The sequence below is a fragment of the Seriola dumerili genome, unplaced genomic scaffold (genome assembly GCF_002260705.1).
Source record: "Seriola dumerili isolate Sdu_G_001 unplaced genomic scaffold, Sdu_1.0 BDQW01000149.1, whole genome shotgun sequence".
NCBI lineage: Eukaryota > Metazoa > Chordata > Actinopteri > Carangiformes > Carangidae > Seriola > Seriola dumerili.
In genome coordinates, this window is record NW_019174404.1 from 13063253 (window position 1) to 13193502 (window position 130250).

The 130250-nt window shown below is 42.0% G+C and overlaps 2 protein-coding genes and 1 long non-coding RNA gene across 13 annotated transcripts; all 3 read left to right on the top strand.

Annotated features, from left to right (window-relative positions):
- The first annotated feature begins 5406 nt into the window (after positions 1-5406).
- LOC111226038 lies at positions 5407-19043 on the top strand. The gene is made up of 3 exons (XR_002665287.1): positions 5407-5483; positions 8008-8209; positions 17641-19043. It is a non-coding gene; the product is annotated as an uncharacterized LOC111226038 (long non-coding RNA).
- A 903-nt stretch (positions 19044-19946) lies between these two features.
- gpatch2l (G-patch domain containing 2 like) lies at positions 19947-41563 on the top strand. Of its 3 annotated transcripts, none has more exons than XM_022750705.1 (11): positions 19947-20018; positions 21119-21784; positions 27489-27550; positions 28250-28408; positions 28816-28895; positions 28999-29063; positions 29184-29223; positions 29335-29426; positions 33852-33934; positions 39358-39395; positions 39829-39914. In XM_022750705.1, exons 2-10 carry the CDS (start codon positions 21123-21125, stop codon positions 39375-39377), a joined length of 1263 nt encoding a protein of 420 aa, XP_022606426.1. In that variant the 5' UTR covers positions 19947-20018; positions 21119-21122; the 3' UTR covers positions 39378-39395; positions 39829-39914. The 3 variants fall into 3 exon arrangements, with proteins under 3 accessions (XP_022606426.1, XP_022606424.1, XP_022606425.1); XM_022750704.1 differs by lacking the exon at positions 39358-39395 and adding an exon at positions 20877-20939 and having other exon boundaries at positions 19996-20018; positions 39829-41563; XM_022750703.1 differs by lacking the exon at positions 39358-39395 and having other exon boundaries at positions 39829-41563.
- Positions 41564-76398: 34835 nt separating this feature from the next.
- LOC111225588 (steroid hormone receptor ERR2) lies at positions 76399-120946 on the top strand. 9 transcript variants are annotated; one of them, XM_022750561.1, is made up of 10 exons: positions 76461-76465; positions 79220-79247; positions 80407-80443; positions 84329-84397; positions 94393-94802; positions 100782-100907; positions 107108-107218; positions 107774-107935; positions 117030-117299; positions 120510-120946. In XM_022750561.1, the coding sequence occupies exons 5-10, from the start codon at positions 94406-94408 to the stop codon at positions 120752-120754; spliced, it is 1311 nt and encodes a 436-aa protein (XP_022606282.1). In that variant the 5' UTR covers positions 76461-76465; positions 79220-79247; positions 80407-80443; positions 84329-84397; positions 94393-94405; the 3' UTR covers positions 120755-120946. The 9 variants fall into 9 exon arrangements, with proteins under 9 accessions (XP_022606278.1, XP_022606279.1, XP_022606281.1 ...); XM_022750557.1 differs by lacking the exons at positions 79220-79247; positions 80407-80443 and having other exon boundaries at positions 76399-76465; XM_022750554.1 differs by lacking the exons at positions 76461-76465; positions 79220-79247; positions 80407-80443 and adding an exon at positions 78630-78697.
- The last annotated feature ends 9304 nt before the right edge of the window (positions 120947-130250 follow it).

The window sequence follows — 130250 nt, forward strand, 5'->3', positions numbered from 1 at the left end:
ATCTGGTCTCAATATCTGCCTTCCATATGGCCCAAAAGCAATATGCTGAGGTGTAATTAAAGAAAATGGGGAGATGTGGAGATAGCTGGGGCCCGACGTCAGGGCCCCTCAGACACAGAGTGAGGGGTGAGGACAGACATGCTAAAGCTCAAGGAATATTAGGACCAGTTCATTCCACCAGGGGCCGCGTGCCTGTCACAGGTTCCCTGTCGCTGACCTGACCAGCACTGCATCAGTCAGATGCCGTGAACCAGCCACAAGAGGATGATTATCAGTTTAAAAAGGCAAGAGCATAAAAACACTCAGCTTTTTATGCTAGGGCGAGATTATGTTTTACACATTAATTTGTAACATAAATATATGCAAGGTCAATTTGAATTCTGATGGTAGAAATAATAAATGCAAATGCAACCATATTCAAATGGATCTTGTGCCCTTTGAAACAAGCCTCAAAAAGCAGCCACAGTATTGATTTACCACAAAGACTTCATGATATTTCAAGTTTAAAGGAGAAATCCTCACCATACAACTAAGGCAGTCAGATCAATATCATTTTTTGATCAAAAGGGGATTTGCCTTTGAAATAGCTAGATTAAACAGATGTTTTATTTTTCATATACTGCACCTTTAAAAGCCCGCAGGGGATTGTGGGAGAGGAGGGGGAATTACTCCACAAAAGAGACAATGAAAGTGATATTTTTTAAGACCTAAAGTTTGACGGGTTGAAAAGTATTTTCAGTTTTGTCAGTGCTATTTTCCCCTCTCTTCTTTAGTTAATATTCTATCGCTCCAAGTCCTTTTTTGTTTACCCCAGGTGGGCTTGGACATGAAATGGCGGGGACGGTGGCAGCTTGGAATGCCCCTGGGCATCTTACGGCCGTCATGTTGTCAAAGGACCCGGGAGGGGGAGTGAGAGGGCTGGGATTGTTTTTTTCAAGTATAAACCATGAGACAGGGAAAAAAAAAAAGCTTCTGTTCTTTTGGTAACTGTGAGATTAACTGAATTCATTATTATTATTTCCCTCCTTTCCCCTCATATGTTTTTAGTGCGGCCGAGGGTTGGAAGGCGAGACGGGTTTGAACATGAAATACAGTCGGGCTCCACATTTGTCATGTATTTTATTATTTCCCTTCTTCACCTCTCAGTCCTGTACGCGAGGTCCTTCATTTTTCACATGACTGGTTTTCTTATCATTGTGAGCCCTCTCCGCTGGCCTATGAGTGACTTAAAGGCAATAAAACACAAAACATTCTGTAAAACACGGATGCCTCTCTAGTCATCGAGGCCCTGCAATGCCTCTCCGGGAAATTATGATAATAACTCAGTGGCGGTTGGAGTGTCCAGGTCGCTGTGGGGGACTGGGGGCAATGGGAAAAGGTTCACCAAGGTCCTCTGAGCAGGGACAGGTCAAGGTGGCCTGTTGGGCCTCACCACCCACCCCCTTCTGTCATAAACTCTTTCCATCATGCGGGATTCCGGCTGCAGCCAGGTATACAGCAGAACCTCTTTGTCTTGTAGCTGCTGGCGATAAAGCAAGGGCTGATGGGAGAGTGGTTGTGTTGGCCCTCTGGCAGTGGCGAGGTCAGCCGAGGAGCTTATCATGGCCAGCAGAGGAAAACGCCTGAGTCAACACAACTCCACGATTTGCCCTCTGAGGGTCACAAACACACTTCTGCTACTGTGCTTTGAACTTGGTACTTTTTAGTTTTGTTTCTTATGAAAGGAAGTCACAAGGCAGCAAGAGAACTGTGTCTGGTCATAGCTTTTGGTGCCTGGATTTGTTGCTTGGTGGAGGGAGGGGCTGGACGTAGCCCCACAACACCTCTCAAGTGTGTGAATGAGAAGGAGCGAGGACAGGAAGAGAGCACGGGCTCCACCACTGAGGTGCTGACAGAGGGGATCGAGGGGCTGAGATTGCACCTGTTCCGGCCCAGCACCCTCCCAGCAGGGCCTCGCCAGAGTCTCAGCCTTCTCCTGGCATCTGTGATGGGGGCCGGGGCCAGTCCCACCTCCAGCGCTCGCTCCACCTCTTCTTTCCTTGTGGAAGAGAAACGAGAAACGCTAGAGGCTCCATCTGCCGAGGGCTCGCCGCGGTCTCTGCGGCCCGCCTGGGGAAGGGGGTTGCTGGGCCTCCACGACTCTGCCACGGGGGTCTCACAGTGGTAGACCACAGCGAGGCACATCACACGTCACATGCCAGCTGGCCAGGCTCTCTGCACTGTAAACAGAGACTAATGACCACTCAACACACACACACACACACGCTCGCACACACACACACAGGCTTTGGTAGAATGGAGGAGGGGGAGACGTAGGTGAAAAAGCTTGGTTTGGTTTGGAGCAGCATCCTGGGGTTACTTCACAGGATCTGCTGCTGCAGGAGAAACAGTTTGAGCCTGGGGAGGGAGCTCACCGACACAGTGGGATGTTGCTAAAGCTGCTCTGTGGTACTGACTCCATCAGTCCACTACATCACAGTCCACTGGCTTCCTGCATGCGTGCAACATCACAGGCCTCCCAGTGCTCCGCAAGCCCCCGGGCTCAAGCTGGTCCACCCCGCTGAGTCTGTAAAGCTCTCGTGTTGGATCCCTGTCCTGAGGAAGTGCATGTTGTTAGGAATTCTGGGAAAGAATTCTGCACTGGGCTCTGGTTACTTTTTAATAAGTCTAATTCATTTTGGAAGGCTGTTTCTGCTTGTCAGAGCTTTTCACCTCATCAACAACAAATTTTTCCTTAAAATTCAAAATGCAACTTGATCTTCAACATCAGTTAGTCGGCCTTAACTTTACCTAAACTGATACATTTAGTGTGTGGCAGGCTGGCCTTGAGTTTTGTGTTTCCAGAGTGAAGGACATTTGTGTCTTCGTGTTTCTTGTCCTGTCTCATTCAGGATCTCCTTGTCTGTGTCTCCAAAGCTCAGTTTTCTCAAGAATTCCCCTCTTTCAATCAAATTACAATTATTTTTAGCATCCCCCAACCAGATAATATCATAAATGTCCTGCTATCTCATTTGCCCTAATGTCCCCAACACATGCATTTATAGATATAAATATATATAGGGATATAAATAAATATATCAAATACAGGATAGGAGTAAAGTGACATTGAGTGTTATTCCCCAGTTAGGCAAGGAGAGACAGGGAGGTCACTCGGCTACACTGAGCCACTGGCAGCCCGGGCCCCCCTGGTCCACTAGAGTGACTTGGCTTCATCTACAAACTCGCAATAAATATCTGGCCATCATTTATTTTAATTCACTCCTTTCTTGCTCAGATGGAATGGATTCTTAACCTTGTAGGACAAGGACACCCGCATGCTGCCTGCCTTGCCTTAGCTGCTAAATTATTCTTCATTCTTCAGGGGGAATAAAAAAAAAAAGGAGTCCAGCGTTGCTCAAACTGTCAGCTCCAATGAAAAGCACGCCTGAAAACGTTGTCACTGAACCCCTGGACAAGGAAAAGAAGGGGAGTGGGCAGTCAAAGACAGAGTGAGAGAAGTGGGGGAGAGAGAAAAGGGGGGAAGGGGGGAAGGAGGGGGAGTCAGCAGCCTCCAGAGTGATTTATTTGCCAAATCAGGACACAATGAGTCGATTATGAGTCCTCTAATAAGAGAGAGTGTTTGGGGACCCACTAATTGGGCATGATTGAGTTGCAGTCTGGGAGCTGGGCGAAAAGGGAACCTGGTCGGCGGCTGTCATGCAATCATCAGCTAATCAGAGCTTTGAAATTAAAACTGCGTGTTTAGAGTAGAGGACGGGATAATGGCAGGGACCTGCCTGGGCTCTGAGGCTGTCTGAGGAGGCTGTCACGGTGTGTGTGTCTGTGAGTGTGTGTGTGTGTATCCGTGCGTGTGTGTGTGTGCGTGTGTGTGTGTGCGTGTGTGTGTGTGTGTGTGTGTGTGTGTGTGCATGAGTGTTTGTTTGTGCATGTGTGTGTTTATAAGTACAGTATACATGTGTGTGCAGTGGATAGGACAGATTATTGTATGCACTGTGTGTGTTTGGGGCCTCTTGTCTCTGACTGTGGTCTGCGTTGGTCTTGATGAGGACAGTGAAGGAGCTGTAATCAGCCCAGCCCTTGCACCAATGTGTGTGTCCTCAGCTGTTTAGTCTGTCTCCAGGTTTATGACACAACCATATGTTATTTTATATGAACACAGAACCTGCATTTTGTAATTTTACAAAATTAAATCTTATCTAATGTAATACATTTTATTGTCAAGAATTCAAATTATATAAATTTCTAAGGATTTGTAGCAAAGCCTTGGAATAATATTGATTTTCAAATTTATAAACATTTACATAGCTATTTTAAATGTAAAATTGAACAAGAATATAATTACATGTGTAGACTTTTCATCTGTATAACATGGTGTGAGACAAAACTACAAGTTCTCATTTTAAGCTAAACAATCTGTTAAAAGGTAGTTATCTATTATGGCTCCATGCTACTGAAGTTACACAGCTCTGTAAGGCTTAAATAAATCAGGACTTTAAAAAAAAAAAAAAGTGTACAAGAGGCTTGTCGTTGTCGTGTCTGTTATATATTTCAGTTTGAACAGTTGTGTTCACGTGTCGTCACTAGGGGGCAGTGTTTATCTGCATTGCATCGCGAGAGTAAACAGACGGGGCTAATTGATGTCAGGTGCTTCCTCTGGTCGTGTGGTTGAAACAGAGTTGCAAAGCAGAATATTACAACAAGCATTCAATATAATTAGAGCAACCGTGTCAGAGGTAAGATGGAGACACTGCTTTTAAAGACAATAAGTGTTTTTTTTCTAACTTATTTAAGTGTATTTGGACAGGATGACCTGAGCTGTGCCGACTTCATGGACAATATTTAAAGACAGTTACTCCACGAGCTTGTAGACGGCCCCTGTTTTATGCTAAACTGTTAGAAATATTAGCATTAGCATTGTATTTATTTTTAATTTTTAATTGTTTTTTTTTCAAACGTTGGGTTTCATTTATTGGAAAGAATAAATGTGGTGACCTGTGAGATTGAAGAAAGTCAATGTCAGTCTTGTAAAACAAAACAAATCAAGCTTTTGGTCAACAGTTGATGGTGCAATTTTATTCTTTAATTTTCTACCCTAAACACTTCATCATTCTCATTCACTCTTAAGTAACATATTTGTTCTAAAATGTGGGCTCTCAACCAAAAATTGCTATAATATTCTTACATATTCCCCTTGATAAACTTATGGATAGTTATAGCCTCTGGTTCTCAGTAGTGAGTTTATACTGATGTTAATTTAGGTTTGCGTTGTAGTTTTAGATTTAGGATTTTTAGCCAGTAGCCTATTTGAAATAATTATAGTGATAACTGTACAATACCCTTCTAAAACATATTATAGTATTAATTTATAAAGTATGTGTAATCATTTTATGTTTTTCCCTCATTACAGAAAACATACTGCTAGACTGAATGTGCGCAGGGATCCTTGGGTCAATGCTGCGTGGGATTTGACTGCAGAGATTACTGTAAGTGTAATAATGCATTCTTTATCTTTTCAATGGTAATATAAAATATCCTCTGATTCTAGAAATATAATGATAATGATTTTTGAAAAAATCCCTGTATGTAAATTATGCCGCTGTAATCATTTATCATCATCAAATCATTATTTCAGATTATCAGTCGCAGTATAGAAGATATTTGCAGTTTTCATTTATCTCATAATTAATATATTTACATTTCTTCTTCTTGTTGTCTATGCTGTAATAATAAAACTAATGAAGCATTGAGATACTTAAGTCAAAGCACCCGGCATTTGGTGCAGAAATGTCTCAAAAACGAATAACTTTCAGTTTTTTAAGTGTCAGTATTTCAGTTTCCTGCCTGTGTTTACAAATTACCCACCAAACAAACCAACACTCACAGTATTTCTTTCAATCCTCCTAAGGCCTTGTCTAATTGTAAATGCGCCTTACATCTAAAGAGGGCCTCACTATAAAAATCTGAAGTGGGTTTAGGCACAAATGGGATTAATTCCCAAAGAATGTCCTTTGCTCTTCCTCCCATAATTTCATTTGCAGGGTCCACAGGATGAATAGCCAAGCAGGCAGTGATGTGGAACTGGAGGACAGGCCTTGCGGGGCCTGTGCTGCTACACCACAGCCTTCAGGTTATGTTACCTTGATAATGTCACAGCTGCAGGAACCACACCGCCCACCGTACAGGACACAGGAAATCCAATTATCCGCCTTCTAATGTGTGGGAATTTTACGCTCTCATTTCTTAGACTTTGGCTCCAGCTCTGCCCGAGGGCAAACCTACCTGAGAAAGATTCCTGGGATTGTTATTTATTTATTTACCAGGGAAAATGTCCACTGGCTTTTTGTCTGAAATCAATATTATGAGAAAGTTGTAGTGGAATCTGAAAGAAAATAGTTTTTCTCAACAAAACCAATTGCTTAAGATTTAAAAGATTTAAAGAAAAGATTTATTAAATCAGTTTAATTGACTTGACTTGTGCTGTTTCATAGATACAGTAACTTGGCTCCACATACAACACACAGTTACACACAGAAAGGAGAAGAGGAGCAACCCTGATTCGTCCTGGAGTCAGCCAGGTCTTTGTGACGGCTGTATATGGGAGCAGGTCCCCCACCTGCCTGGACCTCCGACTGTTTTTTGATTTAATTAAAAGGAAGAGGGTGCATCAATTTCAGCCGCGTGGCGGGGAGATGACAGTACACAAATTGAAAGTAAGCATCTCTGTGGAGCAGGGAGGGGGCCGGTCCATCATTAACATGGAAGACAATTCTGTGTGCAATGTAACCAGATTAGAAACATTATTATCATTCCACCGCTAGACATAAAGCCCTGCCACAGAAAGAAAAAAAAAATCTCATGAACGCTCTTTACTCAGGACACGGGTGAGACAGGTTTGAAAAAACAGAAACTGTAGCATGGTCGTCATGATATTGAGCTGAATCACATACCTGCATAAGAAAGTGTTTTTATACTGTCTCAGAAAATATGTAGTCCATCCCTAAGGGAGGTTTCATATTTTCCGATACTTTACCCCACACAGCAGTGATTATGTATCTCAGAAGTGATTATGTATCCACCCCCCCTTATCCCCTCTCTGCTGAATCTCCAGCACAGATCCAGTGTTTCGGCGATAGGGTTTACTTTCGGGCCGATCCAAAGGAATGTGAATGGGCTCTGAGCTGCAGGAGGAGCCCTATTAATGAACAGTAAAGACAGATGAGTCTCTCTCATGCCAAGCAGGTTGCCTCAATTGGATTAGTGAAGCTGAGATTGGGATGGATAGCTGTCTATGTGCCAAGTGGCCATTAGCTCGGCCAATATGCCAATATGACTGTACACAAAACAGGCTCAGGATTCCCCTCAGTGATCTCAACACTCAAAGTAGAGTCAGCGGCTGTGGATTTCTGAAGCATTAAAACCGTACGAACATATTAATGAGCAATAAACATCTATCAGCTGTGATAATACGAGGGTTAAACAGTTGATTTAATAGCTGACGTCACCTGAGCTAGTTTCCCGTATCGCCTTTATTCTTCAGGAAATACAAATATCAGTGTGTGGTACAAGTGATCTGTCAATGGCTGTCACGCTGTACTTTATGAATGGAAAGCTGCCCATTCCTGGCATGTATCTGTGTTTCCGAGGCTGATGTCATGTTCTCCGCAAGCCGATGACGGGCACTGTAGATGTCAGTGGACACCAGAGGCCCTTCTCCAACCAACTATACAAATGGGCATGAGTGTGAAGAGCTGGGGAAATGTTATCAATCACCCTGCGTCCCAGCGGAGGAGCTGCTGGCTTTTGTGTAGAGAGTCCCACTCATACTGATCCATATAAAAGGCTGTGTGATGTATTAGAGCAGATGAGCAGGGGCCGGCTCTGACACATGACTGACAGCTCATTTGACAGCCCCAGGAAAGTGTGCAGGGAAGTTTCAATCTAATCTAATGCTGCTGAAGGAATGAAATTGTGGTGTGAGATTATGTTTTCATGTTATATCCCCTCTAGGACAACACAGGCTGAATGGGATGAATATGATGTGGATGACCCCCCGGTCTAGAAGGTACGGGTGCCTATGGAGCCAGACGCCACAGTCGACTCTCAGTTCAGACCTCCTGACCCGTGACTCCCGCCTAAATCCACTTCTGTCCAGTGAATCAGATTTCTGAAGAAAAAACAAGAAACCGAAACCAGGCTCAAAGCTACATCTGTGAGTAAACAAAAACAATTTTGTGTCATGCATTATCAACCAGCTGTCTCGCGGGGCTTTCCATACAGGTAATCTCTGTCATTCAATCGCTCCACCGCAGGACCTGGGTCCTCCTGAAAGAGGATAGCACCAAAACAGACATTAATATTAAGTGCAAGGGAGATCATCTTCTCTTTGGGCTGCTCTCCCCTCCCCTTTTTTCATAAGAGCAGAATATTTGGGTAGGCCACCTGCATCTTGAAATCAATATTCCCAATCCTGCAGTATAGGTTTACACTGATATTATTGTAAGCATTATCATATAATAAATGTCATATTTATGGACATAAAAAGCTGACTTGTAAAAATATTTCCACATACCACACGCAGAGGTCACAAAGGTCATTGAATACTTCTTAATTACAGCAGAAATGTAAAATTATTTTACCAGAAAACTATTAAACGCCAGGAGACTCAAACCTCCCAATGCATGCCACCACTATGATTAATCATAGAGGGCTAATTAGCCATTTTACAGCTATTTAAAAAGACACTCAACCCTTTTCATTATGCCCCATCTATTTTCCCACCATTATGGCCTCTTCTCTTTTATTTTTCAACTTTTGAAAGTTATTAGAAACTTCTGCTGCACTGAGGAATAAAGCTTTCCATGTTCGTCACACCAGGCTTTCTTTTGCTCCGACCACGTTTTATTCGTAGAATGAGGTCAACAGTTGGCCCGCGAGCGTTGAGTGTCAGCTGCTGTTTTTCCATTGAAACAGACTATACTCGGGTGTTTAGCCCTCTGACAGGCCTGACGTTGGCCTCCCAGCAGCCCAGTGACCACAGAACCTGATCCCACACAATCAAGCAGCCGTGTGTGCCCAGTCTAAACTCACCTTTCCCAAATATGTCGCACATACGAACGCACGAACGCACACACACACACTCTGCTTTTCACACTTTAGCTTCTCCGTGCGATGGCGTCCATATTTCCCTGCTAATTCCACGGAAGCCCCGGGAATGTTCGTATTGTCTAAGTGATCATTAAAATTTATGGCAAGCTGACTTCATCCAGCTTGCTAGGCCACGCTGGCATAAGTCATAATTATGTGATGACACTGTAAGACAGTGCGTCCACGCTGTCCCTCTCGTCCGGGCCAGTTAAATGATATAATTAGCCCAGTAAGAGGTGAACGCTCCAGATTGGATAAGTTATTAAATGTTTGGATGAACCTGAGCTCCATTTCCCTAACTATCGCCATCTTCCCCCCTGCTCCTGCTCCCTCCCTCCTTCCTCCATTAGCCCATTAGCAGTTATGTGATACTATATGCTGATGGGGCAGTGGACAGAGAAAGTGCATAAATTAAGCCTGACCACTGGTTGTGTTATGGACTGCTCTTATAAGGTGCCGCTGAAGGACACTGCAAGACTCGAGAGAACGGCACCTCAGTGAGGGACATGTGATTACCACAGACCTGATGGTACAGTAATATGAGCTCAGCTGAGTTTGTAAACTTGAAAAATGTCACTCTGACCTTTGTTATCATCCGAGAGTTATGCTGATTACATTCATTGAGAACTCATATATGTACGGTAACTCACTCTTTTCACCACGTGAAACGATGGAGACTGTACTGTACGACAAACACAGGTCATACGGGCAAACATGTCAAATTTAACCCATCAGATTGCTCAATTTGTTCCCGGTTAAGCTGTAATGGAAGGCAGTGCACTGAGGTTGACAGCGCCCCTACCACTGGGCCCTTGAGCCTCAGTGTGTGCGTCCTTCTGTGCGAGTGTGTGTGCTGTGTGTGTGTGTGTATGTGTGTGTGTCGCGCTCCACCAGAGGGTCTCACCAAGCGTGACTGCGTGTTATTCACACTGACGAGTTCCACTGTTCACTGTCACCTCTCATTGCGAGGGGAAACAAGCCTGTGGAGAGAGCTGTGGCCGGGGGGGCGGGGGGGCGGAGGACAGAGGAGAGGCTGCGGGGAGCCCCCTTATAACCTCAGCCCAGGAACTAGTTTCTCTTCTTGGTTGTTGCTAAATATCAGTCCAGTCATGACCAAACATTTGGAGAGCAGGTAGAGTCGGATATTCAGATGCAGCATGCTGAAAAGTCTGGTTAGGTTTTCTGACACATTCTTCCAGACGTTAGAGGAGGCCTAGCTATGTGTGTGGCCATGTTTGGGGAGGGGTGGGTGTTATGGTGTTTGATTTGTTGTGAAGACTCGAGCAGCAGGACTCAGCAGAGTCCAGGTTGGCCCAGCAGGCCCGCCGAGAGTGACACTTCCTCTCTCTGTCTCATCCTGCAGCGAGCCTTGACAGCAGGGATCTGGTGCTGAGCCGCGTCCCCGTTCATCATCACCAGAACCAACCACCCACAGCGGGCAAGGAGGGGAGAGGGGGGCTCAGTTATGTGTGTGTGTGTGTGTGTGTGTGTGTGTGTGTCGCCCCCCCCCCCCCCCCTCCAGCTCTGTCTTTGGCCCTTCTCCAGAGAGACCAAAAAGCCAGGTCTCTCTTGGCTCCCTGATTGTTTTTGTTCCTGTGAGCAGACAAATAGAGTTTGGCCTCTTACAAAAGAAAATGCCGGAGCTCATCTGATCTTACTGCCCTAAGGAGTGGCCTGGCCTGAAGGGCTAGTGATTGGAAAATTACAGTGCTGCTCCAGCCATATTGTCAGGGAGTCTCGGCCAGACTCTTTTCTGTTTGTGTGAAAGGCCATCAGCTGAATGGCCAATCGTGCACTTTTAGAACGCATCCATCAATACTGTGGAGTGATTGGCTGTTGTCAGAGCTAGTTTAGATCTGGGTCATTTGTGAGGTAATCCTAATCTGGGTATCTTCTGTGCCTCTAATGGCAGTATGTGTGAATACAGAGCAAATGATGCTGCTAGATGACATGTTTGCGTTTAAATTTGAAATGATGCCAGTTACAACTCTGCGTTTTAAGTTTTGATTTAGAAAAAATCAAAACATACATTAGTCTAACACATGCTCACTGAGCTGGTCAACAGATTCAGTGCAGTTGCACAGAGATTTGGTCTTTGAGAGAAAATACCTGTTGCGGCTGCAGAGTGATGTTGAAGCCGCCCATCCCTGCCACACAAGTGGCTCTCTGATAAGTGATTACAACTAGGGGGGGAAAGGAGGAGTAAAACAAGGGCCTTGTCAGCACAGACCCTCCAGATTTGAGGTCAATTTCGCCCCCTGATTGCACGTATTTTTGTGTGTGTGTGTGTGTGACTGTGTGTGACTGTGTGTGACTGTGATCCCTCTGGAGACAGAGCGAGAGAGTTTACTGTTGCCTCATTGAAGCCATCATCATCACATAAGGAGCCGAGGCTGAAGCCTGAGCTGCCTCCCTGCCTGTCAGTTTCATCCTTTTGTTTTTACCTCCACCTCCCTTTTTTTATCCCTCTGTGCCCCCCTCCCCTCATCCCCTATCTCTGCGCCTCTTCCACTCCTTGGCCCTGGCCCTCTGCCTGCTCTTTCGCTCACCCCCCATGTTCGCAAATCACTTCTTCCCGTGTCAGCAGGTAAATTGTTTTGTCCTCCCATTCCCTGCTTTCATTACCTTGTGTAAATTAAGCGATATGTCGTCCACCGGTGCGCGCCAGAGCCCTCACCGCGCCAACGCCAAAATCATGAGATTTGGCATAATAAATGAAGACAAACTGGCAGTAGCAGTGCTCCTCTCCGCGCGGGCTCGCCTTCATTATTCGCTTAACTTGCCGGAGAAAATGACTTAACCCTGACCTGTGTATTACGTCCCATATTCACTCCAGATAAAAGCCTTTTTACAGCGCACAACAATTTATATTCCAGCAAAGAGGCTGCTTTTCTCTGTCAGTTTTCCAATCTCAGCTCCTGAACACACGTCATTAAACTTGTCTTGCCTTCCTGTATTTGTCCATCAGTCCTTCTTTTTACATAAAATCTGGCAGCATTATTCTGGGATTTGATGGCACCCACTCATTTTTTCCCCTTGGAATGTTTGATTGGAAGAAATATAGCCGGGCCGGGGCTATCTCCTCTCCTCTGTGGAATCATGCACTTGATGAAATAGTGTTCCCCCAGCAAGAATAATAAAAACAGACTTGTACATTACAGGGGGCTCTCAATCTGCCAGCTGGGCTGAGCTGAGCGAAAAAACCCACCCTGCCTCCTGACAGATTTTTATAGTTATCCCAGCAGACAAATGGAAACGGTGACCAGGCTGGGGAAGGCCACTCTGAGGCTGACAGTGGGCTGCAGGGCTGGACAATAGCACAAGGTGTGGTGTGAACATTAAAGAGCTGACCACCAGAGACGAGGACGGTGTGACCACCAGAGACGAGGACGGTGTAACCACCAGAGACGAGGACAGTGTGACCACCAGAGACTTCTTCACTTATTGTTCACAGGGAAACGTCTTAGAAATTGTTGCTCCTGGTAAAACACAGCATGCACATGGCTATGATCAAACAAAAACGTGTCATTCAGACACTCAATATATTTTGGTTTGTGTTAGTAAACCTTCTGAGTGTCGCTGTAGTGACAGAGTAGAAAGTTAAAGTCCTGTGTCAGACTGTGGTCTAGCTTCATTGAGAATGAACTGTAGAAGATGAAAAGGGTGATTGCAACTGTCCTCAGGGTGATAGGTGTTCACTTTCCAATTTGGAAGTGTCAGCATTACTATAATATCAAGCTCAGTTGAATGTAAAAGGTCACAGACACTTTGCATGAAGTCTTTCTTTCACTGTTACTGGAGCAGAGCCTCTAGTGAGTGAGTTAGTTTTGGTTCTTCAGTTTCTGCTGCAGCTCGAGATGGATGTTGTTCTTGCTCGAGGATGTACAGCGGAGAACCAGCTCTGCAATGTTTATTTATATGGTGCTAAGGGCTGCAACTAAAGATTGTTTTCATTGTCAATGAATCTGCTGTTTGTTTCCTTGATGAATCGCTTAGTTGTGTCACCTGCAAAACCTCAGAAAATAATGAAAAACACAATCACAATTTCTTAGAGTCCAAAAGGACGTCTTCAAAATCTTCATCTAACAGTTATATTAAAACAGAGAGAACCAGCAAATCATCACAGTTAAGAAGGGAACTTGTGAAATTTCTGGGAAAAAAATCTAAATAATTAGATGGATTTATTGTCAATTGTCATTTACCATAGTTCTTTACATACTTGAACTAAACACTGAACAAAAAATACAGAGAAAACATGAAAACACAACTAGTAAAAAAAAAAAAGTGTTATATTACAAGCTTTCTATATAATTAATTTCAAGTCACTTGATGACAAGTGTCCTCTTTAGCCTAAATCTTTGAATGAGGAAAATGTTCCTGCCTGAGGGTGTCAGGCTATAGAATGGTAATTTTAAAGTAATTTAGCCGTCATTATATGAATTTATTCATTTTGGTAGAATTAAATTTCAGACTGTCTTTAGCGCTGTTGGTCTGAAAGGGAGAATTGAAATAGAAAAACAAACTGGATGACTTCTCTTGTGTATCCTGTAGAGTTTAATTAAGTCTAATACTCATACACGAAATGTGAAACTTCATGAGACCATGCGTATGAGCAGCATTTTTATTAATGAAATAAAGAGATAGAAATCCTTAGGTCTAAATGGAAGTTGAAAAGTTCCACTGTGGATTGTTGCTTCAGATTTTGCCTTCTGGGAGGATAATCAGCCATAAATGATGCTTGTTTCCACCTAACAGGCCCTGATTAATCAGCCAAACTGAGCAGGCTAATCATACCTCTAGTGCTTTCCATGCAGGGCCTGGAGAGCTACGTGTAGTCTGCATCTTCCTCCTCCTCCTCCTCCTCCTCCTCTGTTCAGGAGTAGTGAAGAGCAATACCGTTCTGAGGGATGAATACAAAGTGCACTCTGTCGTGGTGGAGTTTAAGGATGCTGTCTGTACACCTTGAATACTGCTCATGTATCTTGGTTAAATTTTAAAATGTTCCTGCATCTCAGTGTCATTTAATTGGTCTTGTTCATATTTCATTAACATTAACAGACTTTGAAACAGAGAAGAAAATTACACAAAAGCGTTTATTTTCAACTGGTGATATATATGCAACCCATTTCTCCTGGTGTGTGCTTCTTTTTCCAAAAATGATTAACAGATAGATTTTTTGCAGTGTGAAATTTTGCTTTTATTTTGAAGTTTGACAGTAGAAACAGACCAAAAAAGTAAAGAGAACAAAAGATCAAACTGTGTTTGAACACCTGACATTGCGCTTACATGGTATTCATCACAGACCACTGGGCCACAGAAACACCCATAAAGGTTGTTTTTATTCAAATATAATTTTTAAACTCTTCTTAGTTATGGGAAGAATCAGATGAGTCATGACAGAATGTGGAGACATATGATGTGACTTAGTCCTCATCTTATCATGAGATCAATTTTGCGAATGTATGTGTGGGTCTTCCCTGATATGTACAATCTATCGTTTGGTCATAGGTTTATGTTAAGTTGTGTTTCACACTATTAACCAGTAAAGGTCCACAAAGAAAGTGTAGCAGCTTTTCCCTGTAACTCCTACATTTGTTAGTAACTCCATATATTACACTGCATGAGTTGGGAGGGAGGATAAAAACGACATGTTAGTTTTCTGTCTCTCGTTTTGTGTTGTTAAAATGGTTGTTGTGTAGTAGACTCTGCTGCTACTGCTCTTCCTGTTTCATCCACAAAAATGAGAATAAACACTGACCTGATTCATAATGCAGTAGGTCAGCAGACATTTTGATATGCCTTTAGGAAGGAATTATTTACACTAGGTTTATTTTATTTCAGAGAAACTGCACAACCTTTTCTAGTCAGAAAATCTAATGTAGCACACATCAAAGAGGAGATAAAGGATCATCCAACAGGCTCCGTGTCAACCCAGCACCTGCTAAATTGACACATCAAATGCACCTTGCAGATCAACATGGCTACCCATGACAGCGATGCATCTGAAACAATGTACAGGAGGGTCTCCACGTATGCAGAGCAGCAAACAAACCCCACTTACTCTTTGATTTGCTCAACAACAAAACAATGCTCCTGAGGTTTATTGGCCAGATAATTTTGTTAATGGCTTTTGCCACCTGGGGACAGAAAACTGGGGCATTTGAATCCTATGAGAGACCTCAGGGTCGGCTTTTTGACAGTCAGCAGGTATCGCTGTGGTTTTAATGGTTATGGTTAAACTGGGACACACTTGTATTAGTGAGTGATTGGCAAGTTTTCTAAAAAAAAAATTCAAACAAAACACATCATAATCCAAATATAAACCATCTTTCAAATGAGCATTTACTCGAGTTTTACTAGGTGCAACATTAAAAAGATTTAATAATAATTACAATAATAATTCAATAATATATAACATTTGACCTAGCTGGAATGGACTATTCTCCTGATTACATACTTGTACTTTTTTTTTTACTTTAATATATTTTGCTGCTTTCAAGTAAAATTTTGAAAAGAAAACTTTTTCTTGTGCTAGACTATGTTGAAATTGTGGCACTTTTATTTAAGTGAAAAAGTCTATGGTCATCTTCCATTGCTGTCAGTATTATTTGAAATGGGCTGTAATCACTGTAGTCAGTCGTCTTTACATAAGAAAGGTGTCATACATAAAAAAAAAGCAAAGTTTTCATTGAAAACACATTTAACAACATCATGTTGTGAATTTCTTCCACTAATACACTGATTTAAATATTGACTTTCACATATGTACCAGATGTGCTCACAAAAAACCAAAGTAATCAATTGAAATGCAAAGAGCCCCGGTGTACGGTTGTTTGAGATGGACAGGTTTGCTCAGTGCAGGGACTCCTCTGCTCTGAAAGGACGGGGGAAAAGAATGATACAAACAGAGAAAAAAAACTTGAGAATCCAACTCATTTTTTACTGTATGAAAGTTTCACAAGGTCGTTTGGAGAGTCATGTTAACACAATATGTGAATACAGATTTGTTTCCTTGTTCTACAAGTCACGGAGCACCGAGTCTTTAAGCGATCATTATTACCATACAAATAGACAGATCTATTTAACAACCCCCTTTTTATCGCATAACACTTATTCTTTAGTGTTGCTCCCTGAAAGGCACTGAAATGCGTCTCCCCCCTCATTTTTTTTTCTTTTTTTGCAGGGAAATCGTCTCAGGGTTGATAAAAGCTCAGAGCAATAGAAGAAGCAAGGCTGACATCTTCTTAAGAGATGATAGGAGAGCCAAATCAAATAGGATGGAGCAGTCACTCTTTTCACAGATAGGTAGCTCATTTCTTGTGGCTGAGAGTTTGCATCCCTAGTGGCGCTCTGCCTGGGAAAGATAGCTCACTTGGACTCCATTCATTATTTCATCCCCTGCCTCCTCTTTTCACATCTTAGCTACTTCTTTTTTTTTTTCTTTTTTTTCGCTTTAATGAGTTGCCTATTTTTCTCAAGTGTTGATGGGAATCTTGGAATTTAGATTTGGAGACAAAATGTTTAATCACAAGTGTTTTTCATTTGTGGAGAAGAGGCAAAAATCAATTATTTCTATTAGACAATGCTGATTGGAAATGAATGGAAGTGGTAGCATTTTGAAACAAAGGCTCCATGGAGGCAAAGATAAGTGTCAGTCTTTCCCCCTGAGGTATGATATGTGGTTCAGCTTAATAAGCAGTTTGCAAACATTTGCTGTTAAATCCATGCCAAGGGTTTACCATGCTGATAGAAAGACAAGCAAATAATTAATGATAACAGTACTCATATGTCAGTAATTGGAAAATAGAAGTAAATATTGTACCAGTTGCAGTTAAGCTGCAAATCTTGCAAACTCTGAAGATGTTTCTTTTTTCTTTTCTTTTTTTTTTTTGCATGATGCAGGTCTGTGCTGGTATATGGAGGTCACAGTAGTAAACATTATCATTCAAACTTGAACAACCCTTGCTTTTAGGTCTATATCATCAGATGTAGAGGGTTTTCTCTGCAATATAATTTCCTCTTAAGTTGCAGGAACTTTTCCCATACACTGTTTACTGCCAGACTTAATCAATCAAGCACAAGCTCCATACGTATTCAGCCTGGAACTTCCTGAAGAGCACTTTGCTATCATATCCCTCACATTCTTTGCAAATCCCTTAGAAAATTATTTATAAAAATTAACTTCTCTTGCAGAGGGCTCATTGAAAAGAAGAATTACATGAAAGATAAAACACTTTATCACCAGTGAAAGACTAGACAATGTACGTCGAGAAATTGGGAAGATGGCAGAAACAATGAATATTAAGTGCCTAAGAATCTAAAGCTGCTGACTAAATTGAAACTGTATATCCTGAGGGGGCAAGGTTTCCAAATTGCTAATTACTGCCTCTGAAAGGGGGCTGTTTCTGATATGTTTGCTTGTGAAAGGCTGCCACTTAATGAAGCAGTGGCTCAAGTTTTTTTTTTTTTTTTTTATTCCCACTCTCCGGCTTTCAGGGCTCTCTCCGGACTTCCCTCCCAGGCCAGAACAATGGCGGGCCCATGAGCCCAGCTTCCCCACAGGCCCCAGCGAGAGGAGGCCGGGGGCTGGGTACTGAGGGAGCCGCTCAGCATGCTGAAATATGGAGGCGACAGATAAGGTGGCAGCAGCACAGAGAGGCCCTCTCCCATGGGCCCAAGGGGAAATTTGCAGTTATTAAGAGGAAGATGAGAGAGATTAAATGGCTTTTGTACTCATTTTCACAGACTTTTCTTTTTTATTATTTGGGCTGCCTTCATCTGAGAGATGAAAGAAGTGGTAAATGACTTTTTTGCTTCATTCAGCAACACACTGGCTTTGAGAGACAATTCATTACTGAGAATTGTCACACATCATAAAACACTTATTAGTTCACCATTGTTTTAAAAGGTGTGGAAGTAATAGAATTACTGTAATCTTATCATCTACAACTACAGTAATTACAAACTTAACATGGTTTTGGATTTTGTTTGAAGAAATGAACAAAATGTTAACATATGTGTTGATTTAAAATAATGGCTTGAAGTCTTAAGCAAATATGTACAGACTTCTTGACACTCATTTATCTTCACATGCAATCTGATAAAGTGTAAAGCCTATTCTCTGAGTTTCACTGAAACTTGTAATGGAGAGTTTATTATTTTTTGTATTATTTGTATTTTGTATTAATATATTGCACTGCATTATTTTAGTAGATGTATTGTAAGTTGCTTAATATGACATTATAATGCAATTTGTTTTAAAGACTTATGTAGGTATGGTTGTGAGGTGGAGGTGGAGGGTACATTGATGCACTGGAGGCATGGTTCACTGGTGAGGATATTTTGGGCTGATGTATTTGAAAACCTCTACTGTGTTCTCAACATACTTATCAAACCATGTGCAATAGTTTGTTTACTTGGCTCATTTTAAAATGGTAGCCTGCACCTATTTATCAGTCTGGCTTCTCTATCAGCTAAGTGGATGCTAATGAACTGGAAACAAATTGTTTTAAAATTTAAAATTGGTTGAAGGACTTTTTGGATGTGACAGGTAAAAGGGCTTTATCATTCTTCCAAGACTGAGGACTAAGGACTTCATATGGTCTTACTTAGAAAATAGTAATATATTCTTCTGCCCCTTACTCCCCTTTGTTGGTGTGACTTCATGTTTGAAATGTAGGGCGATGCTATGACTCTTGTCTCCATTTTTGTTTTTATGGCTTCTTAAGCGATTAAAAACAACCATTAAGTTGACATAACACCTCTATAACACAAGCAAGCAAGGCTTTATTTATATAGCACTTTTCATTCCAGGTTGAAGCACAAAGTGTTTGCTACATGGAAGTTGCAACCACAAAAACTATGTAGATAGTGTACAGATAAAACATCAGACATAAATAAACGCAAATTAAAACAAACACATAAATGATGCATGTGAATTAAGAACCATTAATAAAATAAAATGATCAAGATCAGTTTTCAGTTTTTTTTTCTAAAAGACGATTTAGCATTAGAGCATTATAATTGTGTAGCATCCAGTGGCTTGGAGCACAAAAGCTAAAGGCAGTTTGATCAGTTTTGTGGAGACCTGGGGAAGAAACCTGCCCCAGTTGGCCCGAGGGGTCTAGCTGGTCCATAGTTCGCATTAAGCATGTCAGATAGATATTGAGGTGCCAGACTAGGTATGGCCTTAATAACAAGCATTAAAATTACAAAATCAATTCTAATATTTCCTGGAAATCAGTGTAACGACCTCAGAACAGGTGTTATATGGTCATATTTTCTGTGTCAGCTGCTTTTTTTCTTTTTTTTTTTTTTTTTTTTTTTTTTTACATGCATTTATTCTTCCTTTCCAAAACTTGGCACCTACATTACCCACAATGCAACCCAACTGCTAACAGTTCATTCAAGTGCCATCACTTGAGGAAATGTATCAGATTTCAGCGTTGTGTAAAATAAGTAAGCTAGAATTTCCCTTTAATATTAGACCAAACATCAGATTTAGAAATTTCCCCTAATAGCCCATCATAGAAAAAATAACAATAAAACAATAAAACGACAGGATCAGTATAATTCTACGGGGCACCATGAGTTCACACAGGAACATTACAGGAAAACTGCAGTAATAAGTTATAATACACTTATTAAGTGAATGTAATGGTAATCAGTGGTCAGTGGAAAAGTTGACTGTGTTATCTGCTGCATGGCAGGCTGAGTTTGGGTCCTTATCTGCGGTGAACATTGCGGTGCTGTGGCGGGCTGTTTTTGCCGAAGAGTCACAGCGAGGCGGAGTCACCTGATTGGCTGGACAGAAGGGCGGAAGTGCGTGTGGCGTCCCAGCTGTGCTGAAAACAAAACAAGACAAGCCGCGACTGGTGAGTGCACAAACACAGTGGATTATTGCCTCTTATTGTGTAGCATTATGGTAGCTGCTTTGTGTAGCGTGTATATGAGGCAGTGTTTAACGCTGTTCAACGTTGTGTGTCGCTGATAGTTAACACTGGAGAGATGTGTTGCTGTCCTTGTGCTGATCTCACGTGTGGGTTGTTATGTAACACACAGTCTGTACTGAGCAAGCAGACCGACCAGCCTGCTTCTGCTATTGTCCCCTTGCACTGTCGTTGTACAGATTCACAGTTGCTTTCTTAGCTACTGATGAAGATGCTGTGAGTGTTTTATAGCTGCTGACGGCGTGCAAACGCTCAGACAGTAAAATTTACACCGCTGTAATCACACAATCCACTATTTGATGCAGCTACTTAGAGGACAAATCAGCTTGCTATTATTTTATTGCTCAAAAGGAAAAACCTGGTGTACATTGCACTTTGGCATTTCCTCTTTCATTTAGAGGACTGGCCAAATATAACCAATGCTGCAGGATAACAGGAAATCCAACCTTAATCCTTAATACATCAGTAACAGATTTCCACTCTTTCTAGATACACCATTTTACCATTTTAGAGAGAAGTCCATTGTAGAAGAGGCAGAGATAACTTCCACAGACCCAAAGCAAAGTAGACGGGCATGCTTTAAGTAATGAGTATAGCAATATTTTTTCTGCTCTAGTGACGAGTGTTTATATTTACAGTTCAGCAGACCAAAAAAGACAAATTTGCTCAAGCCGCCTGATCCATCATGGCTGGGTACAATATCCTGAGACAATAGGACTGGCCAATATTGATAAAATGCTATTTCAAATAATGATATTGATATATATTATATGTATTTGATAGAATAACCACATGGGAATATCACCTTTTGGCTAATCCAGGAAATGAACAACCTGAAAGAACAAGGTGATTCATAGTCTCAGTGACAAAGTCCTGCTTTGCAACACTGTTTTATGTCATTCAGATCAGATGACTTATCTACCCTGCTTAAACCTATTGCAGGTTATTTTGATGTACCATCATTCATAGTGTTAACTGTTGGTCACCACACCACTAAAGTTTCCTCTGATGTGTCTTATGTTCAGCACCATGATGGATGAGCTGGTGCAGGACCTGGTGTCTGCACTGGAGCAGACCTCAGAGCAGAGCAAACTGGGGGAGCTGTGGGAGGAAATGGTCTTGAGTCCCCTGCAGCAGCGTCGGCAGATCCGCCGCCGCAGAGTGCGCAGGCGCTACCGCGAGTCCCCTCTGTATCTGACAGAGCACAGACGTTGCTGGATTGAGGCCTCTGAGTCCAGTTTGGACGAGGCTAAACACTACAGGGAGAACTCTTCCTCGACCATTGCTGCCTCTGTAGCCAACTGCAGTGACTCTGACGACTTGACTTCAACCAACCAGTGGCACTCCGTCATGAGGGGCCCGGCCAGGACGAGGCAGCCCTCCTGGCCAGAGTCTGACTCCTTCAGTGAGAATAATCCAGGACGGCCACTCAGGAGGCGAAGGAAGGTCAAACGTATGACCTCAGGCGTCACGGTCAGGCTAAAGCAGAAGTTAAATGTTTCGGGTGTGGATGGGAAACGGAGGTACAGGCCATCTAGGATGGAGCAACTGTCGGGATCGAAGAAGCGGTCAGGTGGTTGGATGGGAGCAGAAAGACAGACTGAAGGAGCCAGGCTGATGGGAAAGGAATGCTGGAAGAGGAAGATGGCCAAGGAGCACAGAGATGGTGCAGATGAAAACATGTCTGAAGGGTAATGTTGGATTCAAGGAAGGATATTTGCATTTTTTTTCTCCTAATTTGGTCTTTCCATTGGAGTTAAACCTAACCCTTTAATTCATTACAATGATGTTACACACTTAGGCCTCCATCTGGCATCCATTTAGGTGTATAGAAAGAAGTTTGAGGTCCATTATTTGTGAAAAATCAGCATTTCCAGCTTTCAGAACCTTTCATTTAATTTACAGTTTTGCAACAAGCCAAATGTTAACCCTGTCATTGTTTAAAGAGTCAAGATTAAAACCATACCGAAAAAGGAGCTCAAAACTCTAAAAGCCCTTTTTACCCTTTAAATGGAAAGTTACCAAGGCAGTTAAACCCATAACATAAAAGTCATGGGCATAACTACTATCAGACAGAAGCAATTAAAGAAGGCGACATTTAAGATGATCTATACTGCCTGTCTTCATCGAGCGAGTTGTCAATATTCAGCGTGTCCTCAACTAAACCAAAAAAATGTATCACAATCATGCCACTCCACTTTAAAGTATTGAGTTGACATTAAAAATGAATGATAGAGTCTCTTCATCCTCATCTCCTGTAGCTGAAATGATCACCAGGGAGGGATCTTTGATAGTTATGCCTCCGGGCATCTGCCAACTCATTATTTCCTTTCGAGAAATATTGTCACAAATAAATAAGTGACTTGGTGTGGTATTGATTTGTTTTGAAATGAATTCCTGTCTTGGGCTGGGTAATTAAAGCTGTGACTGTCCCAGTGTCCCAGAGTGCACCGTCTTGTGTGCATTTTATTTAGCAGAACTAAATGTTGCTGTAACTGGCAGCAGAGAGGAATTTATATTATTATAGTGAGGTAATTATTACAGTATAGTATGGAAAAAGAGAATAAATTGTGACAAAAGAATAATTCTGGCAGTGAACTACTGTCACCTTCGTGCCCTCGTTCACCCGCTCACTACTTCCTCTATAATAGACTCTCAGTAGTTTACTCTGTAGTGAGCAGAGATTTCAGGTACTTATGAAACCTCCTCATTTTGCACTGTCACTGACAATTTACAATTTTTTTATCTATAAATGTGACGCATTGCATTGTGGGACTGTTAGCAGAATATAGCAGTGGTGTAACCAAGTACATTTACTTGTGCTCAAGTACAATTTTGAGGTACTTGCACTTTCAGTCTGTTGTAGTTACTAGTTAGTTTGAAGATTAAGATAATACATACAGAATATGTGGCCAGCTAATAATAAATTCATCTCATTCTTATAAATTAAACTACCCTGCATTATATAAAGTTAAAATTGAATCCACTTCAACCAGATAAAACTTTAGAAGATCATTAAAATGCACCTTAATAATACAGTGATATAATACTTTAACACTATGACAGATTCTGTTGTGTAATGTCAGTTGGAGTACTTTTACTTTTGATACTTAAAGTACATTTTCCTGCAAATACCTCTAAGTAAAGTTATGAATGCAGGACTTGTAATGTAGTATTTCTGTTGTGATATTTATCTCTGTGCCTTGTCTTCACTGGAAGGCTGTGTACAGGCCACGGACGCTATTTGTTCTACTGTGGGAACTTTTGAGGGCACTGTTTTAGTGCATAAATTTTGCACTGAGAATTTTGACACAGATAAAATGGAGGATGGCAAATATTGTAAATAGGGACTTAGATCCTTGGTTTGGTCAAGGTAAAACTCACCAAAAACTAATTTGATTGGGTAAAGAAGGAATAAACATCAGGAGAAGAGGTTAGTTTATACCTTTTTGAGGAAGATCATCCTCATAACATTAATGAATAGCTGAGTAATTGTTTTTCACTATATAGAAATGGTTGTTTCTTGTATTAAATACCTCATATATTGAGTACAATGAGTTGATAAATAGACATATATGGTGTACAGTGCTGGTCAGTTGCACAGTCACACTGTATTTTCTGTTTAAGCATTGGCGCTCCTGTCCCTGAAGTCCTGTCATGCTCCTGCACAGTGTTATTTCCTTAGTGATCTTATTATCCGTTGATCATATAAAATATATGATAAGACGACATTTCAGGTAACCGGTAATGGGACAGACAGAAGGCTTTACATCTTCTGGTTTCATTTGTGCTGACCTCCCTAGCCCCTAAACGGTACTTGTTTTCTTACTTTATGGAAAAATCAATAGCCGTTCTGACAGAAAACGGCTCCGGAGAAGAAATAAATGGGAACACCATGGCACGCTGTCAATCATTTCTCACTTACACAACGCCAACGCTCTTGATTGCTGCTCAGTAGACTGCCACACCGTACTGAGGGCTCAACAATCTAATGGTTAGGCCCTGGTGGAGGCAAAGGATATGAACAAATGGCAGCAGTGATGAGGGACTGACAGTGGTACAACAGCAATATTTATACTCAGAGAGTGTACGGTTCGTTTGATGCCGGACACAGATGCCATTGTTGAAATGTCTTTTGAAGCACTCAGATTTCTTTGGTCTCCATTCATTCCATTAACCTTTTTCGTATGGAGTGTCTGGTCGTGCCTCTCCTCAAGGTCACTTCTCTTATGTGCATACTGAGCAGAGCTTTGCCTTCAGCCACCCAAGTGCAAGGGGAGCAGATGTTGGCAGCTCCAGTTGGGCTCCACATCCTTGATTAGACCTGGCCCAGCCTGCTGGCAGTGAGGCCACCTGGCACCCAGGCTGGCCCAGCAAGCAGGCCTCACCTGTGGGTAGACGCTGTCCCGGGCTTAGCCTCCGTCTCCAGCTGTGTGCCGCTACTGGTGATGTTGACTTCAACCCTTGCCACCAGGAAAAACAAAGCCGCTGTGTGAGCTTTTCTCACACTCAGCTTTATCATGCTGTAATTTATATTTTGAAAACTCTATGAGGAGTTTTTGGGGAAGCAGTGCAGCATTTGCTGAAGTTAATTTTCATAAATCTCTGAGACTAATCCAATTACTGCAGCTCAGGGAGGGTGGGATAACCTTATAATCAGACACCCATGGAAGAGAGCATGGATTTGGGTTGGGGCGGCTTGTTTGAAGAGCCCACAGATCCATTGTTATCAGCGCTTTGCCCCCCTTCGTCTCTGCCTCTTCTTTATTCCTCTGCAGAATGAGCCCAGGCTCAATAAATGGCGGCTAGCCTGTAATCTCTGTGCAAACTGGTCTGCCTCTCCCAGGAGCTGAGGATTATATCCTAATGATTAGTGCTCATCTGGATACTGTGTTTTGCTTCACCTCTTTGGCTTGTATAGAGACAATAGGGTCATGCGGGGAGTTAACTTCAGTCCTAAAACACTGGAATGCACTTTTTGTTTTTGCCCTTGCTTTTGTTTCACCATGGACGTGTGGCATATTATCTAATTAAGACTTATCTGTTTTTATGGCGCCTAATCCACAACAGAATATCTTACTTTTCTGGGGACTGGGGAAGTGTTACTTTGTGCTGACTGTATTTGGTGAGCTCTCATTAAACTCTGCAGTGATATGTTTTGACTTGTATCTGTGTGAGACGAAGACAAAGTTTTCCTAAAATGTTTTCCTGACAAAGGTCACTGCTGAAGAAAGAAGAGGTGTTTCTTTTTGGTCCCAAGAAAAATGGGGGTCTCAATTATTCATTGGCATTAATTAGGCAGTACTTAATGGAAACGGTCTCACATCGGCCCTGTGCTGCTCCAAGCGACATCACATTACACCGTTAATACAGATAAATACTTAATGGGTGTCTCTAATTAATTGTTTATACCTGTGATTCTTTTTCAAACTTTGCATAGTCTCTCCAATAAGAAGCAAACACATTTATGTCCTTAGAAAATGGCGGAAGATGCCATGCTGTTGGTAGTTAATCATCACTGGTTCCTAATTTCAAAGAAAGGTTGTGGAATGAAGCATAAAACCAAAAAGGTAGTTATTGCTTATTGTAGAGCTTTGGCTGTGTCCTCTACCGATGTAGGAGTGTTGTGTGCTCCAGATGCCAGCCGATGTGTCCAGAGGTGGGGTACAGCTGAGGAGAGGCCTGGGGAATCAGTCTGGAGAGAGGGCTGAGGGGGTTGGATGGGGGGTGGAGGGACAGTCTAGGATTTCTCGGCCCGGCCAGACATCTTCCAGATTCCCCGGAGAGGCCTGCTCCCTCTCACATCTGCTTCTCGTGGATGTGAGGGGAGATGATGCAGGACCATCTGGCCTGGAAGGCGTGCAGGCTGGGCGGACGTATTCCTGATCCTGTCGTCACTGGCAGGCCTGTGCAATATGGCAAAGCATCGTATCAGCGCATATCTGACCCTCCAGCTCTCTCCTGTAAGCAAGGTCAGCGATGTTAGACAGGAGGCAAAATGCAAGGCAGTAAGGAGCATTGAGCTCCGTCTCTTTCATGAAGTAGTTTGAATGGCAATTAGCTTTATTTGAAAATATCAGATAAAGACAAAAACCAATGATGTGTTAGTACATCTCTCAATACTTTGTGCCTTCTGGAACAACAGCTGGAATCAGCCACAAAACTAGTTCCTATACTGGAGAAAAATCGTAACAGTTCAGGTCACAAATATATAAATATATAAAAGGACTGTAGTTGAACATTAGCTGGCTAACACTAGCACATTTACAGAAATGTTGAAAAAATGAAAAAATGTGCATCTTGCTTAAATAAAGAAAATGGAATGAAATATAGCTGCTCCATAATTTCACAAAACAGCTGGGCATATTCCAACAGGAATAAATGGTGCTTTTGTTGGGGGACTATTTTCACACATTACATACACATTAGTGTTTTTGACTTGACTCAAAATGAACTAATGAAGGACCCATTTGATTGGACGTGACTTGTCCATTAAACTAACTGGCATTTAGAAAACTGCTTTAGGAAATAGATTAAAAAAAATGCATGTGCTTGTTGCGTTACTGTAAAGTAAGCAGTGACAGCAGTGTGACAAGTTGGTATACTTGCAGAAATAAATCCTTTTTTGTACCTCTATCTTCATCACCACCCCCTCCCTCCCTCCCTGTGACCTTGAAGTGTCTGGAGGTCCCAGTCCAAGGTGGCTGAGGTGTGAGAAAGGCAGAGAAACCCAGGGTGGTCTGGGTGAGCGGATGGGGCACAGAGGGTATGGAGGTTAGTGTAAGTGGGGTTGCCTGGGGGTGTGAAGAGGAGCGGCGATGGAACAGGCTAGGCAATAAGAGGTGGCAGCCCACACAGCAGATGTTGGCCAGTTGTTGTGTGGAAGCGGCACGTCTGTGGGTTGCTCTGTGTGTGGGGCACACCCAGAAGGAGGGGCGGGCAGGGGAATGTGTTTCGCTCTCCTGTCATCCTCCACAACGCAGGCCAGATTAGATTGGAGCTGACAGCGGAGGATATTCAATTAGATTGTGCATGTCACTCAGTGGCTTCGATCAGAGTCTCTCCTCATGCCTTTGTGTTTGCTATCGCAACAAGGGAAAACACAGCACGCTGTCTTTTTGTGTCATTTCCATTTATGTCGACCTCTAGCTCCGGACTTCTTCATTATTTTCTTTACTGAATGCTACATGTTAAATATTGACATTCAGGGGCATGTAAATTTTTTGATTTACATTGTTCACTTTTCAGATGCTATAACATGGTCTGACCTAAAGCACCCATCAGCTCTGAGATGACAAATCAAAACAGAGTTCTCCATTCTCAGATGTCATTGATATTAAAGAGCAGGTCAGCTGCAGTCATTCACATGTGATGTCTTTCCTTTTTTCTTTGCAGTGAAACCAGCAGCACATGCAGCAGTGACCCTGGTCTTTTCACCAACGATGAAGGAAGACAAGGTATTAAAAAACAAACACTGTCAACATTGCAACACTGCAGAAACTTTAGCAACTAGCAAGTAAACAGCTGATTGGATTTTGAGTATTTGGAGCTCACAGACAAAGCTTTTTTTTTAACATGTAAAGAAAGATGAGGAGTTGTCAGATTTGGACAACACCCTCCTCGACTCTCGGGGAATGCTGGGGCTGGAGAGGGAGATTTCGATACAATGGTCTGGTTGCTGGGCACCCAGGCGACTCTAATAAGACGTTGTCATGTCGTGTTAATGAGCGCTGAAGCCTTTGCTAATCTCATTAGCCATGGCGGGGCCAGGCGGCCTCTGATTTAACAGTTGTCACTACACCTTGACTGTGAGAGGCATGGTTCCTGTGTGCGCCTTGCTGACTGACAGGTCTGAGTAGAGCTGGCTGTCCTCAAACAGCGCTGTGGTTAAAAGTGTTTTACAGTGGTGGTGCTTTTTACTTCAGCATTTTAATGGAAGCTGCAATTGCACTACTAAGGTAAACTGGTGTGTGTGTGGTGGCACTGCAGATTTAAGTGGGGCTTAAAGTGGGTTAGGTATAGTACGACAGCACAATTTTAAATTTGGAAATTCTCATATTGGAAATTGTAGAAAAGTACTTTGGGTAAAAATATGATAGAAGCATGCAGCAGTGACGTGCCAGCCCATGCAACATCTTCCCTGTCCCTGTGTGCAGGCGATGACGAGCAGAGTGACTGGTTCTTCGAGGGGGACTGTGGAGCTGGGACAGGCATGGCAGGCTTGTTGCCCAACTGGGACTCAGACAACCAGCTTTCCCTTGAGGATAACCGCCCATCGCCCACCTTTCTGCAACCTGCACGGCCCTCTCAGAGAAGTAAAAGAGGATCATTCTGTCTTTTAGACACAAATTAACAACAGTCCTGGGAAGACTGTGCCTGCTTTTTTCTTCTGTAGAATAAGAGAGGAAACCACTTGTCCTTTAATCATCCTTGTTCTCTGCATTGGCTTCCAGTATGCTGAGGATTTGTTTGCTTGTTTATAAACCATTCAAATATACTGTATCTTAGACATTGCTTAAAGGCTATGAGCCACCCTGACCTGGTCAGGTTAAATGTCACTGGTCACTTTCTCCTCAGGGTCAAATAAAGCCAGATGGTTAGTTCGGTGTTAAGTTTGCCTTGTCTTGTCTATTTTCCTGACTCTTTTTTTAATATTAATGATCTTTTCTGATCGTTTTGCAACACAGAAAAATAAATTGTTTTTTTTTTTGTTCTGTTGCAGGGTATCATTCACGTCTTAAACAACTGCCTGGCTCTGCTGCCTGCTGCATCAGGAAGGATAGGAGGAGGATTCCCAGCAAGGTTAAAGCAAACTTGCATCATTCACATCAGTAGACTTGCAGCTACTGAAAAAGTTCTTTTTATGTTTGATTTTTACTCTGTGCGTTTGATTTATGCTGAACAGGGCAACAGCATGCCAGTGTTTGTAGAGAGACTGAGACATTTCTCCCAAGATCCTTACCAGAGAGAGTAAGATATACTGTTTCAAACTCTTAAAACAACATTATAAAGAGCTCTTCTGGTATTAAGTCCATCTGTTTCCATCATTGTTTTTTGTCCAATAATTATACTGTGAACATTTCCTTTTAGCTTTTGGCTGCCTTCTGTTGGAAAACGAGACCGAAGCCAGGTATGTTACAATACAAGTTTTTTCCAGGCCTTATTATCTTTTGACCCCAGTTTGTTCAGACTAATGGTAAAATTTCAACATCTAAATGTCATTGATACTTTCAATTTCCAGTTGAACCCTTTGTGCCCATTACCCGTGTGTCCTATTGACATGGTGTCAGAGAGCTCCCATCTCAGATCTTCCTCTTCAATCTGCAGAAACAGGTAGTTGATGCCATGTTAAATAAAGCAGCCTCTCAAGGGCCTATTGGAGACACCAGTCTTTTCAATCAAAGCTCAATATATTGATAGACAAGTCTGTGGCCAAGTCACTTAAATGAATCAGTTGCAGAGCAAAGGTCACTGTTAACAAAAGTAATCTATGTTAAAATAATGCCTCAGCGACTGTGTGTGGGCAGACACATTCGGTGGGTTGTGGGTGATGGCGCCAAATCTTCTTCTTCCCCCTTTAAGATTAGATCAGGCTGTAATGGAGGGGAACATATACTTGATGCATGTTCTTTGCAGTAGTGAATCATACACATAGATGCACACATATTGTAAATGACCACATTCATCTTAACCCAAAGGTTTTACTTCTTTTGTTTGGGGTCTCACAGAACCAAATGCTGTATGTGTAAATTTAATTATGCTAATATGTTTTCCACATATATATATGTATATCATTAAATCCCATTGTGTAGAAACGTGGTAACTTTTTGTTGATGAAGGCTACAAACAAATATTTAATTTTATTTTTATATATTATATGTGCTGTGCATGATATTACATACTGACGTTACTTATGTTTGGTGTCACTTAGACCCCAGAGAGGTCTAACTTTTAATTTTAATTGACTAATTTAGAAGTAATTTAGAGTTTGGCAGCAGTAGAGCCTATGAAAATCCATTGTATTGTACCATGTTTAACGGCGTACAGAAATAATGTATCTCTGTTTCAGACTTCATCAGTGCAGAGGCCGCTGGGTCTCCAGAACACCAGTGTTAGCGTTAGTGTTACTGGCAATCCTGCCCCCAAGTCTTAGCTGAGGTGACAACAGACTGCTACAGTTGGATGCAGTAACACTTCAAGTCAGTAGTTTTCAAGGTCACCGTTCACAAATAGAGAAATACTATGTGTTGACATAGTCGTAATGCAGTTTGAAATCCCTGTATTTCTGGCACTGCACAAAAACATAAAAAAAAAAAAAGGTTTATCCAAAAGATGTTTGTCAAAGCGTCACATCGCTCCCAGTCATCCCCGGAACTGTTGGATCTGCATGGGGGACTATTGAGGAGGCGAGCAGCCCCCTTGGCCTCGAGACTGTGGGACTCCTCGTTGTATTGTTTCCACTCTGCCTATTTATGGTGCATTCCTAATTTTGTTTCACACACACACACAGTTTTTCCTCCCTCTCTCTTGGGTTATTTCACAGAGCGCTCCAGCACTCCTTGATGAGGGGCAAAAACACGACTGCTATGAAAAGCCCCCGACTTCTTAGGGCTTTCTTTTCTAAACTGGCCCTTTCTTCTCCACCTGAAAGGTTCCTTCAGATTCCAGTTTGAGGCATTGTGAATACTAATTTCTCTCTATTAAAAAGCCCTCATATCCCTGCCATGCTCTCATTTGAATGGCGGACTCAGGGGAGACCTCTTAATTCCTTTATAGTGGGATTCAAGACCCTTCACTTCAAAAAGTATAAATCATACTCCCAAATGAATGAGGGAGAGAGGGGGGATTGACGAGAGGGGCTTCTGATGTGTCCCGTTGGACGGCACGAGCTGAATCTATCTCCCAAAGCTGCTCAAATCCACTCTCCAGTGAGATGTCTGCTCTGTCCTCATGACCCAGCTCTACACGCGGCACCCATTTACTTCCCTTAACTTCCTCCAAAACACACAACACCCGGCAGTTAGAAATTTTATTTTGCACAACAATTGGAAATGCTATAGTTGCTCGTGCCTGCTCTTAACAAACTTTTTAATATCCACTCTTGATTTCACTTCACTGCATTTTCATTTCTTTTGAACATCTCGCCCGCGTGATCGATTTTTCTAGCGCCGAGCTCACATACATCTGACTTTTCTTTGTTTCCAAACACCCTTGAGAGAAAAGTGTTTTCTCTGTGGGCAGAGTGTAAACATTAATCTTGTACTGCGGCCAGGTTGAAATGATACTGTATTAATAAAAGCTGTCATCTCCTGTTTGGCACGGGCTGACGGCGACAATCAGAGATTTGATGTTAAGTGATAAAGGCTGTATGAGGTTGCGTGCTGTTTATCCCGGCGTCGGCGCATGAATAGGCGCGATGCTTTGTGGGATTTGGCCGTAATGCTCGGGGACGGTGGCCACGTTAAAATGCATAACTGCCTCCCACCTGAGCCGGGCGGCAGCAGCTTTTATCTATTGACTTATTTATTTCTAAATGACACTTGTGCTGTGAGATAAATCATAGTCTTACGCCACTCCCTTCCCAGTTTTCATTTTAATTGTGAGATCTCGGTGTCAGCAGTTAGTATATTGGTGTGAGTGGCCTATTGATTATTGATTTGGAGCTATTGATTATGTTCCCTGGAGACCCTAATCCTTTCTGATTCATTTGAATACCTCTATTAATCTTGAGATCCTGCTCACACCTGAAGCACCATGTACCCTAATGAAAATAGATGGCCATTTTGTAACTGTGGCTCCTCACTCCTCTTTTGATTTATTATTTTTAATTGATATATTTGCTTTTGGATGTGGGCGCCAAAATTACAATTGACCCTGTGTCAGTGCTGTTTTACTTTGTACCCTAAGGGACGGCACTGCATTTAAAAGTGTCTCATATGACCTGAAAAATCTATCTTGGAGACTTTTGTCTCAGTGTCCTTGTGTCTTTGATAGAATTTAGTTGTTGTTACCCATCTTCATTACATATTACTTGTTTTTTCATTGCTCATTGCCTCCAAGTCAATCTTTGTTTTCTCGTCACAGTTTCTGTATATTTAGGGGCAAAACAACAGGCCGACATCTGTCAAGTTGTTAAAACTGATGAAGTAGCAGATGTTAAATAATAAAAACAGCGCTGTGCATTTTTTACCGCTTCTTTCAGTTTTACACTGAGCCATGTAACATGCTTATAAAAAGCCTTTGGGTTCTTCTCTGAGATGAATGGTGGTGTTTTGTCTTGGTTAATGAGCCAACTGATGGTATTCTTATGTTTGATTAGCATTGTGCTGAGTGTCTCAGTGAGCTCGTGGCGGCCCCCAGAGCTCTCAGCGGCAGGGGAGGGCCCTCGCCTCCCTCCAGGCTGCCGGGGGGCCCTGGAGTGCCTTGGCTTCGGTGTAATGAGGGAAGAGATGGAGGGATGGACCTCCACACATTAAGACCAAATGCATCAGGGTATTACTTTTAATACCGCAGGCGTGCCTCGTGAAATAATGCAACGTTTAAACGCGGATCGATTTTGGAATTAAAAAGTTAGTTTGCAAAGATTTACTGTGGGGAGTTCAATGCCTGAGCTCTTTATCAGGGGCGCAAATGGCTGGTTATGTGCTGTCCGACAGAGGTACGATTGAGGGATCGATAGGCGCGTGATTTACTAACTGGAGTACAGCTAATCAATAAGTATAAAAGTAAATGAAATATGCATTACTGGGATTTTATTAGAGAGGGGTAGCAGGGAGAGAATAACGGTCAGGCCATTTATTTTTATATCTATTGATTATACAACATAGAGACTTCGCTCAAAGTGTGCCCTGCACAGCTCTCGACACCCCATGCCTGCACACCCGTCATGTGATTTATGGGTGCTGAGGTCATGGAACATGCTGCCTGTTAAAAGGCTGCCCTGACAGGGCCTTATTGTAGCATGTGCCGTGTTAGGGTTGTGAGCTTTATGTAGCCTGCAGTCTGAGACGAGCCGTGCTGGTTAACAAGGAGCTTTCTTCTGTTTGATCCTCTGTTGTTTGGTAATCTGTCATGAATTTGTTTTTACAAGTTATGTTTATTAGCATTTTTAAACAGCATGCCATCTTGTTCTTTAAATCCTCTCTGAGATGCAGTGTAGTTGTTTAAAACAAACATAATGTGTAAGATTTTAACTTCAATCTTTTGGTCTGTCATTGTGTCTTATTGTAGCTCCCTCGCACACGACACTCTTTTCTCTTTTTCACTCCTCCCGTACACAAACATGCACACCGCACAGGATCACATCAGCTGGTTCTCTCTCCACCCCCCCACCCCCGATGGAACGGACCTTGACCTTAACTTTACATCTCCGAAGTCAGGGCTATTAAGCTGGTGGGGGGGCTTTTCCTATTTCAGGGCTCCTGACATATGACATAGGAGGCATAGAGCAGGTGTAATTTGTTTATGTGAACTCTGCAATGACTCAGCCACATGCATCCCAGCACCTCTCCTCATTAAATATTCTCTGTGTTGAAAACGTGGATTAATGAAGAAAAATTAAGATGTGGCAAAATAAACCACTGCACTGAGGCTAAATGTAAACTGAGGTGTTTGCAAATGTGCAGTGTTTGCATTTATTGACTTCTGTGAAATTATAAATTTTTACATGTATATTTGTGCATTGTGGGAGAGAGCTACTTTATCATATTTGCCTGACTGTAACGTTTGCTCGGCGTGTGTGTGTGTGTGTGTTCCCAGGAAGACTAACATCACCCCAGGGCTGTCATGCACAGGACACTTCAGGAGTAGGGAAACAGAAGCTGTGTCCATCACAACATCAGGTAACACCCTCTGCACATAGTGATGAAACCTGCAGATTTAAAATGTTACATATCTCAAAGAAAGAGATGCAGGTGTCATTTGCGAAAGTGTAAAAACTTGTGTTGCTTTGCATTTTTAGTCATGGTAGCAGAAATGCTCTGAGGATGTTGGGACTCTGGTCCAGAAAATATTATATATATTATGTTATATTTTTATATAGATGCTCGTTGTCCCCAGACTTTTCATCCATTACCTCAAAATTTCAAATTGTACAAAACTTCATAGTCTAAAACATTTTAGCATGCTAAAACACTAAACTTAGACGCTGAGCATAGTAAACATTATACCGGCATGTTAACATTGTTTTTGAGCGTTAGGGCTGTCACACTATCAGATTTTCACTACACAATTATCATGGCCAAAAGAAATCACTGTAAGAATATTATCGTGATATCTATAGAAACTTTGAGAAAAAAAAAAAGCTTTCACTCAAATTCATCTTTAGCTTTGGTTATTGTGTGTTTTGTCTTTTTTTTTGGCAAATGGTTGTAGAGAGGTGGAGAGAAAGTCTGTAACCATAACTGTACAAAACGCACAGTTACACTTAATGGATAATGAAAAGGAAACCAGGTGAACTGATAAACAAAAGATCCACAACATCAAACATGTTCATCACAATATTATCATACGTGTATCGTTTACATATCAGTATTTCATTTTTTAAATATCAAGGTAATCGTCAATACCAGTACATCGCAACATCCCTATTGAGCATGTTAGCGTGCTCTGCCTAAATACAGCCTCGCAGAGCCAAGCTAGCAGAGCTAGCATAGCTGTAGGCTCTTAGTCTTGTTAGAACATTTTTGTAATTCTACCAAAATTACCAAATGTTAAATATTTGGTGAGTTAACAGCAAAGGGAAGTGTACAGTTAGATGGTAGCTATGTTATGTTAGGAGCTTTCTGCTTAAAGCAGAGGTGTGATGTGGAGTTCACCCTGTTGGAGGTGGCATCAAGCAGCAGCCGTTGTGTGTGTTTGGACCAGTGGAGCTGCCTTTTTTCATTAGACTGATGGCTCGGGGCCTTGTGTCTGTGCTGGATTGAAATCTGAATTGGTTTGTCCACCTTTTCTTCTGCGTCCCCTCTCCGTGCTTCATTCCTGCAGCTGCTGTTTGTCATTTAAATAACAAATGCTGGTGGTTCCCTGATTTAGTGAGGGGTGCAGGCCTCTGATGTATATTAATATTGCCGCACAGTGCACTGTACCAGGGTCCATCATTCATTTGGATAAAAGAGGTGGAATTTAAAAACAGCCAATGCTTTACTTGGATACAGATTGCATCCATTTATTGCACTGAGTGATGGAACGGCCGGCAATTCTGTCCTTCACCTCCCCAGCGTTGAACCACTTCCCATAAAAGTAAAAAAGGATTCACCCCTGACCCTTAAGGACCCCTCATATTCAGCATGGGGAATGAGGAACATCCCTCAGTTTCTCGACAGTTAACAGATCCACAGTCTGTTGTAAAGGAAGGAAGTTTTTAAATCTTAAGCAAACATATTGTTTTCCACAAATTAAATCAATTATTGGTGTTTTCTGTGCAAAAACAGTAAGATACAAACAAGGCAATGATAATGGTACTATTATAAATACTGCATATTTTAATGTTTTTCAACTGCACATGCTGTTATATGCTTAGATATTTTACTGTGTGTTTTTGGTTCGTGACTAAAAGATGATCTGTTTCCTATCGAAGGAGAGTCCCTGATTGGCACACCCCCCTTCAGCCCTGTTCAGAGTGTTTTCCTGCTTCTTGAGTCTAGTGCCCCCTGTCCACTGTGATTTATCATGCATCCCATGTCGTCCAATGTCAGTTTCTGCAGCTGCAACTGCTCTATATAAATCTTTACTTTGGCAGCCTGCTGCACCATGTCTCTCCTCGGTAATCTCACCACCGCCAAGAGATGCACATTCACCCTGACAAGCTTTCACACTCTCTGTGTACAAATTTTGGTTTGTTGCCATTCTGACATAAATGCGTACAGAGACAAAATCAGATTCAATGATTTGTTGAGTGGAGATGTTTTCCGGTAAACATCTTGTTTGCATGGAAAGATTGTTTGCTGCATTTAGTAGAGAGAACAGCGCAGCTCGCAGTGTTGCTCTTAGTGAACACGACAGCTGAGTCTTTGTTTGAGTTGGCTAGAGGAAGTGGATTGTTGTATGTGTTAGTGGTTGATTTGAAACTCTGTAATCAGGAGTGAAAATGGTTGGCGGCTCGAGGTGTCTTCCAGGGCTCCGTGGGGAATTACTGAGGCGGTACCCAGCTGTTGCTTTGTCTTTTTTCTTTACCCTTTTAGCACTTCCGCGGCAGTGCTGAAGCTGGCTGTGAAAAAAAAAACACAACAACTTATCAAGCCAGGTATCTGTTTGGATTAGATGACCACTCCATTTCTCAGCCTTAAATTGGCCATTTTCTACTTTTCTCACTACCATCAATCCAGAAATCCAACTCAATCCAACAAGTTCTTTCTTGAAATAGAACAAAGCATGCCAGCTCTCACTTAATGTTATACTATATATTGATATTATAGTTGAATCACTTAAGGTGGATTTATTTAGGCTTTGTACACTGAATGTGGTTGATTAGTGAATTATTGATAAAATCACATTTTTGTCCAGTGATTGAGAATAAAAATGAAGACATTCTGCTTGTGCCACATTTTTGGGAGAATTATTTGTAAGGCAGCGATGAATCAGTGAGCGTAAAGAATCTGATGGGTTTTAATAGCCTTGGCTGGTCTCACACAGACTAATTAATTATTGCAATTTTACCCCTCCCCTGCCGTCTCCTATGATGCCCTTCATCTTTATCTCTATAAAGGGATGATGGTAATAAACCCAAAACTTGAACTTATTCAGTGTGCTACATTTCAGGAAGAGTTAAGAGTTTGGTGTAAATATATGGGGTTGAATTCAATTGATGATTAACCTTGTCAGGCTGTAAGTGTGTTATCTCTGTGTGCTGGTAAGTGCCACATGAGGGTGCCCATGTAGAGGCCAGCCCCTTGGTCAGCCTTACCGCCTCTCCTCTCCCCTCTGTCTCCATGTGTCTCCTTGCCCGAGCAAGATGGCTGCGTGACAGATCACTTGCGTCGGAGGCCCGCCGTGTTCCTGCCCGGCGGTCCGGCCCCCTCTCATTAATGCCCAGGTTGGTGCGAGGGCCGTATGGCAGCACAAGACAAATAACGCTACCACTCAGCCATCACTTCTGCTGACAGAAATGCAGCCCACCGCACTATTTCGCCCTCTCCGGCTCCACTCCGCACCCTGCTCGCGTCCTTCAAAAAACCCCCCCATCTCCTTCGTCTCCACCTGCACCTGCCTGCACTGCTCCACCAAACTTTCATGGCGGGTTTTTGCTGTTGCTGGAGGCTTAGCTTCACACTGAAACCCACTCAGGTTGATGTAGTGTAACCACATACCTGCTGCCTTTGTAACTCACTCTAATTGTTTTCTGTTTGGTTTACTTCTTTGTGGAGACGGATTTGTTTTTAGCAGCTCAGTCTGTCAGGTGCTTCTTGACTCACTTGTGTGCAAACCTTCTCATCGGGAGGTCTGATTTGAATATACTGTGTTTTCAATTGTGAAAAGAGCAGTGTGTGTGCGTGTGTGTGTGTGCGTGTGTGTGTGGGTGCACGTGTGTGCGCATGAGAGTGAGAAGGAGAGAGAGAGAGAGAGCAGGAGAGAGAAACACAAAGGCTAATCATTAAAGAGCTATTCAGCCCTGTTCATTTAAGTGTGGGAATCAGCAGACCCATTACTGTCAATGTGTAATTAGCTGATTAATAAACAGGGGGAAGGGGAGTGCTCCAGGAAGGCCTGTAATGATTGTTTTTAGAGAGCATCACATGAGAGCTTATTAAGATGGTAAGATGGTTCCATTCAACCTCCCATTATCACCCACAACAAATGCATGTACTGTAATTCTGCCATTGACACAAAACCTTTGCATTGTAATATCTTTATTGACCTTGATGTAAAACCAAATGGGTGTAGGTGGACGTATTATGGCCTTTTAATTTATCTATTATAATATATATTATTTTATCTTTTAGTCAAGCAATTGATTTCAATTCATCATTTTTAAATTCTCTTATACACATTAATATACAAAGATAATACAGTTTGAATAAAATAACTAAAGGTACTTTTATGAAGTAATTCTATTTTCTGCTACTTTATCTTTCAACTTAATTTACTATATTATTCTGACAGCTGTAGCTACTAGCAACTTTTCAAATGTTAATCTTATAAAATAGTGAAATAGTGACCCTTTATATAAAAGCACTGTCTGGTTGTTTTTATTTTATAACGTTTGGAGAGAGGCACAAAGAGGTTAAATCATTACTCCATTGATCCATTATTAAAAAAAAAAAAGAGTATATATTTGGGGTTGGGAACCACTAAGCTGCCTAGCTCTATATAAAGTAGTTTGTTATAGTTAGTAGTAGTAGTAATAACAAACTAATAATGTCATATAGCAATCACAGGGGCCATGTTACTGCAGAACAAGTACTTATACTTTGTAAACGTTAAGTACATTTGGTTGATAATACTTGTACTTTAACCAAAGTAGGATTTTGAATGCAGGGAATATACTTGTAATACAGTATTATTACATAGTGTTATTGGTACTTTTACATACATACAAACATACATGCATATAGCCATTAGTAGGATTAATGTGACTTCTTTCTTTCTTTCTTCTAAGTAGTGCAGCCTTCACATATGTTGTAGGATTTAAAATATTGCATTTATTTAATTTAAATGTCTGTTCTCCCGATCACAAAGTAAAAATGTGTATAAAGAGCTTATCCTGATCGTGACCTTAGGATAGAGGCTAGTATATGGTATGCTCTGCATGTTAACACACTCCCAAACTAAATGTCCCCAGCCATTTATTTGTATGTCAGATATGAAAACCCCTGAATTTTGATCCAGGCCTTTGACTATGTTTAACCTGAGTGTTTGGGTTGAACCTCAGCAACGGTTAGTCATCGTTCCCTCAAGAAATATTAATCAATTATTGTGCCCGCCGGATCAGTTTGGGGAAGAAGTCATCTGGAAAGAGGCACAAGCAGATATAATGGGAATGAGCAAAAGCACATGCCAGTGAATGCTGTAATGCCTAATCCTTTGAGACAGCCCAGAGCCACAATGTCACTTCTAGTTCCCTTGTCCTCTGCTCTGGGACTGCCTCGCAAATGTCTTGTGTGACCGCCGCAACTTTTTTTGAGGTGGGGGGGGGGGGGGGGGGGGGGGGGGTCAGGAAAGATTTACTATCAACCTGAAGTAGGAAAAGCAGGAAAGCATGTTAGGGAGCGCAATTGTTTTAGATTTCCTCTTTCTTCTGCGGAAATTGGCCCTTTTTCTCTTTCAGATATTTCCCTTCATTCGTAGAGACAAAAAGCTTTAAAGGTGAGTGAGATCAAGAGAAAAAGAGGATCTTTGAAAAGGAAGGCCGTCAGTGAGATGTGAACGTGTGATGAATGGAGTTAAAAACATACAGCTTCGTACAGCATAACCGGAGGGGGGAAGTTAAGCCATAGGAGCAGCACAGATTGGCCTTTTAATAACCATGTCCACAAGTCATATGGGGCCAAATTGGATTTGGCTCACTTGACCAAAACCTCATTAATATTTAACCTATTAGAAGAGGATTGCTTCAAAGTTTTATTTCAATATACCTAAAACATGGAGAGATCCGTGAGTCGTGGACTAAATTTAATTTTTATTTGAGAGGCAGTCCAGTGAAGAGAAATGTGATTTATGTAAGTATCTTTTACTTTGTTTGTTCTTTTTGTTGTGTTATATGTCCAGAATATGATATGTGCTTTCTTTTTCTCTGCAGCTAGCAACCCATTTCATAAGGATCACCAGAGAGAAGAGGCACAGGGAGCCAATAACACCTCAACCCTAGAGGCCGTGGGGGCAGCCAGTGCAGCAGGTTCCCAGTCTTTTGCTCAGCCTGAAACTTTTTCTCCAGGGGGGCCATGAGGACACCTGAAAACTGGACAAGCACCCAAGCTTGGGAGAACGTGAAAAAAAAAGGAAATCTGTTGTGCCTGAGAAAAGGCTTCAACTCCTCTTGCTGCACAAAATTTAGGACAAAGAAAAAATACAAAGCACATCATCAAATCAGCATGTTACTGCTAGATCCAGTCTTTCCGGGTAGTATACTAAGTACGGCAAATGTTAATGCAATCAAGCCTCGTTAAGCCCTCCGTCATCTCCTCAAGGAAGACGGCAGCGTCAAGAGGCTCCTCGTTTAACTCAAGCCTCGGCGGCTCCTCCTGTTTCCACACACATAGTCTCCAGGCCACCTGCCACCATACAATCCAACAATTATGTCCACTGTTGTAGCGCAGCGTTTGTCAGCGGGAACACTGGGAGGATGGTCAGGTGAGGCTGGGTGGCTGCTGGAGGCTGGGTGGGGGGGGGGCAGCCAACAATAGCTGTGCTGCAGCACGTAGCCAACTCTGAGACAGGAGCACATCAGAATGTTTAGCTGCCACATGCTGCTACCGGGTTCAGTGAGGCGACCACCAGTAGAGAGCCACACAAAGTACAGGCCTCCTATTAGCATTGATTTGAAAAGCTACAGTTTGTACAAAGGTGCTCATTAGCACAACACAGAGGGAGCGTAGTCGCGGTCCGTGGAGGGCCGTCTCTGTTCTCTCCAGCTTACCTTCCATATTCAAATTTCCCCCAAACGTATTTAAGTTGAAGGCCGGCTACAAAATCTGTTTGAACAGCCTGTTTTTCAGCGGTGGTGGATACGTTGCTTGTGGAGCTGTGCAGACGGTGGATGAGAGCCAGCAGAGCGGGGTTGGAGGAGCTCTTGGAGACAGTAGAGGAGGGTTGTACACGGTATTTTCACCTACCCTTGGGGTATACATTTCCCTGGCTCCCTCGGCATCAGATGCATTAAAAGATCAATGGCAGCATACAGTGAGATCAAACACAACAGTTCTCGCCAAGCTGGTAAACAAGCAGAAAAATGCATTTGCTGGAGTCAAGTGATGTGCATTCTGCTTGACATGAACCATATGGGTGATAACTGTTATAGGCTTTAAAACATGAACAAAAACTCCTGCGTACAACCACGTCATCTCTGTTGTAGTCTCATCAGGTGTTTTGCAATAAAACATCAACCTGAAGGGAAACAGCAGAGTGATTTTGGTTCTGACTAAATAAGTTTTTTTGTTGTTAAAAATGAGACGTATTAAAAACCCTCTTGACGGAACAGGTACGCACTTTTGTATAATGATTGCAGGATATCTTTTTAGTGAAATTAACTGCATAATCATCAGCCACATATCGCATGTCTTTTCAGACACTTTAAAGCCTTATTTAAGAGAAGAATCACATTTAGTAGAATGAGATTTGCCAATTAACGTGAGTTATACGTCTGCAATAATCCGTCTGAGAAGGCTTTATGTGATCATGTTGGCCAGGGATGACATTTATAAATGCTGTGTGTGCACACTCGTCTAAATGGATGCCTCACACAAGACATCCTGCCACAGGAATCAGTCAAAGTGTTGAGGCAGAGAGCACCCCCAACCCCACCCCCCACCCCCACCCACCCCTCCGCCTCCTAGTCTCTCCTGCTGCAGCTTGACCAGGGAGTCCAGCAGCACTGTAGGCTCTTTCAACGTCAGGAATACACACCTGATTGATAGGAATAGCACAGGTTGAGGTTCCCAATTAGAAAAAAAGAGGCTTTTGATAAATACATTGATGGCTTTTTTAAGACATATGCCCCTGAACACGGTGACAAGTATTGACTGTGTAGTGTTTTAAGGAGAGCTTCTCGCCATAGCCTTATCCGTCAGTCTGTGTTTTGGAGCCAAGGCATTGACAAGAGAGGAAGACACATCAGTACAGATGCAGTTCCATTAGCAGGAAGAGGGAAACCCCTCACCTGCCTCTCTGGTAATTAGCAGTCACCATAATGACATCTCAGCCAGACCGTATGCCCCAAAATGAATTTCCAATGGCCAGGAAGTGGGGGAATGGCTTCCGTGCAGCCAGTCAATTGCCCTGTTACAGTTAAGGAATCCAGCAGGCCGGTGCCACTCATATTTCATCCCAGGTAAAGATTACCTGTCAGGCCCATGGGAGATGTATTGATCTGTTTTCCTTTTTCCGCCAGCAATCACCTGACAAAGGCACCTAGGAGGCAAGTGAATGAGTGATGCCTGGTGTGTCTGCTCCAGCATGGTGGCTTCTAGTGTCCACTGATGGGTGGAGAGGTGATGAGGAAGAGGAGAGATAATGCAGTCATAAACTCTGTTTGAACCTCCTCTGTATGCATGCAGGACAGCCCCTTTGTGCCCCAGGTCACAGGTCACTGGGGAATTTGCTTTTTTTTTGGCTCCTTTCTTGTCAGTGACGTTTGTTCTTGCTATGTAGTGTGTAGTGATGACAGAAACACATGCAAAAGAGGCTCTATGGTTCCTGCTGACAAATGCATGTTTCGAGTCACCGTAGTTCAACTCACTTTGGGTTTCAAGAGTGATCCGGTTTGATCTAGGCGCTCTCTCACAATGAAACCCAACCCTGTGCAGTCTAAGGGTTTCCTGTGACTGTCAGTGTGGCAGTGATCAATATATTTTACATTATCTCATGTTTTCTTGGCAGCTAAAAGTATTTATATATTTGCCTTGTTCAGTGGAATGTTAGAATTTATATCATCCATGAAGCCATGTATTTAAAGTGATTGCACTGTATAAAATGTGAGTATTGAGTATTTATGTGATGCATAATTATAGGTCCATTAATTGAGGATTTAGGTCTGAAGACATTAAATTCATAAATTGATTTTCATGATAGATAGTACAGTAGATACGTCTCCCTAATTTTTTACTATCGTATTTTTTAATTTCATTTACAAGGATTTAAATATATCTCCCTGCTATCAGGGCTCTTAGGCAGCTATCCACATTTGATACGTGGTACAAATAGCATCTTATCTCATAGGCTGTTATCTTTATATTTAATAGAAGTGGCGGCATGCCTAATTGCTTTGCAAGTGATCTAAAGAGGATTACTTCTCCCTTAGAAAGCCTGCACGGTGTCACTAGATGTTAGAGAGACATTACAATGGTAAAATTCAATCAAACCTGCAGTTCTGCGTTTATGCAGTAGCTCTGTTTTCTGTGATCGTCACTCAGTGTTATGTCAAAATAATTGTCAGTATGAGGTGGATGCTCTGTTTTTGAATAAACTGTATGAACATGATTATGGACTATTATGGATAAGAAGCTGTTTTAAGAAATTGTACTTCTACTTCTGTCATTTGTGTATATATTTACTGTCTTGCCTTCTTGTCATACAATAGGTGAAGTTATAATCATTCTATGTCATGAGTATTAAAAGAAAAACTGCAGTATCTGTTTGTTTCTGTTGGAATTTGTGTGCAATAAATGAATTGTGGCGATCATGATGGTGTGAAACGTGTATGGGAAGATTTTGCCTGACAAATATGGTCTGTACATATGTACTTCTTTATATTCACGTCAATGTAGAGAGAGGGGATGATAACATGTGACAAAGGTTTCTGACTGGTATCGAACCAGTATTGTGGTTACAGTACACAGTAGGCTATGCATTTTAATCACTGGGTTGCCTCAAAGTATTTTTAGTTTGAAACCCATTCTTGAACATTATGTTGCCCTGTCATGGATATCAGGTACATTGTTCATTAAATAATGGTTGATTAATCAATTACGTCATTGATAAAATTAATCACTAGATACATTGATATTTGAGCCGCTGTAAAGTAATGTAATTATCAAAAAACATAACTGTACACTAGGCATGTCACTAGAAGCAATACTTCCTTACTAGGTCCTGTCAAAATTCAGAAAATGTGAAGTACTGAACCCTAAGTAGAAGTAGATGTCGTAAGTACTATGTGATTCTTCCAGGGCTGGCACGAGCAGTGAAAAAACACAAAGTGTCCTAGTCTGACATCAAACTCAGAGAGAAGAATGCAGGCAAGGTACACACTAACAACAACACTTGGAATGACTGCAGCACCAGGTCGGCGGCGACCAGCATGCACTGGTGTATGGAGATATTTTGCATTTTGGGGACAAGTTGTAGACAATGAAAAGCCAATGTGAAAACGATGCCACAGGGGGAAAACACCTCAAACTTATCCAAGCAGCTCGAAGACAGGCATCTGGATCTGTACACAGAAGTCAGGGTGAGTGAGTTTCAGTTGTTAAACTATATTTACAACACGTTGTCAACATGTTTATGTCCTGAAATGTTACCGTTATTGTTTGTGAATTGCGACAGCTGACAACTGTTGTAACAACGTTCCACACATCGTTCACAAAGGCTAACGTTAGCTTGTTTAGGCTAACGTAGTGACAACTGGTAGCATGAGCTGGGTGCTCATAACATTAGCAGGCTACAGTCATTACCGTTCAGTCTGGTAATATATGACACAGACTTTATAAATGAATATTTTCCCAACATGGGTTTGTCACCATGTCAGTCAGTTTAAACTGCTGCTATATGGAGGTGTGCGCGCGCGTGTGTGCATGTGTGTACGCAATCACCTCTGTTGCGTCCTGTTTTTAGCTGTGGTATCGAATTTGGTATTGAGAATCGTGGAATTCAAATGGTATTGGCACCAAAAGTCTGGTATAGTGATATCCCTACCCTACCTGGTGGTTATGTGAGGCTTGGGCACTTAGGCACAGCTTTGCTTTGAGTTAAATCCTAACATGAGCATGCTAATATACTCAGAATGAGAATGCTAACGTGCTGATGTTTAGCAGTTGTAATACAGTGTTTGCCATCTTAATTTAGCATGCTAGCATGCTAACATTTGTTAATTCAGTACAGATGAGGCTGATGGAAACGTAATTATTTTTTCAGGTATTTGCTAATAAATCAAGTATTAAAATTCAATTATAATTAGATTATTAGATTGTTGACTTGGTAATTGCACTAGATGAAAAGTCCTGGGGTTATGCTGTTAGAATTGCAAAAAATGCCAAGCATCATCTCCCCCAGCATCTAAAATGTGAGGATTTGCTGCTTTTCTGTGTTTCATATAATTGTAATTTGTGCGTCTTTGGGTTTGGAACTTTTAGTGGGACAAAACAAGCAATCTGAAGACATCAATTAGGGCTTTGGGGATTTATGATGAGGATTTTTCACTATTTTATAGACTAAATAATTATTGATGATAATCATTGTTAGCTGCAGCCTTGGAATACATTTCAGAATGGACTGACACAATCCCCACAAGATTTGACAGAGAACCTTCTGAATACAAATGTTAGTCTGGCTGCAGTGTGGCTGACAGAGAAAATACTCCCTCAGCCGCTGGAGATTATCAGTAGATCCCCCACTGTTAATCTTGCGGCTGAATGCTGAAGACGGTGGTAGTCACTTCGCCACGTGTTGAGAGTCGGAGCAATTCTCTCCGCTCACCGGTGGTCCACGGTTACAAATCACATCATCAGCTGTCTGAGCACCCACAGCCACCTCTTCTCCACCAGATTGATGGTGAAATGGAGGAAAAATCAATGGCTTCCTCTCGTCAGAAAGAGCCAGCTCTGTCATGTTTGGGAGTTTGATGTTACCCTCTCTTACTCTCTCTCTCCACTATGGGAAATTGAAAGCTGAGTTTGAACAAACTGACAGACGTGAACAGACTGGAGTCACTGGAGTCGATATAATGACCGATTTCAATCTGCTGCTTTACTTGTGAGGTATCAGTTCTGCTTTCTAAAAACGCTTCTAAACTGTAGGAGAAGATCACAGCGATCAGGTTGAGTTGGTTGAGTTTCTAGTAAATGATGGTTAGTCTTCACACTGATTCAAAGGCTTCTGTGTAGGTGACCCTGTGAGTAACAGCAGTCCGTTTTCTTACTAGTCAGCCCCTCAGGAGTCCCCCTCCATCACTTCATCCTTATCACCACGATGACACGCTGCAACTGTGAAGCAAGATTTCCATTCACTGCTTGCTCTGAAATGAGCAAGCATCACTGAGCTTTTTCACTCCGGCACATATTCCCCCTCTAATGGGAAATTCAAATATCACAAATCAGCTGAATGCAATATTCACTTAGCGAGAGATAACACTCTGCGTGAGGTGTCTCGTGTATCCCGTTCAGAATAGGCACGGCTCGGTCTCTAACACCAGATCTGACTTGGTTTATAAATTCTGTCTAAAGCTTATGTGCAGCCTGTTCAATCACTCTGTGCTTTATTGGTGCATGTGTTGGTCCTCTTGTGTATTTGAGGGAGAGCAGATTCTGGGGCATCTGTGCTTGTCCTGCTGCTACTCCGGTGTCTTTACACCAGCACCATCCCTTTTCATTTCTGCTGGCATTCTAATCAAAGCGTTACGAGCTTCAACGGGTGAAGTACGCAGAAAGTTGTGTTTCCTGACAGCCAATAAAAACCTTATAATCTCCCTGATTCAAGTGGCCCATTTAAAAAAAAATACTAACTAGTGCTATCACTCAGACCACCCCCTTCCCTTTTTCTTTAATGCCCTTTTTTATTTAATATATAGCCCATGAAAAATGAGAGACTCCCGCTTCACCGTGTAGATATTTTGTTGCTGATGATGCGAGACGAATTTCCATCACAGCTTTGTTTCCAGCGGGTGAGCGGATAATCTTTTACAGCGCAGGGAGGGAGGGCACCACTCCCATCAATCTCCAGGGCTTATTGCTGCCGCATGGTTGCCTTACCTGACCAGAACGCCTGCACGGCACCGCGGTGGTGGTTCACGCAGGTTCTGGAGCCAGTTGGGGGACGTGGCCGTACTGGAAGCTCACTGATGGAGCAGCCGCCTCCCAAACCCTCCTTAACCTGCAGAACAGTGCTCCAGTTCTGATCCATTATTCCTGTCATTGTTATTATGTCATTTTTCTAACAAGGCGGTCACATCTGAGAGAACAACATTGCTTTCCTGCTGACAGCCCTGTGAAACTATGTTTGCAGCAAGGGCCTCAGCTGCTCCTTTTGTCGACACAAAGCTGCTCCAGAGGTTTCACCCCTCTGTGCTTCTCAGCCATGTGCACTATGTGTTGTAAAGCAAAAGGTCTCAGTTTTAGTTGTGGCATCCTGCCCAGGCAGCCGCTTGAGAGGGGCCCCTGGTGGCCCCGTGCTGGCGTCGTGGCTGGCAGGCATGCAGCATGCTGCTCTCCGCACCCCGCTGCCCTGGCAATCGCCTGCTGCACAGCTTCTCCCGTAGAGATGATGCCGCTCTGATTGACAATAATGGGAAGTGGCAGAATCGACGGGAGACAAGAGAGGGGTGCGCATAAAATTCTCCCGGAGCTTCCAGTCACAGACCAGGAGCTCTGGCACCACTCACCTGTCATCCCTGCTGCAGCAGGATTAGAGCCTATGACAGCAGGAGCAGCCTGATGAGAAAGATGCTGTGGTCGTCATCGCCACTGACAGCCTAGAAACGGTGACTGCTATCAGAAAAATATGCAAGAGTGGCTAACATACAGATGAGAAAAATCCTTGTTATCTCAAAGCAATACGAGATAAAATTACACAATGAACACAAGAACATGAGATGCTGAATAAACTTAAAGTAGTGGATAATGTGGCCTTAATGGTTCCTTTAAGTGAGCACTTTCAAAATGTATCTAATTTCAAGGATTAAAATTACCATTCACCTTGTGCATGGGCATGGGATGTGTGTGTGTGTGTGTGTGTGTGTGTGTGTGTGTGTGTGTGTGTGTGTGTGTGTGTGTGTGTGCTGCAGCAGCAACGGATGGAGGGCAGGTGTCGTGACAGAAGGGGCACTCCATTCTCTAATTGATCGGCAAAAGATGCACATGAAGAAGACGTTAAAGCAAAATGAAGTCATAACAGTGGATTGAGACATTTATTAAGTCAGACGCAAGGCCCTCAGAAACGTTGAGATTGTTTATTGATTTTTGTGTTTTGGCTGGCTGCGCAGGAGTAATCGCTCGTGCTGCTGCCACGGAGGCTCGAGTGCAGGCAAATGTTTAGGTGGAGGCGCTCACTTCCTCCGAAAGGAGGCAACTTTAACCAGCAGAACACAGTCTCCATTATGACTGCAGTTGTTCCGTCATTTATACAAAGGTCCTGACCTGATCTGCTGGCAGTCAGTTAGCTGAGAATGCCAACCGCTGTCACATGTTGTGAAATGATCTCTGGCAGACTGGTATTGTTGATTTGTTGGCTGGTGCTAAAAGCAGTGTATTCTCAGTGACTGATAGAGTGGCATAGTGTTGCCGCATGACATGTACATACAGATCTCTTGACAGACAACAGGCTTCTGTGTTTGTTTACACAAGCCAGTTGTAAAAAATATTTATGTGTCTCTTTTACATTCAGATAAATGTCTTTTGAATCCTAAAAAAAACTCTGGGGTAAATATTTAAAGTATTTATTTATCAGTACTTAAGTACAGTACCTCACAATCAAGGTGTGTAATGCAAAATGTACCTGAGTGGTCGTAAAATGATTCCTGGCCCTGCTGACAAAAAGCAAGCACAAAATAGTTTTTTAGTATTGGTGTTGTATTAGTGCTGAAACCATACATTATTAATTTATTACTAAATCTAGAAGAAAGTAACTAACAATTTACCTAATATACTAAGTAATTTATCAAGAACAAATGGCAAACAATATGATCTAAATTTTCAAGTGTGAGAATTTTCTGCCTGTCTCTCTGTTTTATATGTAAATGAAGAATTTGTATATGACATTTTGGGCTCTGGGAAATTGCCATTCTCACAACTTTATGACATTTATTAGAATTAAACAATTAATAAATTGATTGTCAAATAATCACCACATTAATTGATAACGACTAATTGTTAGTTGCAACTCTATATTATATATTTAAGCATATTATCGACTGTAAATCATAGTTTGTATAATTTTTACTCTGCCAGGAAAGGAAATAAAAATCACTGCTTCACGATTGTCCCACTGCACACATGTGCCTTCCTGTGTGTGTGTGTGTGTGTGTGTGTGTGTGTGTGTGTGCGCATGTGTGTGCGCATGTGTGTGCGCATGTGTGTGCACATGTGTGTGTGCATGTGTGTGTGTGTGTGTGTGTTTGTGCTTGCGCTGAGTGGTGCTGGTGAGTGTTAGGCAGAGTTCAACCATACTGGTGACATCAATCTGCCTGTTCTTTATTAGATGGAGCAGTGAGGTGTAACTGACTGCATTGTCCACAGATGGACTGGGGCCCATAGCACACGGGACCCTGGTCAGCCACCCTGACAATACAATCAATAACCACACACTCATTACGGGAGCCCTGCCTGCCTTCTCCTGCCTTCCTGCCCCGTGGAGCCTCCCTCTATGCTTCACCCTGTCTTTAACTCTGTCCTCCCTTTTCAACCCTCCTGTCTTTTCACTCATGTCTCCCTCTTTTTCCTCCACGCACCACTTTTGAGTTTGTACGACATATTGTTTTCTCTCAAATTATATCTAGAGCCGACACAGGAAAAGGTGAGGGGACATGTAGATGTCCCATCTCTGGATACTTAGATTGCTGTGGTATTCAGTAGTCAGGCTGGACAGTAGCGGATGACAGTGATCCAGCATGGAGCCTGGGGCCTATAAATGGTAATGCCCTCCACTTGCCTTCCTCATAAAGCATAATAAAAGGAGGTTATAAATCCTACCAATTAGCTGCGTCCATCAGTCGCCTTAATTGGAGTGTCGTGACTGGCTAGGGGATGACCTTGTGTGCCAGAGAGCCAAGACAGACGAGGGGGCTAAGGGGGGAGATCTATGTGGATGTGGAGGACTTGGGCTTCTTTAAATCACCTGTTTCTAACAGGCCATACTGTAGTTAAGGGTTGAGCCATACGGTGGTAAAACGTTTATGCTGACTGGCCATGTTGATGTCGTCAGTGCAAATGTGTTGGGTTTTTAAATGTATATGAATGTGCTTCAGGCCAGCAGTTGGTAATAGTGAGGATGTAAAGGAGCAGAGCGGGACAAAATGTTAACTCAAGCAAAAAAAATGTTGAAACTCAATTATGTTTGTAGGACAATGGATGAAACAATGAAAAAGTTGTAGTTACCATATAACATTGCAGCATGAAATGGCCCTTTAAGTTTCCTCAAAGAGCTGAGGCAACACAATCCAATGGTCTTGGGTTCCACAAGGTCAACATTTACCTAATCATAACCTATTACACACTCAAGTGGTAGACTCACATCATCTCATCTGTTTTCCTTGGGTCACTAGTAGTGTTAGTTAGCAAGGTCCTGATAGCCTAATTGTTAAGGTGCGTAAGAAGTCACTGCAACGTCCACAGTTTGATTCCAGCCAAGGGCCCGTGTTGCCTGTTGTATATCTTCTTTCTCTTCCCATATTTCCTGTCTACCTGTATATTGTCCTAACTAATAAAGGCAAAATAATCTTTAAAACAAAAAAGGTGAAATAGCATGTTAAAAACAAGCTGATGCAAAGAACAGAATGGTTAAAAATGAAAAACAGCTGTTTAAGAATGAGTAAAAAAGTCCTCAAAAAATAGCCTCAAAGCACAAAGGTAAAAACCTTGGTAAGTTTAAATTGTTATAGCTCATAGCAGATCGATCACAGATGACTACATCAGCATTTTCAACAACAAATACAGTAAAAATCTTACTCATTGCACCTTATATGTTCAAGTTAAAGGACTTGGTTACACACTGAAGTTGTCACTTTAATATAGGAATCCTTTTTGTGCACATAGTAAGGAATGCTATTTCTCTATTGCTAGACAGTAGCACTGTATTAAGTACAGGCGTTAGCTGTGAACCGCTCAACTTAATTGAGCTCAGAGTCAGTAACTGTGATTATGGAAACAATATGGCTGACATAGCACTATACGCATGCAGACATTGCCTTTGATCAGTGAACACAGGTGTTCTGGCTTCAATAGGCTCCACTCATCCTGTAAAGCAGTGCTTGTTCTTTCTTCCTCTCAGCGCAGCAGTTAAATCTACCCTCTGTCCTCCTGTGGGCCTGGCCACCACACCTTTCCTCTCAGCACCTCAGTCAAGCGCTCTCTGTGGCCACTCAAACCTGAGACCTCGGCTTCCGCTCTAGCTATGAACATCCACTATCTCATGACACTGCTCTCTCCGAGAGGAAACACTGCACCCATTTGTCTGTGAAGAGCTCCGTGTGCAGACGCTGATGTGTCCTTACACTGTGCTTTCTCTCTCTGCTCCCGTCCCACCACCTTGGGATTAGGCAGTAAAGACCAGTTAACCAACCAGATGTCGGAGAAGAGTTTTTCTGCGGCTGACTGAGAGCTGCCGACAGTTGTTTCCTTTCTCTCTTACCGTCCAGAGATAATTCAGTCAACAGGCTTTGAACTGCAGATAAGGGAGGAAGAGGATGATCCCAGGGACGGGCCAACACTATATGGGGCAGAGGCAAAGGAATGGAAGGGCAGTACAGGCGGAGGGAAGCAGGGGGGCAGGTGTATGGGAACTGGAGAGGGCCAAGTAAGATAAGACCTGAGACAGATGCAAGTGTTCAGTTTACACTGCACTCTTAGTATTATTCGGTTTAAAACGGATGTAGATTTATGTGCTCATAACTTGCTAATAGTTTTCTTTCCATATTGCATTCCATTATTTCAAGTGTATGTGGTCCTTCCTGTGCTGAATTCATTTCATGATCATAAGATGTGCAACCTTTCCAAAGAGATTATCAAACAACCACAGCATCAATTTTCATTTGCTGAATTTTGCAGTGTCTGTGTAATGATCTGAATCTGAAATTAAGCGTATCAGATCTTAATTCAGAGTGAGTCTTATCATTTTCTTTGAACTTTTCACACAGACCCACCTCCTGTGGCTGCCCATGTCTGAGTGCTGCCCCAGATCATCCTGTTCTTTTCCATCCTGTGTTTTGTGAACGCAAAAAGATGGGGGAGAGGAAATTAATTTCCAATAAACGCTTGACAGAGTGGCTTTTGTTTTGGCTTGGGCACATGGTTTTGCATACCTGCCAGGTGTTGTGCAGCCACACACTCCCCCACCCCCCCCCCCCCCCCCCCCCCCCCCCCCCCCCCCCCCTCCCCCCCTCGCACCCCCCCCCCCCCCCCCCCCTCCAACTCCCCGCCCCCAGACCCCGTGCTCCGTGGCAAGGTGCACGATGAAAGGCCTCGGGTGGCCCATCAAAGAGCCCATTGAGTTGCAGCCACGAGTAGGACAGAGGGCCACAGTGTGGACTGTGGAAATTTGACACCCTCTGACAGGAGCTCCACACAGCCCACTCATGGCAACGCTGACAGGCTCGCTCGCAGGAGATCAGGCGCTCTCTCATTCACTTCCACTGACTCACTACTCGCTGACCCCGGGTAGAGAGAGACAGTCAAAGAAAGAGATGTTTACAGTCAGAGAGACTGAGCTGCAAAGGCATCTTAAGTCTGATAATGTTGTTTATCCTACATAAGACAACTGATTATCCTTTTGATAGATTTTTGCAGTAATTGTTTCAGGTAATTTTGAGAGATAAGAATCATGTGGCAGATGAGACATTATGCTTGACATTAGTTTTTCCATTTATTTAAAAAATCTTAAAGACTTATTAAGACGAATACTTATTGCAGTGTACCAAGCCTGACGTGATGTGACTCTTGACCTTAAATTCAATAATGAATACTGTATCTTGGAAGTTCATCTTAGTGTCACTCAGTGAGTTGTTACTACATCCTTCATTGTGGCCCTATCCCCTTATAAACTATATATATTTTTATCACACATATCGTGTACAAATGTTCAACATAATTTATAATTTTATTCAAACAGGAATTAAATGATACAATACGTGTGCTGCCAGACCTCAAACAAAATCATTTTGTGAAAGTTTTTTGTTGATCTTTTTGTAGCTGTCTCACCACCATCTGCAAATTATTTTAATTTTAAAATTTTCCATCTTTTGTCCATTGCATTGCAGAATACTGGTGTCCATCAACCTAACACACAAGTATGTTTCATTTTTTTTTCCTTTTTCCATGTGAACACGGTGCATACATCTGCTACATCGTGTCAGATCCTGTACTTTAGTAAAAGTAGCAATACTGCCATAGAAAAATACTTCAAAAGTATCAAAGCACAAGTGCCCATAATGTAGAAAAATGGCCTCTGTGGGTGTTATACTATTATACATTATATTACTGGATGGTTGATACTGATGCATTAATAATGTTCAAGCATCTTACTGTTGTAGCTGGGTGGAGCTTTTAAGCTCATTATGTTTTTATATGTAAAATATTTATCTGCAAAGTAATTACACTAGTAACAAGTACAATATTTCTCTTTAAACATAGCATAATGAAGCATGAAATTGAAGTACTCAAGTAAGGTATTTTAAAATGTATTTAGATACGTTTCACTTCTGCATTATGTACTACATGCATCAAAACGTACTTAGAATTAGTGCGCAATGTAAAACTGAGCATTTTACCATTTTACTTTACTACTTGAATATAAATCAAAATGCGAGTCAATGATTCTGTTTTCAAATATGTATTTGCATTGCAAAAAGAAGTCTTTGCTCAACCAAGGTTTGCCACTAATGTCCCACACACCCACTTCAAAGTTGAGGATCTTTCAGCAGAATGATCTTATTAACCAAGCACCTCCTGAATGTCATTCCTACACAGATAAAAAAGAAGTGTGTTTTAATGAAGTGTAATATAATTTTAACTGTAAGTCTCTCAAATTAGCAGCGGCTGGGTCATGACTGGATTGCTGCTCTCATCGATGCCCTCAAATAAGCCTCACCTGTCGGGTATTAAAAGAGCACACAGGGCCTTCAATCACCAGCAAGTGAGCAGTGGACAGGTCGCTGTTCCCCAGCTCACAACTACAGGTATTAATAGACACAGGACATGACAAACAGACTCATGCTGATCAACTAATGCAAGCACGTGTATGTGTTTATGCATTTTAGCAAATTAAAATATGAAGTTGCTTTGTACTGTATATAAATAATATAGATACTGTATATCTAACAGTGTTTCAGAATATATTAGTTGTTATTTCTAGTTAACATTGATCCATATGAGGTGAATAAAAACAAATGAATTCAATTCATCAACCACAGAGTTCTCGTAAATAATGTGAACAACATTCAAACCCCCGACTTGATTCCACCACCGGAGCCATTCAAGCTCATCACCTTTAAAAGACACAGCCTTAAATAATAAGAGTTGTTCGCGTTGACACCCTGGCTGATGTTTGTTGCTCAGTAATATATTGCATCGGCAGAGCAGAGCAGTTGTCTGTGCTCTGCACCTGCACCAGCCATTCAGTCCTAAGTCTATAAATCCCAGTGCAGGGAGGAATCACAGAGCTGAAATGTTCCACGGCCTGCTCACTGGACCCTGGGGTTGCCTGTTCTGTCACCTTACACAATGTGAACCCTCAGATATGTTTGTCAGTGTGCACTTGGAACCTTTGCATGTGGCGGCACTTTGATTAGCTGCCCTAGCCACACAAGTAGATTCCACGCTAGATCTCCTCCCCACCTTCCTCTACGACCCCCCCCCCCCCCCCCCCCCCCCCCCCCCCCCCCCCCCAACGCCACGTGCCGCCAGGCTGTGCATATACAAATCACAACGGCCTTGTTAGCATAGTTTAGTGAAGATGTCAGCTTTACGAGGGCCAGGATGCTTGCTATGCGTGTCAGGGACGGCAGGGGAGGGGCTGACCCACAAGGGGAGTACAGCGGGGCACACAAGCCCTGCACTGTAAATTTAGGTCTGAGGTATGGGAGCGGTGAAATAACAGGCCCGGTCCTGTGTGGAACAGTGTGAACCCACGCTGCACTGTATGATTTAACAGGGACACAGCAGAGCAGGCAGAATGGAAACTGAGTGAATGGGATTCCTGCATCAAATAAAAAAAGCTCCCTGTTTTCTGATGTATCATAAATAATAATTTGATCATATATCACTGAAGATGCTTTTTCCAGTGCTCATAATCAGAGGTACGATAAATGGACATTTGCTTATGAGTATTGTTTTGCGTGTGCATGAGTGTGTCTGTGTGTGTGTGTGTGTGTGTGTGTGCAGGGGGGGTGCTGGCATCATTAGATTGTTAATCTCATTTCCTTTCTGATGATTGAAAATGGAGAGAGGCTCTGAGTTTATCAGGCAGATAAATGGACAGCCCATCCTCTTGAGAAGATCTAATCTGTCATGCGTCAAGGCTGGGGTTCACCTGCCGCTGGATAATAACCATGTCGAAGGGCACAGATGATTTAGGAGAGCCCGGCTCTTTGTTTGCCTTTGCAAACACCTGATGGTTTCATTAATTAACTGGCCACAATTAGCGGCCCACGTCATGCCAGATAGACTCCTCCAAGAGAAATATGAGATATTAAAAAGCAGGGGGGAACTCCATTAGAGCTGACCTTTTCTGTGAAATTACTGATATTTGAGATTTAATTCAGAATTCAATGAAAACTTCATTTTTATTCTTACGACTGAGGCCCTTTCTGGCTCCAGTCTGAAATGGGGTCTCCTGCAGCCTCCAGGTCGTTAATTATGATCTTTATAAATTAAATTAAAAGGATGTCACTGCTTGATTTTTTTTTATCTTCCTGTCCTACAGGTTAAAGAGTAGATAAGATATTTATCACCTCTTGAATGATAGGAAAAATATGGCCCCTTACATATTAATTATAAAATACACAAAATTCCCAACTGGCTTCCTGCTCTATACATTTTGCATTCACATATCAGGTAAACATTTATTATATATTACCTGAATGCATAGTGAATGTCCTTGCGAGTTCATTTGAACAAATTGCCTTTCTGCCTGTGAGGTAAAAACAATCTCACCTGATGGTTGAGTAAAACATTCAGTGACTGGAGCTGCCTTTGACATGTGACAGATATAGACCCTGGGACAGAAAAGACAATGTAATTCTGAGGGTCTCCGTTCTGATAAAAATGCCTTTAGCAAGATTAAGCACAGGGTATTGTTGCACAATAATGTTTTAAGATGTGTAATACTCCAGATCATTTTATACTCGCTGAAGGGGAGGTAGAGCTGAGAGTACCGTCCTTCCTCTGTTCTCTGTCGATATAAACATCACATTTTTGTGTTTCACTCTCTTTTCTCTCTCTCTGTCTTTCTCTTACTTTTAAACACAGACGACCACCACACTCATCCCTGAATCTCCCGTTCCCGTCTTCTACTTTACTTTGACTGAGGGCCACTGCAGCTGCCTGCTCTCATCTCATCTTATCTCTCCCCCTCTCTCTCTCTCTCTCTCTCTCTCTCTCTCTCTCTTTCTTTCTCTCACACACACTCACACATCCACTGCCACCCGCATGCATTTATTTATTCGTTATATTTCCTAATTCAGTTTGACGAATGAGTGACAGCTTGACACTTCATTCGGCAAGATTAATAGAACGACACAATATTTACGTGGCAGAGACAGCCAATTATCCCACCATCTATCATCCAGATTATCTTTCTGATTGAAAACTACTCGTCCATGTAATCGGAATTATTTGGAATTAGAAGAGAATTTATGGCTTCTTGTGTCACTTTTCCTGGACGGTGGTAAATTAGAAATATTAGATACATAAAGAGAGTATAGGAAATGGGATAAATAGAGGCCTGGAATTAATGTCACATATTTCCATTTTATTTTATTTTTTGCCAGTCTCTGTGCCCCTGAATGAACCCCAATTTTATAACGTATTATGAACGCATACTGTAGGTTAGATTCTCTGTGTATAATACTGTATTATTTACACTCCTAAAGAAGAGTTGTCACAACATTTGTCCAGCAATTTCTTTGCAAAAGGCTGTAAATATGTTTGATCGAACAAACAGTTGTTTTAATTAGAGAGCAGAATTAAATGTGTTAAACTTTGACAGTAATGGATAGATCTTATCTACAGAGATAGCCTTGTGTGTATTGATCTCTGGCAATGTTTTTAAATGTCCATCTCACTCAAGGCAGAACAGACATTAGTTTACTCCTTCAACCTCTGTCCTTCAGCCTCTGTTGATTAATTCACCCGACTCTTTCTATCTCACCCTACAATACTTTGTATTCTGTGTTCATACATCACATTTTTGTACCATATTCTCTCCTCAAACTTTCACCACTTGATTAATTTACCTAATCTCTCAGCTCTGCTTAATGTCTTCGAGTATCTACTTCTCATAGCCAAACCGCATTTTCATTCAACTTTTAATGGGAATCAAAAGAACAGAGCAAATGAAGTGTACCCACAGACTGTACAGGTATGTGACGTGGTTGTCAGGCTGTGACACCACAGACGGACGGGGCTGACAGTAAAGCTCCAGCTCGTCAGCATCTCACTGCGGGAATCAATATGCTCCACTTCTGCAGAATCTGAAACTTGTTTTTAAACAGCTATATCGTAAATTAAAATAGACTTATAATGTAATCTGGAGCCAAAGTGGTCAATAGCTGAACCAAAAATAAATGTAGCTAATATTTGTTATGGTACATGAATTGACTGAGCATTTTTCGCTGTAGGTCTTTAGTAATGAAATTTGGAAAGTGACGTCTCATCCATTTAGTAAATCCTGGCAGTCTAAAAGCCTAGCACTCAGTCATTTCTTGTTTTAGAAATGGTGAAAATTGCCATATATAACAATGTTGCTGGGGTTTGATTTTATTGGCCAGAGTGCGTTCAGACTTGTAAATGGGATTATGCCATCCCAATATAGTGCTTCAACAACTCGCTTGTTTATTTTTATCCTCTTATTAGGGGAGTTGAATCCTTAAAGGGTGCCAAAATTATCCTGCAAATCGCTGACAGGGAAAAATGAAAGGTCTCTAACGGTTATTATAAGCAATCTGTCTGCATTGAGGCACAATGTGACTGCTGCGCTTGCGATACCAACGAGGTGACCTCAGTGAGATGGGGAGGAGAGACATGTTGAAAGTCAGACACACCGTCTGGATGGGACCACCAGGACTATACACACACCTCACACACCATGTTCACGCCACATCCACCCCCAAAAAGGGCACTCGCCGTGGACTGTAGTCAAATCTGCATACGACTGTTTAAGCAAAATATCCTATAAACTGTTGAAGTACATTATTTGAATATTATATTTGTGCATTTAACAGTTTCATCAAAGCCTTTATAGTTGTCCTGTGTTTTATAGACAATCTATACTATAAACATACAGTAAATGTATATAAGCTAAACTTTTGTGAGTCTATCCAATCTTTTTCATGGCAGTCTGTGCAGTATTTCATGATATTAAACTGTGGATGAAGTTTGATTAAAGGATGTGATGACATTATTATGGAATAATACAGAACAGGCCGTGCAGGGCAGGGGATGTGGGGCGGAAGTTTAAAAATCTGATTAACATTGGAACAATAAATAAACACAGAGTTCTCTCATGCCAGCGGAAGCCTATCAAGAAATGAATCCAGATAGCAAAACAGGTAAAGTTAGATCAGTGAAGGAAAGAAAAATAGATGATGACTAACCATGTTCAGACTTCACTGTCAGTGTGCCAGGAGAGCCTTGTGTTTAACTCACTTGAAAAGTCAAAACAAATATGCCGTTTGTTCCTGACAGTGCTATCTCAGTAAAAAAACATTTACCATGGCTTGTTTTTCTCCAGGACTGTTAATGAATGATGAAAATGAAATTGGTTTATATAGGGGTGGGAGGAATTATTTCTGCTTCCGCAAGCGACCATGATAGAAAAAGTTTGAAAACCACTAAAATAATATATATTTTAAATGTTCGTACTTCTTATATTCAAATAGACACAGGAATTGGTTGAGTAATCACAAAGAAAAATGTATTGTGGGTAGTTCACTTCTCCCTCCACATGTCATGAAGTTGCTCTTTATCGAACTTCATTATCACAGATGTCTGCAGACTGCCGCAGGAGTTGGTATTTTGGATATATCTCATGAGTTAGTGGAGCCAGATCACTCTGCTGGTTGACTCCTTGAACCCCAGGGAGCAAATTAACAGTATTGAGCTCTTGGCTTCCCTGTAACCTTTCCCCATCCTGACTGACATTTGTGTTTTCCTTTGCCTTGGGCCTGGGCGTATGGCGGCCTGCGAGAGGATGCATGGAGAGATGCCGCGTATGTTAAACAACTGCCTGCATGTGTTAGTGTAGGGTTCTTGTGTGCGTGTGATGTGAGAAGGTGTAAATGTTTGTGTGTGAGCCAGTCCAGCTGTTGTGTGGGGGGCTTCCTCTGCTGTGAAACTGAAACTCAGTGCAGGAGGCGGCTTCAGAGGAGGGGTCACGACCTTAGAACATGGCACAGATTCACAGCTCTGACTGAGACGTATCCAGAGAGACTCTGATGAAAAACAAGAGCCTCCAAAGAGAGCGGGTATATTGTTCTCGAGCTCAGAAATCATGTCATGGTCTTGTCACATTATCTTTACACTGGCACGGTACAGCTGATACTGTGTATCTGGACTGTATGTTAAGTTATCGTTGTTCTGCGAGTTGCCTTTTATACTGAGAAAGCAGTTTGTCTGAGAGGGATGCACTCAGTGGTGTAATGTAACTATTTTCTGCTATTTTGCCATTATACACTGTCCATGAAAATATTGTACTTTTTTAACACCCTACAGGCATTTATTTGACAGTAAAACTTTTCTTTGACTCTTTATTATAAAAGATTATAATAAAGAGTATATAAAATAGTTTAAATAAGCTTCAATTTGAGCAGCCACGACATTAAAATGCTTCTTACATGTTTGTGCATCAGCAATAACCCAACAATATAATATATAATATTATGACTGCTGCATAATAAGTACACTTTTAATACTTAAAGTACATTTTGCTGATAGTACTCCTGTCCTGTTGCTCAAGTAATATTTTGAATGCAGGGTTTTCACTTGTAGTAGATGGTTTTTACCGTAATATTGGCAATTTTACTAATAAAAGAGACATGATATGTCTTTTAACACATTTTTTGTTTACGTCCAGCTCTTGTTCCTAATGCAAGGAGGTTGAATGCCCTGAGTTGTTTTTGGACATTTTGAATAACGGCTATGGTTTCAACTGTAGTCGCATCATTGTTGAGACCTGATTCTAGAGCTAAGATTTGAAGGAAATAAATCATCACTGTATTGGTGTATGAAAAAAAGTTGTCAATATATATAATTTTTCACATGGTATATTTCCATTGCTTGTATTCTAATTTAGACCAGAGTATGGAAAAAATATTAGTCCTTATATCCAAAACTCTCAGTGTAATGCTGTGACTGGATGATAAAGCTGCACCGAAACAAGTGTAATTGAAGTTTTGAGGAGTGAAGGGGACACAGTGGATTTTAGTTCCCAGACCAGTTGAAGTGGTGTGGGAGAAGAGCGATGGAAATACGGTCGAGTATATGAACCTTACAGTGGAGCTGTCATGGTGCTAATGGAGGAAGTGGAACAGAGGGTCAGAAGTCCTCAGCACCTGTGTGGAAGATTAATGACCACAGAGCCACGGGAGGGAAAGACAGACAGACAGAGAAAGAAACCCTGAAACAGGCCCTGGCCTATCTGACTAACTCAAAGGTCGGAGCTACTTCACCTTTGCTAGGAAGCCACCATATTAACTATATCTGTGCACTTGTGTCACTATTATTAGTCTTAGACAATTTTATAAATATATAACGTACTCTGAAACATGCTACAGCATCACCTGGGATCATCATGTTACATGTAAAGTCTATGTAAGAGCAGTGAGATTCATATTCAGCACAAGCTGTTGTCCCTTTGGACCATAAAAGGTGCTCTCAGGCAGAGATGACAGTAGAGACCTTTAGGATTACCTCGGTAGCATGTAGCGCCACAGAAAAGAGATATCATCATTATCTCGACACAAAGGCGGCCCTCACATTGTTAAAACAATTTGCTGCTTGCTAATGTAGGCTGTCAGAGCGCCGCACAGGTCTAGTTCCAAGAGTTAAGTTGTAGGGCTTTTTTTCCCCCCTCCCTGCCTGCCTGCCTGGGGAATCACGGCGGGTACGAGGCTCATTTCCTCATCAAACACAGGACGAGTGATTTGGAATATTTATGAGGCTCCCAATTTAAGTTAAACATTTAACAAAAAAGCATCCGATTAAAATGAGACAGCAGAAAGGGTTAAAGTCCCTGTGGGTAGCCAAGGCTAAAAATTAAACACGAAATGCTGGAGATGAATTAAAGTAGCAGGTCTAAGACAGATTTCAGCTCAGTGGCATTACTGTATAGAGGCAGTGGTGATATGGTATATGTTGAAACAAGCTTTTCATTGACTGTGACCAGAATTCTAATTAGGTATGAAGAGATAATGCTTTGATAAAGTGACTGCAAGATCATTTTTGAATAATTTGCATGCTAATGTGAGAATTTGATATAAATGAGACATCATATAAAATAAAAGAAAATCACACAAAATTCAAATTTGTAAAACCAAAAAAAAATCTACATTTATTTAACTGTTTCACAAAGTATAAATCCCTCTGTGTGAAGGAAAAAAATTACCCCATGAAGAAAATATTTCATTTACGTCTCCTAACAGAAATGATAGGGTTAGATGATCATTGTGTGATATGGTTCAGCTAGTTAATAATTCTCAATCACTATAATCAGAACATTACTGAGTGGGGAAAAAAAGCCTGATAAGCACACAACATCGAATTGTTTAACACGGATAAATTACGACCGTTTCCTCCAACAGTCCTGTTGAATCCTAGCGTGCAGAAATCACAATAAGGATATCAGAGCTAGTAACCCTGCTTAAGTCAGAGGGCACGTGTAACACAATGCCATATTGACTTTATTGATAATCTATGGCTCCCTTTCATTCTTTCCCTCCTCTCTTCTACTCTCTGTAGCAGCAGATCAGTGAGCGGCTGAGAAGGAGGGGTCAGCCAGCTCCTGGGCTGCTCAGTGACTCTGCCTACTTCCTGTTTAATCACCAGTCCCTCAGGGATATTCTGCCATCCATCTATCACACCCAGAAAAAGTTCAGGTGCTCTATATCGCTGAGAGATGAAGGACTTAGGTCAGGTGTGTAGCCTGTATGTGTATGTCTCTTCAGTATGTGCCCCTACACTGGTGCACTGGTTTCTCTGAGATGTATATGAGATAGTGAATAACCTTTACTGTGTGTCAGATCATTTGAATGTATGTGTACAATGCACATGTCTGTGTTTCTGTGTGTGTGGTATACTGGAAGTTGGCCACAGGCTTTTATGACAGGTTCAGGCGGAAAAACACTCCTTTGTGAGCTTACAGCTATCACCCTGGGATATTCCCTCACTCGCCTCGATAGGACAGCACAGGGATAGCACATCAGCCCAGAACTTAAAGGAATAGTTCAACATTTTGGGACATACTCTCAGCTGAAGCTGTAGCGAACAGCCGGTCAGCTCAGTACCGCAATTGTATCTGTAATATGTGGTTAGAACCAGCAGCTTAGCTGAGCATTAAGAGTCGAAACAAGGGGCTCTGTCCAGAGGTAACAAAATCCACCTGTGAACAATGAATCAACATTTGTACCAATATATTAGGGTTATGACCATTTTATATTGAATACGTTTTCTTGACTGCTTCCCTGCAGAGGAGGAATGTTGTTTATGTTTTCACTGGCAGCCCGAGGGAAGTGACTGATGCCTAAACCACAGAGACACCGCCTCAGGCCATCATATGTTGCCCTCCAAGGTTCCAATCTGCATCCACTAGTATGTGTGCGCGCGTATGTACAGTATATGTGTGTATTCATTAAAGATTTAGAAATCTTATAGATGAGATGCAGAGCAGCAGTACATCAAGTTTCTATCTATGCATACGTACACACGCTCCATAGTTCTGCATTTATCACTGACGCATTGGTTGCAAACAGTAAACTTATGTAATGCAACAAGGAACAATGGTCAAAAACAGACAACTAACTGTATGACTGTATGCAACTGTATGGTATGAGTCTGGTTACTGTAACGACTCCTGGCAACCAAACCGAACAGCAAATAAATTGTAATGATTAGCACTGTATTGTGTTGTAGGGTTATACTGGTATTTGCATTGTTTTAAGCTTGCACATATAAATTTGTCTTTGACATCGTGACTGAATTCAAAGATTGTGTATCTCTGGAGCAGTTGAGAGTTACCACTAATTTACATTTTCATGAATCCTTCTTTAGCTCTGTAGCTGCTGCTAAATGACAATAACTGAGAGTCAGTTAACACCTGTTAGTGCCAAGCATTAAGAGAATTTATCACGGTGTCTGATTTATTATAATGTCCCCTTGGTTGATGCAAATGGTTTTCTGCTATTATCTTGTAGCCTGGAATGAAGGTCTTCCAAAGGCAGCCCCCCTATTGTGGTGGTGTGATCTCATTTTCTCAGCAGAGAGGCGAACTACTAGCCTCCCTCTGATCCACCTGGCAGGAGGGGAGTTTGGACTGAGACAAGCTGGCCAGCCCACTGACCTCTGGGTAAAATCTCTAACTGCGCTGGGCAGGCAGCCGGTGTGGGCCAACGATGGGGCACGAATGACTGAAGCAATAGGGCTGTGATTAGCTGACATGGCGGCTGGGTTTTGCAAGCTGTCCTATTCTCGGGCGTGGGTGGGCAAAGGGGCAGAGCGGCTAAAATGGGAATGAATGTATTGATCCTGCTAGCGTTATGAGAATGACACACAAGCTATTTTTACAGGAGGGGGGACACACTGCTGGCGAAGGCAATCTGTGTGTGACGTATGACGTAGAGATAAAGATGCAGGCGGGATTTAAAGGAGCAGTCAGTATTTTGGAATACACTCTTACTGTATTTGCTTTATTTCTAAGAGGAAAAGGTGAGACGATCAATACCACTCTTATTTCTGTACGGTAAATACTGTGTATAACTACAGACAGCAGTCGGTTAGTTTAGCTTTGCATAAAGACTGGAAACAGCCAGAAACAGCCAAGCTCTGTCCAAAGGTAACCAAATCAGGTTACAAGCAACCTCTAAATCTCACTAATTATAACTCGATTAGCACATTGCTAACACATTATATCTCCTTGTTGTTGCGTTCATAAAACTAGGAATGTAAAAAAAAAAAAGAAATAGTTTGACCCAAACCACCTCATGTTGTTTGAGTTTGCATGCTTTGGAGGTGCTGGTAGTTAAATTAAATAACTAAATATGAATAAATGTATAAGTTTGAATTGATTTTGGAAAGATCACCATTCAATATGAGCTAAATACCAATAAATCAATGTAATTACGTAACAATTTCACAGCAGCAGTATACTTAACGTATGATGGCTGGATGGGCGATGTCACAACAAGATCACAGTGTTACAAAGCTGTCCATCTCCCCTCCCTCCTCGCTGCCCTTTACCGCCCAGGGGAAGCGCACTGTTCTGTTCCTATTGGAATGCTGCAGCCTGCCGACAGCCCGAGTTCAGAGGAGGCTTATTCTCACTCACGCCACTCACTGAACTCCTCCACTCTTTTTGCATAAAGTAATTGCTGTCAGGGAGTGTTCACTGCAGAGAGTTGCTTGGGCTCCACAAGCACAGAGGGTGAGATTAGGGAATAAAAAGAGCTAAGTCAGTGCTACTTAGGCACTCCCAGATCCTGCGTCTGTCATTGTGCTGCTATGGATGAGGTCTGACAGTGATGAATATTGGCCAAAAGTTGGTATTCCACATGATGATTTTCTCTAATGAGAATTGATGAATGCGGGAGGGGGGGACTCAGGATTGTGTGATGAGAGGAGGGACCACTCATTAGAAGCCAGTTATGCTAAGCTGAGCGGCTTTAAGGTGGGTAGGGCTGCTGTGCTGAGCAATGCCGCTCCAGCAGTTCTTCAAAAAAATATCAGCTGATATCACCGATCAATACTGCCTCACGTAGAAAGGTGTCAAATGAGATATATCCATAAGAGGAAAGAAATCAATAAGGAAACTCCCCCCTGTGCACAAACAGCATTTAGCAATACTGTCCACAGAGCAGTGCGTTTATAACTCGTGTCAGCTACCACGTATGTAATCCGAGATCTATAGCAATCTTTCATATCCATATGCATGAAGCTGCGGTAACACCTGGGTGTAGGACAGTCACGGGCCTCTGCTGTCCCAGCTGCAGCCACGTCAGCCCGAGAAGAGGCGCAGGGACGCTGGTCTAGCAGATGGCAGTGTGGGCTTTGAAAAACCATGGCCCTGAACGAGCCCCAGGCAGCCCCAGAGGCCAGCGCTCAGCCAAAGCTCCACATGTGGCAAGCCAGGAAGGACATTAAGTGGATAATAGTTAATAGTGAACCAGGTCATTTACTATCATGTGCGTACTTTATGGAGCACAACCACCACTCCTGTGTGCAGAGGGGGCTGTGGCTAAGCACAGGTTTAACTTTTAGATGCAGATAAAAGTGCTAAATGATCAGGCAGAGCCATTTGCAGAGTGTCACTCTCTTGGATAAACATTGTGCAATACTTCAGGTGATTTAATAGCTTGTTGCTGGGTTGATGAGAATGCATATTAGTGGAAATGTTGTTCTTTCAGTCATATGACTGACCACAGATCGTGGCCTCACTCATTTCAACATTTTCCATCCTAGAAGTTATTGCCCCTCTCCTTTACAGGGCCCAGGTTCATGTGATGTGTCACTCCACTATGGTTAAGTACAGATGAAGAGATAGCCTCTTTAATATCCAGGAGCTCATTTCACAGTGGCTGGCAGGTCACAGCATGATGACAGCTAAACAAGCGAGCCTACAGGATGGAACATAAGCCACACAGAGCATGTGGACCGAGGCCTTCACTTTCCTGCAGTGCACAGAGGATACAAAACACTCAGGAGAGATCGTTATTAAGATACAGTTAGAGGGGGAAACATGCATTTCTGATTTGCCCTGGTATACATGTTGAAATGAAGATGTATTAAATTGTTAAATGCAATCACATGCAGGTTTGAAATGCAAATGGCCTCCAAAACATTTTGAACTTCTCTGTTAAGGACGGTCTGAATGTTTTGTCTCCTTCAGCCACAGTGATGGACTTTGTCAGAGGCAGATGTAAAGCAGGGATATCTAGGGACGCATAATAGGATTGCCTTGTCCACATTGTATTTTCTCTCAAAAGTGAATTAGGGTATCTCTTTTCGTCACAAAGTGAAATAATGTATCCAATGGCTGCATTCAAAACCCTTTAACCACTTTGTGCTGTACTCATAATTGGATTTTAACAGCAGCTTCCTTCAAACATCTAGCCATCACCATCTCCAATATTGGATTTTTCAAATACTTCTATTCATGAAGCCGTGTTTTTATTCCCTTCCTGTTGAAATGACATGGTTTTTAATCAGTCAATGCACAAAATGTCTGACTGCACTGGAGTCATTAAACCTGCCTGCCTCTACACAGGCACATGCACATGCACACATCCTACTGACTGCATAGCCTATTAGAGAGATGGAAGATTATGGCCTAAATGAAGCCATTAGTTACGCAAACCTAATGATCATCTTATTTGTATGTATAAATCTGATCCATTTCCCTTGCTCAAGGCAAATATTTCTTCCCTCAAATGATTTTGGAGGAACTGAGTAAAAACAACAGCAGTGTCGACAACAAAAACAACATCAGGAGCCATAATGAAAGGAGTGGAGGCGAAGGCACTCAGGCGATTGCATCCATTACCCCTCTCCACTATATGGACCCCTTCGTAGGGATTACCCCTGGTTCCAGAGAGGTTGATTATTAGATGCTCGCAAAGGTTTCGTTTGAATCGCCCCAGTTAAACGAGAAATTGCAGGCTGAGGAGAGAGGCTAATAACAGTTATTAACCCCGTGCGGGCGGCGGTGTAAAAGAGCGCCACAATAACGAGGTGCACCACCAAGGTTTGAGGCGCAGCGCAGCTAGCACACCCCCGAGGAGAAGCTAACTTATTAAAATAATGAATTAGCCGACCAGATTACTGCAGCCTGCGGCAAAGGCAATTATCCCCCTCCAAATCCCTGGACAGGGCTCCCTAGCGCCACCATAAAACAAGTGCTCAGAAAGCAGGAGCCCTCCGCTCCACACAAATGAATAGGCTGTTAATTAGGATCTCTCCCGCTGCGGGTAGCCTTCCCACTGCCATAACAGAAACCACTTCCACGACAGGGAGGGGAGGAGGGGAGAAAGTAATGGGAGGGTACTGAATGAGTGTATGATTGCAAAAGATAGTGAAATATGTAAAGAGTGAGAAAAAGTGAGACTGCAAATCGCTTCAATATGAAAAAAAAGAGAAACGCATAGAATGACATCGCAAGAGTTGGATAGATTATTAGATATATGGAGACAACAGGAATTGTTTGAGGCCCTAATTATGAGCATTCAATCTCAGTCCAGTGCTGCGCTGTCTGCTAAACATTTGGCGGCTTTACTCTACATGGTCGGGTCCTGACCATGACCTGCGGATCAGCGCCCTCCTTCAGTAATTAATCTGCTGTGTTCAGTAGCTTTCACACAAAAAAATGTCAATCCTAGGCCCACACTCATTAGATGCCTTTAAATCCCAAATATTAAAAAAAGTGTTAAAACTAATAAGCATCACCTACAACAGCTAGGAACCTCTTAAAGTGTGAGTTCTCTTGAAGTATATAGGGGTTATCAGCCCTGGCATGAGGAAACAGTCAGACAAGGATGGAAGTGAAGTAGGCCAATGGCCATCCTGAAAAAAAGCCCACGCTGTACTGCATGACACATATACAGCCCCTAATGGTTATAAATACTAAAGTATCACATGGTTGACATCATGAACCAAATCTGGCCACCTTCTTCTGCTATCACCTTCCAACCGCACATCAGTAGAAATCACAAAGTTTTGAAGGCTGGACTCACCTTGTCCTGCATAGCTATACCTACACAGGGAGATAACTGTCAAAGTGGAAACTGTGCCAAAGGGATAACTGCTGCACATATTGTAGTTCAGCTACCCATTTAGATTTAGTCTGTCATGCACTTTAGTTGTAAAGCCTGTGTGGAAGAGTCATTTTTAGACTCCGGCTTGATCACAAGTCTTTTTTTTCCACTATGGGTAAAAATGAACATGCAGATACATCCGGTCTACATATGAATGCTTCAAACAAGTTTTCTTCCGACTTCATTCAGTCTTTATTGGCACCGATAATATTATTGACGCCCTGTGGATTTTTATGTTTTCATGCAGAATATTTCATGCTGTTTAGCAAGAAACAAAATTGGTTTGTTATGGAAATATTATCTTCAATAATGTCAGTTACTCCTGGGCTTATTATGCCACAAATTTAATTAGAAAAGAGATGCTATATTTACATTACAGTGAAGCAAATTTCCTTGACACCATACAGTGCTGTATATACTGTATGTATGTATTCAGTCATTTGAAAAATGAACCATTATGTATTAATAGTTTGTAAAGCATACTCTTTATAGTGTGACTTGTTCCCAAGAGGACGATTATATAGTCACACAGATATGCAGGGCACGAAACAAGACATTATGCCAGTGTACTGTATGAATATGCCTGCAAGGCTTGACATGAATGCAATTTCATGTAATTTGAATGCCTTTCATGAGGCAAGGACTCTTTTGAACTGTCTTAAAAAGCTCATCCACCATGGTAGCTGCCAGTGGCCCTGGGTACAGAGGAGTCATGTCGACAGGCCCAATTAATGATGGGGCGTCTGAGAGTGAATGAATGAGGAGCTTTGAGAGGATTCCTCCACCTTAAATCCCCCTGTGCTGCTGCTCCCAGACTGCCTGTGAAGAACAATCAAACGGCAGCAACCCCCTCCTATTTATCACTTTAAGACATTAGCCAGACATGGGCCTGAATATTAACCAGCTCCTTTTCCAGGAGAGTTCCACACCAAAGGCTGCGTGTGGCAACATACATTTTTAATCACAGGGGGAAACGAGGCCTCTCAATCGCTCTCATCTATTACTGTGTGCTTAACTCTCCGCATTTTTTCTCCAGGGATCTCAAAACAGGAAACAAGCTATCATCGCTGTTGCTCTTCCCTTGTGGTTTGAGTTAAATTTTTACATTGTTTAAGACTGTATCTCAACCGCACTGATCAGAATTTTATTCTCAGTTTCATTCTGCGGTGTCTTGATGGATCACAGCGAGTCCTTATCTACTACAAATTGTTTGTAAAGCATAATCTAAGTCTCTCAGTGACTATCTTGACTACGGTGACAGAGTTCATTTCCCTGGGTTGGCTGTGTGTCTTCCCGTGTAGGACAACTGGGCTGAGGCAGTGGAGCGTGAGCCAGGCTTCCACAGCTTAATTGGAGTCATGTTCTCCAGAGCCTGGAGCTTCTCGTCTCCCTGCACCGGCCTCTCTGGTGCTGGGCCTGTGGTGGGAGCAGGAAGGGTAGGGCACGGGTGCCAGGCATACAGGGAGATGATCTGTTCGACCCATCCTCTCCCTCTGGGTCCCCCCACTGTGACACATGGCACCCTGGTAACAAGGTCACTCCACTGTTGTGGCACCACGGGGAAAGCTGGCCTTATTATCAGGAGAGAAGTAATTCTTAAGAAGAATCTAAAGGAGAAACTGATCTCCAATCACATTGATTCACACAAGATGACAAGGTTTCTCTATATCCAGGAGCTTTCTTTCAAAGTTTGTCAAGGGTAAAAATTTAATTTAAATGCATTAGATATGCATATAGATGTGCATATATCATGAGAAAGCTCACATGTATTTCACATCTTGATAAAATCATAATTGATCATGAAGTCATGCCTGTGTATATATATATATATATATATATGTTTGTTTTATTAGAGATTGCATACAAGGGAAACACAATAACAGCAACACCCATACAATAGCATACAATCAAATACAATTGCCTTTCAGTTAATGTAAGTTTTGTAAATGTTTATAATGTTATTCCTGAGACTGGCAGAGAGATGTCGATTTATTATGGTCATTTAAAAATGTAAGTTAATGCTTACATTTGAGGTGTCCACCATCTATACTTAAAGGTCTTTTGTTATATTCCACCCTGTGTACATAAAAATGCAATGCAATAAAAAATCAAATCTATGATTTAAAAAAAAAAAAAAATCTATATCTATCTTCAAATGATTTGATTTTTTTAAAGCATTTTCTATAGTCTTGTATTATGCATTGTGTTAAGTGGACTGAAATAGAAACAAATATTAGTATTAGTATTATAACAACAAAATGCATGATATTTTGGTATTGAAATGTCTAATAAATCCTAAAAACTCAAATCTGAACTCTTAACAGTACAAGTCATTAGATATACTGGAATGGATATACTGTAGTGCATGACACATAATACAATTATGTCATTTTGATTACGTATGTATTGTGTGGTTTTTAGAAGATAACATCCTTGCTACACTTGAGGTACTAACAATGCCCTATAAGGCAAAATACTGCCTAGAACAAAGCATGAATGATTACTCTATAACGGGTGTTTTATAGTTATAACACAAGTAATGCTCTTTGCCTTGTGATTAAGAACTTAAACAGCCTTTTTGGCGTATTATTCGATGGTCTATTTTTCATTTGTTTAGGTAACCATTTATTATTCTCTGTTTAGTGAGGAAATTACAGAAATCAGTTAAATGAGGTACACCATGCATGGGCTAGCACTGCTCTGCCAGCACATATCAATCTCAATCTCTCTCACAGTGTAAGAAAGTGAAAACTACGGAAAGTCATTTTGTGGCCAATGAAAGTTTTCCTTTGGAAATTTTGCCTTCCATTAAGACCCAAATTAAGCACTGGACCAGTGCTTTTTAAAATGCCCACCCCCTCGAAGTACACACACTCACACACATCTAATTTGTGATTTATTATGTTCCTGATCTGGAAGGAACATTGGTGTGCTGTTGAGTGAGAGGTGGTTTATCCGCTCCACAGTGTGTGTGTGTGTGTGTGTGTGTGTGTGTGTGTGTGTGTGTGTGTGTGTGTGTGTGTGTGTGTGTGTGTGTGTGTGTGTGTGTGTGTTTGCCAGTGCGTATGTGTCACAGACGGGAGGTGAAGCAGAGTATGCAGCCATCATTCACTGCTGTGGGTCAGCCCTCACACGTGACAGCAGGTGACCAGTGTCAGACAGGAAAGGTCACAGGCCTGCGGTCTGCACACTCTCCCAGTTTACACAGCTTAAAGAATCCTGCAGACAGCCAGGCAAAATTTTACTCCATAAAACAGATTATGTTCCTCTCATGCCGTTATGGAACCGCTCAGAGGTTTTGGGTCATGATGAGATATTTACTGACTGAAGCAGCTAAATGTGCAAGCTCAATTAGCTGGACACCTCTTTGCCTGATGCTTTCTTTTTCCCGCTCTCCTCTCTCACTGTCTCACTTTCTTCACTCTCCCTTTTCTCTAGAACTTAGACAGCAAGAAGCCTTTCTTCCTCGTTTGTCTGTCTGTACAGACCCTGATGACAGTGAAGTCTGGAGGCAGTGTTTTTGAACATCTTTCAGCCTGGCCACTCTCTGTGGGAGTCCTCTGACTTGAAGGTACTACCTTATTTGTCTAATGCGTGGTGATGCACATTTGACATTCACCTGTGTGTGTGTGTGTGTGTGTGTGTGTGTGTGTGTGTAGACCTATGTATGTGTGTTTGTCTGGATCTTATCTTTGTGTTCACAGGCCCATTAGTTAAATAGATAAAATGCAATGTTGCTTTTTCATCTCTGTGTCACCTAAGGCATGTTTTTCCTTGATTGCATTACAAATACAGTAAGCATTTCCTCATTAGTTGTGAGCATGGTTTAATTTCTTATTTTACACAGGGAATTTCACACAGTCACATGTGTTCACATTTCGTGGTATGAACGCCAGTCGCCAGTTTTTATCATTTTAGGTAAAATGTTGGTTGTTTTGGTTTTATTTTTTTAGGGAGGATAAAATCTGGCGGATGAAGATTAGCTATGAAGTTTAACGTGGGAAACCTTTGTACTAGCCTCTCCATTGTGGGAAAAGGGCATTGATAGGAAGGCAGATAGAGCTGATCAATAGGAAGTGCAGTTTTCTCCCCAGGCCTTCTTTCATATCTCTCTCTTGTTTGTGTTTTGAAGGGGTCGGGGGTAGGGTCTGGTAAAGTGGTGGCGTGGGCGGGCTTCTGCCCCTTTATCAATCAGGATTTTAATTACACACGTCTAGGGCGACAGCTAGATTAGAAACCAATCGACGCTATCGGCCACAAAATCTAATTACTGTTTATTGACAGATAAGGGCAGGCCCCCTTCACTTTTCCAAATAAGATAAACCTCCCCCCTCTTACACAATGAAGAGCAGCTCATACTGTCCATGAAAGACTCTATGATAAGTAAACCCCCGCCAGAGAATTCCTCTATGCTTATGGAGAGACATTACCTCCATGGACTTCTCTGTTGTAGATGACACAGGATCAGTGTGAGGCAGTCAAATTACACCTCCTCTTTAAACTGTATAAGCTCTGTAATAGTAGAAGCATTTTGTTAATACAGTACATCTGACTTGAGGATTTTTTATTCTCCAGACTCATTGAGGGAAATTTTAGAGCTCAGCTCTGTAACCTTTAACCTCATGTTTCATAAACTCTAGTTACTCCCTTTCTTGTTAGTTACTCATAAATCAGTGGGGTCTTAATGATGAGTAATGAGTGACCCTTAACCCCGCAGAGTGCACACAGGTGAACCATCCCATCTCCTGTTGACACACATCTCCCCAGAGGACGGTCCATCCTCGCAGAACTCAATGTCCTCCTCTCTCTTAGCTTAAAACTGCCCCTCCACACTCTCACCCACATCAGCCTTTTTACAGCCTCCGTCACCGCGCAGTGCACTTTGCCTTTAAAGCCGAGAATCTGCCTCAGGTAAATATGGAGTAAATGATTGGATTATTGTTCTTTCATTTGGCTGTGTAGTAATGGCTGGATTATAAACATTGCAGAGTATAGATTTCCTGTCAGATCCTATGAATCAGACATCCTTATCTCATTTCCAGACTGCCGCTCCACCCAGCGCTGCCATCTCCCAGCCAGGGAGTCTGTGAGAGCATGGGGAAGCCATAGACGTGCGTATGCGCACACACGCGCAGACATAAACATAAACAGACAGACAACCAGACAAACACACCCAGTTACAAACACACACACATATGAGTTAGGGGGAGAGAGAGAGAGAGAGAGACAGAGAGACTGTTGTCACCCAGCACAGCACAGGCACTCCAAAGTCCATTCGAAGATTTCAAAAACCACTTAGGCCCCCTGTCCATATTTGTTAAGCAAGTAAATCTAAGGGCTATGGCGCACTGAATTCAAAGAGAGAGGAGAGACGGCAGCGTAGAAAGCATGAGAGAGAGGGGGTAAGGGAGAAAGATGTCTCCTAAATGAAATTTAGGCGAGGGTGGGATGGAGGGTGGCTGACAGCAGGTGGAGGGAGAGATGCTTCAGACCCTCTGATCTGGATCTATTGCACAAAGAAAAACGTTTGGGTTTGAATTATGCAGCATTTTTGACCAGGACTGGAGATTGATGCCTGGTTCCTCTGATGCTTGGACATCATATCAGTAGTTGTGTTTGATATGTTTTATGTTTTTCCCTCTCTGCCTTTCCCTCTGCCTCTTCACTAAATTTCTTTTCACTGGATTACCAACACTGTAATTGGGTTAGGGAGCTGTGTGGACCAGCAACCACTGCACAAACACGCTTTTGTTGGAATCCATCAAAACTCACTGCACAACTGTAGAAAGTCAACAAAACAACACACGCAAAACAGGTACTACGAAAATATAGAGTTCATGTATACCCCTGTATAGTTTATTCCACTGTTAAAAACAATGCACACAAATGTGAATCAGAGTGTGATCTTTCATTCTTTCTGAATCAAAAGTGCTTGAGCTTGACTTGTGCCATGGGTCCAGTCAGTGCACTAATCATATTCCCATCAGAGTTCAAAGAAGCAGGCAGGAGAGAAAGAAATTTGTTCTTATGGGCCACATTGATGACTGCCATTATCACAATTTACATGAGTGACATTCAGAAAATCATAAGAAAATCTCATAAAATTACATTTGACAGGGATAATCAGCTGATTCCAGTATTCAAATATATGAATATGGTTTTTTGTGGATCATATTGCAACAACACAGAAAAGTGAATGTCATACACCAGCAGCAGTTCAGATCAGTTTGAACTAGATCTGCCAACAGTTTTTTCGATTAACTGACTACTCATTTAGTGTAGAAAATTTCCGAAAATAATCTGTCACAGTTTCCTGAAAGCCAAGCTATGTCTTCAAATTGCTTGTTTTGCCTGACCAGCAGTCAGATGTTTGGTTTACAATGATATCAAACAGAAATTTTCACATTTGAGGAGCCAGAACTTGGGAATGTTTGGCGCTTTTGCTTAAAAAAGGACTTAATTATCAAAGTAGCTGGTTCATTTTCAGCAGATTAACTCATTGATTTAATAAACTGATCGTTTCAGTTATAGTTTGAATTGCATTATGCAAAAATCTTGAGTGTAAAACTGAAAAAAGTTCTACGACTCCATAAAACAACTCTCCTGCTTATTAGCAATCATGGTTCCAGGCAATATCTCAGTGACATTACATATTTGAGCTTTACATCTCAAGGGTCCTACTTTTACGAGAGTATTGTTTATGTAAGCCAGTAAAAATTCACAGGTGAATTCTTAAACTGGGCGATATTCTCCTTTAGTTCACAGTCTGGGTAAGCTTTCTGTGCATTGTTGAGAGCCGCTCACTGGTAGTTAATACACCTAACAGAGGGAACTGCTGTTGTCATTCCTTAGTGCAGAAGCGCTGTGCCATTACATTTATAGATTTTCTCTTTGATGGGATAATTTGGTCTTTATATCTCTCACAAATGAAGTGATCCTCAGTGCTCCTTGCGCAGCTCAATGTGCAGGTCCCATTTTCAAATACAGTTAATTGCATTCGAAAAGAATCAATGATACTTTCACGGTGACAATATCATTCTTTTAATGTCACTTAATTTCCTCAGTGAAATGATTACATCAATAGCCTGGAACCCATTTCTATCTTTCAGCATGAATTAATCTATTAAGGACAATAATTACACGTTTGTAATGGATAGGTTTTTGTGCTCAGAAGTAAATGTAGTCGAGTCTCCATTGTGTGCCTGGTTGTTGGCACTGTCCTGACTGTCATTCATTCAGTTTATGAATTACACTATCACCCTGGGAAAATAAATAAATAAAGGTACCTCTGCTGCAGCTCCTTGGTGGCCTTGTTGTGAGATAGCCCTCCCTCTAGTGGAGATGATAGAGTCGGTTACTGCTGTCAGCTGGCTTTATGCTCTGGTCCACAGCTGAGGCAGTCAGTCAATGATGGAAAATTTGAAATGTGTGGAAGAAAACCTTTCACGAGACAGGACGGAACAGAGTACATATCAACAAATCGAAATCTCTCTTGTCACATTCATGAAATGACTACATAAGTTGAAGGGTCAGGTGTGCTGCTGGGAAAATGTATTTTTTACATTGTTTTTGCATGTTGATGTGCATATGTGATGCTTTGCCATAACTCTGACATTAGATCTGAGGACGCCTGGAGGTCAAGAAGAGGGACACTATGAGGTCCACCAGCAAATTTCAAATTTCACTATTATGTATAAAATGCTTTGTTTCACAGTTTACTTTCACATGATGGTCCTTACAGTATCTCACAGACAACTACATACCAAACTACATTCAAAACATTATTTACATACCCCCTAAAATTGTAATCAAATTGAGTTTGTGAAGTTTGTGAACACCTGGGTTATGTGATACATTGACTGATCTCGGCAACAGACGCGACGCTGCTATTGTCCCGTTATTTATTCAACAGTGGAAACCAACCGACTGCCATGGTGTTCAACCTTTTGCACGTCTGCTGTCACTTGCCCTTTTCTCAGGTGCAAATGTACCCGCCACACCCTGTGGTTGATGGGGACAGAGAGGCAAAATAAACTAAAAAAAATTAGAGCCTCAGATATAAGTCAATAGACTCCAAACAGCTGTACAGAAACATGGAGGCACTAACGAAGGACACGCTGCCCAAAATTATACTGCGTTTCCTCCTTACCAGTTGGGGTCCCTACAGGAATTCATGGAGCAGTAAAATAAAATAGTAACTGTCGAATAATACAACATAACATACGCTCAAAATTAAGTGATATTTTTTTAACATAGCCCATCAAACAAAAAGTGGGAGCTAAAGTCTTAAGACAAGCTGGCATAACGGTATTTTTTCCCTCGTAGCAGACTTTTTTCTTTGAAGCCAATTTGACCCCGATCACCCGAGTCCTGCTGCCGGTGGAGGTGTTTGGTTTAGGCACTGGGCGCGCGCCGGAGGAGGAGTTGATAGTGTGGCTGCGGTGTGTGGCAGTTAAGCGGCGCGCTCAGACATACAGAGCCACACCACCACCACCACCACAACCTGGAGACACCACTTCCACAGTGCGCTGTGCTCAACCGGGGATGTGACATGACTTGTCCGAGTAAGGTACACTATACATTCATCGTCAGCCGTAGTTTCTCTTCCTGTTACACATGCCAGACATAGTACTTTGTTTTTTTCCCTGCTCTGTGTTCTTTTCAATTTGAAGATTTTTTTATTTTTATCCTGTTTTAAATTTAGCCTTGACGCACCTGTAGCTGTACTGTAAATTACATCAATGCGCGCGCGGTTTAGCTCTAATTGAGGCATGTGCTGTGCACGCGGACCTGCAACACTGTACCTATTCCTCTGGGAATGGTGACTGAGTTACGTTATCGATTTGACCATTACTGTATGCATGAAAAGGTTAAATATAACGAGTCTAAGGCCTGTGTTGTCTGATTATGACCAGAGAAATTCTGAGGTTAAACTGTTTAATGCAGATCACTAACCATGCAGATTTATTTGCTAATTCTTTTTTTTTTTTTTTTTAAGTGCAAATTTAAGGATGCTAGGTTAAGAGCTTTCATGCTCTTTTTCCCAGACCAAACCTGTTCATATGACCAGGAAATTACATGTAGCTTAAAAATTAACTTGTCAGTAAGAGAGTTGATTAAAACAACACTATCTTTATTAACCATCAGAAAGCTGAGGCTTCATGTTGCTCAACTGCCTCAGTGTTAGTTAAACTTCAGCCCCATGTAAATTGGAATACCTTGGTTGATGTCATGTGTCTTGAGTTCTTTAAAACTGTTTGATCAGTGGAGTTATTCTTCTTTCATGACACTAACAGATGTAATTTTATCAGTCTTACATACAATACAAGTCACTATGGGTTACTACTGCTTAAAGGCACTGTACTTCGCTTAAGTAACTTAAAATGACTTTTCTTATTTTGACAAACTAATTTTCTATAGCGTGTTTTTGTAATTGCAGCACTACACATATATTTAAACACACATGTACATGTGTGCTGTACAGAGTGAATAAAAGCAGATTTGTGTGATGCCATTAAAAACAGAGATCCCAATCATTAAAACAAAAATTAAAGTAATTAGCTACATGTTATAGCAGATAGATCAACACAGACCTTTGTTCAGGTATTGCACTAACTTTGTCATGCCACATGTGATGGAGTGTTTGCCCAGCGCAGCACTATTCTTTATTTGTATCAGATCCCTTCCTGTCAAATCAACTGTCATACGCCGTGATTTTTTCATAACAGAGCTGATAAGAAGCAATGATAGCAGCAGCAGGGCTTTCATAGCTCACACTGCGTGACAAAAGTCTTTGGTGTCAGTCGAAAGCCTTACAAGGCCAAAGGAAAATATGCAGAAATGTATAATATATCAAATGGAAGCAGTTATCAACATGAAAAAAGTACACAGCCTAGATACCAGGGTAATATTGCAGTGTGTCACGAGAGAGTATCACCTCTTGTGATTTTCTGTCTGGTTGTAACTTAGTGTCTAAAACCATGCTGGATCAGCTGTTACTACTACTAGGATGTGAGTTGACTCATTTGACACAAAATGAGGAATTTAAAGTTAAAGAATTTTACATCCCGAATGGGATAGATAGATTGTTTTACTACAGCTTGCAGCTACAGATTTGAATTTTTAATTATATTGAAATTCTATTTACTAGTGTCTGTAATGAAGTACAATATACAGTAAACTTTGTGTCCTGTTTGTGCCTTGTGAAATGTAGAACCATGTTTTGTTTTGTTTTTTTAATGTTTTTGTTCTGTATTTAGTGCAGTGTTGTTTATAAGTCCGAGAACCTTGTTTGATAGTTGATTTTATTTCTCTCTAAGGAATTAAACTGACAGGTGTTTGAGTTGGCATCAATCTTAATTGGATTTTCATTTATTTAGTCATTTGTGTTTGTCACAAAAAGAGACCAGATGCTGTGTGATCTGTGCCACTGTGGAGGCACTATTGCTGCACATCAATAGGCCTGTGATGATCAATAGGGATTGCGTGATGTTTTTGCATTGATTATAGAAACGTGAGCCGATGAATGGAACCGGATTCCTCTCCGGGGGTTATACTGTTCCTGTTCAGCAGAGAAAGCTGGAGAGCAGCAGAGCAACCTATAACACACCTTTTTGCATGACTCTGCTGGTAGATCTCGACTCCTCCTCACTCACTCATATTTTTACTGAAGTAGCTGAAGACCGTTGTTCAGGCACCTCGTGAGTTTCTGAGAAGTGGTTCAAGCTGCTGTTTCTTTCTGCTTGACTCAGCCAAGTGTCAGCCATTGTCGGACTGCTCATTTCTCCAATAAGATGCCATGGTAAGCTCTGTTCTTATAATGTGGGGATACAGTAACATGGAGACCCTCACTGACTGTGAAATGGTATCTGCATTCTCGGCATTCTTACTGAGCTTGATCAACAGTGAAACACAGGCGGTTCTAAAGCTGGGGTTAGAGAAGACAGAGCTGGATTTTCCGCTGCTTTAGAAGCTGATGGGCTTCCAGAATATGAGTTATGGCTTGAGATCATCTCTCACAGGTGGTGAAAGGTTCACAATGGTCCCTCACATGTAGCACCCGCAAATGGAGCTAGTGGCACAGCTCAATAAATACATTTACTGTCCTTAGTGGTTTGAAAGCTATTGGTTTTTGAAAGTGAAGTGCTGCAGATCCACTAGACTGCTTGCAGGAACTTCTATAGTGTGGCTTAGGCTGGTGTCAGATTTTACTTTATGATGTGGTATATAACAGTACAGGCTCCATTTTGATCACTTAAAATGCATATAGTTGACAGTAAGTTTTCTTTTTTTTTTTTTTTTTTTTTTTTTTTTAAATCTTCAGAGTCAAGTTCTGGGATGTCAGCTGCTTGGTAAAGTTCTCTGTTGTTGTGTGGAGTAAAATTGCTTTGGCTTGTAGATGTAGATGTAGAAACTACGAGAACATGAATATCTCTATAAAATCTGAAAATTGTAAATGAACAAAGATAATTTGCTTTGATATTAAATACAATAAATATTACATTTTCTACAACTCAGAACAGAAAGCTTTTATTTAAGCTTTTCTTATTATTTCACAAATTCCTCATTACAGTCTCTGACTCTGACAGTCCCCTACTTCTTTTTATTTTCTGCATTTATTTTTTATTTTAGCATCCAGAATTGCACAACTCTCTTAATTTAATAGAGATGGAAACTTTGTGTGTTGACTGTTCTCTGAGTTGCATCTCTGTTGTTCATGTGATTAGTTGTTTTGTCTATGTGTGTGAGCCATGTGTGGTGTGCGTGCGTGTGTGTGTGTGTGTTGTGCATAGCAGAGTGTGTGAGTGAGCGTTTGGATCCCTCCTCCCCGGTGCTCCGCCGGCCCCACTGTCGCTTTAAGTCCTGCCCCTCGGAGCCAGCCAACAGCAGCTGTTCCATATTCATCAAGCCCTTGAGTCTTAAAGAGCCCTATCCCGACCATGGAAAGAGTCATTCCTCTTGCTCGCGCTCTCATGCTCTCTCCATCTTAGCGCTCATCCCGCTGCTGCCTGCGCTTCTCGCTCGCTCGCTCGCTCTCTCTCTCTCTCTCTCTCTCTCTCTTTCTCTTTCTCTCTCTCTCTCTCTCTCTCGCTCTCTCTCTCTCACCCCCCTTTACCTCTCTGTCTGTCTGTCCCTCCCCCCTTCACTCTCTCACTCTCTCTCTCACTCTCCCTCTGTCATACACGCGCATTCACTTACATACACTCAGACACACACTCTTAATCTCTCCCCCACACACATATATATATATATATATAAATATATATATATATACATAAACACACACACACATACACAACACACATGCTCACGCACACACGCGCCCACTCAATCCATCAGAGTCCAACATACCTGTGCAGGCTGGGGGGTGCGGTGCTGGAGGGGCTTTTCGGCAGCGTTGTCTCTGAGGGTGCTCTGCTGTCATTTAGGGAAGAAGCGGGTCTCAATTGTTTTCTCTTTCCTCTTCCTCTCATTCCTGGAATGCTAAAACTGGACTGATGGACATTTCAGAACTTTGTCTTCCAGACCCTCTCAGCTATCATAACCAGTAGGTGCACCTTGTTTCTTTCTTTCCTTCCTTCTTTCACTTCTCCTTTTAACCCCTCTGTTGTGATGCAGTTTTATTTCCTTGCTGTCTTTCTTTTTTTCTTTTTTCTTTTTCCTGTTATTCTTTTTTTTCCTCACCTGCTCCTTTAACAGTACCTGGTCTTGTTTTATGTTTCTTGAATCCTACTAGTCTAGGCACTGAACTTTTTTCCTGTTTTAGCAATGATGTACTTTTCTTTTTCTCCCTTCATATACCCTCTAAAACCTCCTCACCCTCTTAAACATACACTTTCTCTTGATTATTGTTTTAAGGGCTTTTAAATCACCTAGGGACTGACTGTATAGAGCAACAGGGCAGGTGCAACTGTGCATGTGTGTGTATATGTGTGTAGATTTATTGTGTGAACACATCATGTATGCCAGTCTTTATAAATTTAATTCAGAGCATGGCTGATTGATTTAGCTTTCCCCTCTGCAAAGTGTGTATTTTTTTTTTTTTTTCTTGAGGAATTTTGGGTGCCTGTCCACTTGGGTTAGGAGCTTGTTTGCTGATGGCTTTGTTCCTAGATCGGGCCACCCAGGGAGAATGAGAATAATATTTTAAGCAGATGAGATTAACATGAATCCACGGAATTGGAGAGGATAAATTACACACTGTAATATTTGCAGCCAGGGAAAGACAAATAAAAGGACCCTGTAACCTCAGTGAGCTGGCAGGTCTGTCCCAGCCAGCGGCACGCGAGGCAAGCTGCTGTCTCAACATCCCCTGGCTACTGGGACAGTCTGGGCTTACACCGTCCTATAACTTTGCAAATCCATCTATACCTTACATTTGACTCAAAATAAATTGTATTATGTTGAGGGAAATATTTAATTTTTGTTTTATGTTTTATTGGAAACAGGTTATTGGGACAATATTAATGTTTTTACTGCAATACATCTCTGACAATGTGTGAAAAACCCAGATGAAAACATTGGGCTTGTTCAAAGATTTGTTGCAATATATGATCATTTTTATATCAGTCTTTAATATTTTCAATAGATATTATTGATGAAGTCCTATATATGCAGAAGTTGTGATTTGTGGAAAACCAGTCAGATGTTTAAAAACATTTTAGTCCCTCAATGCATTTAGATAATTTTATTTTTCTACTGCAGTGTTTGCTGAGAAATTTCTAGAAAATTGTTCCAAATGACATCTTGCATTCTTATTATATGTGTGTGTTCTTGCAACTGATCTTTCATGTGCTTAGGCTGCTATTATTCCATTTCATCATAATTAAACAGTATACTTTTAAAACATTCATTAGATTTTAAAGCAATACAGGCAGTGAAAAAAATCCTTCAAAGAAAAGGGTTCAGTGTAAAGCTAGAGAGCTGAATTCTGTTAGTGTGTATTGCTTTACTGCACCGATTTGTTTATAAAACTTTACAAAACTTCTTCTAAACATTAATATCTTAGACATATATGTAATATTTTTTTTCTAAGATGTATTATACAAGTTCAATTTTTCTCAGGTACATCTTGATATAAAATTCCACATACAACAGTAAGTGGGTATTTCTGTAACATGTCAGATATTATCAGTTCAAGTGTATTTATATTTTTCATTGTAGTACATCTCTAAATTAGAAGACACAACTAATATTTAGTTTTTAAGCAGTTCTTTCATCACTTTACCATTTCTGTTAATTAAACATATAAATATGTGATTATCGTTAGATTTTAGGAGACATTGAGCTTTTTCATTTTTGAATCATTTTCCCTACAAATGCAGTTTCCCTCAAATATAGAGTCATATTCATTGCCACCAGGAGAAACATTATTAAACATTTAAACTTTTCTTCTTCATGTTCAACTCTGTTGCAAATCATTTGTTTAAAACATGTTTTAGTTTCAGTTGATGTTGTCTCCCTTTAGGTAATCTGCCAAATTTCAGAAAAGTATTTCTATATTAATTTGACACTTATATAATATTCACTAGTCAATTTATCAAATATGAAAAAATTAATTACTAAAATTGTACATGTCAATTACTTCAGTAATTTATTGAAGTTAATGTTTATATTTGTTAATTTGTTTTTTTTTTTTCAAGAACACCACAGTAATAATAGAAGTGCAATATTTTTGTAGGCTTAGTGATCATGTTCACTTATTTGGAATTTGTACATAATAAAAGGAAATACTGATTAATATGTTGTATTTTTGTGTCCCATATTCATGATATTTTATTAATATGGATACGTGTAACATTTAACAAACCAATGAAAAGAGCATTTCCTCTTTCAAATCTGAGATGTGAACAGGTGTTTGATGTATAAATAACTTCAGTCATTTACTGTAGATGTGTTAAGTGTTTAAGCAGTGTGTTAAGTTTAAACGTTTTTAGACAAAATGTGTGTCTAACAATTTTTTTTTCTAACTCCTAAACTAAAAATTTGTTACAACAACTTATGTAGAAATGATCATACTAAATTTGTGTTTTCCTGATTACTTGTCTACTTACCAACAGTTAGTTATTTGTGGGATCTCTCCAGCGTTGGCCTGAGTGTACTGTTAATTTTGGTTCAGCAGTGGCTCTCTTCTGCTAATTGTACAGCGGTATTTGCAGCCCCTCACTGAGGGCTGGATGTGGCCGTGATGCTTGGTTGAGAGGATTATGAGGATTGTATGTGCTCCATGTAATTAGCACAGCACTGTTGTGGAATCGTTGTATTATACACTCTATAGATTGACCTGAGGGCATCGCCACTGCCTGGGAATTAGATTGAAACAGAGTTTTGTCCTCAGAATAGAGAGACACGCTCTTCTTGTCTCTTTGCAGACTAGCCATATTTAAATTTGTGGGTGCATGTAAGTTACTACCAAATATTGAGATTTTTACTGGTTTTATTGGAACTGTATTTGCTCATGTTGTATTTGTTCATTACCTTTTTATATGTGCCCCATTACGCTCCACCTCTTATTTAGTTTTTGACTTGTTTAATGCTAAATATCTCTTGGCTCATGCAGTGAGACAAGTCATTTACTGTATGAGTCTGACAGGCTTATTGTTGATCTTGTGTTGCAGTGGCTGTTCGCGCCACTCAGAAGTCAGCCAATGCTGAAGACTGTCAGTTTAAATTCCTCTGTGCTTGCTTGAAAACACACACGGTCTGAGCGGCAGTGAATTGAGATATGACTTCTCTCTTCTTCTAAATGTTCCATCAACACCCTTGCTTTCCTTAAGCCCTGGCAGAGCCACTGCTATAAACTAACTAGGCTATCCAATTTCCCTTCATGAAATAAGAGCTTTTTAATGTATTTTTTAGAGGAGCAGAAAGAAGTTAGCACACAATGATGAATTAGATTTCAATTTATTTGACTTCATTCCCAGCTTGCTGCATTAGAGCCTGCAAACACCCATCTCTAGCAGTTCGTCCGCCTGATTCTTATTAGGTTTCAGAAAACAAGGCGAGTGAATTGCATTAGTGTATCTTAAGTTAAAAGCTCTTTGCTCTTTGACCAAGTGTTTCATTGTTATTGGGTTAATCAGATTTTTGCTGTCTTCATGGAGATGCTATCGCAGGCTAGAGGCAGTGGTGGGTAACCAAAGCAGCCGTGCACAGACACTATCCAGATGGGATCAGCTTACGGTAATTTGGTTTCAGAATACATTACCAGAAGAGGCTCCTGACCGAGAGTGGCCAAACCGTTATGAGGCAGGAGCTGGTGGCCTCTGTAGCTGCAGTGTCCAGCCCAGATGACCAGCCAACCCACCTGTCCCACTCCTCATTTCCGAGAGCTTTTAGGAGGTGTTGGGATGTGTGCCTTTTTAAAGAGAACCTAATGTTTTTAAATTAAATTTGTCACCCAATTCTAAATACCTCTTCCTTGTACCAACAGGGCTTTGTTGTCCAATTCATTAGAGAGATTCCTGAGTCCACTGGCCACGCTGGAGCCCTCTCATTTCTGGTATCTAGTATCATTACTTTCACTGTAAATATGTCACTCAGCTCAGGCTGAGAGGGGGGGAGGGTGGAGCATGTTGTCCCTCTCCAGGCCAAATGGGGATGCAGAGTATATTGACACTCTCTGGATGTTCACTATTCTGTAGCTCCAGAGGTATTTGGGTTCATACTTGTTAGCACTTAGGCTGTCTTTTAGCTGAGCTGCCACATTAAACCCCACCCTTGGGTGATTTACTCCCTAGGTAATTAATTGGGAAATAAGAGTAAGAAAAGCATGCAACATTCAAACTTGTTCTGTTTTAAAAATCTGGCTTATTCTTTTTTTTTTATTTATTCATCTGGAGTCCAAGTGCTTTCTATTCAGAAATCTGTGTCAAAATAGTCATATTGCAAGTTAACTTTTCTCTTTTCATAACAACCAACATGGCACAGATCTCATTATGGAAAGTATTTTATATACATTTTTTTTTAAGTATTATTGTTCAGTTTTGGAAGATTTTCCTGTTATTGTAACATGCTGTCTCTTGAGACCCCATCTGATGTTTGGCATTTACACCTCTCAGTGATTAGCCGCCATGCCTCTTTGGCTATTTCACAACATCCACCCGCGCAGAAACCACGAGCCGCCACCGCACGCGTCCCTCCTGATTTCTCGTCCATGGTAACCTTGGACACCTCCACTGCAGTGTGAGAATCTGTTTAAAAATAACCAGGTCCATTAGTCTAGAAGGATAATGCTAGCCTACGTGGGCTCTCATGCCCTTGTGGCAGCAGAGTGCTATCACTGACACGGTGCGTCAGCACTTCTTCCTGTTGCTCCACATTGAAGGGCTCCTCTTCATTTACACACACATGCATTCATGCACGTATGCACACACACACATACCATAGAATACAGAAGTTGAGAAAAGTAACTGAGTCAAGAAAAGAGCTGTTAACATAGTAATGCACTTGACAAAATACTGTAAACTGCAGTAGAGCAATAAATTAGTCACAAGAAGACATCGAACTGAGAACACTAAAAGTAAAGTTGAGTAAAGTTTCATACAGTTGTACTCATTAGTATTTTTGTGACATCTTCCCTCACTCACAACAGGTCTGCCACCTCTTTGAAGCAAATTCTAGGTCCATTAATTCACACTTGGTAAGAAAATGTGATGTAAGGTGGGTAACTATATGGGTGTTTATCAGTGAAGGCTATTGGTATTGAGCGGCCAGTTGTTTGAAGGTTATGTTTCGAAACAGTAATTGAAATGCAAAATAACATTAGGATCGATGGTTAGCTTTGTTTATTTATGAAATCAATATTGAAACCGTCCATCACTGTGGCAGCTCTGATTCCCACTGACAGCTTCACCAAGTCTTCTCTGCATGGCCTGGTGAGCCTTGCACTCATTACAGCTTTTAGACCAAGCACTCTTTTTAATCATCAGTCTGTTTGGAAGGCTGCAATCAAATGTTTCAGGCTCGTACATTCAAGTCCGTAGTTGTTTGAAATAAAGCTGTGGGACATGCATCATCAACTGTTGAACACTGTTAAATTAAAAAGACTGATGCAGTTTGCATATTCAGCAGTGTTATGGGTGTGTCTTCGAGAGAGAGAGACAGAGAGAGAGAGTGTAAGAGGGAGAGAGAGTACTACTGCTCATCCCTTATTTGCCCAAGGGAAGTAGATGTAACCAATAACCAGCCATTAACATTGCAGTGTGCAAAAAGCCAGCCATCATAGGCCTAGTTCCTCTGTGCTGAACAGCAGTTTCTATTGACGTATTTGCTTCTTTTGACCCATGTCAAATATGCGTGCTCATATTACAGAGGAAACAAAAATTCTGACATTTGAAAATTTTATGTGCCTCAAACACTAAATTATGTGCTTGAAATCCTTTTTCTAGAAATCAGAACTGGATGGTCTTCAAAGCCAAACATGATTAATACATATTTTGCAGTGTGAAGATATAATTAATCAGTTTTACTAAGGCCTTTGAATTTCCTTACTAACAGGATTAGCAGTGCTGTACAATTCAATATTAAAACACTGTTATTACTTTATACACTTTTTTTTTTTTTCCTACTTTTTTGAAAGATGGACCATTATGTCAGTTTAAATCAGGATCAGCGTTTTCCAATGCAAATATGAAAGTGAAGTGATATTGAAATAGGAACTTAGGTTAGGTTCTGACTCCCCATTACAGAAAATGCTGATCATTAGAGACTAACTTGACTAACCATGTTTCCCAACATGGTTAGGTGTGTGTGTGTGTGTGTGTGTGTGTGTGTGTGTGTGTGTGTGTGTGTGTGTGTGTGTGTGTGTGTGTGTGTGTGTTTGTGTGTGTGTGTGTGTGTGTGTGTATACACGTGCGCACCTTCCGGCTTGCTTGCCTGCCTTCAAATTATACGACTTTGTTCTTATGTGAGTATTTGCCTGTTGGTCACAAACTATGCTGGTATTAAAATGCCTCCTTATGAGACCACCCCTGCAGCACTAAGTGTGATCGAATGGTCACATTGAGTGGCTGGTTGTTGAACCTGCCACTTGGAGAGTCTCTCCCTTCCTCCCCAGTACATCCGGTGACACCAGACGTGGTCGAGACTGAAATGTATGTTTAGATTGCCCCCCTGAAGGAGACGCATTAATTCAGGAGATATCCCCAAAGTTTAATTATTCCTGAATGGTGTGGTGGTGGTGGATACTACCGTATAAATCAGTTAGGCCCACCCGCCTTTTTATTACCAGCACTATTTATGGGGAATGTGTGGCAGCTGGTAGAGATGAGCCTGTAAAAAGCTAGAGGCTATTGCTATGACTATGTCAGACATAGTCATAGCAATAGTGTTTTGAGCAACATCAATTCATTTTGGAGCTGTTTGAATTGTGTGCTTAGAACAACATTTTAAATGTGATAAATCAAGTTAAATTTTTTACTTGATCATGTTGCATCATGCAGGTTATTTTAAACTTACCGATGTGTCGTGATTACACACTGACTGTGAGCCTGTACAAATATTTACACATCTGATTGCGTTCGAATTATCCCGGACACCTGATAAACCTGCTAATTGTGGCCTGTTAATTTAGCCTTTTATATTTGTGTATGTGTGTGCATGTGCTTGCATGTGTGTTTGTCTGTTTATATTTGGCTCTTCCTATGATGAAGAGGATAATTTATGGAGGCAGGATGGGCTCTTTGTTTTAAGCAGGTAGAGTTCCCCCCTAAACAAGAACAGCCTATCAGAAGAAGATTAATGAAGTAATTTCATGCATGGCTTTATGTCTCCGTCCCCCTGTACGCACAGTCACTGTGTCTAAACCTGTGATTTACACTGGACTGTGTTAAATAGCCTTAACCCTTTATAATAATATTTCTTTCTGTTTGTGATACACGCACGTGCATACACTGCAATAAGCATACTACACAATCAGGAATATCCTTCACCTTCCTGATAAAATTTACCAGTCTCTTGGATCTTTCTCCTCTCTTGCAGTTTGTTCCACAAATATCTAGACAATGAACAGTGATGCATGACTTCCACTCATATTTAATTTCTTTTTTTTTCTTTTTTTTTCTTTTGCTCAAGTTTCCACCATTCATATTTTATAATCCCCCCCTCTTTATTTTACATAAGGAACCCTACTGAGAGTACGTGAGAGGTGTGCTGTGGTTGATATCTGCTGGCTTTCCACATAATTTATGGCAGTTAAACAAAACCCTAGCCTCAAAAAGCTTTTGTAACACAAAAACGAATTTTTATTACTTATACATACAGTATTAGTCTGGACAGGTCAGTTAATATTTAGAGCATATGACCAAAGTTTTCCTTTAAATTTAAACACCTTTTTAACCAATAGCTTAAAATTTGGTCTAGATATTTATTATTTACAGTAACCTACAATTTCTAAAATCTTAAACATATGTAGCATTAATTCAAGGAAGACCGTGGCTGAGAAACAGTAGTATCTCATGATATACAGCAATAGTGAAACGATGTCTTGGTAAACATTATCTATGCTACATCACAAAATCTGTGTAAATGAAGATAATTTTACAAAAGACACGACTCAGACATTTACTGGCTTATTGTGGTGCTTTATTGAGTGCTTAGCATGCTTTCAGTTTCACACAGTTTTTGAGAGAAAAGCCAGAACAAACAAAACACGCTGACTTTGTCTTTTTCGCCACATGTACACATGCTCCATCATTCAGATGTTGTTACAAAGTAAAAGAGTTGAACTGTCAGAAAGCAGAACACAGAGTTAAAGCATCTGAGGTAGAGGACAGGTCCACCTGTGCCTTGGTATTCAAGAGGATGTATCGTGATATTGGTGCCAGTGTATCAGTAACGTATCACACGACACCAGGTTGTGTCTGATGTCATTACACACACCGGTTTTCTTGTGACCAGCTTTGGAGGAGACTTTTACTACACAAAAGTCTCCAGTCAGAAATAGTTTTTGCCAGTACTGGACTATAATTACTTTTTATAGATATCACAAGCCATTGTAAATTTATGTTGTTAAATTATACCATGGCCATGCCACATAATGGATGTAATGGAAACTAATCTTTTCTAATGAAAAGGCAGAATTAGAAATTTGATCCCAAATGTACTGCATGGCAGCCTAGACTTATCACTGCACTTCTTTTTTACATACAGTATGATGAGCTGTTCTGCAGGGAGCTTCCCCACTGGGTCTATTGTTAACTCTTTGCGCTCTGTAGTGGGAAGTTTAGACGACCGACAACTCTCACACATCCCCAACTGGCAGTAGCTCTATCATTACCCATTTGTCTCTCTCTAAACATCCTGAACTCAGCCCCTTGTAAGAACTAGATCTGCCCAGTGCGGCCCAGACAGTTTACGTCAGACAAACAGCAGCGCCTGTATCACAAGAGGCTCTCTCTTTCCTGCCAGCAGCATCTCTAGAACAGGAAGGAGCGGGTGGGGGGGATCAATAGATGTGATCTGCTTCTTGGCCAGCGCTATCTTGTGGTGCCGCTGGAGCATGGGGCTCATGTTGTTGTAGTGGAGTGAGCTCATGGCTTTATAAAGACAGTGACATCGCTGTGGAGCAGCTAAATATAATCCTCTGCTGGAGACTGAAAAACTTAATTGCCCAGGCCACAGAGCAGCATGGTCCCCCCAAGTGGTAACCCTGCACGAGCCCCTAGCCTATGGACTATTGATCTGGGGCCCCTCGCTCTCCATTGGTACGATGAGCATCACTCTCTCTGTCTCTTCTCTCTCTCTCTCTCTCTCTCTCTCTCTCTCTCTCTTCCCCTCCTGTATCGCTTACTTTCTCTTTTCCTGTTTTTCTGTCTCCTCAACTTCCCTTTTGTTTGCCTCCATAGATCTGCACATCATAAATCTCTGTCAGCTTCTCCTGAGTGTCTGGCATATCCGTTAATAAAGAGGCCCCTCCCCTCCCTTCAGGTCCACCCCCTCCGCTCCCACCTCTCTCTGCCAGAGCAGGACTAATGAATGAGAAACTCCAAAATTAGGGGCCTCTCCCTCGTAGATTAGAATGGGTCCCTATGGAGTCCCGGGCTTGCCTCCAACCAAACCACAGCCACCAACCCCCCCTCCCAACCCCCCACACCCCCACCCTGTATTTCCATCTTTCATATTCTGTCTGCAATACAAACACACACTCAGACCTCTGAGCACATAAGCCCATGCAGGGATGGTAAAGACACACACACTCATGCACATTGCCCCAAGAGTCTTTTGGCCCCTAATTCCCCTGATGGTCATTAACCTGGAAACAGTTAGACAGAGAGGCGTCCTCCATATTTCAGCTAAGTGTGTTTTGGAATCTCTATTCCCTTCCTTTCTCCCAAAGGTGACCCCAACCTCTCCCTGAGCCCCAGTCCTTTTTCATTTACGTTTTCCCCTGCGAGAACACACACTGAGGACCCTTGGTGGCAGACAAGCCACTGTATGTATTTCTGTGCCTGTAGTTGGGCTGTGCAGATTTTTCAGCCTCCGCTCCGCTCTCCCAAATATGAGTCCCCTGCTGTGTGTCGGAGCGGTAAGAGGTGGCAGTGGCCCCTGGAGGAGAGGTCAGTGTGGCAGCTGCCAGTGGGTTCTGGCTGTGGCGGGGAGGCTGAGCCGGGCTGAGAGGAGGTCTGTCAGGAGCTAATTGAGTTCGTCCTACCAGCGCTGACTCTGGGGCCAGTGGCTTATCAGGCCACATCGCCTGGGGCTCTCCAGACAGATCTGCCCCTACTGGGGCATCTGATATCACCATCACCCTGCCTGCAGATGTCAACCCCCACCTCCACCACCCACCCTTTCCCTTCCACTTACCCAGTCTGATCAGGTAGCAGGGATGTGACACTCGGGGATGAGGTTAGCAAATGTTATAAAATGGTGTTTTTGGCATCTGTTGGCCTTGAGAGTGGAAAGGACATCAGGAATTTACTCACTGTTTGAGTTGAGCCTCTAGCACAGGTTTGTGCTGAAAGCTTTTGATTTACACATGAAACAGGGAGAGAGCTGTAGTCACCCAGGGAACAGCGGAGGACGTCTGTATCCTCCTGAAGCAGGAAGCTCTCAGCAGGAATACTTACAAATTGGCTCAATTAGATCCTGAATGTTCTGCATTTCTACGACAGTGTCATCCAGTGTTGAGAGTTTCGCTTGCAGGCGAGGGAAGTGTTGAGACGTGACGGACTGAGTGGTCCTCGGTTCTCCTCTCGGAAGTCGAGGAACAGCGAGTGTGAGATGAGCTCTCAGATCATTAGGCCAGCTAATCCTGGTCACAGCAGCACCAGTGGAATGATATTAGGGATCTGAAATGCTGTTAGGAGGGCCAGTTGGAATCAGATTAAAACCAAACTGTGCAGTGTGCGTTTGTGGGCCCATAACCCACTACTCAGCATGAATTTTGATCGGTACAAAGGGAACAAAAGGAGGAGGAACAGAGAATAAAAGAGAGAGAGGGAGATACTGTATCTTAGACGAGCGCTGCTCCTTTGGTCAGCCAGGCAGCAGAATTTGAAATGCTGTTACCTTGAGGAAGGAAGTAAGACAGAACTATAGATTTTACAGCATCAAGTCTCAGTTAGTTCAGCAGACCCTTTCCTGTCTGCCCAGTGTGTGTAGCACACAAGCTAATTATCACCTGCCCCACATATTGAATTATTTATCAGGACTATTGCTACTGTCAAACTATTTAATGTTCATAATTCATTTTCCCATACAATGGTATTTATAGATTTAAATTGGACCTGTCCCATTAGAGATTACGAATATTTATAGAAATATTTTAGACTATTTGATTAATACGCCAGGTTCAAGTGGTTAGTATTCCCTCAGTATCATTAATCAATATATGCAGGCTTGTTAAAAACATAAGCATAGCAGTGGTATAATGTGTCATAGCAGAATGAGTTAAGGGGATTCTAGCCAGCACATTTATTATAAATGACCACATTGAGCTGGAGGGGAAACAGTTAAGACACTTATGCAATTATGCTAAGTGTCACCCTGAAGATGGCCTTTGAACTGGGGTTAAGCTTACTCTGAATTTGTGAAATAAAAGCTAAATGGAGCCATCTTGTGCTCCTGCGTTTTAATATATAGCCTTTAATAAGCCAAGTGCAGGTGCCCTATCGCACAGGTGCACATATCCATCTGAAACAGAGAACATAAAGCAGATGAACACAGAGCCGTGCATTAATTTATGGGGATGCAATCTGCATTCATTATCAAGAGCGGCAAGTTCTATTTTAGAGAGGCATGAAATGGATTCACTTTTTCAATTTCTGTCTGCAAGGGCGTTTAAGAGTACAAGTGGATGATTTTTAAAACGGCAAATCTGAATAAACTCCCACAATGCCGTCACTAATATTAAAATATTGCATGCTTTGTTTAAATTTAGAGTAACTGAAGGAAAACTGTATGAGACAGATTTTTTTCGAGCAGAATGGTAGTTGTGTATCAGTTTTATATAGTAGAGGCTTTATATTGCAAGAAGAATTCCAGGAGTGCTCAGGGCTTATTCCACAAGGTCAACGGTTTTAACAGGGGGCATTTTTTATTATTTATTTTAGCAGTTAACCTTTTTGTGAATTTCCAGAAGTGGTAGGCACCTGGAGCTCCGATGAATATACATGACAGCAGGGAAGGAAACCCGGGAATGAGATTTAATTTGACACGCTGACCCCCATCTCCACGGGCCCAGGAAGCCAGGGTGAGAAAATAAGGTTGACCCACTGACCCCTGGGCCTGAACCCCTCCGTCACCCACCCTCACAATTAAATCAGCCTCAGAGAGCAAGAGGCAGTCCGGCCGACATATAGGGGACACAGCGGAGGCCTCTCCTTCCCTGTTTCCTGTGAAGAACTCTGAGACAGACAGCTATCGTCCAATCAGGCAGATAGCGCCCAGTGGGGAACATCCCCCTCTCTCAGAGCTGATGGTAAACTGACATGTCAAATATGTAAACATTACCATTAGTTGGCAATATGCTAATGGAACTAATGTGCTAAGGCACAACTTGGGCTGTCTAGCTGCCACTCACTAGGAGCCCCCGTGTCTGCATTTGCATAAGCCATGCAAGGCTCAATTTTGTTAATGCAGGCAAGTGCATGTGACCTTTCACCCCTTCCCTGGTACCTAATGCAAAGGGGTGTGTGTATATGTAAGTGTGTGACCTCGCCTTGACCCTAAGAGGTCACCATGGCTACATGGCATCCCCAATACATTGAGTTATCCATCTCCTCTACCTCCTCTCCACCTCTTCAGTTCACTCTATTTGTGGACAGAAAAATGAGTTGAACATGTCCGAGCTAAGTTTTTTCCCCCGTTGTTCTCCCTGTGCAATTTCAAGTTAAAGGTTATAGAGCAAGACTGAAATAGATTTATGTGGGCAAGGAAGGCTTCATAGTGCATTTTGTGGCCACAGCCAAAAGGCTGCACTTTAGTCTGCACACGTTACAGCATCAGATTGCATGTACTCCAAAATACAGTTATTAGGCAGACAGTGAAAAAGTCAATATCTTGCCATCATGTTTCCTTTTGGTTGACTGCTGACTCAAGGAGACAAGCCAAGGTCCACTCTGCTCTCTAAACTATGGAGATGCCCCCGTCTTGATGTGCTCTTTGTGTGTGTGTGTGTGTGTGTGTGTGTGTGTGTGTGTGTGTGTGTGTGTGCGTGCGTGCGTGCGTGCGTGTGTGTGCGTGCGTGCGTGCGTGTGTGTGCACTTGTGTGTTAAGTTATTTGAGTGCTCCCTCTCTCTCTCTCTTCATCTCTCTGTCCCTCTGTCTCTCATTCTCTTTCACTTTGCTTTCTCTTTGCCTGTGTGTTTTTATTGTGTGCAACTGTGTGTGGATGTGCGTGCTGTAGCTGTGTGTATTTGTACACTGAAGCACTTTTGCAGCTGCCATGGTGTGTGGCTAATGAGGCACTTACAGGAGGATCCTCCCCCTGGTTCACTGGTTTAGAGGGAAGGTTAGCAACAGAAAATTGGAAAGACTTAAAACACAGACACATGACAGCAGTAGATATGCAAAACATTTAAATGTGATTTGGCAAATAAATTACGATTGTTTGACCACATGAATTCTATCTAATGTCTCCTGTCTTTTCCTGTCCTATATGTACAAATTGCACATTTATATTCAGAAAGTGACCTTTTTACCATAAATTAATTGACGATCACTTTCATGCCTAAATCTTCGATCGTCAGGTGTTTGATGTCAAATACAAGCAGTATGTTTAGACGCATCATTCATTTACTCAATACATTCAATACATAATGTCTTGTTAAAGGGGAAATAGCATTTGTGTTGTAATTGTTCTGACCTGCCCCATTATCATTATGTTTTGCATCTAATGTCAATCAATCATTTTGCTGTTTAGGTATTTCTATTTCTCCACTGGTAGATGAGATTCATTTCTACCCTTTGAAGACCTCTGCTAATCATCTTCCTCTTCTCCTCCTCCCTTTCCCATCAACCCTCCCCCTTCCGTGTCTCACCCCTTACCTCACCCAGGCTGCTGAATAGAATGGCCGCTGATGACCGGCATCTACCCTCCAGTTGTGGGTCCTACATCAAGACGGAGCCATCCAGTCCCTCCTCGGTCATCGACACAGTCAGCCACCACAGCCCCAGCGGCAACTCAGACGCCAGTGGCGGCTATGTCAGTGCTATGAATAGCCACTCCAACGGCCTGGACTCTCCACCTATGTTCACCCCCAGTGGGCTCGGGGCTGGCACCTGCCGCAAGCGCTATGACGACTGCTCCAGTACCATCATGGAGGACTCGTCCATAAAGTGCGAATACATGTTGAACTCCCTCCCCAAGAGGCTGTGCCTGGTCTGTGGAGATATAGCCTCGGGGTATCACTATGGGGTGGCCTCTTGTGAGGCCTGCAAAGCCTTTTTTAAAAGGACAATACAAGGTATTTTTCTCCTCTCACCTCCCCCCAACAAACACTCAATACCAGTTATTTCATCCCATGTCGCCACATCACCAGACACAATAACACCCTCCATACAAGACACCTTTGGCCTCACAACAACACTGATATACTCAGTCCAAGCGATTCACTATGTAAAAAAATCACTGGAGTGTGGAAGATGTTTTCTCTACCTCTTGAGACCACCAACCCCCATAAAAGATCTTGTTTATTTTCCTTTTTTTTTTTTTAAATTTTATTACAATGTACAATATTTAGAGGAACATTAAGAAACATGCAAACTTATTCACTGATTATCAAATAACTCTACATTTAAAAAAAATGTTTATGCCGTCTTAAAAGAAACAGAAACCAGGGGAATAATTTTACACGGGACAGACTACTAGTGAGATTATGATGACATCATCTGTCATGGTTGGTGGTGTATGGTGGACATGACACCATCACTCAGGTCAGATTTGGTCGAGTGTAGGGGTCTTTGCCCAGATGCCTTGGGGGGGCTCAGAGAATGTACTTTATTATTCCTGTCCTGTTTTGTGTTTTTGTGTGTGTGTGTGTGTGTGTGTGTGTGTGTGTGTGTGTGTGTGTGTGTGTGTGTGTGTGTCTTGGGACTAGGGTGCGATTGGCTATCTGCAAGGCATGATGTATCACAGCTTCTCATTAGAGAGGCAATGAAAGGCCCCCCTCTGTGAAACTGTGCGCTCTGCTCCAGATTAATCAGGAAGACGGAGATATTGTTGAGCCTGGAAAAAAAAAATCTGCACAACAGGCACAGCTGCCCAGGTCTAAGCTCTGTCGGCTTAGTAGTGGAATACATGCAGTGGAAAAACTAGATAAAATATGTAAAATGAGCCAAAGGGTTGGGTTATGGTGAAATGAGATGATTAAGAGTGGAAGAAAAATAGGAATTTGATATTTCAACGGAATGAGTCTAACATCTTTTATCCATTGCTTTCAGTAAATTTTAATCAACAAATAATGGAGAGCAGGCTGTGTGTCTTGATGTCAGGTGTTGATTTTGGACCTTACAGCCATATCAGCTTTAGACAGTCTATGTACCTTTTGCAGGCAAACAAAAGCATTAGGCCAAATCCTCCTGTTTACCCATGCTGCCATCAGCAATCCTGTCTATTGACAAAAGATGAACATTTTCTCTCAAGTAACATAACTGGGCTTTTGTCCCCTCACTGAAAGTACACTGACGGCAACACAATGGAACAGAAAAAGGCGTCTTAAGTGGAGCAATGGCCCAAACAATTAAGAGGAAGGTACATGGAAAAAAATTAAAGCTCCTCTTTTTTCCCCGCTCACTTTGCATTGTCGATTTGAAATCCCTCTCTTTCTCTTCTTGGAGGGCTGCCTGTAATGGAGCTAATCTGCCGTCGTTTGTCCGAGCCACAGGAGTTTTGTCAATAACAATCAGCGTTTGGAAAGTGTAATTAAGGCCGAGGCTTTTCATTAGGAAGAAGGGAGGGGGCCGTCTCTAGGGACAGGCATGCCAATTAGAAACTCAGGCACGCGTCGCCGGGTAATTTCAGGGAAAGGAGGGGAAAAAAAACCCAGGACTTCTTTAGATTGGAGAGGGACCCTGCTGCTCTTTCAGAGGAGAGGAGGAGAGGCTTAATGGCATAATAATCAGACAGGGGTCCCAGGCAGAGAAGGCAGGAGGACGCAGGGACTTTTTGGGGGAGGTGAAAGCCTTCCGAAATGATAAAAGAAACACATGCAGTATTGCTGGAGGAAAATGGAGGCAGTAAATAGCGGGATGTAGAGCCCTTGAAAGAATGAGAGGGTGCCGTTGATGAGAACTGATTAATTAAAGAAATAACGAGGCAGTCAAGGGTGGAGTGTGAGACGGCCCTCTCTAATGAGAAGAAAACAAAGGAGCTGTCTTTTCCAGCCCTTTATCACATTGTTCTATAGCACTTAGGGCAAACTAAGCTAAGTTAATGTTAACCATGTACATGACAGTTTCTTTATCACCTTGTGCTCACCTTGTATAACTGTGTGTATTTCCCTTTTGATATAGCAGCTAATTCTAAATTGGAAATTTCTAGTTGCTTTCGAGATTTTAATATGTAGTCTTTTGTTATTTTGTTTTTATTTCAAATATTTTGACTGAGTATAGAATTGTAGACATTTTACTCACTGAGTAATCTTTGTTATCTTTGCATCCGCTTCACTTCCCCCTCTGGGTTGCACTTCTTCAGCTGATGCTTCTACCTTTTCAACAGAAGCCGATTGAAAATCCATCTTCTGTCACCTGTTCATCCAGTGAAAAGCCCCTTGAACTCTTACGTGGAGATAGTTACATTAGTCAAGGCCAGGCCCAAATGAATGTCAACCTGGATCTCCATCCATCCCAGAACTACCCCTTTTCTCATTGCTCCCTAATCATCCCCCCATCCCTGCACCTCACGTGCCCCACCAATCAAAAACATAAATCTCTTATTGAACCGTGTTTTCTTCCCATTTTGAACTGAAGTGTAAAATTGCTTGAAAAACCAACTGAACTCAGTGGCCCTCTTTTATATGAAGTAATAGACCTTGACAGTAAGCCTGTAAAAGTCAGTTTAGATTTTGATGAGAAATACCTGCCATTTTACTGTAATTTACTTACAAGACCTGACTTTCCCCTCTGTGCCCTGGCATGGGTCCTGAAAAGCCATAAAATAGATTGAGACAGATACTTATCAAGAGAAGAAGGAGGGAAATCTTTTTCTTCTCCCTTCACTCTGTAATGTTATTGGTAACCATACCATAACCTCTCTAAAGACAGATAAACCCGAGAATGGCCCTCGGGTTAAAGGGGTTCCCACCAGTATGCTTCATTTCTGAAAGTGAAACTCACCATACTATTACTCTACAAGCCAGGATTTCCAGACATCATTTATGAATGGCAAGATTGTTGTAAAAGGTTTTATAAATTCCGCCCTTTAAATGCAGCGTTTGAATCTGAAACCAGAAATCCCTTTTTAAATCAGTACTGATGTGTCTCTCTATTTAGACGCCGTTCAAGGGCTGTGTTCCTAACGTAGATAGATGGTTTCTATTTCTTGCTCAGTCACAGTGACAGTTATACTCAAATTCATTTCAGTTTAGTTCATTTCAGTCAATTAAGTTGACTTCAGGAAAAATGCTTTATTCATCCCTTTGCGGTAAATTTGAGGCAAGTGAGACAACAACTAAAGACAGCTACAAAAAAAAAAAAATGGTTGTGTTATACAGTGATAATGCTGCACGGCTTAAAAATCGGTGAATGCGTACATTTAAATAATTAAAATTACATTTTAACAATTACACTCAAGGGCTAATCAGTGATCAACCATATAAATTGCAGGTATATTTAACTTGGTATAAATAAAAAGTTTGACATAATGACGTATGAACATAATTGAAATTATATAGACTTGTTACTGCTGTGGTTCCAAACATCACTGATGCAAACAATCATTGAACAGCATCAGATATTACAGTAACCTAAATTGAGCTGTTTTCTTGTGTATTAAAAATCCTGCAATCCGTTTAGGTGTCATGGAAAGTGCCGATCTTGAGTTTTCATTTTTGGCAGTGGATTACACTCTTGTTTACATTTGGATCATGGTTTATGCCTACAGTGTTAACATTTCTTTAGGATTTCACTTCCTTTATATGCATGTTAATAAAAACAATAGACCACAGCTTATTGTTATTTTAGATCAGCCAAGAGGCATTAGACATGTTATGAGGTGGGACTTACTGTATGTATACTGATACTGAAACACTCCCTCTCCTAAATATAAACCAAATGTTGAGTTGAAAAATTAGTTAATCCACCTTTCACTCTGCATTGAGCTACGAGAAGCCCCCTCTGACAGAACATCAGACGCACGGGGGGCTTGACAGGACAGGTGGACACAGTAGCGCAGCAGTGCGTGAGAGTATGTTTGTTTTTGTTTTCCAGAGTGTGTGATACCAAAGGGCTAACTCTCTTAGTTAACCACCAGGTGTGGTTTGTGCACATGTCCCCAGCACCCCTGTGAAAGAGAAGGGAGGGGAGGAGGAGAGAAAAATACCCCCATAAACAAAGCGTCCTCAGGGACACACAGGGTCAGCTGTGCAAGCAAACCTGCAACATAGCATGTGCGCACGTGTGCTGGTAATTTGCTGGGGTTTCGAAATGATATAATGAATCAAACAGTAAAAGGCAACACTTTTTTTTCTTTTTTCTTTTTTTTTTAGATTTGCAATCAAAATCAAGGTTTTTTTTTTTTTTTTTAAATGTATTTATTACTTTACATCCTGGCAAATTTCTGATTGGTTAATTCATAATGTGGACACAAACCAAACCTCTGTGAATTGATTCCAGCGCAGGGTGGCACTGATTGCCTCCTCCCAGCATATGGGAAATGGGTAGGATTATTATGGTCTGGTTCTGCTATGACAACAGAGAAAACAGACAGAGGAAAGACAATCACAGCTCATCAGCCGCTTCCCTCGCACCTTTATTTACCCCAATCCCAAAGAGATGAGGAGAATTAGCATAATGATTTCTAACCCAGATATAAGGAGGAATTTCTAATTATTTATAACATCTTGGGACCCTCCACTTGATCTGTCCAATAATGTTAACATAATTGCATAAGTTGTCAAAGGGTGTTGGAGGGCTAGTGGAGGAACGCCAGTGGAATATTACACAGCCTTCTGTCTCTCTGTACAGGAATATGGAGTGAGGGTCAGAGCTGTGGAGCATCTACGGGATGTTGGAATGCAATCCTAATGTGTTTGTGTGTGAGGTTTTGTCTGTCAGACAACACACTGAATAATGTAAAGATGCTCTACCGGTTAAAGGGAATGCTGCATGTGTTTTCACAGAAAATGACACTTTTCACTTACATGTATTTTAGTGGATGAAAAAAAATTATTTTGGGAATTTTGGTGATTAAATAACATTTTTACATTTCTCAATAATCAATTTCTTCACTGGACTGACAAAGACATAACCCCCTAGGTTAAAAGAAAAGTTTGGAAAAATATCAATGTCAAAAACTTTAAAGATGAATGCCCATTCAAAATGGGGATAATTCAGATTCCTAGGCTGAAGCAACCATTACACTGATACCCTTTATTGAAACCCCTTGAACACAGTAAAATGTAGGGAATCAGACGGAAGCGGAGGAATTGCCTCACATATCCTGCCCTTTCTTTTGCTAATGCTAGAGTAGAGCAGAACCGACTCTTTTATTGTGTAGCAATGAAACTCTTTTTCATTGCTCCGTCCTGGAATCAGACGCTGCAGTTGAATAATGCATAAGGCCTCTTGCCTGTACACTATGTAAATAGTCAACAATGGCAACAGTGGTAACAACAGGTTTGGGTCTGCTGCAGTATTATGTAAAGTGGTCCGGGGCAGCATGTCTGGCTCTCTAGCCTGCTATTGAGGCAGTGGCAGGCCCCTCTGAGCACAGGGGGACGTGGCCTGCGCCCGGGGCCCGGAGGGGACACGCGCAGAATTAATGAGGCCAATTTAGTGTTAGACCAGGGTGGTATCTACTGATGGATCCTGAAGGACTATTGTAGCTTTGCATCCACCCTCCGCCCCCCACCCTTTACCTTTTACCCCAGCTTCTCCTCCTGCGGTGGCGCACAGGAAGGTACTGTACTATCTGGAGGATACCTGAGCCACCTGCGCGCGACAGAAATGGATTCTTTAGGAATCTGTATGATTAACAAGTGCCCATGCTTGGTTAGCAAAATATGATTTATTATAGACCATCTGATAGCACAGAGAGTACACACTGGTGTTTGTTACATTAGTGGCAGCACCCAATTTGGCACTGGTTTCTCTGGTGAAATGCCTTTACCTCATACAGTGCCCAATATTTTAATATTTCCACAACCTTTTACTTTGAATTGTAATGCTTTAGGTCTTGATTGAATTTGCTGGTGCCAACCGGGTTTTCTTCTTCTTCCTCTTCTCAGGTAACATAGAATACAGCTGTCCCGCCACAAATGAGTGTGAGATCACAAAACGAAGACGCAAATCATGTCAGGCTTGTCGCTTCATGAAATGCCTCAAAGTGGGGATGCTCAAAGAAGGTAAGAAGAGTAAGAACATTTTTATTATTATTGCACCCACAATATACACATATAACACTTTATTTTTTTGGTATAAAAAACACTTTATGCAAAAATGACACCTCCATTGATCTGATAAGGGCTCTACCAGTGGAACACTACAACACCACAGACTTTTCTTCTACCACCCCAGAGTGAGAGATGCACACAACTGGCCTAGACAACAGTTCCCAGCCCTCCTGTCCTCCCCCTACCTACACAGCAGTAAATAATGTGCAGTTGAGCTGGGGACAGAAATATGCTGAATAGGTTGATCCCGCCGTCTGAGTAATAGAAATGTAACAGTATTCCGCCTGGAAAGGCTCAGCCCGGGTCCCTGAGCACACACAGTCTCAGCTCTCCCCGGCATATTGATCCACTAAATGTTTTCCGAACATCTCAGCTCTCTTCCTGTGGATGGTTTTTTAAAGTCACGCCAGCAGGGAATTCAGTGACAATTAAACATGCTTCCGATGGATTTGTCTGGCTGGGTTTCTCCCCCCCCCTCCTCCTCCCTATCACCACCGACTCAGCCCCCCGAGACCCTGAGGCTTGGCTGCTCTTCCGGGGAGGCACCTATCTGTTCTCTCTTATCCCATTGCATTAGTGAAATGCGTTGTCACCTGCCTCTCTCTTTTTCTCTCGCTGTATCTCTTTCTCACTTGTTGGTTGCTCCAAAAAAGCCAGACAAATGAATAATGAAAGATATGTGGCTTGAGGGTGAAGTGACGGTGTTATATTTATTCAAGCCTCCTCTGGGAGCAGCTCAGGGATTCTTTAAGGAAACGTGTTATTGTTTTTTTTTTTATTCATTTTTTTCCCTTTCCTGAAGTGCTGATGAGTGCGGGTCAAGTAGCGCTTCTGTTGTGCAAAGTGTGGTTGTCCCTCATGGTTATACAGCAGTATAAACACTGCCAGATAGAAGAGCTAATGACAAATGAAATTCTGTACAACCTCACACTTTTAAATCCTCTGTCAAACTCTGTAGAGTATATATTCCACCATTATTCCACCCATTATTCATTGGAGAGTGGGATTTATAGATGCATATATATCCAGTCGCCACCTGAAGCCAGAGTCACAGCCCATATGGATCTCCGCACAGTAACAGAATCCCCTGGACTGCATGCAGCCAGATAAGGCCTCAGTGCCAGAAAGACAGAGTAATCACATTACTATCTGATGAAAAATTTATGCCAATATATCATCTTGGAGAATAAGAGACTACAAAAATATGTAGCCGTGGCTATAAATGAATGACCAGTGTCAGGTCAGAGTAAAAAGAGTGTAAAACTCAAATATGCAGACTTCGGCTAAGCCTGAGGTTCTAATGCATACTTCTGTGTATTCAGCACATTTGCAGAATAAGAATGACCCTCCTCTTTTACATAGCGGCTGTCATCACCTGCCACTGCAACTATTGTCACAGACTGATTGAAGAATTGTGCAGGTGTTGCCACAGATCCTTCTCAAATAGCCAATTTTTTTCACAATCAAAATTATTGAACACACTTGCCGTGATTAACAGAGAGACGTGAAGTGCAGTTTTGTGTAAGCTCTGCCGTGAGGCCCGGCACTTTAAAGTGTCACCGGGATGAGATGGAAAGAGAGACACATGGTCTGTGTCCACTGTAAGCTCTATGAAGCCGTCGGCTCAACGCCATGCTCAGGGCCTGAGTGTGGAGATGGCCACCACTCATGTGACTGAGGTTGCCACTTACTTTCATTACTGCAGAAAGGTCACATTGTATCTCAATGGAAAATCACCTAATTATAACTTTACTGCTCCAACAAAGTACAGTGCTGCCCCCCAATGAAACAGAAGTATAAAGCCATCACTGTCTCTGAAAGAATAACAATATTGGACTTCTTCAGGCCAAAATACATCCAGATATTTCTGCTTTTATTTTTGTTTATACTCTTAAAATCAAAATTCAGAAGATTTCAGTATCAACTGATCAGGCCCCAAAAATGAAAATCAATAAGTTCATATCTGGGAGCGTGGTAAGAGGTGTAATGGTCCCTGAAGATCAGCAGTCTAATTACAGGAGACCTGCCTAAACCCTGTGTTGAGTCGCTGTACTTTCCCTTGACTGTATAAAGGAGGAAGTGATCAATAGAAGAATCAAATGTCAGGGGCAACAGGTTTTTCCTCTGATCAATGGAAACGGATCAGAGCTTAGAGCAAGAGAGAAGACAAGATACTATTGAGAGATTACATTGACATCATTCAGTGGCAGTTGCTCTCTGCACCGACTTCCTTTCTCTCTGGCTCACTCACACAAAGATGCCGCCATGAACACACACACACACACACACACACACACACACACACACACACACACACACACACACACCACACCACACACCACACACACACACCACACTACAACATACACATACACACACCAACACACTACTACATCACACACAAAGTGCAGAAAAAATTTTAAAAAATTATATTTTTATCTACACATCTGCAGCACTGAACAAAGACAATAGCTTTTTGTTCCATTGTCCTCACAGTGTAACAGTTTGTATCCTGCTTTATTGTAAGAGAGCATGGTGACGGTTGTGTACATTTGCTGAACGAAGAAGAAGTGTGTTTGTGCTGATATATAATACACCTCTCATTGTTCAGCAGACTGGCATGCAAAGTACAACCACATCCCACAATAGCCCCTTCATAGTCACATACACAACATACAGAACATACACACAGACCACACTACACTCACATGTATAGTCCCTGAAATACTAGACATCTAAATGTCCGTGTGTGTTGCAGGCCGTCTATAGCAGTTATAACATCTTCCAATATGTAATAATGGCAATCGTAAAGTAATTAATAAAGAAACTTTTGCTGATTTTTTACAATACTCTATTTATCATTTAGAACAATTAGTGCAAGCACGCATGTCAGCTCAATGGGGATATTGTAGCTAACCTGTAAATGGAGTATGTGACGAGGGTGTCAGTATGGCAAGCCCTGGGGTCAGCAGATGGGGAGTGTGTTGGGGGGGCAAAGGACTGACAGTTTTTCCGCTACCCTCGCTCATCACCACTCGTGATTAAAAATGCTGCAACACACTTACAAGCATGCAAAGCTGGCAACAGGGGCCCTTTGAAATAGTGCTGACGGCAGTTTAACGGGGCGGCTTCCTTGAAAGGCAAGGTTCACCATGCCTTGCCATGTGGCCTTCTGATTTTCCCAGCTAAAATAGGGTCTGCCTAAGCCCCCCTTGGCATTGCCAACCATCCCAGACATCCTGACACTTTCCCCAGGGAGAGACACCCAGAACAGGTGAGGGACTCAAAATAAGGGCCCCTACCACGGTCGGCCACACAAAGTGAGTGAAGACAGGCTCCTCTGTAGGAGTGTGCTAGGAAGGGGATTATTATTGTTTTTGGAGAGAAAGAAGAGCCCTAGGTCAGCTGGCCCCAGCCCCCACCCCGAGGCCTTGGCTAATCCGTGCACAAATGCCAGCCGCCTTGGCCAAAAGCCCTCTCCCCCAGCACCCTTCTTTGAAGAGATGATACCCGAGCTCACCCGCTGCTACCCTTGCTACACTGTGTAGTGGGCCATAAAACGGTGAGATGACTTTGAATGAAATGGTACTCAACTCTCTTCACACATTTATAACACACCTACTGTTTATTCTGGAAGAAGCACAACAGACCGGTCAGAGTCAGACCACTTAAAGCTTCGGGTGCCACCAAAGGGACATATGAACCTCACAAAGGCCCCTATAAAGTCCTGGACTTAGTGCCTGACAGCCTGAGTGAATGAATCCGTCTAGCTGCTCTTAATCACTCTCTCTTCCTCTCTGCCTGTGTCTGGCCCTGTTGGACAGTAAAATGAGACAGGTTAGTGCCAAGCTTTAATTCCTGTCAGCATCTGTTAATTATGGCCAGGACTGTTCTAATTAAAAGAGGCACCCATCTACCTTCATCGCTGGCTTTACACTGGCTGACACAGCCACATGACTCAACCGGCAGAGAGGATCATGAAGAGCAGAAACGCAGCCACCTGGCAGAGGCCGAGCTCATCGGGAGAGCCGGAAGAAACTGTAGAAAGTGGTGACATCAGGTTTGACAGTGAGAAACATTTTCCATGCCTACAGTAGTAACAGTACCTTCTCAGCTGAACTGGAAAGTTCTGAAGCACTTCAATCCAAGCAGCAAGTGCAGGCTGTTTGAAGACTGTTCTCAAAAAAAAATCTATTTCGTAGTATGATACACATAAAGAAGAAATTGTCATTGTGTGTGTGTGTGTGTGTGTGTGTGTGTGTGTGTGTGTGTGTGTGTGTGTGTGTGTGTGTGTGTGTGTGTGTGTGTGTGTGTGTGTGTATAAAGTACAGGTAGTTGCCATCGGATGGTTCCCCGGTGCTTGCTGGGAAGGATGAGGCTCTGTTGGGAATTGGGGGTAATTAGGTTAGTGGGTTGTCAGTGTCAGGAAATTGAAAGACAATCCTAATCAGATTTGTGTTTCTAGGGAATCAAATAATTTATATAAGCAGACAAAATCTCTATTCTACAGTTACATGATAGTACAGTTTACTGCCCCCCCTCCACACACACACACGCACACACACACACACTCACACTCCCCAATGTGCTCAGTTTGGGAGAGTTTGGCTGTGGCCATTTAAGATATTTTGCATGAATCCGCTGTAGAATTCCTCTTTGTTAAATAAAGCCACCGTTTCTAGCTAAGGACATGTGATTTTTTTCCGTTCCTTTTCCTCACCGAGCGACCTCCAATCACGGCGCATGGGTCACATCCAAACTCATCCTCTCCAAGAGCACTTGCTGATGGACAAATTGTATTAGGCTCATTTGCAGTGGCCATACAATGCCCAGGTTTGACACCGTCCTCCCTGTTATAAAGTGATGAAATCATCAAGGAAGTGCTCTGGCTGCTGGTGTTGTTCGCTCAGAGGACGTGGGAGGCTGACAAATTAACTCCTCCACCACCACAAGCATTTCATTGAGCCTTTTCTCCTCCACCCTTTTAGTATTAAATTTGTTTGGGAGGAGGGGTTACATTATGCATACAAGGTAAATTGAAGGGATTCTCCCTCTTGACAGGATGAAGATATCAGGGATATTTAGGCTGTATGGTGGCAGTGACACGCCAGTCCAAATATAGGTATATGCAGGATATAAATGTTTGCATACAATTACATTAAATAACCAAATACCTGCCCAGTGGTATCAAATAAATAGAACAGTGTAGATGAAATATTTTAACTATGTTGAAAATTAATAGAATAGAAAAGACATCCAAATGGAAACATTCTTATCAAATAATGAGATAATAAATAACTTATGTTATGATGAGGCTGGTTTGACATTTACAGTATCAGTGTGGAACCTGGCCCCCTAGGTGTGGCTGGGGGTGATAAGGCCTTAGTGCTACTGCAGTGAAAGAGGGGTGAAATAAGGGTCTTTTATGAGAAAGCAATACCTAGTTATCTATCTGCTATATGACAGTGGATGTTTTGTACAGTGTGTGTGGGACTATGTCTTTGCTTGTTGGCTGGTTAAGTTTCTTTTTCTGGATCCTGAAGAGAGCACACACCTGAGCTCGCTCTCTCTCTCTCTCTCTCTCTCTCTCTCTGACACACACATACACACGCTGCAAAGCAAAGAAGCATGTAGCTGGCAGCTAATTAGTATGCAGTCTGCCTCACCCCAAAAGCTAAATAATTAGAAGGCCAGTCTGTGAGATCATTGACCCTGCGTTAAATATTCATATGTTTAGACCTGCTCTGGGCTCAGCTGTGTCACAGTAGACCAGCCAGGCATGGACCACATATGGGAAAGCAGCCGTGCCTCTGACACATTCGCACACACACACACACACTAGAGTGCATGCTCACACACACAGACACACACACACTTATGCCCCTATGCAGCCCTTTTACAACGCTTACATACAAGCTAGAGACCAGTGCGAGTACTCACACCGCAGCTTTTATATATGATCTAATACAGAATATGTTCAGGTGTAATTTCTGATCTGATCACCGTCCTACATTCTGTATTAGATCTTGGTGTCTTTACTACTGTCTCACTCGCTGTATATGTAAAATTATTTATCAACTTTTTTTTGACCTAGTTCATTTTCATGTGTCAAGAAAATGACATTCTCTTCATTTCGTGTTCTCTTGTCGTTTCTAACCCAGGGGTTCGTCTGGACCGCGTGCGAGGGGGCAGACAGAAATACAAGCGGAGGCTGGACACAGAAAACAACCCGTACCTGGGCTTGACGCTCCCCCCTCCCACCAAAAAACCTCGTGAGTACTGCTCCGTCACTAGCCCATTGTCTCCCTCCTCCATCGCCCCTCCTCTGCCAGGCCAGCACGCAGGTAAAACTGAGGCAAAATTCTAGGCCAGACTCATGTTTCCCTGTCTCTCCCGTGTTTGAACAGTTGAGAGGTCATTGGTCAGAAATATAGGCCAGGTATTGTTCCGGTCAGAGCTGAATTATGATAAGTCTCTGAGCTGATGACCGATATTAAACAACGACAGAGTGCTCGAGGGTACGAGTGTCTCACAATTTCACGCATACATTTTTTTTCTCTCCTCTGGCATGCATTCTGTAGGGATAAGAGCTTTCAGTGCCTACATTTCGCTCGCACAAATTCAGGTTCCATCCATTAGTTTGCATAATGAGAAAGAGAAGGAAAGAAACAGTGAAAGTGAGGCCCCCATTGGTGTATAGGATCTTTCACCATTGTACAATTTTTATCAGTGCAGTGCATCTTTATGCTTCGCTGAGCTCTGCAGTGATATAACCTTTGACCTCTGCTTTGCTTTGACATCCCCCCTCCTTCCTCCTCTATCCTCAGTCACAAAGATAGTGTCTCACCTGTTGGTGGCGGAGCCGGAGAAGATCTATGCCATGCCTGACCCAACCATGCCGGAGAGTGACATCAAGGCTCTGACCACGCTGTGCGACCTAGCTGACCGCGAGCTAGTGGTCATCATCGGCTGGGCTAAACACATCCCAGGTATGAAACAATTATGTTTACCCCCTTCTCTTCTTTTCTAACCGTACTTGTCCTTTATGTTTATGTTTATCTCATTTTTTTTTTTTTTTTTTAACATCTTTCCCCACCTCCTGTCTCACACACACCCGAGACAGCATGCGCACGCTCGCACACAGACGTGTAGATAATTAATGACAGCGGCTCATACAGCCTCGGGGTGTGTGGAGGATGGGGGGGGGTGCAAAATGGACATAGCTGTGCAAGAAACAAATCAATAGAGTGCGTCTAAAATCCCTGCATTGAATGGAGAGGGGGAAACACGTATGTGCCAATATATGCTATAATCACCAGGGAGATTTAGAGCAAAGTTGGGCACCTGCCCAATCAAACAAGACATCATATCACACACACACACACACACACACATGCACACATGCACGCACACGAGCGTAAGCACACACACATATTGAATTATTGATGGGCATAATCATGTTTCTTCCTTGCCCCATAGACATTCTGATAGACGAGGTGTTAGGTTATAAGAGGCTGTTGAATTAAGGATACATAGCCTCACGTCAGCGGAGATTTTGCTTCCTTCAAGAGTTTTCCTCTGATTTTGACAGAGAACACATTGTTTAGCCGCTCTTTTTTTGCAACCGAGGCAGATTCTCCTTGATCTTGAGCTTGACCCCCATCACTCTATAACATTACTGTGCTGTAGGCACGGAGGGGTAACAAACTAAATGAATGTGTCCCTCAGCGGCACCTCCATAACCTCTTCTTCTCATCAGCATAACTTGGACAGGCACACAGCTGTCAGCATGCAGGAAATGTGCGACATCGCTACAGCACGGATGCATACACACACTGTCTGCCTCTCGCACGCACGCAAACATTCAAGTGTGTGCGCACTTAAGCGTCATATCAGTTAATTTAGAAGATAAATTTCAATCCCAATTCTGAGATTTAGAAGGTTCATTTATTTTGAGTAAAGTGAAGTGGACTCCAGCTGACCTCAGACAGGTGCATTTTGTTCTGAAAAGGTATTAGAGTACTTCTCAGAAGGAGGGGTATTAATCAGGTACAGATCTGATAGTAAGGAGATTAGAGATGGATATGCTCCCAGCCCCTGGCCTCAGCCTCGGCCCCTTACGCGTCTAAACTGTTTGGATCACTCCACACGGGCCCTGCATGGTCAGCAGACTGAGAGTTTAACCAAGGAGCTTACTCAGGACTAGATCACAACTGACCCGATAACACACTCTCATCGTTGTGACCCAAAAATTACACCAGCGTTGCACAGGTGCACGAAGATGGCAATATTTCCCCGTGCTGGCTGCTGAGTACAGACTGTGTGGACATGGAGGCAGCACATACTAAGACACAGACGTACAGATGCAGTAGAAAGAGTGTCTGTCATCCTCTTCATTTTACTGTGGAAAAAAAATCTGACGTCACTAAGTGACCTGAATTAGTTGTAATTAACATTTGTGTTACTCTGTTACTCTATACTCTGTAGCATTTGTGAGGACTTCTGATTTTTCTCCATAAGTCGTGCTCTTAACACACCATTTAGTATCCACCGGGTTTTGAAGGTTTTAACTGACTGTGCATCCTGAAGTGTGCGATCATTTTAATGTGTGTACACTCTAACTCGGATTTTATGTGTCATAGTGCTGAAGCATTGATAATCAGATTATACTAACACGTATTGTACAGTGGATAGATTCATAATGTTAATGGGATTTGCCCCACAGATTGCGGCTGAGGACTTGTCATTCCAAATGCGTCGATAATGATCATATAACCCAAAACCCGAGGCAGTAAGCCTGTTCCAACTGCGAGCGGTTACCTGGAACTGAACGGTTGCGCTAACCAGCGAGCAGCAACGATCAGCAACATGATGGAATTTATGTAGATTATTCTGATCCGCGTCTGTATAAACACACACACACTCATACTTGTGCTTTAGTTTTATATTTGGTCACTTTCTAACTTTTATACTAAAATCACACACACTCTTTTTAGATTAAAAAGACACTGACAGAATAAAGACTTCCACTTCAGCCGAGTGCTTGGTTTGTGTCGGTCCCTTTGGTGGTGTCTGTATTAGGACAGTGGGTGTCCTCTGGCCATGAAATGGCTGCATAATTGAGTTGTACATGGCTGAACCTGATCAGAGACGGTTCACTGGTTGAGCGAGACTCCATGCACTAACACTCCATGCACCGACGGTACCCCAGGGCAGCCTACCATGCTCCGCTCCTACCATATTTCTCCCTCCATCCTCTCTGGGACAAGAAAGGCATGGGGGGGGGAAAACTGCTGATTGCGTTCTGATAGATTTTTGCAGCCGTAGGCAATGGAATTAAAAAGATTAACAGTTCATTATGAAGTAGACCACATTGATTAGGCCATTGACAGATGGGCCAATAACTAAAGTCCAAATGTAACAGTTTAAATGTCACGAAAATGGGCACTTACCTTCTCCCAATTGATTTTTAAATTTCCCCTATTCTCAGCTAACATTTAAAAATGCGTTTGAAAAGTGGCATAATGTGGAGTAGAGTGGCCCTATTGAGTTTTAATTGGAGGGCGATAGGAGGATATCAAAGCTCTATCATTAGTGTAGATGGTATCTTTGCCTTACAGGGTCCAATGTCAACTTTGTCATCTCGGCTCTGTTGAGCTTTCCATGAAAGGTCAGTTTGCAGACATGAAGTCCTTTTTGGGTTTTACAGTTTTTTTCCCCCCATCATTTTAAATGAAATAAGAACGCAGTTAATCAATTAGATCAGGTGCACTTGTTACCTTAGTTTAATGAGGTAGACATTTGAAGGCTGGTGTCACATATCAAGAGCCTTTTCACAGGTTTGCCATTGCCAGACCGCAGCCTTGCCCTCATTCTGAATCTGCCTTTGATTAATTGATAATCACTGCGGAGCTTTTGGACACTAGTGTCACTGCTCCAAATAGCACCATGAAGCAGAGTCTAACACGGCTGTTGCCTGAGGGGGGGCAGGGTCATTAGGAGCAGTGTTAGGGGGATGCTGACAGATGGCTTGTTGCTCCTAAGGTGCTAACAACCTTTGACACACATAGCCGTCCACTGTCCACCCCTCTGGCCCCCTTCCATCCCATAAAGCTGCATTTCACTCTGTCCAAGAGGTTTAGGGAGGAACAAAGTATACTGACAGCTCCAGTGCACTACAGCCTGTTTACCACCTTGACACTGTTGCCTTCTTCAGGAGTGACAGAATACTAGTTTGACTACTGTAGCCCTATGCCACCCTGCATCCCTTCCCACCCGCAGTGGGAATGTCATGTGTTCATATGTAAAAACTGCCACGCATGCTGCTTATTCAAGAGGTGCTCGTTTGTTTGGTGTTTGCCAGCTCCCATCCCAGCGTCCTAGGCCCCGGTGTTTTCAGCTGGGAATTTCTCTGAAGGGTGAGGGGCCGGGCAAACATTGACACTTTGCTGCTGCTGCTGCTGCTGCTTTGCTCCCACACAATAAAACATATTTTTGCTCTGGCATGTCACCGCAAGAATGTAAAATATTTAAACAACACTGGAATTTATACTCTGTATGTGAAGATCATTTTTTTGTGTACAATGTTAAGAAATTAATTTCCTCCACAGTTGTGATTCTAACATCCTTCTCGTGTGTTACTGCATTTTATTTTGGTATTAGATTCAGATCAGATTAATCTAATGAAACAGGCTTGTTGTTGCATTGTTCTATTCATTACTGGTGTTTTGGGAATATTCATCATCTGCGCGTTATTGGATTCCAGCTCATCAGCTCTGCAATTGACAGACAGCCGCCTGCCGCGTTAGTTGTTAGCATGGAGGCAGCGATGTTAAAAAGAGATCACACCTCTTGTATGTTGTCGTGTTTGTGTCAGCTCAGCCCTCCACCATAATCACCCACCCACCCACCTATCAGCCCACCCTCCTCCAGCCCCCTCTGGGCTCCTGTTTTCTCTTTGCCATTAAATTGTGAAATCTACTTACTGTGTTGCCAGCCTGATCCCACTCAAGCTGCGTAATCTCCTTGTAATAGAGTGTGAATACTGCCCGGCAATAAATCAGCACCTCATCAGTGCACTTTATTAAATATAGACACCAACAGACAGCTCTTAGTATATTCAATTTACCCTCTGACGTAGGCTTCAACACAGGAGATAAAGATAGATTGAACAATCAGGTGGATGCTGAGGCCTGAACCCAGGCAGGAGAGCGGGAGGAAGGTGGAAAAGCTGCAGGGAGATTGAGATGGGGGCGTATCGGAGGCAGACAGGCAGTCAGGAGTAAGCAGGGCCAGGGAAGGGGCCATTTGCCAGGCAGGGTGGGGGAGGGTTTTGTTTAGTTACCGTGACACATGAGCAGGTACATCCAGCATCACGGTTATGTGTGCGCACTGTACATATTGTCACAAAGTTGACTCTGTAGAAAATGTCTATGATTTTCTGAAACTGCATCATCTGTGTAGAATTCTCTATAATATCTGATGTAAATTGTTCTGTAGGAAATCTTTTATGCTGATGTGGCTTTAAGTGATCGTCAGCAGAGCGCCATCCCTCATTAAGCAATGTTGCTTGATGGCAGCAGAGATAAATTATGTGTAATTATGGCAATGATTAAAGCCTGATTCGTCCTGGTCTTTGCGACTAAACAGAGATATGTAACCGTCAGTATTGGGCAGTGGGACCCTGGGGAGGGCTAAAGACTTCCTTGCTGGGGTCAGGAGGTCATAAGGTGCAGATTAAAACAAGGGGATTACTGTATTTGACGTTCTTCAACCTCATAATGTTCACAGGCTACTGGTCAAATCGCCCATTCCCCCGCTACTTACAACGGGATAATGTGCTGGTTATGACGTTGAAAGAAGGCAGATAGTGAAAGTGAACTCTGGAGCTGAAAAATATAAATAAATACATTTTCAGCCATCAAGCCCTTCCTCACAGAGTCAGTTTAGTTTGTATTGAAATGATTTTGTCCGATATAAAAACAGCCTTTGTTTCATCAAGTCAGTGTCCAGGGAAAGCTCGCAGCAAACTGAGCTGTTTGTGTTGTACATGTGGCTGGACTTCAGGTCAAATTATTTATGTCAAGCGCAGCAATTTATTACCAAGCTGCTATTGATTGGGTCCTCCTGATGCTGTCATGTAAATTCAAGAAGAATCATGGTCGGCAGCTGCACGTTACACAGACACACACACACACACACACAGAAAACCAAACAAACGAGCTTGTGATCACGCACACACACACACCATTATGAAGCTGCTCTAAATTGCCATTCATTCCTGTACTGGTTATACATCTTACACTGTAGTGTGTCACTCTGCCAGATCAGAGGAATCTATACAAATCAAAGGTGCATACTTTTTTTTTTCTTGCCCTCTTTTTAAAGCGCTATCTAAAATAAAAAAAGCTTTGATATAGAATAAGCTTATGGCAGCATGATCATTCAGTTCAGTTTGAGGTTAGAAAAAAAGACGTGCTGAACCTCTGGGGTCCTGTTAGGGGGAGTTTTACTCCAACTGGAGCCCGGAGAGCACTTGACTTGGCTGAGGTGAGATTGCCTCTGGGCAGAAGTCTTCGGGGCCCGCTTGTCCTTCTGATAGCTGGCCATGATAGATCAGCCCCTGTCCAGCCAGAATTACTCTCTTTCCTCTTTCTATCTCTCTCTTCCTTCTCCCCTCATTCTCCAGCCCCCTTTCGCTCTCTTTCTCTTATCTCCCTCCTCTTTGGCCCATATCTTCTCCTCTCTTTTATCCTCCATTTCTCTCCCTCTCTCTCTCTTTCTCTCTTGCCATTTTTTCCCCTTCTCTCTCCCTCCCTCTGTCTGCTCTGTTGTCTGATTGAGGGTGAGTTACGAGGGGGCTGCAGCTGGAGGGGGCCACCGTGCCTCGTAATTACATCTCTTTTTATTACCCGTGCTAATGGCCCTCGGGGAGAGGGAAACAATAATAAATTAATAGAATATGAACTCCAGCTCAACAGAAATCTCCAGCATTTCATTTTGGACCGTCCTGTGCTCTGGCAGATGAAACGGTGTGCTGATTAATCTCTATGAGGGGTTTGAAGCAGCCGTCTGCGGGTTTGGGCTGCCCCCTCCTGCCAACAGCCGAGGGCTTTTGGGGAGATAAAGGAAGAGATGATGGTTTTGGCTTCTGTTGTTGGTCTTTAGTGGTCTTGTTTTCACCCTTTGAGCTATGAATGATGGTGCACTGATGCAGTCAGTGGTCAGTTGGGCTCTGTAGTGCTGATTCTCTGTCATCTATATTTATTTTTGTTCTTCTACCTAGATTGAACTGAATTTCAGTGATGCTCATGCAGGATCAAATATGTCACATCTGGGAATTTCGAGAGTGAAAATCCCTTTTTAAAAAATAAATGTACGATTCCTATAGAAGCGGAGTGCTTAAGTCAAAGTAAACAAAGAAAAACTCTGCATTGTTATTATCTCTGTGACAAAGACTTTCAGACAGATATCGGTGCACTCAGCAGTGGAGTGGAAAAGGCCCTTCAAGTGCGCAGACAGGCCTCTCTGATTTGGTCAATATTGTGTCATGTTTGGTCAAACCCCACCAAGGCAGTGGGCTGGAAATGAAGATGTAAATATTGATATTTCATTAGAGCAAATCACCCACTCCGACGGCACTTAACCGGGCCACCTTCAGAGTGTGGCGGCCGGAGCGCCGTGTGACCTGCGGAGTCGGGAAGTCACTTCATTACTCGATTAAATTGAGTGGAAAAAGGCGAGGCAACGACACGAGATCCCATTTGGAGCGATAATTTAGGCCCTGAAGAGAGGGGATGGAGCAGGGGAAAAACACCACCTCTCCATCTCACAACACTGGATTAAATTCAAGGACTTTTAGCGTCAAAGGTAATTGTAGGCTGCTGGGCTGCATGTGTGCATATGGCTGAGAGGTGTCTGCTGTATCAGAACAACTCTAAAGCCTCTCCAGCAAGCCCTGAACAAGGCCTTCACACGGGCTGTCACATTGGGAGCAGCGCTTTAGTTCCGCTTCAGTCCTCCTTGGCATTAAAAGGCTAGACAAAGCCTTGCCTGTGATTGTGATGCCAACCTGATGCGGCAATCAAGACCGCGTCCATGCTTGCATGACAATTTCCCTCCGGCCAGTCCACATTCTGTCCAACTTAATGGCCACGTATGCAGACAAGGAAATAACACAACAGAAGATTTTAAGACGCCATCTGGATACGTGTAATGGCACAGGCCTTTACAAAATATGGCTTATTGCCTCCTTTGATAATAGTTAAGTCTTTTGAGTGCTTTTGGCAGTTTGCTTTGTTGGGTCTAATTTGGGCTCTTCAGACCTCTGACCAGTCCAGTCGGGCACCAGCACCTTTCTGTTAGCACTCTATTCTACTGACTATTGATTCCCCTTCAAAATGTGAAGGCCCTCACATTCTGATCACAATCTGTTAATTAATGTATCCTCCAGCTCTTCCCCTGCAGTGGTCATCACCACGATAAGGGAAATTGAACACTCAGGTACTACTCTCACTGGCTCTTCTTTTCTCTCTGCCTGTCTCTCTCTCTGTCTCTCTCTCTCTCTCTCTCTCTCTCTCTCTCTCTCTCTCTCTCTCTCTCTCTCTCTCTGTCCTGTTTCTTTTTCACTTTCTCTCAAGCTTCCTCATCGTGTCTCTTATTCTCCTCAACCTGCACATGTGTGTATGTTTGTGTGTGTGTGTTCATGGTGTCCTGGCAGGAGGAGATAAACATCAGGCTGGTGCCTGCACCCCAGTGAGATCATTTATATTTAAGAGAAAACGTGGGGCGTTTGTGTTACGAGCGCCCTGGTCAATACTGTAATCTATCGCCTCTTAATCACGCAATGGCAGGTAGCGTGGCAACACCAAACTTGTGAAAGCAATCATATTAATCAGGGGCGGAGCTGAAGAGCCTAATATGCTGTCAGAACGGGGCGCCTGCAGGCACACTGTGCAGGGGGAGGGTAGGTGGGAGAGAGTTGTGTGGGTGTGTGTGTGTGTGTGGGGGGGGGTCATGCAGTTTATTGACAGCTGAAGGGGAGTACGAAGGGAAAAGGGATGAGATAGCTATCTGGCTATCTGCCCCTCACTCTCTCTTCTTTTCTCTTTTTGCCTTTACCCTCTTTAATTTGTTTGAATTTCTCACAGCTCATCTTTGGGGGATCTAGCAGTTTGTTTTATTTAATGTTCTATTCTGAGCACATGTAGAGGTGTTGAAGGGGAAATGACAGCGGTTTGATGCGCCTGAGCCAATTTCAGCTCATCCAGCTGCTGTTGGGGCCCTAGGTTTTAAGCAGGTCTTCAGGCTGGGCTTGAACCACGTGACCCCATAGTGTGTGTGTGTGTGTGTGTGTGTGTGTGTGTGTGTGTGTGTGTGTGTGTGTGTGTGTGTGTGTGCTTTTATGTGTATGGATTTATGTGCATATGTATAGGTGTCATGATCCGCATGTGTGTCTGTATGTTTTCCTGGTTGACACGTTTGTGTATCTACACAGGTCCCTGTGTGTGTGTGTGTGTGTGTGTGTGTGTGTGTGTGTGTGTGTGTTTGTGTTTGTGTGTGTGTGTGTCCCCTCATCACCTCCTCCCGCTACACGGTGCATGTCATGTCCTCAACCCCTCCAATGAGAATGTGTCTCGGTGCTAATCCCCCTCACACCAATACAAGTGTGACAGGATACAAGGGGTAACCACATGGCTTTGTGTATCCCAGACCTTTGCACCGATTTACTGTCCTCACTTACAGTAAAGCCCACTCTAGTGCTCTGACACAGGCTTCAAAGAGGACCTTCCACTGTGCATTTAAAATTAAACACCTCTTGCTAACATGTGCCTCAGCATGTACTCCAGGCTACCAGGGCTCGACAAGTCATGTTTGGTTTACTGATCAACCTAAAGTGCTGTTTGTTTTTCTTTTCAGTTACTTTCAGATGTTCTCTTTGACTTCTGTATGAATCATGGGACAAATATGCTTTTTTTTTTTTTGATGTCGACAGAAATGCATAAACACGGACTCGCTCCATTTATTTTGACATTATCATGTTTTCGTCCCGTCCTCATACAGTGCCCCCCTCTGTCTTTCCAGGCTTTTCTACTCTCTCACTGGGAGACCAGATGAGTCTACTGCAGAGCGCCTGGATGGAGATCCTCATCCTCAGCATTGTGTTCCGCTCGCTGCCATACGAGGACGAGCTGGTGTATGCTGAGGACTACATCATGGACGAGGAGCACTCGCGGCTGACGGGCCTGCTCGACCTCTACGTGTCCATCCTGCAGCTGGTTCGCAAATACAAGAAGCTCAAAGTGGAGAAGGAGGAGTTTGTCACCCTCAAGGCCATTGCTCTCGCCAACTCAGGTGGGAATGCTTGCAGCACACTGACACATCATAAATGACAGGTGTCATGACTTTTGATCTGAGCTCATTTTATGTGAACTTTATTTAAGACTAAAAAAATAACCAAAAATAATTTTAGGTGAGTAGATTGTGATGCCAGCCAAAAAATTTAATAATCTATTCCATGAAATCATTTTTAAAATTCAGAATTATTTTAAACATTTTAGTATTGTATAATAACGACATAAAAATTGTACTAATAATATAAAAACATAGGAAATAAAACTGTAAGTGTAATTCAGCAAACCTCTTCTTAACCAAACGTAAATAATTGATTTAAACAATATATAACTTTAACTTTTAGAGGCACAAACCTGTCATTTGTTTGGAATACATATACTAACTTTTTGTTGATTTACTTTGCTAAATGTTATAATAATAGCATAATTAATAATAACATAATAATAACAACATAATTTTGATTTACATTTATTTTAAAATGACTCAGTACCACTATATTTCTCAGATAAATTCTAAATGATCAGACATAATAAATTAGATGTCTTATTAACTTTATATAACATATAATTATATCATATCACATAAAATTGTTGAAACTTTAACATATTTTGTAGATTTTTTTTTTTCACAATAAATTCAGTCCAAAATAAAATGCACTCGTGACCTAAAACCGACCAACTGGGAAAAGAATTAAGTTTGTTTATATACTCTAACAACAAATTAAAATTCACAGAATATGTGAAAAATCCACTCACAAACTAACTTTGTCAAAAGTCAATACTGTAGACAAACATGTTACTGAGACATTCTTCAGATTTATTATTCACTCAGAAAATTTCATTTTTTTTCCTAGATAGATGCTGTAATATCCAGAAACAGCAAGGTGTTGTCTAACACGGTTTCAGAAATGACATTTCTTAGTTTTTCAGGAGTTTCTCAGTGTAACCTTTAGTTTGGAGCATGAGATGGAGAGATGGAGAGTAGATAAGGGCAGTGCACGAGAAAGAGGGATAGAGCAGTGAGCTTTTTTAATTGAACACCTTCCATGTTGTGGTATTTCTCCAGCACTCCCCTCTCTTTCTCTATCTCCATAACAGTAGCTGCAGGGCACAGCAGCCACGGGAGATAAATTTAGCATTTCATTAGGAGCACAGGGGCTGTCAATAAAATGTGTTAAGTCGAATGGAATGAGTATCAGGGAGTGATAGGCCTCGTTTGTTCCAATGCGAAGATGGCACGCTACTATTGACAGGGTCCTTTTGAGGAGGCAGGACCTGTCCCGCTCTGATCAATGCACGCCTGGGTCACCGGGCCGCTTTCCCTTGTTTTGTCCGGGGCTGAAAAATGAAAATGCTGATGGTGGGGCTTTGCTTTCAGACAACAGAGCTGTGGTAGGGAGGTGGGGTGTGGGAGAGAGGAGAGATGGGGGTCGTGGAGAGAAGGGAAGGAGGAGGAGGTGGAGGGGTGTCTGGAACGTTAGAACAAGGTCTCTGGGAGATCACTCTCCCGGGAGCCCCTCTGTCTGACAGCTGTGAAAATTCATAGCGATTGATTTTGTAATTAGCAGTTTATCAATCGGATCGACGTGGGCTCACTGATGGATTGCGAGGAAATTGTTTCTTCAAAGTTGTTTTTTTAAGTCTACCCCTCCTCCAAGGACTACAAGCAGTGTGCTCACTGTCTCCTGCCCTCTTTTCCTTCCCATCTATTGAGATGTCTCTATCTCTCTTTTTATTTTCTCCTCTTTTTTTCCCCTGTCACTGCAAAACATTTCATTTTAGTACAAAATGTGTGTGTGTTTGCAAGTGCGAAAAACCGAGCAAAATATTGGTTTGAGCTTGTTAAGTTGTGAAGTCAGCCTGCATGAAAAGAACAAGAGATAATTATGTCACACCATATCCTCTTCTGAGATTTTTTTTTTTTTTTTTTTTTTAGTCCTTTTGTTCTTTCTATCCTCCTCCTCTCACCTCCCTCCCACATTCACTTTACAAAACGACCTACTTCATTTTACCACTGTGGATTTGAAAACCGTCAGGGTGAGAAATGTCTCAAGGTCTTGGGAATACAGTTGTTCCAGTCAATGAATTTGGGGCGAAGTCTGAAATCTGTTTTGCCTTTTATTGTCCCGTGTGGTAAAATATGCACCGCCAAGGTGAGACGAGTCAGGCAGCCAATGACATGCCGCCTCCAGAGCGCCAGACACCGGTTAACCAGTGTGAGAAAGCGCAACCCCGGCCCGTCCCTGAGAGAGGCCCGGGAGATGGAAGCAGAGGCAGAGAAAGGCGAGAATGAGAGGGTGTGCTGTAACATAATGTACAGTAGGATCAGTAAAAAACGGTGGCACTGTAGCGAAGCGTTATAGGAGCAGGATGCCAGACTGAAACTGTAGCCTGCTCTAAAACTGGCCAGAGGTGAGAGAGAGATTTGGGCAGACTAAAGCTGAGAGAGAGTCACAGTGTTTATTGTTCACTCTACAAAATAGGAAGCAAAATCTTGTTTTAAATACAGATAAATAATATAAAAATTCAATGGGGATTTTTTTTAATTTGCCAGTTTTTCACTCTGATTTTTGTTTTTGCATCGAGCAGTAAAATAAACCCATTCGTGTTTGTTTTTCTCCTCCTCTGTGATGGTCAGAAACTCCTCTGAGGGAGTAGGAAGGAAATTAACTGAAAGGAAGTGTTGTATTCATCTCAGGCTTGTTTACGCCGTCCAATTCTCTAATGGAGCCCCCCTTTTTTTTTTTTCTTTTTTTTTTTTTTCGAAAACAGTCTGTGCTTTGGAACAGAGAGGTGTTTAATGTGTACTTACTCAGCAGAGATCGGGTGCTATTCATGCCATTGTTACTGGAGGATAACATTGATTTTCAGTCTCGCTGGTCAAGGGCCGTATGAATATCCTTCCCAGTCCACCAAAGAGTAAATATATAAATAAATAAAGTAAAGCAGATGTTCTTTTTTTATGATCTATTCTTTATCTTGTCAGGGTGTGAGTTATATCTATAATGTGTTCCCTACCTTGCTGCTACTGACAGAGCAGTAAAGATCAATCATGAGATTTAATTTTGTTTTAGAAAAATCCATTTCCCATCACTCCTGTTATATTACCAGTGTCTCAAAGTGCAAACTACATTTCTTACAAGTTGCTTTTTTTCCTTTTCAAATTTGAAAATCCATCAATCTTCATGCTCCTTTCTGTGCTTTCGTCCAGACTCCATGCACATAGAGGACATGGAGGCGGTCCAGAAGCTTCAGGACGCGCTCCATGAGGCCCTGCAGGACTACGAGAGCAGCCAGCACCAGGAGGACCCACGGCGGGCGGGCAAGCTGCTCATGACCCTGCCGCTGCTGAGGCAGACGGCCACCAAGGCTGTGCAGCACTTTTACAGCATCAAGGTGCAGGGAAAAGTTCCCATGCACAAACTCTTCCTGGAGATGCTGGAGGCCAAGGTCTGATCGGAGGGTGGCTGATTGGCTACGGCAACAGAGGAGGGCTGCATTAGCGATACAGAAAGTGACTTGAACCAAGGCTGTGGGTACTCAGGAGAGGGAGACCCCCACTGACTGTACCAGGCAGGACAGAGACTCTCCTCTCTCACTCCCCCTCCTGGAACCCTGGGGCACTAAATAAAAAAGAACAAATGCAAAACTTGGTTATTAGTATAAATATAAAAATGATGCAGATTAATTTAAAATATATAAGAAATACTATGTACAGTAATAATTTTTTTGGTTTTTGTTAATTGTCAGTGGCCATGCTGTATATGAAGAAGGACCCCTCTGCCCCTCAGCATCTTCAGAATAAGTAGTTGCCAGTTCTTGATAGACAAGATAAAGAGGTTTCTTTTTCAGAGAACAAAAAAGTTCTTTAAATTTGTTCTGAAGACAGCAAAGGTGTCAACAACCATAAACAGACTCACTTGTCTCACAGTTGTGTTTTTGCCTGGACTCGACCAGGACGTGTATATATTTATTATTGGAAGACTGAGTGTACAGTTCAAAGTCTGGTGAACTTGGTGGCCATTTTCTCTTGTTCTCCTCCTGGTTAAAAAAAAATGAACTAAAATTGTTACCTAAATGTGAACTTTTATCAGTTTAAATGTCCTTGGATATACCTCTCCAGAGCAGTAAGCCGTGTGGTCTTTGTGGATCTGTCTCAGACTGGAAGATTTGCTGGTCCCACATTTAACTAAACTAGCATAGGCAGGTACAATATTCAGTCGTCTTATTCTGTAGTAACTCAGCAATAAAGGGAGCTGTGGGGAAGCTGGGCTTAACCTCCTATCTTTCATGTGCTTTTCAATACTGCTGTTGCTAAAAGACTGTGCCCGTGTATCTCAGTCCCACCAGTGGGATACACCACTGTACCACTGTTGCACACCAGTGTTTCTCCTCTCCTGTAGCGGTTTGTGTCAGTGCTGTTCGTGCAACCCATTGAAACCCAAATTTGGTCGTTGTTTAAGCCTGTGGAAATTGCCTCTTGGCATGCAAACAGATGACCTGATTCGGGCTAGGTGAAAGATGATTAGCGGGTTTGGTGTGGCAGTATCAAAGGATTTATGCCGAGTGGCAGAAGTCCAGGAGATTCCATGTTCAAACAATCAGAGGCCCATATGTCAACCACTCTATTTTGGGCCCCTTTAAGCCTGTGGCAGAGTCATCCCGCACACAGGGAGCAAGGTGCCCAGCATCTGCTCTCACCATTTTAGACACCTCCCATCTTTTAATAGCTGTGCCTGCATTTATAGAGCTTCAACCAAACGGAGGTAAATGGCAGGTGCAGAGCCAGAGCGGTGGCACTTCACACTGGGTTTATTTTTAACCCAGCAGGAGGTTGTTGTCTGCACGGCCTCCCTCCAGGAGTACAGTAGACACGTGGAACACTTCTTCTTGACCTCATGTTGACACAGTGGCCGGTGGAGAGTAACACCCTTCGCACTGGCCAGGAGGCAGGCAGGCATCTGTGAGGAGAGCTCGGGATGCCCAAGCATGCACATGTGAATAGCTATGCAAGAAACAAAGTGTCAGCATGCTCCAAAGGGTAACAGCAACCCAACAGTGTGTCAGTACAAGGTGTGATCTCTGGTGGGAGTAGGAGACCTCGGGCTCCCTTCTCCCTGTGTTTAGCTACATGTCCATTACGCCAGGTGTGAGTAATACTTTAGTCCAGTCCAGCAGAGCTGTGCCGCTCGTCTCCATGTGAGAGAGAATGTGTTGGAGGTGAATGCTTATACTACTGAGGGATTTTATGTGATGTGATAAATTGTGGCGCTGTCACAACAATATGATACTGTGATCAAAGGAATCCCTGACATTGCAGTAGGGTAGAGTTGCCGCCATGCTTGCGATATCAGTTGCTAGCACTGATCCAGCGGCCGGCATGCCTTTTTTTTACAGCAGCCTGAATGGCCGCGTAATGGAGGATGACTACCCACTCCAGCACCCAATCATCCCAACTTGAATTAGCCGCTGTCCACTCAACAAGCTCCACTGTAGACGGTGACAATATAACTTGAGTTATTTTACTGTTGTGCAATACAACAGGGACCAATTCTGACTGAAACCATGCTAAAAGCATGCTTTTACTTAGATTTGGGAGAATTTGTACACTATTAAGTAACACACAGTATTCTAAAGCCCTCTAATCAGAAACATGTATCCCGTATAGCAGAAGAGGATCTATATTTGATTTGCTTAAGTGACAAAAAGACTTTTGTGCTTGTTTCAATAAAATTGCTGTATAAATTAAAACTTTTGCAGAAACTCTTTACAACTAGAATTTTGTAGTGTCCCAAATGATCAGCCATAAGAATCATAATAACGGGAGTCCTCTCATCCTTTTTTCTTTTTACCTAGCAATGTGGCACTGTGTTAAGTAAAATATAACATGTCTTACATTACAAGCTGTGTCTAAGTGTGTAAATATATCAGCATCACTACAGTAGGTTGCCGAAATACCATTGAAAATAAAGTATGCAGCGCCCTGCTGACTACTACCTCATTATCATATTGTCAATATTTCTCTGATTTAACACTTTCTGCTCTTTATCATCTTCACATGTCTGTGACATACCTGAGCCATCCATTTTTTTTTTTTTTTTTTTTTTTAAATCAAAAACTCTTTCTCTCCCTCAGTGCTCCTGCCAAAATATTTGTAATTGTAGTTTCTGATCTCATCTTCCCATTCGTTCTTCATAGATCTGTTTGTAAAGGTAAAGCATGCTTCACGTCGACCACATGACTTGACCATCAGTGGGTGTGATTCCCCCCTTTTGGTTACTAAGCGGGTATGTGTTTTTATGAACATCAATGTGTCAGAATTGGTCCCTTGATGACAAATTGCAGACAGGGGCAGGTGACTGATTTCCTGCTTCTGTGCTATGAGTATTTATGGTGTGAAATATATCATTTGGCAATGGTGTACATTGATATCTCTGATCGTTGAATCACCAATATCTGTGTAACTTTTACGTTTTGATTTTCAAAAAGGTAAAGGATCAATGAATTAAATACTCCCTGACCTCTGTGATTCTTTTGTGTTCTGACTAAAAATCAGTTGTCAAGTAAAACTTCTAGGATAAAAAGATTTCTATCTCACATTCAACCAGTACAAGCCGAAACGTTTAAACAGCTTTACAAGACTAAAGTCTACGTTAGCATGCTAGCATAATGACAGTGTTGATGCTGATAAACATGCTGATGTTTAGCAGGTGTAAGGTTTACCCCTTCACCGTCTCAGATTGGTTAGCATTCCAAAGCCACAACAATTTTGACGTTTTACAAACTAAATTACAGCTGGACATGATGGGAATGTCATTAGTTTAGCATTAGATATTTGATGGCACTAAATGGAGAAAAGGTTTCACCAAATGATTCATCCTGAGGGGAGTGTGAATGTGTGTGCCAAGTTTCATGGCAATCGCTCCAATAGTTGTTGAGACATTTCACTTAAAACCCACAAATAAGAACCTCATTCTTGTGCTACAGTAAAAGTCAGAGGATCTCCAAAATCATTAAGATTCATCGTCTTGGAACTTGAATGTGTGTACAAAATATCTCAAAAAGCCATCCTTCAGTTGTTGAAATATTTCAGTCTGGACCAAAGCGGTGCACTGACAAAGTGATATTGCCATCCATAGACCCATGGCTACACGGCTAAAAACAAATTGTTAAAACCATTTTAAAAAAAACCTTTGCAATAAGTAACTACAGTCGAGCAACTTCTACCTAACCTTGCCCTCTTCTTGGCGTATTTACCAGTTCCACCATGACCAGTCACACTGGCACATACACTGACTGGGAGTTCGGCGATGGGACAGAACATACCGGAGCTCCCAGCATACCAGAGATGAGCGGCAGTAAGTGAGGCAAGCTTCTCAAGCCAGAGATTCATGCAGGCCACCCAACCATCCAGCCATCAACCGCAGCCACTGCAGGGCCAGGAGCTGTTGAAAATGGATCCGTCACAGGAAACAGGCAGACAGACACGCTAACGCTGATGGAGGTGGGGGAAGTGAGGGGCTGCAGCTCCATTATTTCAGGAAGCTGATATTCCAGGGAGTTAAAGTATTCCCTTCTCTATATAATTATAAGAGCCAATTTCCCTTTTTGAAATAATGTCTTGGCAACCAATTAATTGTCATAATCCTCTACGTGGAAACAATGGCATCACAAGGCAAGAGAAAGGATGACTTGAGGATGAAAGGAAAGAAAAAAGAGATCTGGAGGCCCACACAAATAAAACGTAGAGCACAGTTGCCAGGTGCTGTATTTTTTAAAGGCAATGTGCTTATCATTTCTCATGCAAATCATCTGGTTGGACCAGATATTGCCATCAATACATTTCTCACAGATACAGTAGCAGGGCAATCATTTACCTCCATTGACAGGTCAAAACACCTTTCATTAGAGTTATGAGGCATCTCATCAAGATGCGGCCCCGCGTGCAGCTGTATGACTGCTGTGTATTGCTTAAGTGTGTTTCATTATTCCCAAAGCAACGTTGATGATGGTGAGGGAAAGGATTACACGTCAGGGTGAGTGATTGGGTTTGAACAGAGCTGCTGCATACACTTTGTATCAACCCAGGGCTCAAATTACACTTAGGTTGAAAACGGAGCACGCAAATGCCCAGGAGAGCTTGTGGCACAGAAATGAAGAGTGGGCCACCATCTCTCTCTCTTTCTCTCTCTCTCTCTCTCTCTCTCTCTCTGTATCCCTCACACACATACCCACACTTTTCATCTCTTTCCTTTGTCAAATTTTCTTTTGACCCCCCCCCCCCCCCCCTTCCTTCTCCCTTCCCCTCCCCACACCCACCTTCTTGTTTTTGAGGCACAACCATCCTTTATGGGCATTCTTATTGTTCCACTGATTCCGTTATGTGTATTTATTGCTCCATTTGTGAAATTGGAGGCACCAGCCGACAAGCCTATTACTATTCAATAACAAGAGCTGGGCATTTTCACAACCGTGAGCTATCAATGTCCCAGACAGAAACGTTACGTCACATCAATTTCAAACAACAGACAGATTGCTATATTGTTGTTGTGTATTCTACTGGAGAAGGAAACTCACCCATCTCTATGGGGGGAAACTGCAAGTGCCAGCAGTCAACAACACATCTGATCTTCAACAAAAGGACAATGTAATGGGCTCAAGAGTAGATCTATTTCCTAATAGATCCCGGTTACTGCTGTCCTGCACCTGTCCCACTAGCAGTATCCAAGCCATGCATCCCCACACCTCTGACCCTGCTCAAGACTCTCTTTGGCTGATCAATAGGCTGTCAAAGTGCCTAGCAGGCACAGCAACTGGGCCATCTGAGATTTCACCCCCTCATTGTCCATCTTCGCTGTTTTAAGTGCATTTATCAGGTTACACGCCTGCTCTCTTCGTCACTTAATGCATGGCTGAGCTGCTGTCCTAAAAAACCTAATGGCCATCAGCGGACCTTTGTCCCAGTTTGTCAAATTACTCTGGTTACATTTTTCAGACAGACCATTATGCAATCATACAGTGAAAGGGGAGACTTTGGGCATAAGTACAGTTTAAATCCTCATTTTGATCTGATATCTATCTGCCGTGGGTGTCATACTTAAATCTGGAACAAAAAAAAGGAAATGAAATATTATATCAAAAGTCTTGTATTTCATAAGTTACACTAGAAGTATTTCTGGGCCAAACTGTGGGTCTTTGAGAAGGAGCTGCATGAACAAAAGTCACTATTTCAGCTGATAAGCACTATAGAAATTGAGCGGACCCAGAAAATCCCCTGAAAACAAGTCCCAAAGGATAGAGAGAGAGAAGTGGCGCTGCCACACAGGATGCCTGTTAGGATGAGACCGCACTGACCCTCCAGCGCTGCAGAGAAAATACTGCTTTTAGCTAAAATCAGTGCACTTGTGTTCTGTAACACTTAAACATTGTAGGAACACAAGCATGGTGAGAGAGTGACTGGGTAATAAACTGTACACACACACACACACACACACACACACATACAAGATAACTGCATGTGAAGGGTTTTCTTCCTTCATTTGAGATTTATTTGCCCAACTGTATCTTTATCTGTGCTGCTCACTGATATGAAGCTGTGGGGGGAAGCAAAAATATTTCCAACTATCTGCCGAATGTATCTCCCTCCACCCAAGGAAAACACTGTTGTGGGATGTGTGTGCGCGTGGTTGGGTGGGTGGGTGGATGGGTGGGGGTCTCTCTTCTCCGTACTGTTTTATTGCCTCTGCCATGTATTCACACGTTCTTATGGGCTTTTCCAATTTAACCACTGGTTTGGAAATAATGAAGGGAGATAAGGAACATTGATAAGCATGGATACGTCCATCAAATGGAGAAAAACTCACACAGAGTGGTTTGTGTGCTCACTTCACAGGCATTTAACACAATTGCTGTGTTATTACTCTGGTTTGGGCCTGTTTTTTTACATCATATAAGGACATGATTTTTTTTTAAGTATTTTCTGGCCATGAATAAGAATTTTTAAAACTGAAATTAGAATTATATAGACATTTCAATTGTATATATTTTTAAATCTGCCATTTATTTAAACTTTTTATTAACTTTCCTTATTTTTCTTTGCCAAATATACATGCTTTTAGTGTCCTAATTAATTACACATTTGACAAATATTGTGACCAAGCCTTTACAATTATTGAGCTATGATTTAAGGAGAATAACATTTTTTTGTCATATGTCAGCTGCTGAGTATGTGTGCTGTACTTATTGGTACGATAGATCCCAGGATTTCCTGGGGTCCAAAGGAGCAGGGAAGAAATGGTCAGGCTCAACTCCGGTGGGAAGCCACGGATGGGCCTGACCTTTTCGGCATGTCAAGCAAAGGTTAGAAATCTCCACTGGCCTTAAAGCAAATGCACTTGTTTGCCATAATGGAGGAGGCCCCTGTCTTTTTTTCAGCTAGAGACCAGGTCTGGTCCCGAGAGAGTTCCCTCTGATGGAATTCTCTCTGCACATACTGCACACACACGCGCACACACACACACACACACACACACACACACACACACACACACACACAAACACACACACACACACACACGCACACACAGAGTCTACTGTCTCTATTGCTGCCAGCTTTGCCGTATAATTAAGTTCAAGTAAGAGTCAACCTTTCTTGTATCAAACAAACCAAATGCAACATTTTTTATTACATTAAGTATTTTAGGTTACAAAATGAACTGCATCCTGTATGTCAATGTGATCATCCTTATTTCCTCTTCCATGTCATTTCAAAAGGAGTCAAACAGTGATGATGATGAATCTACACGCCAGGTGAGAAACACATACGTGATCACCCACCTAAGACCCCAGGAGGGAAGCCACCCATCCAAGGGCATAGATTTAGTCTCAACATTGTTAGGGATATAACAAACCTCAGCAACCCTACAAAACAGAAAGATTGGGTTTTTAATCACATCAACCAAATGGTTTATTAACATATAAGATCTGAGTTTACATTCAGGAATGAACATACGCAAATGAAAAAGATGTACATGTACTGTATTTCCATATGAAATATATGTACATATGAAGTAAAATCATATATTATTTAATATAAAGCTTATATATGAGAGAATTACATATAAAACCTGTTAAAAATTGGAGCAATATCATATAATGACATATATGTCTAGCTAATACAAACTGTATTTTAATTTATGATCATATTATATATGTAAATATAAAAGATAGACATGTATGTTTCAATTCAAAAGAAATTATGAAGAAACTCATATACAAACATACAATTGAATTAGCATGTTGTATTTAATAAAGATGCATTTTACTATGAGTATTTAATGTTCTAAACTTAAAAAATCTTCATATATTCATAGGATGTATATATGTCATATAAATATATCCTCTTGTCAGTGATACATATGGTAAAATCACTATTGATATAGGGTCATATATGTAATATATATGTCATAAAGAGTCATAGTAAAGTAAGGCATGAAAAGGCATAGAAATGTGTCATGTCATGTCATGTTATAATAAGGCATAAAAATTACATAGTATAATAACGCATAAAAAGACATAAAAATCTCATAGTATAGTAAAGGATTAAAACGACATAGTACAGTAAGCAATAAAAAGTCATGAAGAAGTCATAGTATTGTAAGGCATAAAAACATCATGGTTTAGAAAGGCATAAAAACAACATAGTATAGTAAGTAATAAAAAAGTCATGAAAAAGTCATGTTATAGTAAGACATTAAAACATCAAAGTATAATAAGGACAAAAAACTCAAACTTCATAATATACTTAGGCAAAAATGTCAAGGTATAGTAAAATATAAAAATGTCATAGTATAGTGAGGCATAAAGAAACAAATTAGTCATAGTATACAAAAGCATAAAAAAGTGATAGAATAGTAAAGCATATAAAGGCATTAAAATGTCATAATATAATAAGACATGAAAAATAATAAAAACATCATAGAATTCTAAGGCATTTAGAAATAAAAGAGACATAATTTAGTAAGGCATAAAAAAATTTATAGTATAGTGAGACATAAAAAGGCATTAAAATGACACGGTATAATAAGTTATAAAAAGTCATAAAAACGTCATAGTATACTAAGGCATAAAAAAGTCATAAAAATGTCATAGAAACACCAAGAGATAAAAAGTCATAAAAGCAATATAGTATTGTAAGACATAAAAACATCATAGTATACTAAGGCATAAGAAAATCATAAAAAAAAGTCATAGTATAGTAAGGCATTAAAAAGCATAAAACGTCAATGTATTTTAAGGCATAAAAAGAAATAAAAACGACATAGTATAGTAAGGAATAAGGAGGCATAAAATCGGTAAAGTATAATAAGGCATAAAAAGACATATATAAGTCATACTATAGTAAGGAATAAAAGCGTCACAGTATAGTGAGGCATAAAAAGGCATAAAAATGACACAGTACAATAAGGCACAAAAACGACATAGTATAGTAAGGAAAAAAAGGCATAAAAACGACACAGTACAATAAGGCATAAAAATGACACAGTACAATAAGGCATAAAAATGACATAGTATATTAAGACATAAGAAGGCACAAAAACGACATAGTATAGTAAGGCATAAAAATGACACAGTACAATAAGGCATAAAAACGACATAGTATAGTAAGGCATAAAAAGGCATAAAAATGACACAGTACAATAAGGCATAAAAATGACATAGTATATTAAGACATACAAAGGCACAAAAACGACATAGTATAGTAAGGCATAAAAATGACACAGTACAATAAGGCATAAAAACGACATAGTATAGTAAGGCATAAAAAGGCATAAAAATGACACAGTACAATAAGGCATAAAAACGACATAGTATAGTAAGGCATAAAAAGGCATAAAAATGACACAGTACAATAAGGCATAAAAACGACATAGTATAGTAAGGCATAAAAAGG

Bases quoted from the DNA above. Each gene is read 5' to 3' on its own strand.
- gpatch2l (XM_022750703.1), top strand. From the start codon at position 21,123: ATGATGGATGAGCTGGTGCAGGACCTGGTGTCTGCACTGGAGCAGACC. The intron at 28,409-28,815 runs GTAAAAGAGGAT...GTTCTGTTGCAG, and splicing joins TGCACGGCCCTCTCAGAGAA to GGTATCATTCACGTCTTAAA. The intron at 28,896-28,998 runs GTTAAAGCAAAC...TATGCTGAACAG, and splicing joins GGAGGAGGATTCCCAGCAAG to GGCAACAGCATGCCAGTGTT.
- LOC111225588 (XM_022750552.1), top strand. From the start codon at position 80,394: ATGGACATTTCAGAACTTTGTCTTCCAGACCCTCTCAGCTATCATAAC. The intron at 107,936-117,029 runs GTATGAAACAAT...CTGTCTTTCCAG, and splicing joins CTGGGCTAAACACATCCCAG to GCTTTTCTACTCTCTCACTG. The intron at 117,300-120,509 runs GTGGGAATGCTT...GCTTTCGTCCAG, and splicing joins CATTGCTCTCGCCAACTCAG to ACTCCATGCACATAGAGGAC.